General features: G+C 50.0%; 4 protein-coding genes and 3 long non-coding RNA genes across 24 annotated transcripts; 4 read left to right on the forward strand and 3 right to left on the reverse strand.

Moving 5' to 3' along the window:
- Positions 1-22,650: 22,650 nt before the first annotated feature.
- On the reverse strand, positions 22,651-29,216 carry LOC132659618 (uncharacterized). Its single transcript, XR_009600219.1, has 2 exons — positions 29,084-29,216; positions 22,651-27,680 (listed from the first exon to the last, which is right to left on the reverse strand). It is a non-coding gene; the product is annotated as an uncharacterized LOC132659618 (long non-coding RNA).
- Positions 25,935-46,792, forward strand: ITGA5 (integrin subunit alpha 5). 6 transcript variants are annotated; one of them, XM_042246630.1, is made up of 30 exons: positions 25,935-26,220; positions 32,453-32,583; positions 34,145-34,257; positions 34,390-34,510; positions 34,693-34,754; positions 34,845-34,890; positions 35,155-35,280; positions 35,504-35,548; positions 35,684-35,727; positions 37,594-37,650; positions 37,825-37,877; positions 38,159-38,367; positions 38,643-38,834; positions 39,057-39,102; positions 39,276-39,377; positions 39,575-39,630; positions 39,762-39,916; positions 40,232-40,369; positions 40,500-40,567; positions 40,919-41,069; positions 41,155-41,247; positions 41,366-41,445; positions 41,518-41,616; positions 41,729-41,834; positions 42,188-42,340; positions 43,461-43,547; positions 43,658-43,771; positions 44,379-44,480; positions 44,989-45,111; positions 45,701-46,792. In XM_042246630.1, exons 1-30 carry the CDS (start codon positions 26,003-26,005, stop codon positions 45,782-45,784), a joined length of 3,174 nt encoding a protein of 1,057 aa, XP_042102564.1. In that variant the 5' UTR covers positions 25,935-26,002; the 3' UTR covers positions 45,785-46,792. The 6 variants fall into 6 exon arrangements, with proteins under 6 accessions (XP_042102564.1, XP_027823022.1, XP_042102566.1 ...); XM_027967221.2 differs by having other exon boundaries at positions 41,536-41,616; XM_042246632.2 differs by lacking the exon at positions 25,935-26,220 and adding an exon at positions 26,430-27,557.
- LOC121819099 (uncharacterized) lies at positions 36,128-56,902 on the reverse strand. Of its 2 annotated transcripts, none has more exons than XR_006059289.1 (3): positions 56,747-56,902; positions 41,134-41,279; positions 36,128-40,644 (listed from the first exon to the last, which is right to left on the reverse strand). It is a non-coding gene; the product is annotated as an uncharacterized LOC121819099 (long non-coding RNA). The 2 variants fall into 2 exon arrangements; XR_009600218.1 differs by having other exon boundaries at positions 41,134-41,644.
- ZNF385A (zinc finger protein 385A) lies at positions 48,376-71,699 on the forward strand. Of its 8 annotated transcripts, XM_027967222.2 has the most exons (9): positions 50,712-56,073; positions 56,462-56,764; positions 57,168-57,304; positions 64,898-65,008; positions 67,063-67,225; positions 69,122-69,364; positions 69,714-69,883; positions 70,100-70,195; positions 70,348-71,699. In XM_027967222.2, exons 2-9 carry the CDS (start codon positions 56,734-56,736, stop codon positions 70,576-70,578), a joined length of 1,182 nt encoding a protein of 393 aa, XP_027823023.1. In that variant the 5' UTR covers positions 50,712-56,073; positions 56,462-56,733; the 3' UTR covers positions 70,579-71,699. The 8 variants fall into 8 exon arrangements, with proteins under 8 accessions (XP_042102570.1, XP_027823023.1, XP_027823024.1 ...); XM_042246636.1 differs by lacking the exons at positions 50,712-56,073; positions 56,462-56,764 and adding an exon at positions 48,376-48,523; XM_027967223.2 differs by lacking the exon at positions 56,462-56,764.
- Positions 71,700-73,444: 1,745 nt separating this feature from the next.
- On the forward strand, positions 73,445-75,379 carry GPR84 (G protein-coupled receptor 84). The gene is made up of 2 exons (XM_027967225.3): positions 73,445-73,528; positions 73,962-75,379. Exon 2 carries the CDS (start codon positions 73,970-73,972, stop codon positions 75,158-75,160), a length of 1,191 nt encoding a protein of 396 aa, XP_027823026.2. The 5' UTR covers positions 73,445-73,528; positions 73,962-73,969; the 3' UTR covers positions 75,161-75,379.
- Positions 75,380-85,999: 10,620 nt separating this feature from the next.
- On the reverse strand, positions 86,000-105,900 carry COPZ1 (COPI coat complex subunit zeta 1). Of its 5 annotated transcripts, XM_060414035.1 has the most exons (10): positions 105,858-105,900; positions 103,178-103,234; positions 94,331-94,399; positions 92,980-93,098; positions 92,249-92,340; positions 91,081-91,136; positions 89,698-89,775; positions 89,487-89,538; positions 88,214-88,252; positions 86,000-87,626 (listed from the first exon to the last, which is right to left on the reverse strand). In XM_060414035.1, exons 3-10 carry the CDS (start codon positions 94,354-94,356, stop codon positions 87,564-87,566), a joined length of 525 nt encoding a protein of 174 aa, XP_060270018.1. In that variant the 5' UTR covers positions 94,357-94,399; positions 103,178-103,234; positions 105,858-105,900; the 3' UTR covers positions 86,000-87,563. The 5 variants fall into 5 exon arrangements, with proteins under 5 accessions (XP_060270018.1, XP_004006322.1, XP_060270016.1 ...); XM_004006273.5 differs by lacking the exon at positions 103,178-103,234 and having other exon boundaries at positions 86,000-87,396; positions 92,980-93,061; XM_060414033.1 differs by lacking the exon at positions 103,178-103,234 and having other exon boundaries at positions 92,980-93,061.
- On the forward strand, positions 89,710-91,323 carry LOC114113969 (uncharacterized). The gene is made up of 2 exons (XR_003588776.3): positions 89,710-89,892; positions 91,059-91,323. It is a non-coding gene; the product is annotated as an uncharacterized LOC114113969 (long non-coding RNA).
- Positions 105,901-131,897: the final 25,997 nt, after the last annotated feature.

A 131,897-nucleotide genomic window follows, 5' to 3' on the forward strand; every position in this document is an offset into this window, starting at 1 on the left:
ATTCCACCTTCAAGTTCCAACTCAAATATTATTTATTTGGGTAACCTCTAGGCTCTCTGACCTAGGCTCCTGTCCTCTGTTGTTACTAATTTTGAGTTGCATTATGATTAACTTCTAAACTTCCATATCAGCCAGTTTAGGAAAAAAAAAAACACTCAGAATTCCCTGGTAGTCCAGTGGTTAAGACTGAGCTTCCACTGCAGGGGGCACATGTTCAATCCCTGGTAGGACTAAGGTCGAAGACCATGGTGCAGCCAAAAAAAACGCTCTCAACATCTCGGTATTTTAAGCAGAAATGTAAGACAGTTATGGAGTGCGTACCATAATCCTTTGAATAGCTGGAGAAGCAGGCTGTAACTGGGACCTCTAGGAATGACTCCCAGAACACTACCAAACTAACACCAACAGAACTACAGCCTTGATGGCCAGGGGAATACTGAGTGTGAGAACACGGCACCATAGTACCACCCAGGGATCCGGAAGCTGCTGACAAACAGGACAAATGACCCCACAACATATATAGTATCAGATTTTTTGCAGAGCTACTGACCAACATAAACATCCAAATGCATGGTCAGCAGAGGGAGGAAGAAGGAAACTGGATAATCAGAACCTGGAGCGTTGAGGGTTTGCTCTAGGGTGTGTTGGGGTTTTTGAATGTTTGCTTTTATAAAATAAGATTGAGGTAAGCCCTTTTTTGTTTTTTTAAAGGAAATAGTTATTTTCAAAGTTCACAGGAAAAGATACCATATGCCAAACCCTCCCCCTCAGAAAAAAAAAAAAAAGCCAAGACTTTTGTTGCTACTGTACTTGCCTGAGGGGGTTGGGGGAGTTGGGGGGCAGGCACAAACCTCTTGAGTAAAGTAGTTATGAAAGGAGTTAGAGAGAATGTTGAACTAGGAGTCCACACAGACTTATCTTGAATCTAAGACCAGCCCTTTGACCTTAAAACGTCCTTTAAACTGTGCTTCATTCCTCTCTTCTCTGACCTCCAAGATTCAATCCAACCCTAATTTTTGATTTGTTATTCAATTGAAAAAACATTTTGAAAATAAAGAGGAAGAAGATTATGCAACCATCTCTAGGGATTTCTTTATTTTTGATCATTCTGTAAAATTTCCCTGTTAACCTTAAAACATTCTTTGAGGCTATCCAGATGTGAGGAGAGAAGCAGTGGGGAAAAAGGAACCTAGAAAGTAGAAGGGATTTTGCCTTCACCATATTGAATCAAATACAGCCTTTTAAAACACAGCCTTTTAACACAGAGCAGCTTCGGAGTTCCCTAATTTCCCAGTTTGGAGTTTTAGTTAATCTGTCGCCAGGAGTTGAAGGGGGAAAGAAATTCTTCAAAGAGCCATCACTGATTCTAGAGCTAGAAGGGCTCATCACAACCTCAAAAGGCAGGCTTGTTATAAAGACTCCATTAAAAATCATCCTCCTGGCTATGGTAGCTAGGCCAAAGATTAAACAGAGCTTTCCTCAGGTCCCTGCTACTTCCTTTGGGCTATTTGAGGTGCTTGCTGTATTTTTTGGCCTTTTTTTTTTTTCTTTCCCTGCAAGACTTGTCCTTCATTCTCTTGCTTCTCTGATGTAAATGGCTTTTCAGAGCACAATTTCCAGACAAATCTTCAAGTGTTAGCCAAGGGTCAGGTTGCCAATACTGTTTTTTGTTGTTGTTATTTCCTTCAAAATAAGAGACACCCGGCAGCGACTGATGCTGTCTTCAGAGAATGCTGTGGCATTACAGGAGCCCTGTGCAGCCCTTCATTTCTCCCCTGCTAATATGCTTCCTTAGTTTGCTTCAAAGCTTGTTTACCAACTCTAGCTTAGTCCCCAGACTCTCCTCCCTTCACCCCGCCCCCTGCATTGTGCATTTCAAAAGGTAGAGAAAACTAACAGCCTCTTCTCAGCCCTCTCCAGTGAAGGCAGCAGAAACAGCAGGGTCAGTATGTCAAATTGTACAGCCTTCTCCAAACCTTTGCCCAGAGATATTTCAGGTTAGCAAAAGGAAAAGCCACTTAACGTATAGCCTCTTTTCCAAGGGCCTTTGACAGACGGGGAGGCTCAAGTTTGCCTCTTCCTTGTGTGCACGTATGTGTGCGCACACACACACACACATAGGTAAGAGTAAATAGACCGGGTTTAGTTCTTCACCACAGATGATAAACACCAGTATCACATCTATTGCTACACGCAGCCAAGATGGATGTACACATGAAGATTTGTTATAGTTACAGCCCTACCCTCAAGCCATTTATAGTCAAAGGCAGTGTTCCTCAAAGCATAATCCAAATATCACCTTCATCATAATTACTTGGGTGCCTATTTTAAAATGCAGATTGCTGGGCTTTGGTCCAGATTTCCTGAATCAGGGTATCTGGAAGCAGCACTCAAGAATCTATTTTTCACAACACACCTTGTATAATTCTTAGGTACAATAAAGTTTCTGAAACCACATATTACTTTGAATAAAGGTTTTTTAGGAATTTACAAGGAAGATAATTACACTATTTGAGTTTTAAGGACCCGGGTCCTTAAAATCTGCACATTCACCACAAAGAGTATGGCCTAGTAGCGATCAAGAACAAGAGTATAATAAAGTGCAGTACCCAGATCATAAGATCATTTAAAGGTATAAATGGAAAACGCATTAAAGTGTTTAAGAGTGTTAAGTCAGCACTCAATACATTTCAGCCATAACAAGTAAACTGAGGGCACCTAGTACGCAGATGACATGATGTACACGACACCCAGCACAGGGTTTTCCCCATCCACCGTCTTAACTCCTCTATTTCTTCCTTCTAAAATAGCAATTTCAAAGACACTTAAAGGACATCCTCCTCAGTCAAGGTCAGGCATCCAAAAAATAAAAAAGAAATGGCTGCTCTTTACTTAATCTGGGTAAATCACAATGCCAGCTGGGAAAAGAAAGTAGATTTCTAGATCTGCTGCCATTTGTTTGCCTAGCCCTATACCCTCCACAGATTGATATTATATGTCCTGATCAATTCTGAGCATATTTATTGATGTCCCATTTTACCAATAAAAGATTCATTTGAGAGTTGTCACTACTTATAAGGGGCTTCCCCCGTGTTTCAGTGGTAAAGAATGTGCCTGCAATGTAGGAGATCCAGGTTTGACCCCTGGATCAGGAAGATCCCCTGGAGGAGGAAATGGCAACCCACTCCAGTATTCTTGCCAGGAGAATCCCATGGACAGAGAAGCCGGGTGGGCTACAGTCCATGGGGTCGTGAAGAGTCGGACGCGACTGAGCACACACACACTGCTTACAAATGACCTTCACCTCTGAAGATGCAGCCTGGGGGCTCTAGGAGTTAACTCACCCAAGATTTCAGCATGGACGGGGTGATTGCTAGTGGGTTCTAGTGGCATTGTCTCTGCTAGGACATGGGAAGAGGAGAACAGCCAGTAAGTATGAATAGCACAGTGGAGGACTCCCCCACCTCCCCCCATAGCTCGATCAGGCAGGGGAGAGTCAAATAAGGGCAATCTAGGATTTCCTTCCGCCTCTGAGGCTAACAGGGACCCTGTGATCTAGAGCCAAGCATAATCCCATCTGCCTGCTGCTTTCTGTTTGTGGACATAGTTAACCTATATGAGGAGGGACATAAATTGCAACCTCCCTCCACCTCATGCAGCTGAGTGAGGGTGCAGGGCTCTGTATTCAGCCTCTGAGAGAATTTTTGATAAAGGACAGCACATGGGGGAAATTAGCCTCCCTAGAGAACCAGTCCTAGGGAGACTCCCAGGTCTCCCTAGACTCCAGTCCTGAAAAGGCAGACTTCCAAGAGAGAAAACTGTAACCTCAACAGGTTCTGAGAAGGAAGAATTTAACCTTGGAATAAAGGTGGCATAATTGTGCAGTTTTAGTTAACTCTCCATCTGAAGAGATGACACAGGGTTGTCAATCTCCTTCGTGTCCAGCAGGTGGCAATACAGTCTAAGGTTGCCTGAGACTGCAGTGGAAATTACTGGGCAGTAAGTTCCTTCCAGAGAAGGCAATAGCACCCCACTCCAGTACTCTCGCCTGGAAAATCCCATGGACGGAGGAGCCTGGTGGGCTGCAGTCCACGGGGTCGCCAGGAGTCGGACACGACTGAGCGACTTCATTTTCACTTTTCACTTTCATTCATTGGAGAAGGAAATGGCAACCCACTCCAGTGTTCTTGCCTGGAGAATCCCAGGGACGGGGGAGCCTGGTGGGCTGCCGCCTCTGGCGTCACACAGAGTCGGATACGACTGAAGTGACTTAGCAGCAGCAGCAGCAAGTACATTCCAGCGTCTTCTGAAGCCTATGGCAGAGTAAGCAGGATGCCTTTGCTGCTCTCCACTCCCCAGCCATCCTAACCCACATATTTCACTTCCTTTCCTTTCACAGAGACTTTAGCCTGAGACTGTGACCTGTCATCTCCTGGCTAGGAAGGGGTGATACAAAGGACTCTATAGTAGGGGAAAGATGGGAAGAGGAGGATCATGGAGACATTTGAAATCCAGGATCTGTGCTGTTTGCCACAGATTCTATGTTGACAGTGAGGTGTCATTCCTGCCCATCTGGAAATGCCAATATCCTTCTAAAATTCCCACACATACATGAATCTCAAAGTGACACAAACAAGAACTGGAAGACCAGGCAGGATTTAGCATAGATATCCAACCAACTCTCTATCATCTGTGGATGCCAGGCACCAAGTTAATGTATGGGTGGGCACCCTCCCTGCCATTGGGCACTAAGCCATGACATCCAGTTGGGTACAGTCAGCCTGCCAAGGCAAAGGGCATCCCATAACATTGTGCCCATCAGCTTCCCCTGCACAAACTGAATGGAGCCCAGAACTTATGAAAGCCCTCCTCCGCACTGTTAGTTCCTCGCTGAGAGCAACAGGAGAAAGGGAGGCAGGGAACAGGGGTAATGCCCTACTTTACCTAAAAACAGTAGCAGGGGCTCTTTACTCTTCCACTGGAAAAAGGAAGTCTGGAAATGGACCTTTCTGAATATGACCCAGAACTTGAAGTCAGAAGTTAAAAGGATAAAACAGTGTAAGATGGAAGTCAAGTAAAGGCAGTGCGATGTGATAGAAGGAGCTAATTTGGAACAAGGACCACCTGGATTCTATCCCTCATTAGCTGCATTTCCTTGAGCAAGTCGTTTCTTTTTTTCTGGGCTTCAGTTTCTTGTCTGTAAAATGAGGATGTTGGGCTAGATGATATTTAGACTATCTTCCTCTTCCAACATGTGCTATTCAATTTCAAGAAGTCATTGACTTTCCCTTGTTGAGGGTGAACAGTCTAGCATCAGAGACCCCCATGTGACCAGGCACAGTTTTGTCTAAGCTAAGGGAAGCAAGTACTAGAGGAGGGGGAAGTGAAAGTTCTGGGTTCCCAATGTCCCTCCAGATCCACTGTCTCCACTGCCACCACTAGGCCACAGGGATTTCCCACCATCACAGAGACTTGAAGATCAGAGGTCCAGACCTCCCAATCTCCTGTATACTGAGAAGGCTGGAGACTCTTGTCAACTTTGTGACTAAGAGAGTCTAAAACTTGTGTGTCAAAAAGAAAGTGGTGCTCATCTGGGTGACATCCATTGTATTACTATCTACGGAGTTTGGATCTAATGCAGATCTGTGTCTGACCCCTGCCCCACTGCCCCCAGAACTGCCCATCCTCACTCAAGTCCCCTCCTGCCCATCCACTGGGCTGACTGCTGGCTCTCTGGCTGCTGATGCAGGGTTCACCCGGTCCCTAGAAAAGGACCTGTGCCTGAATTTATTCTGTGAAGAGAGGTATCCCTCTTCTTTTACTTCCCCTCCAAACACTATCTCACTCCTTTTGCCCAAGTGAGTTTCCATAGGATATTAGAAATTCCTCATTTACCAAAGGAGATATACTTTCCAGTATACCCAGACTTAAGAAAATATTCCTTTGCAGAATGGAGAACAGGGAGTCCGGGGAGATTCCAAAAGGACAAATAGCAGTATTTACTTGAGGCCTGAGTCTTACTCTCTTGATTTCCCCTCCACCTTGTCAGTGAGTGAGTGGTAGTCAATCAATCATGTCCAACTCTGCCACCCCTTGGACTATAGCCCACCAGGCTCTTCTGTCTGTGAGATTCTCCAGGCAAGAATACTGGAGTGGGTTGCTGGGCCCTCCTCCAAAGGATCTTCCTGACCCCTTGCTTTGCAGGTGGGTTCTTTACCACTAGCGCCACCTGGGAAGCCCTTCACAGCTCATACTCCATCCCATATTTGAATATGCTATAAGCTTTGGGGGAGGGAGATGTAATAACTTGAAGGAAAATAGGTAAAAACATGAATCCCTAAGAACAAATTTACCAAAAAAAAAGAGTTTCACTTTCAAGGAATTGATAGCCTATAATAGTTATTGATTAACAATGGAAACAGTGACAGACTTTATTTTCTTGGTCTCCAAAATCACTGTAGATGGTGACTACAGCCACAAAATTAAAAGACGCTTGCTCCTTAGAAGAGCTATGACAAGCCTAGGCAGCATATTAAAAAGCAGAGACTTTACTTTGCTGACAAAGGTCTGTCGGGTAAAAGCCATAGTTTTCCCAGCAGTCATGTATGGATGTGAGGGTTGGACCATAAAGAAGATTGAATGCCAAAGAACTGATGTTTTTGAACTGTGGTGTTGGAGGAGACTCTTGAGAATCCCTTGGACTGCAAGATCAAACCAGTCAATCCTAAAGGAAATCAATCCTGAATATTCATTGGAAAGGCTGATGCTGAACCTGAACCTCTAAAACTTTGGCCACCTGAGGTGAAGAGCTAACTTATTAGAAAAGACCCTGATGCTGGGAAAGACTGAAAGCAGGAAGAGAAGGGGATAATAGAGGATCAGATGGTTGGATGGCATCACTGACTCAATGGACATGAGTTTGAGCAAACTCTGGGAGATGGTGAAGGACAGGGAAGCTCGGCATACTGCAGTCCATGGGGCTGCAAAGAGCTGGACATGACTGAGCAACTGAACAATAGTTATCTCTTGATACATAACAAATTACCTCAAAAGTGACTTAAAAGCAGCAAGAAGCATTCTCTCACACGGTTTCTGTGGGTCAGGAACTCAGAGGCCACTTAGCTGGGTGGCTCTGGCTTGATGTCTCTCTTGGCACTGTAGTCAGCACATCAGCTGGGGCTGTAGTTATTTGAAAGTTGGATGGGGTTGGCCACTGCATGCTGCAAGGTAACTCACTCACTTCATGGGAGTGAACTCAAATTCTGGCAAGTGGGTGCTGGCTTTTGTTGAAAGACCTCAATTCCTTTCCACATGGATCTCTCCATAGGCCTGCTTAAGTGTCCCCCTAACATGGTGGCTGGCCTTCCTCACAGCGAATAAACCAAGAGAGAGACCAAGATGGAAACGGCCATGTCTTTTATGACTTAGCCTCAGAAGTTACACATATCAGTCCCAGAGTACTGTGCTGATCACATAGGCCAGCCATGATTCAGTATAGAAAGAGAGCATAGACGGGCATGGGTACCAGGAGATGAGGCTCTTTGGGCCATCTTGGAGTCTGGCTATATAAACCACCTTGGATATCAAAATTACCATAAATAATATATTATGCTAAACAAAAGAGGCAGAATATATATAAACCTGCAAGAAATTTGAATATGCCATGATGGGGCAAATTTCATAGTTTTTCACAAAATGCTGTTAAATTAAACAACTTCAGGAGATTCTATTTTAACTGAAACTTGGTTCTGCTTTACCTTTAAGCTCCTTGAGAACATTCTTCAGAGTAGGCTAAGAGATTTCATGATTCCGTTGTGATCTCAATCTTCATTTAAAGAATGTAGGCCATGCTGCTATGTCACAGAGACCCACAAAGAGAAGGGTTCAGATACAGTAACAGTCCAGAAGTAGATGGAGTAGGTAGTCCTTGACTGGTGAAGAAGGCTTGCATCACTGATCCAAGGTGGCTGCCTAGTCTGTTGCCACATCCCAGCAAGCAGAAGGAAGAGGAAGTAGAAGATGATCACCTTTCCTTTTTAAGAACATGACTGACAAGTGACACACATTGGTTTACTCACATTCCATTGAGCAGAATTAGCTGTGTGTCCAACCCTAACTGTTAAAGGGACTGGGCAGAGTACGCTACCCAGCAACCATGAAGCCTGTTAAAACTCATTGTGTGGGTGGCAGAGTGGAGGGGTCATATTATTAAAAGGAAAAGGAGTCTAGATTCTTGGAGTCGATGCTGCTACACCTACAAAATATAGTTCTCTGGGGACAGGTCAGGTGACTGAGGTTGACGAGTAATTGGATCACATCTTCAGATACATTTCAAGAACTGGATGTACATTAAAAACAGGATCGCAAGAAGTACTATCTTGCTGCAAGACTACGTTATTTTAGTTTGTTTTGTTTTGCCGTACCTCAGGAGGAGAGCGGTCTCTTAGTTCTCTGACCAGGCATCAGACCTGTTCCCCCTCCAGCCCTCCAGTGGAAGTGCAGAGTCTTAACTAGGGAAGTCCTGGAAAGCTATCTTATCGCAAAAAAAAAATTATGGGACTTCCTTGCTGCTCCAGTGGCTAAGACTCCACGTTCCCAATGCAGGGGGCCTGGGTTTGATCCCTGGTCAGGAAACTAGGTCCTGCATGCCACAACTAAAGATCCCTCACGCAGCAACTTAGACCCAATGCACCCAAATAACTAAATAATTTTTCTTTTTAATTTAAATTATTTGTCATAGAGTTCAGACACTAGTTTTATAATATCACTGTGTTGTTTACCATTCCTTTTTTTTTTTTTAAGATTTAGTTTATTCACATAATGTTTACTGATCTAGGCAACATGTTAGGCAATGGGAAAACAAAAGTAAACAAGATCCCCACAGAATTAAGCCCAGTGGGAGAGGCAATTAAAGAATGATATACCATACAGTGAGGTAAGGGCTATGACAGAGAAATCTGGGGTACTGGGTTGGGGAAAAAGGAAGGCTCCTTGGAGGAAGAAATATCTGTGTTGAGAACTGACCTATAAAATACATTCCATTCCATTCAGAGACCACATCAGACTTTGAATAGATTTCAGATTCCTCAGACAAACTGAATGAGGCTTTAATATGTGCAGTCAAGCACTGTGGGAGGTAATTTTACATACAGTATGTTAGTTTAATTCTCCAATAAATCTATGAGGAAGTTGTTTTGTCCATTTACAGATGAAGATACTGAGACCCAGGAAAGTTAACTTCCTAAGGTCACATATCTATTAAGTGAGAAAGGCGGCATTCAAACCTGGGTCTTTCCAGTATAGAATGCACTCTGCCTTTGCAAATTAAAAGTACATTAACAAAAAGCAAGAGGCAGGTGGAGAAGGGGATGACAGAGGATGAGATGGTTGGATGGCATCACCAACTCAACAAAAAGCAAACATTAGCATTAGAAATTCTATATGGAATATGCGTTCATAAAATATTTTTAATTGTTTCTACCATATGCGATGGGGAAACAGTGGCTGATTTTATTTTCTGGGCTCCAAAATCACTGCAGATGGTGACTGCAGCCATGAAATTAAAAGATGCTTACTCCTTGGAAGGAAAGTTATGACCAACCTAGACAGCATAATAAAAAGCAGAGACATTACTCTGTCAACAAAGATCCGTCTAGTCAAGGCTATGGTTTTTCCAGTAGTCATGTATGGATGTGAGAGTTGGACTATAAAGAAAGCTGAGTGCTGAAGAATTGATGCTTTTGAACTGTGGTGTTGGAGAAGACTCTTGAGAGTCCCTTGGACTGCAAGGAGATCCAACCAGTCCATTCTAAAGGAGATCAGTCCTGGGTGTTCATTGGAAGGATTGCTGTTGAGGCTGAAACTCCAGTACTTTGGCCACCTGATGCGAAGAGCTGACTCATTTGAAAAGATCCTGCTGCTGGGAAAGATTAAGGGCAGGAGGGGAAGGGGACGACAGAGGATGAGATGGTTGGATGGCATCACCAACTCAATGAACATGGATTTAGGTGGACTCCGGGAGTTGGTGATGGACAGGGAGGCCTGGCATGCTGCGGTTCATGTGGTCGCAAAGAGTCAGACACGACTGAGTGACTGAACTGAACTGAAACTGAACCATATGTGAAACAGGAGGGAAGGGAGCAGGGCACAATTTTTGAAAGAATGGCATAACCAAGGACACAACATAAACTGATTAGAATCAAATGAGTCCAAGGTGGCAGACAAGTCAACTTCGATTAACCTTTGATTGACCATGCAAATAAACCTTGCTCCTCAGTATATGCTCATTGTAATATATCAGCAAGCTAAACGACACACCCAGAGGTTTCATGACAGTTCCAAGGATGACCATCAGAGATCAAAAAGTGGGGCAGTGGCCCAATTCCAGGAAATCTCCACCCCTTCCCCCAAATAATTGGAATAATCCTCCCATTCATTAGCCTATGAAATTACCCAGCCCATAAAAGCAAACCCCGCCACATTTCCAGGCAGCAGTTGCCCTCTGCGATGGCCCACATTCTGTCTGTGAAGTGTCCACTTTTCACCTATCCCTTTGTCTCTCACTGAATTCTTTCTGTGACGAGACATCAAGAACCTGAGCTTCATTAGGTTCTGAAACCAGGTCTGTGATCTCAGTTGGAAGACTGTGGGTTTTAGCCAGGTTCAAGTCCTGGCCACATGGATTCAAGTCCCAATCTGAGATAAATGGTTTCATATGTACATCCAAATGTATTTTGTTTCTAAATTGCACAAAGATTTTGTAAATACCCTGTATAATTAAGTGGAAGACTATAGTCCAGACTGTGAGTGCAGGAATTCAGAACAGTGGGACATTACTGAGAATTAGAATGAACTGGGGAAGCGTATTCAGGGCTTGGGTGGGCCTTGATGAATGATACAGAGCATTCCAGACATGCAAAAGAGCAAAGATAAAGATAAACCCGGCGTAATAGTGAGACAATATGGAAACACTGAGATTCAAGTGACAAACAGAGGTTTTGTTGGAAAGAGGCTTTTTCTGGTCCTCACAGGTACGGGAGAAGGGAGGCCTCAGGCCAGTTTACCCCCATTTAAGTGGTCCTGGTAGCTATGGCCCTAACCTCACCCCTTTTCTAGGAAAAAAAGTAATAATAATTTTAGCATTCCCAAGTTCCCCCCTGCTCCACTATTATCATATTGTCACTTTGCCTACCAAGTATAGTATATTATTTTCTTAATGCTGGTCTGGGGCCTGTACCAACTGACAGACACACAGTCTTTGTTCCACTGAAGTTTCCAGACTAATGGGACTGCAAACAGACAATTCAGAGAACGGAATGGGGTAAACTTATTCCAAAATAAGAGCATCATGATTCCCCTTAAACATCAAAGTGCTTATAGCTACAGCATGGAGGGGCCATGCCAAGCTTTACATGGAAGAGAAGAGTAGGCAGGGCTGGGATGGCTTCAGGCTGGATGAGGTTACCTATTCCCCCAGATCCCGATCCCTGTTCTTAGTCCAGAACAGTCACTTGGAAAAGGGCTGACAGAAGGGCTACTTTTCTTCCAAAGGAACCCTGCCTCTCCTGCCTCTCCCCACAAATAAGCACTGAGTAGGAAGCTGACCAAAGGAAAAGGTAGGAGGTGCTGTTAGGGTCAGACAGGACCCAGCAACCTGGACCCAAGCCAGCGGAAACCACCATTGTCTGAGTTGCTTTCTCAATTTCCTGCCCCACTCCCAACATGCGTACCCCATCAGGCCTCCTGCTCCGTGACGTGACTGTGATCCCCAGGTGCCGCCAAGTCTCTCCTAAAGTGAGAGGGAACACCCTCCAGACCTGTCCCCAGCGCAGAGGGGCAGCAGACACAACACACAAAAAGCAGAGCACGAGGGAGGATGCTCCCAGATCTTAAAGGAGATCCAAGACACTCTTATCTCTTTCAACCCCTGCTCCTTTCTTCTAGTGCAGCTCACAGGAAGATCTGGGGTTTTCGGGCAAAAGTGAGCAGCAGCTGAAAAGGGGAAGAGCTGGATGGGGGCCATTGTCTATGGAGGTATCTGCGCCTCTAGGCACGTCAGAGTGGTTTTATTTGTGGGGGAGAATTTGGCAGACCGGGTGTGCAGTGGGTGTGTCCTGAGTGGAATGACGATCTACAACCCTCATAAGCATTTCTCATTATTACTCAGTTAAGATCTCTGGCCTCCCGGTCCTACCAGCCCTGACCCTGAGCGCATTTCACGACCCTGAGGAGACCAGACTCGAGGTCCCAACTGATTCCCATGCCCAAGCACCAGCTCCCAGCTCCTTGGCTCCTCCCCCATCACTGCACTCACTCCTCTGGCAGGAGAGCTGGGCTTTTGGCTGGGAACTTGGCTCAAAGAGGAAATGGGCAGTTGGGAGGTGTGATTTATGTCTCTGACTTCACCCCCGACTGGAGCCCAAACATACTGACCCTCCCCTCAAGTGCCCTTTTGGCAAATGTCCTCCTCCTCCTTAGAAATCCCAGGCTTTTCTAGCTGGTCAGAGGTCAAGCAGGCGAACCATCCCACATTCACTACCATCTCCCTCTCCACCACCCCCCACCACCACCACTGCAACCACCATCCCTCCACCTCTGGCAGACTGGTAATGGAGGAATGCGTTGACTTCACAGTCACCACGGGAGGCAAGATTCCCCTATCAGCCCCAAACAATAGTGAAGTCCTTCCGTATATCTCATTGCCTTCTCTCCTGCTGTTGGACCAGTAGTTGGTGGAAACAAAGAGCCACTGTAGCTCACTGAGAATTCTCCCTCTGGCCTCCTCTTAAGCTCCTTTCACAGATTTAAGTTGACCCCCATGGTCGTTCCTGTCTCTAAAGACTTCTAGGAAGCATTCTCCAAGATATCAGAATGTCATTTTCTCCCTAATCAGTAACACGTCAGGTGACCTCGATGCATATCTTCCTCTGCCTATTGTCAAGGGCTGGAAGGCCACACCCACCCTCCCTCCTGCTAAACCCATCTAGAAACTCAGAGCCAGCAAAGATCTTCTTGGGAAGTGAGAGTCCCCCAACTCCAGGGTCTCCCACCTTAACCCGTTAGAAAATCCCACTAGAAATCTAATTTCCCCCTTTTCAGCTTTTTCAGATTTCTCATCAAACAAATGGCCTTGTTAACTGTAGAGGGTTGTTAAGATGAAAGAGGAACATCAATCTGAAAGATATGCTGCCTCAGGGTTGTGTTTTTCTTTTAGGTTAAATGAGGTGATACATGTAAAATGCTTAGATCTGCACCTGGTACTTGGTAACAGCTAATTTTTCCTGTAATACCTCAAAAATAGAGGAGGGACCCAAGAGTTTGCCCTTCCTAGACATCTATAACTCATACTTTCATACAGCCTCCTCAAATGGGAAGCTCAGCTTTCTAGGTTTTCAAAGGGACACAGTTGAATGAATGAATGAGTCCATCCTCCATTCACTGTTCCGGGGTCTGGCCTTTCCTGGCCTGGCTGCTTTCTCATCACCCCCTGCAGAGCCTTTCCCCTAGAGCCCTGAGCTCATCCTAGTTACCAATGTTTGTTTAGTCCTGGCCCCACAGGAGGACTCCAGCCCCCACACTGGTTTTCCCCACTGAGTTCCCATAGAGGAATCTGCATGTGTTGGAGATGGAACCTCAAGGATAATCTAGTTCAATCCTCTTGGCTTAGAAAGACAAGAGGGAGAGCAAGAAAAGGGGGCAGTCTTGCTTAAGCTGGTACTTCCAAGTCAAAGACCTGGATTTCTCCCAGGGGGTTCCTGTCTGCCCTCGTGGCTAGGCTAGAATTCTCATCTCTTTCTTTCTTTCTCCCTCTCAATGGGGAGAGTAAGTCACTATTTTTAACTGCCTAGAACATAAGCAAAGGCTGGAGAAGGGCTCGAGGAAGTCCTTCCACACACAGCCTATGGCTTCTTCTTCATTCCCTGGCTCTTTCCTAACTTCCATTTCTCACGCTTCCTTTCACCCCCTGCCCTCCATTTCTTCCCTGCCCCTAGTCACATTTATTTAGTTTCTGCGCTAACCTGCATATCCTTTGCCTGTCACTCAACAATAAATTTTGGGTTCAGTTTGGTTTTGTGTTTTATTTTTAATGAATCAGTGGCTCTCTGGGAGTGAATAATCTGAATCCATGCAAACACCCCAGTCAGGCACATAGTCAGGCACACATGACCAGCAACTTCTGTGAGCATCACCGCCCCATAAGCCATTTGAGCATTCTTTACGCCTCCACCAGTGAGTCTCAACTATTCCACAGACAGCAAAAGTGGGCTGGTTTCTCCTAAGAGAAGCCTGATTGCTTGGGTTTAAATTCCAGCTCTTCTACTTACCCTAAGCAGGTTACTTAAACTGTCTGTGCCCAGATTTCCTCATCGTACCAGAGAAGTCAATGGTACCTCCCTCATAGAGTGTCAGTGCCAATTAAATGGGTTAATACATGTAAAGCTTTTAGAATACATAGTATGTGCTATGTTAATAATATTTATGTGTATGTGTGTGTGTGTTCAGTCACTTCAGTCATGTCTGACTTGCAGCTCCATGGACTGTAGCCTGCCAGGCTCCTCTGTCCATGGGATCCTCCAAGCAAGAATACTGGAGTGGGTTGCCATACCCTTCTCCAGGGGATCTTCCTGACCCAAGGTTCGAACCCATATCTCCTGCATCTCCTGAGTTGCAGGCGGATTCTTTACCTGCTGAGCCACCTGGGAAGCCCAATAATATTTATATTAATATATATATATAATATAGTATGTATAATAATGGTTTATGCTATTATTATCGATGTAGGGAAGACAATAACTCCAGGAAGCTGTGTCTCCAACCCCCACCCCCATACATACCTGGATCATGCAGCCCAATTCCCCTCTCTCTCCCTGGGATCCCATTACCCTTCTCCAAACCTGCCCATCTGGCCCCCGTGCAGTCTTACCCTTAACCAGCCCCCCTCTCTCCCCTGGGGCCCAGACCGGGGTGTTGGGAAGGGAAGGAGGGAAAATGTGGCCATTTTAGGGCAGAGGAGCTGTTGGAGGGGAGAGGGAGAGGGGGCAGCAGGGGAGTGGACCCAGAGTTTGAGGCTCCTTATTGGGAAAGGCCCCTGTCTGATTCTGTGAGACAGAGGCCAGGCCTGGGCACACAGCCAAGTCCAAGAGTGGGCCCCAGGCCCCGGTCCTGGCCCCAAAGGCAGCACCGGTGAGGGGACGAGATGCTCAGTTGCTCTGGGCCCTTCTCCACACAGTCACAGCACAGTCCCCTACCCCAGCCCCACCCCTCTGCCTAAACCTCCGTGGCCATTAAAGTGGCTGGATTCAGGAGCACCACCTCCCTAAGTATCAGTGTGTAGGGGGAGGGAGGGGCTCTTGCTTGGGCTGTTTACAGGACACTGCCCACCCCCCCACAACCCTACCCCCGTATTGCTACCTCCCCGCCACGTCAACCCTGTGAGCTCCTCCTACAGGAATTCAGCCAGTTCTGGGGAGACGACTGCCGTTAAGGGGGGGCCCAAGGGTGAGTAACGGTTCCCGTGGGGATCGGGGTGCCCATGACTAATCAATGAGAGGGTGAGAGAGGAAACTTACATTCCTTGACTTGTAGGGCAGTGGATGGAGGTGGGAGGTGGGGCAGGGGCAGACCGAAGCAAGGACAGCCAAGTAGGGACGCAGAGAGGGAAGCCAGGCTGGGGTGGGGGTGGGGTGTCTCTCCAGCCCGGCTCTTTCCACATCCCAGGCTGGAGGAGAGTCAGCCCCCAGGTAACCACACACCTGGGCCCCTGCTTTGTCTGAGCACTTCCCATTCACTGGCCAATGAGCCCCTCCGATGATCACTCTAGTCAGGTTACAGACCTTGAATGAGTGGAGGGAAGGGCAGATGGACATCTCATTTCCATTCCTCGGCCCCTATTCCCACTCATCGAGAGGTCCCCAGGCCCAGAAACCCAGCTTGAAAAGCTCCACTGTGCCAAGTTGAGAGCTTGCGCTAAGGGCATAAGGGAGGAAATGAGCTGGGAGCCAAGGTGCCGTGGGGAGGAAGGAAGCCCGTCTGCAGCCACAAAGGAGTCAGGAAAGAGAGAGAACAAACAGCCAAGGGCTTCCTGCCCACCCTCACCCCTGCCTCCCCACCTCACACTCCCCACCAACCTCCTTCAGCCTGTCCCAGCATCTTGAGGCTGGGGAGAAGAAGGAAAAGGGTACAGAGACCCACCCCAGACAGCCTGTAACGCTTCCAGCTCAGCAGCCTTCAGGGCAGGTGGCCAGGGGCCGCTCTCCCAGCTCCTCGGCATGCACTGCCCAGTGACCACCCCCTCCTCAGCCAGCTTGGAAGCCCCTTGCCCCTGTTTCTTCCACTGGGGAGGAAGGGACCCATTCCTCTCTGTGTTCTCTGCCTTGCTTTCTCTAAGCCTCCCGTTATCTGTGGTTGCAAGAGAAGACTATGGGTTAGGGAAAGGATGGAATGACAGCGAGGCAGGCAGCTCCCTAAGCTCCCACTGTACTGTGGAGGGAGCAAGGCAGTCACACATACTGTGACACACACACCCCAGTTTTGGCCTTTCGACCACCCAGGACAGACACCCCCATCCATGCATACATACACGCCAACCCAGACCAGCATGCTCAGGTGTTCAGACCTCACACACACACACACACACACACACACACACACACAGGTTTTCACCCCACATAAGCGTTCAATCACACTGCATCTTCCTTGTCTAACCAGTGCAAATGGTGAACGTTCACATGTATGGATAAAGAAACGTGGGCCAACTTGGGCCCAAAATCTATCCCAGCTTTGGCTCTTCTCCAGGCCTCTCTCTCCTCTGCCCTTGCTTCTCTCCCAGGGCCTTTCCTGCTGAGCCCAGCAGGGGTAGGGTGAGAGGCACCTGAGGGTGGCCCGTCCACAAGCCCGCTGTGAGACTCAGTCAGTGATGTCTGGCTTTCTGGAAGCCAGCCCCCCTCCCTGAGGTGATCACATGGAAAATGTCCAGCTGTGGTTGCTTGGAGAGATGAGCTCAGCCAGTCTGAGTGGGGCTGGGGGCCTGGACTTAACGTCAGACTTTCCACCTCAGACCTTTCCCCTCCCCCGCCCCCAAATACCACCCCAGAGACTCAGGAGCAGGCAAGGGGCCAGAGGGACTCCTGACACACGCTCTCAGCCCTGCAAGGGTTTGGAGAAGGAGGCGGGCCACTGAGTGCCGAGCAGACCAGTCCTGGAAGCACCTCCGCTCTGTTTCATCTCTGCCCACCCACTTCAAAAAAAGAAACCCAGAGAAGAGGGCCATGCAGTGTGATGAGTGGGAAGGAAGCTGACTTCAGAAATCTGTGCCCAGGAGATGAAGGTGGGAGGGATGAGAACCACAGAAGGAAGAGTCAATTCAAGGACCCCCAAAATGACAAAGGATAGAGAAAGTCCTCAATGGGAAGGGAGCGGGGAGCAGACGGGCCTCTGGGTTCTCTGCCCATCCAAAGGCCAGAGGCCAGCAGGAAGTGTTCCCCTTTTCTGCCCATCTCTCACCACCCCTCACCCCCGTGCTCTGCACCCTGCCTCCCTCTCTCGTGGTCCTCTCCCTCCATCCCCCCTCTCACTTCTCTCCTTCTTTCCTCTCCCCTTCCCTCCCTCCTACCCTCTTTCAAGGACCCTCTTTCCTACTTCCTCCACTCTCCGCTCAGCACTCCTGGCTCACCCTCTGCCTGTCCTCTCTTGGGAAGCCTCTCCCTATCTCTTTGCTCTTATTTATGTCCTCCTCCTGCTGCTGCTGCTGCTGCTAAGTCGCTTCAGTCGTGTCCAACTCTGCGCGACCCCACAGACGGCAGCCCACAAGACTCCCCCGTCCCTGGGATTCTCCAGGCAAGAACACTGGAGTGGGTTGCCATTTCCTTCTCCAATGCATGAAAGTGAAAAGTGAAAGTGAAGTCACTCAGTCGCATCCGACTCTTAGTGACCCCATGGACTGCAGTCCACCAGGCTCCTCCGTCCATGGGATCTCCCAGGCAAGAGTACTGGAGTGGGTTGCCATTGCCTTCGTGTTTGTGTCTAATCCCAGCCCAATTCCCCACCTCTTCTCCCTCTTCATTCCCCCCAGCACGACCCACTGAGCTTTATACATAGTTAGCACCCAATCCCCTGGAGAAGGAAATGGCAACCCACTCCAGTATTCTTGCCTGGAGAATCCCATGAACAGAGGAGCCTGGTGGACTACAATCCATGGAGTCACAAAGAGACAGACGCGAATGAGTGACTAACACACACACAGAGTGACTGACACACACCAAACATGTCTACTGAATCAGATCACTGCACTTCCTGTGTGCTTTGCAGTTCTAGATACTTTGTGTGTTAGTTGCTCAGTCAGGTCGAACTCTTTGTGACCCCTGGAGCCTGCCAGGCTTCTCTGTCCAAGGGATTCTCCAGGCAAGAATACTGGAGTGGGTTGCCATTTCCTTCTCCAGAGGATCTTCCCAACCCAGAGATCGAACCCAAGTCTCCTGCATTGCAGGCAGATTCCTTACCAACTGAGTTACCAGGGAAGCCTTTGCATAATATACCTAGAAATGTGTGTTAGTCGCTCAGTCATGTCACTTCAGAGTAGACAGGTTTTTCTTAATTAAAAGGTCGAAGCCAGGCAAGGTCTTACGCTGAGAAGGAACATCCTCTGAGCCTTGGTTTTAGAAGATGAATTTGCCTGCAGTGAGGAGGGTGAGCTGCACAGAGGAGGGCCTTTCTCTCCAGCTGTTTCCCCCTGACTCCTCCTCATCTTCACAGGCTTCCCCACCTGACCACAGCCTCTCTCTCTCTTCTTCCATGAATTACCCCCTCCTGCCTTCACTTTTCCTTCTCTGCACCCCAATTCTGCCCTCCCTTCTCTCAACCCCCCCTTTCCTAGAACATCTGTAAGCAATCGTCTTATGGGGGGGGGGGGAGCTCTTCCCAGCCAGCTGTGGGGGTGTGGCCAGCCTTACAGGCTGGGTGTGAGGGTGTGGCCTGGAGGGAGGGCTGGTCTCCAGGAGGTAAAAGCTTAGAGCACCATTCCACCTTCCCCTCCCCCAGCCACTCGGCTCTCCACCAAAACCCCAAACTTTTCCTTCTTCCCCTGTCCATCTACTGCACATTCCTCCTCCATCTTTGATCCTGAAGTCCCTAGCCATGCCCCCGACCCCACTTCTGTCATCTGGGACCAGATCTAGTCAAACCTAGACCAGAGAGGAGTCCAGGGCCCAACCTCTGAGCAGCTGGACAGCTATTGAAAGGGATCTAAGGCAAAAGGTCAGGGTGCTCCTCCCTTTGGCTTCTGCTTTGAGGTCCAATCTAAGGTTGAAGCCAGAGGTGAGAAGAGGTAGAGGCTGAAAGTGGGTAGTCCATTAGACCTTTGCTGCAGGTAATTTAGGAAGCCCCCTCCCCAAATATGACTGAGTGTTAGTTGCTCACTCATGTCCAACACTTTGTGACCCCATGGACTGTAGCCCACCAAGCTCCTCTGTTCATGGGATTCTCCAGGCAAGAATACTGGAGTGGGTAGTCATTCCCTTCTTCAGGGGATCTTTCAGACCCAGGGATAGAACCCAGGTTTCCTGCATTGCGAGCAGATTCTTTACCATCTGAGCCACCAGGGAAGTCCCAAAATACATATTAAAAATATATAATTACATTTATATATACATGTATAGTTTGGCCACGCCACACAGCAGGAACGTGGGATCTTAGTTCCCCAACCAGGGATAGAACTCGAATTCCCTGCATTGGAAGCACAGAGCCTCAACCACCAGACCACCAGGGAAGTCCATGAGAAGTCTGATATTTTTTTATATGTCAGACTAATAAACTGTATCCACCACTACCTTCTATTATATTGATATCTCAACTCAATAAGCCACAACCTTGAAGTCCAGAGGTTGTTTAAAAAAAAAAAAAACTCTGTGTTTTTTTTTTTTAATCTTCTAAGGCTTGGTTCCCCCTCTAGCTGCGGCTGTGACCGAGGGACCGTGCAGAGGAGCTCTCCCTGTCACTGAGCTCCTGAATCTCAGCCCCAGAAGCTTCTCATTGTCCCCTTGGGGCTGACATCTGGGAACACCTAGATGCCTCGAAGGGATCGATGTATATCCCCACTTACCCCCTAATTCAGCACCCCAACATGTTACATGTCCCTGAAGAGAAAGGCCAGGGGATGACCTATTCTTAGCCCTGTACACAATCCCTGGCAAACAAATGTGCTCATTACAAGGTGATGATGGACAGGGAGGAATTTGGAGCCAAGGAAGGAGTGTGTTTGTGTTTGTTTGCGAGGGGAGGAGTGAGACGTGCCAGAAGTCCAGAGAAGTCATGGGGAGGACTTGGGCCTTTTCATGAAAAGCAAGAAGGAGGACATGCCAACCCCCATCCCCAGCCTGACACCACAGTCAATTTACTGTGTGTTTAAGGACAGATGGCATACCTATGCTGTACACACACACACAGATTCCAAATTGATCAGAGATGCCATCATTGCTATTACCTTTTTTTTTTTTTTTTTTTTGGCCTTGCTACAAGGCTTTTGGATTCTTAGGTCCCCAACCTGGCCTCTTGGCAGTGAAAGCACAGAGTCCTAGCCACTGGCCCACCAGGGTATTCCCACTGTCACCTTTATAGAGCCAGAAAGAACCAAAGCAGGTGAAATAGTATTTCTGCATCTTGGGTGCAATCTCTGGCCCTCTTGCCTTCCTCCCAGCCCTTCCAATGCCTGAACTTCCTGTCTGAGATTGGTCATCCTTCCCAAGAGAGGGCTAGAAATGACAGGCAAATCGTGGGGGTGGGAGGGAATGCCTGGCTCATCCTCAGCTCCTCACAGCCCCAGTCGGGTGTGCAGTGGGAATCCTGGTGTTCCAGGTCCCTCCCTGATGGGCTCCAGATGTGCTTACATCTGGGAAGGCCATCCCAGGAAGCTGACTCTCCCACCCACTGCTCCCACCCCGGATGGCTCTCTCCTCCAGCTCCCAGGCCCTTGAGCCCAGAAGCTCCAACACTCCTCTCTTCTTTAAAGGTAGGCAACACAGGGGAGAAAAAGGATGGAAAATAATGGGGGTGGGGTGGGTGAGCAAATAAAATGAGGCCACTGTTTAGGACACCCCAGAGAATCTTATTTCCCTTTTAACTTCCTATGTGAAGTTGCTACATTTTGCTGTTGCCTTAAAAAAAAAAAAAAAGGGAAAAAGTAGAATAGAAAAACTGAAGGTTTGGAAAAGAAGACACTAGCTCGAATGATGGAAATTCCTTCCTGTTAATCTGCTTGTCCTGGACCCCTGGGTCTTGTACATTTTTTACCCCAGTGTTCCCTTAGCCCTGCCCTTTTCCCTCAATGCCCTTCCCCTAATCCTTGTCCCTCTGTCCCTCCCAAACCTAGTCTAGCCTGGAAAAATCCCCAGTTTGGTCCCTAATGGAAATACCTGAGTGCAATCTTAAGCCCTAGGTTCAGAGCCCTAGAGCAAGAGAATTTGAGCATCCCAGGACTGGTCTTGTCCCCAGGATGTCTAGCAAACATCCTTCATCCACCCCTCCAGTGCTCTGAGCAAAGTGGGGGTAGTAAGGGTAGTCTGGGTTTATTTTAGGTCGGGACATGGAGGAGGTGTTGCTCTCTGGATCAGACAGGGAGTGGGGATGGTGGGTGGTGACTCACAGATGATGGAGCCATCGGTTCCCCTAAGCAGAGACCTGAGTCAGGGTAGTGACGGAGCCTGAGGGTTTATATAGTCGGATCCTTTACTTTCTGATTTCTCTTGGACACACATACAGTGCAATACTCCAAAATTTTTTTTTTTTTTTTGGTCTCGATGCAGGATCTGAGTTCCCCAACCAGGGATTGAACCCATGCCCCCTTGAAGCGGAAGCCCAGAGTCCTAACCACTGGACCACCTGGGAATTCCCTCAGCACTCCATCATTAGCAGCATCCAAACTCAGACTCCTAGGATAACCAGGATCCTACTCTGTTTCCCGAGATACCCTCCTCCCACCATAGCTCCATACTCTGTATACCTATCCTTCCTTCCTTCCCCTCTGAGAGAACAAACTCCCTCTCATCCCCCCACCATGGGACAGGAGAAAAAGGCCCCAAGAGACACAAACCCAATAAGCAACTCTGATCCTTTGGTCCATTGAACTCTTCCCACTCTTTTTTGTATCCTGTCACACTGAGAACATTAGATTTGTAACATCCCCAGAGTAAGTGAGAGAAGTTGCCCTGGCCAGAAGCCAGCAGCCTGGGGTCTCTGGTGGTCCCAGGTCTTTCCAAGCTGCAAGGGCTAAGAAGGTTGATACCTGCCTCAACACACCGACAGCCTATCTGTGCGCACTACCGGAAATATCTCACTCCATCCATGCCACCCAACCAGGCTTCTTACAGGCTCCATGAGGCTCAAGATTATTCCCTGAAACCAAGATATCCAGCCTCCATGCACTCAGAATTTCCATGCAATTTGTGCACCTAGAAGAAGCAACGCAAGTCTTGCCCCCAGAGAAATCACACACACACACACACACACACACACACACACACACACACACACACACACTCTTCCATCCAGTTTCAGGGGATCAGTGAATTGTATATCATCCTATCTTAAAGGTCTCTGCTCCAAAATCTTCCCCCTATAGAAAATCAGCTCAGTTTAATTTTCCAGTCTTTTTAAAAATTATTTATTTTTGGCTGTGCTGGGTCTTCATTGCTGCATGCAGGCTTTTTCTAGCAGCAGCAAGTAGGGGAGCTACTCTCTAGCTGCAGGCTTCTCACTGTGGTGTCTTCCCTTGTTGCAGAGCAGGGCTCTCGGTCGGTGTTCAGGGCCTTTGATAACTGAGGTGAGAGGGCTCATGTGGTGTCTTCCCTTGTTGCAGAGCAGGGCTCTCGGTCGGTGTTCAGGGCCTTTGATAACTGAGGTGAGAGGGCTCAGTAGTTGTGGCTCCGGGGCTTAGTTGCCCAGAGGCACGTGGAATCGTCCCAGATCAGGGATCAAACCTGTGTCCCTAACATTAGCAGGCAGATTCTTAACCCCGGGACCACCAGGGAAGTCCCAGCCCAGTTTAGAGGACTAAACTAACAGTGCTGTGGGAAAAGCAAGGACTTTTGGATCAGTTGGGGTGAAATTTGGATTTGGCCCCTTTCTTTCTGTTGCTCTTGTCTTAGTCACTTCACTCTCTGAGCCTCGGTTTTGTAATAATAAAGCGGGGATCCTAATGCCTCCAGTGCTGGATAGTTCAGAAGATGAAATGGGATAAAAGCCAAGCCCGAGGCCAGGCATATAGCATATGCTAAATAAACTGTTAATAGTCCTCACCTGTCTCCCACCCTGTTGAAACTTAGCATGGCTCCTAGCTCTAAAACTTTCACCTCTTTCCTAAACCCCTCTGTGGAAATACAGTCTTCCTGGTTCTAAGCTCCCGCCTTCAGGGCAGGCAGGCTGGTGACAGCAGGAGTCTGGTGAGTGTCCTGTCCTTGCCCTTCACCCTCTCTGCCCCTCTGTCAAGCAAACCGTGATTAATAACAACCAGTCATCACAGCAAATCATTCTTGCTGAGCAATGACGGGACAGAGGGTACCAGGGAGGTCAGATTTGAGAGAGGAAACAGAGACACCTGGAGACACACCGCCTGGTCAGACACAAGCTGAGATACACAGAGAAAAAGCTGACATGAGCCAGAGCATTTAGCGGGCAGTGGGCTAAGAGGAGACAGCATTGGATTTAGAGTCTAAACACTTAGGTTCTAGACTCGCCACTAACTCACTGGCTAGCCACATGACCTTGGACAAGTCTCTTGATTTCTCTACACCCATTTCCTCTTCTGAAGGAGAAAGTTGGGCTGATGACCCCTAGGAAACCCCTCTTGGCTGAACTTTCTAAGCAAGCTACCAGACCTGGAGGGCTACGCTGAAGCAGCTCTAACTAGGAGGGGACCCCAAGTGCAGGCCTGACCCAGGGCAGAGGAAGGGAGGGCCAGGCAGAGACAGGCATGGTGCAAGGAAAGGCAGGAGGTGTTGGGGCCACTTGGGAGAGGACTTATAAGGGCAGACAGAGCCAAGAGAGGAGGGATATTGGGGAGAGGAGAAAAGCCAGCCAGAGAATGACTAAGGGGCTCCCGGAGTAAACAGGAGCAGGGAATGGCCAGGGAGGGGGCCTGTTTGACTTGGCCAAGCTGGGGGGGTGGAGTGGGGAGGAGGACTGGGGCAGGACGCTATGTCCCCTGTCCCTCACCAAGGCTCCTGGGAGGAGCTGAGTCACACACCTCCCTCCCTGTACCCCTCCCCGCCCCCACCCCAAGCTTCCAGACCCTGGGAAAATCTAGAGAGCTTATGCCTGGTTGAAAAAGGAACGAGCTGGGTTCACACACACGTGCTCTGCTGAGTTATACAGGAGTCGGGCTTCATCGTGTCTCCTCCCAGAGAGGGTCTCAGCCCCCAGCTTGAGTAATTTTCACCTAGAGGTTACCTTCGCGGTAGTGCTGTGCTTTAAGATCCTGACCCGGAGATTCCTTGGGTTCCTCGCCTAAGAGAGGGTCAGGACCTGCAGATGTGGAAGTGGGACCAGAGCCAGCATCACCCCACGGTCTGACCAGCTGGCCTCTCCCTTGGGCTGCGCTGACTCTGGAGAGGGGCTTTTAAAAAAACAGCTGGGTGCTTTGGGACAGGAAGTAGAGTTTGAGAAGACTCCTAGCAAAGGAAAAAGTATTGATTCTCCGCGCTTGTATTCTGAGTCCCCCAAGCCAGAGTGGGCCAGGGACTGGAGAAGAGAAGGGTCAGAGTTCAGAGGGAGGGGTGCGTATTATTCTGGAAGGGGTGGAGTCCTGCAGGAAAAAGACAGGAAGAGGGCTGGAAAGGAGAGGAGGTTAGGAGAGAATCTAGGCCCCTTGGTCCCCCTCCCCCAGACTGAGATAAAGACTAGAATTCTGAAAGGTGATCTCATCACACAGAGCCAGGACTGGGGGAAGGGGTGGGCAGGGGGGTCACTGCCTTCTCCTGCTACAGTCGCTTCCTCTACAGTCATAGGGAATCTTGGGAGAATGGGGTCCTGGGTTCCAGCTCCCAGGCCATAAAGGCAATAGAAGCCAAATGTTGGGCCCCTTTGCAAAACACTACCCCCACTGCCACCTCCACCCCGACCCCATCCCTTCCTACAATTCTCCAGGTTTGTAGCAATCAGGCCAGTTTAATCAAGAAGACACAGAAGGGCCAAAGCAACCCCTTCTTCACCACCACCAGGCTCTTGGTCAACCTCCAGATTCTAGGAAGGGACATTTACAACCAAAAAGGGGGAGGCTTGGACCAGAAATCTCCTGGTGAATAACCGCAAACTCCCGGACTCCTGAGTTTTCAATTCTAGCAACTTGGGGGTGGGGCGTGGGGAGCGGAGAGCACTGTAAGTCCTCCATCAGATCAGGCTGACTGGGAGCACTCTGTACCTCAACTCCTGAGTCCCAAATCCAGCTGGCTGGAACCCAGGCACCCCGTGGCCCCGGAAGGCAAGGGGGAATCCCAGTTGGCCAGCTGCCAGAGGTGTCTCCTCTCTCTTTAGACCCCGGAGTCTCCTCCCTGAATTAGTGGGGGAGACCCCACACACATATTTCACACTCCCTCCGCCCTCCAGAGGTGATTCCTTTCCTCATTAGGAAATTCTCCACTCCCTTTTTCCGACTCCTTTTCCGAGCGTTTACGTTGTACATCTGGAAAGGATGCGAGAGGAAGGAGGGGGAAGCAGAGAGAAGGAGGGGGAGAACCCAAACCCGCCCAGTCTGACCCAGTCCAGACAACCGGCCTCCAGCTGGGGCTGGGGCGAGGGAAGTGGAGAGGTGCGGCCCCCCCACGCCCCTTCGGGGTGGGGGGCGCGGGCTCAGCGTTCCAGGGACCCAGGAATGCCCCCCCGCCCACCCCCCCGGCAGGCGGGGGGAGGGCTCAGCCGGGAGTTTGGCAAACTCCTCCCCGCGTTGAGTCATTCGCCTCTGGGAGGTTTAGGAAGCGGCTCCGGGTCGGTGGCCCCAGGACAGGGAAGAGCGGGCGCTATGGGGAGCCGGACGCCAGGGTCCCCTCTCCACGCCGTGCAGCTGCGCCGGGGCGCCCGGCGCGGCCCCCGGCTGCTGCCGTTGTTGCTGCTGCTGCTGCCGCCGCCGCCCCGGGTCGGGGGCTTCAATTTGGACGCGGAGGCCCCGGCAGTGCTCTCCGGGCCCCCGGGCTCCTTCTTCGGCTTCTCGGTGGAGTTTTACCGGCCGGGGACGGACGGGTGAGTTGAGGAGGGTTGGCGGCGGGCTGGCGGAGGGCGGGGGTGCGCGCCTGGAGACTGGGGGCGCGGCTGGAGTCTGGAGGGGACCGAGGCTTGAGTTTGGGAGGCGGAGTTTGGAGGAACTGGGGCTGGAGTTGGGGGCCCGCGCTAAAGTTGGGGGCCCGCGCTGGAGTAGGGAGGGGACAGTGGCCGGCGTGGTGGGGGGGTGGGCAGGAGTTTGAGAGCGATCAGCGGAGAGACATGTGTGGGGTGGGGAGAGGACACGAAGCTGCAAGCTGGAGAAGTCTGGGCAGGGGTCTTGCGGCCAAGAGAGAGGAGGGCGCGGGGAAGGAGAGCAGAGGGTCTCTGGTTGAGACTGGAGAACTGCGGGGACCGGAGGCGGATGGGGACGGAGAGGGGGCGCGGAGGCCAGGAGGCTTTCGAGAGCACTGGGGAACCCCGGGACCCCTGAGGGCCATTGTGCTCAGAGAGGACGAGACGAAGCAGAATGAGCTGTATGGTGTGTGTGTGTAGTAAGAAGGAAGTCGGAGGCTGAAGGGGTCCCGGAGGTTAAATGGGGGCCAGCCTCGTCCTCCCCTCCCCCCTCAACTCAGACTGGGAAAGACCCGGGAGGGGGATGGCGGCTCCCTCCCCTTCCTCCTCGGTCTCCTACTCAGCCCGCCACCCCCTACCCCATCTCTGTTCAGACGCGGGGATCCGGGAAGTTGGGAGAGTCCCGGGACTGTGGTCCTGGGGGGCGCTGGGGCTGGGGGCTGGCTCAGCCAAGGGCGGGTACTGGGATGTGTCGGGAGGGGTGTGTGTGCGCGCGTGAAGGGGGGTGGGCGGTTTCCCTCTTCCTCTAGCTCTTGGGAGGAAGAGAAAAGCTGATTTCCTGTAGCTAGTCGGCTGGAGCTGAACTGAGACCGGGACTTCTGGGGCTGGGGTCGGAAGCTGGGGAGACGCGGGCTCCGAGGGCCCAAGAGCGTCAGAACACAGGACCTCAGCGACCGGGAAGTCTCCAAGGAAGATCCCAGTTCCCAACTCAGCAGGGTAACAAGCAGCCTGGATCCTGTGTGCCCACAGGCTTGGGGAGACAAGCTGGGCAACATAAAAACAAGGGTGTTTGCTTAAATGTGGAGAGTGAGGTGTAGTAAGAGGGGAAGGAAGCTGCTCCCGGGCTGGGACAGGGACTCCCGGTGCCAGGTGACTGATCCTCGACCTCTGGAGGAGTCCTCTTTCTACGTCTGTCTCTGGGCCCTGAGCCCGCCACTGCTCCTCACCATCGCCCACACCACTGCTCTTCACCACCAGCACAACCACTCCTGGTATCCGGGTTTGATAGGCTCTCTGTCAAAGAGGTGAGCTGTTTTTACACATGCAGTTAGCTGGTATCTACTCATCCCGTTCCTTTTGGAGAAAAGGGGTTAATCTAGGTAATTCCACTTGGGTACAGGGACAGATTTCTCCTTTGTCTGGAGGACCTGAGGATGGGGAAAAAAGAAAGATGGTTAGGCTCCAGCTGTTGGTTCTGGACTATTCAAGGTCCCCACCCAACCCCCACCCCACCCCCCTGGCCTCTTGCCCAAACCCCATTGCATCACCCTGGCCTGGAGTCTCTGCCAGGCCTGGCCTCCCCAAGGCCCCCTCAAACTGCTTACCGCAACCCTAATGGAGAAGAGAAGAGGGAGGGAGGGGATGGGATCCTTCCCCACATCAGGGCACCAGGGCTGGGGTCAGTTATCTGGCTCTTTACCTTCCTCTTACCCAACCCCCACCTAACAAGAGTGTCATCTCCCTTTTAAAACATGCCTCTGAAACATCTGGACTTTCACACATTCCAGGTTCCCTAGGTGTCTGTTTGGCCCCTGGCCTGATCCTGCAGTCCCCAAAGCCCTTTTCTAGAGCAGGACCCAGCATTCTCAACCCCTCCCCCTCCCCTTCTGCTCATCTCTCCTCCCAAGAGAACCCAGGTGTCCAGCTTGCACACCTCCCCCTCTCGTTTTCTCTGTACAAAGCACTCTTAGAATAGGACTTGGAACATTCCACCTCCCCAGTGACCTCCCTCCCCACCACAGCTGGGCCTCCAAGCCCTCCTCCCTGCAGGGGACAAACATAGCCCCTCACCTGGGGCCATCACTGTTCTCAGCCTCCTCCCTCACCTCTCACGGTGGAAACTGAAAGGGCATCAGAGGGCAGGGTAAGCAGGCATCAGAGGGCAGGGTAAGCACGGAGAGAAGTTCCACGGTAGGAAAGGGCCAGGCTTTAAGTCAGGTTGAGCTGGGTGTGCATCCAGGCCCCACCTCTTGTTTTTTGTGTAACCTGGGGTGAGCTACTTAAGACTTAAATCTTGGAACCTGATCCTCTCCTGAAAATCAGACACCTACCTTATGAGGCTGTTCTGAGGACTAACTGAGACAATATGTATAAAGGGACCTGGTCCACAGAGGGTGATCAGTATACATGGGAGGCTTGACTTTTATGAGGTACCTAATTTCTGTTTCTGGTTCCCTCCTCCCTGCACACCACCTAGTTCATCTAAGTTTTTCACTATTTCTTCCTGGCTTTTAGTATTTGCTTATAGCAGTGATAGCTATAAGCACATTTCTTTGCATTTTCATACCAGTTTTTCTGTTGGATCATTACAAAAATCCTTGCCTTAGACAGATGAAGCTTACTGTCCCCATTGTGTGTATATATATGTATATATATTTATATTTCAGGAGTTATGACTGTGAAGGTTATGAAGGTTAGAACTAGAAGTTTGTTTAGAGACCATCCAAGGGCAACCCATCATCTTACAGGTAGAGAATTCAAGTCTTGGAAAGGGGAAATCAGTAACTTGGCCCAAGAGGTGCGCTTAAAAGGTGCACCAGCCTTAGCCTACCTCCTTAGCCCTTTGTAGTACTGCCACAAGTAGAGGCAACTCTTCCTCCTCAGCCAGCCAGGCATCTCCCTGGAGAGTACAATGGGGGACCCAGAACCAGGTGTTTCCTCTGGCCTGGCCAGGGCTGCTGTAGGACCTGCAGGAGCTGAGTCGGTCCGTTTGCTACTCTCCACCCCCGACCTTGTTAGGCCATCAGAGTCAAACAGTAACCATGTATTGAACAGGAACTTGGTTAATCAGAAGCCTGACTGGTGAGATAGTAGAGAGGAGGGGACAAATTGGCAACAAGGTAGACGAGGTAACAGGACTCCCAGCTTCTGGCTCTTCCATTGGAAAAGATTCTGAGTGATCCTGGACATGTGACTTAACTTCTCTGGGACTTAGTTTCCCCCTCTGTACAATGAAGACAGGGGACTGGATAAGCTGTATTTTTTGTTAACGTTTTCTTTCTTTTCCATCTTCCTTTCTTTCTTCCTTTTCTTCCTTCCTTCCTTTCTTTTTCTTTCTAATTCAAATGACATCTTACCAGGGCATTCTACATAAAACAGAGACAAGAGATTGCTCTGAAAGAAGGGGAGCAGTGTCAGGACCAAATTGGCTTCCGCTTACTCGATGTGGCAGCCCTGAGGCTTCTCCAAGAAAGTCCTCAATCCTGCAGATGCCCTCCTCGGCGCCTTCCAGCTGGGGCAGCCTGTGTCTCCAAGAACCAAGTCTAGTATACCAGGGTTCTGAGGCTTCAGAATAAATTATGGCAATTACTTTTTCCCTTGGTCTCCATAGTTTGGAAGAGTTTATCTGCCAAGCTGCGCTGAGGAAGGAATAATTAATTCCTTTTTCCTGTTTTTTATCAACTAGAAGTTAGAACAAGAAGACATCCATAGCTGCCAATCAGAGCTTCTGACCAATATGAGATAACCAGGTTCCCCACAGGAGTCGATATAATTACAGCCCAAAGCAAATACACTTGAGGTTTTAATTAGCCTGGGCTGCCTTATCAGGTAAATGCATGATTTCCGTTAGGCTTTCTGAATAATGAAAATAGCCCAAGGACCCTCTGTTGTTACCTTCTTGGACCCCTAGTAGGATCCATCTGCTGTAAGATTTAGGAAGCAGGAACCAGGAGTGGGAGAATAAGGATAAGCTATGTGAGGTGCCACGCCAGACACCGGGTGCCTTGCTCGGCAATGGGGGAGGGCACTATTGACTGGACTTGGAGGAGATGGGAAGGAAGGGCCATGCACCCTCAGTTGTAAGCCACAGGCGGTGCGGGGCAGGTCTGAGTTGGGATCTGTGTCCATCGCCTGCGTGCCAGACCCCTTGAACCTTCACTCAGCCACAGCCTAGGCCCCTGTCCCACAAGCCTGGGGGATTTATAAACCTTGTAAGGCCCCTCTCACACCTCCCTGCCCCCCCACAAACTCCAGGCTTCTTCCTCCGGCTTTGCTTCCCCCACCCAGGGAAGTGGTGGGAGAATTGGGGGTGGGAGTAGGGTCCCTTGGCCAAGGCCTGGAAGAGTATCAGAGCTCTGGAAGACTTTGAGGTAACCATTGCAACCTCTTCACCCAGAGGAAGCAGGAAAGGGTATTCCCAAGTCTCCACTGAGCTAGTGCCTGACCCAGAACTCCTGTACCACTGCTGTTTTCTGGAGCTGCCTCTGCTACAGGGGATTGCACCCCTCTTCTCCCCCAGCCCTGGGGCAAGGCAATCTCTCCCCAACACCAACCTCACCTACTAGGCCTGGCAGCCAACCAGGTCACTGTGCCTCTGAGTAGCCAGCTCCCACCCACCCCCAGCTGGCTGTACCGCCTGAGTGAGAGGGGTGGGGCCCAGCAGGCGGGTGGGAGACAAACGGAGAAGTGAGAGGTTGGAAACAGACAGGAAGCCACAGGCAGTAAACATTTCCTGTCCCCAGGGTAACCGAGGCTGGCACCCCACCCCCCATCACTCCAGGAACTCTCACTCCGGGCCTCCCCTCCTGTTGCTCTGGACCCTTCTTCTCCCTGCTCCGTCCTCATCCTCTGGTCCAGCCACCCTCACTTCAGTCCTTTGGAGCCGCCCTCTCTGGTGCTCCCATCCTGTTCCTCTTGGACACCACCCCTTCGCCCCTCCCCTACTCAGTGTGCCTGCCACTGTCACCCATCCTGTCTCCCAACCCATCCCCGTGTCTCACACACCCCTGATTTTGTGATCTCTATCATAACCTCAGACTTGGGGACTCCTGGTAAGAAAGGCTGATGAAGGGATCCAAATATCAAGAAAAGGATGGGTGTTGGGGGTGCTGAGAGCTGAAAGGGGCCAGAATCCAACAGAGATAGACAAGCCCAAGATGTGAGATAGAAGAACAAAGGGGGACAGACCTAAAACCAGAGCCAAGAGAACAAGCAGTCATGGGGCAGAGGAACAGATTGAGAAGCGGTGCCAGAGGCAGATACGGGAGCAGAGCAGAGGCCAAGGCTGGCAGGGACACTGGGTCAGTTGCCCCGGCTGCCAGATGCAGTCCTCATGGGAGACTCTGGAAGAGAAAGCCCAGAGGGCTGCCAGCTGCACTGAGGCCTTGGAGGCAAAGGACCCAGAAGTGATAGAGGCAGAGCCAGAGGCAGGAAGATTACCCAGGACCTTCGCTGACACCACGCCATTACAGAGGACCCCCAGCAAAGGCAACCTCCTCCTCGTCCTCTCAGGGGGAACGAGGCACCGTGTCCATAACTGAGAGCCAGCAGAGTAAGATCTGAATTTGGATTTGAGGGATGGTGTATGGGAAAGGTGTTAAGAGGCTGAGACAGAGATCCAGTTGGGATGGGGAAGTCCCACCGGAGCCCAGGGTGAGGGCAGGCCCAGGCCCCGGGGAACAATCTGTTCTCACCATCCTCCAGGGCCTCTCTCCACTTCTACTGCCTGATTTCCAAGCCTCACATTTTCCTCCTACACACCCCAGGGCTGGGCAGCCGGACGCCTGGGTCTTGCCCAGAGAAGGGCTTTGGCTTGGGAGCAGAGGGTAGGTAAAAGGACTCTGGGGTTCCAGGGGCTGCACCTCCAGTCTTCGCAGGTCCATAGGGGAGATGGGGAAGTTGGGGTCCAGGCCCTCTGGCCCCAACCCCTTCCCAGAATTGACTCTGGTTCCTCCCTCTAATGACAGGGGAAGGTAGGAAAGGAGAGGGTCGGGGGAGGGGGAGGAGGGGCTGTGTTAGTGACAGCGGCACATGGGGACCGCCTGACTCCAGCCTGTGCCTCTGGCATCCGTGGCATCTTCGGAGATATAAATACAACTCGGGGGGCATCTATCCCACCCCCAGCCAGCCCCTCCCCGCCTGGGGAGACTGTAGAAGAGTTAGGAGCCCCCCTGAAACGCCTCTCCTTTCCTCTCCGCAGGGTCAGCGTGCTGGTGGGGGCGCCCAAGGCTAACACCAGCCAGCCGGGAGTGCTGCAGGGCGGTGCCGTCTACCTCTGCCCCTGGGGCACCAGCCCGGCACAGTGCACCCCCATTGAATTTGACAGCAAAGGTAACCCGCTTCGCAGGTCGGGGAGGGACTAAAGGGTGGGACTGAGGCTTGGAGGCGGGGCCCAGGCGGGATCGGGAGCGCGGGGCGGAGCCTAACCAGCTCCAGGGCCACGTGCTCCCGGGCTCTGGGACTCCAGCTCTGCGCAGCAGCGGTGCAGCGGCTCCCCGTGGCACTCACACCACGTTCCCAGTCCAGCCCAGCCCAAGGAGGGCGGGCATGATTCAGAAACATGTGGCTCTCATTTTCCCTGAATCACCCACACTCTGGGAGGCCAGGGCAGTAACACAAAGACAGGGAGAGTCACAGAACCTAGTCCAATTCTTTTAACTAAGCACTGACTAAGTGATAATGCGTGCCAGGCTCTGTGCTGTGTGCTGCAGGGGCTTGAAACATGATTAAGCCACCGACCTCAAGGAGCTTAAGGTCCCGAGTAGATGCAGAGATGGACCAAGGGAGACAGGCTGAGAAATAGTAATAACAGCTAACACTTGAAGAACAGTTGCTATGCACTGGGCAACGTTGTTGGCACTTTACACATATTAACGCACTTCATCCTTTGAATGAGGGCATGAGGTATTATTATCCCCATTTTATGGGAAATGGGTTAAGTAACTTGTCTAAGGTCACACAGCTAGTAAAAGGTGGAGCAGGGATATGAACTTGAGCAGTCTGGCTCCATACAGCAACTGGGGTGAGGGGACAAAAGAGGAGAGCATCAAAAGACAGAGACAGTGAGGGAGGGGTGGTGTAAGAGCACAAAACCAATTGATTTTTTTAAAGTATATATTTATTTATGTGGCTGCATCCAGTCTTCGTCGTGGCATTCGCGTAGATCTTTCATCGAGGTCCACGGACAGGCTAGTTGTGGTGCACAGGCTTAGTTGCTCTGAAGTGTGTGAGATCTTAGTTCCCTGACCAGGGATGGAACCTATGTCCCCTGCATTGAAAAGTGGATTCTTCACCACTGAACCATCAGGGAAGTCCCTGATTATTAGTATTTTTTTAATCTGAAAGACAAGTGAGAAGCAAAGGAATAAGAAAGGCTGTATTAAGAAAGGCAGAGAGGGCTTGGAAGGATAGAGACAGACAGACAGACAGATGCATGAACACACACACACACATAGACAGGGCAGAGATCCAGAACTGTAAGAGAGGTCCAGGTCATAGAACAGGTGCTAAGACACAAGCCCAGGTGTAGACAGACGTGCACCCAGAGGGTTGCCCTGTCAGGAAATAGGCATTCTTCCCCACCTTATCACAAGCATCCTTGTCCCAGCTGGGTGAGGAGGCGAGCACACCAGGGGACTGCAGCTCTAGAAACCCCAGGTTCTGTGTGTGTGCACGAGTACATATGTGCACACGTGGGTGTATGTGCACACGCGCAGCAGCAGATGAGTCGGGCCACAACAAGCAGATTGTAAAGACCCTTCCTCATTTTCCCTCCCATGAGTCATGGACTCAGGGCTTGCAAGTGCTGAGATACCCCTAGGCTGAGGGCAGGGGCTGCTCTAAGGCTTGGCTGCCCACAGCTGGCATGACCCCACTTTATCACTTCCCCAAGGCTCTCGGATCTTGGAGTCCTCAACGTCCAGCCCAGAGGGAGAGGAGCCTGTGGAGTACAAGTCCCTGCAGTGGTTTGGAGCGACAGTGCGAGCCCATGGCTCCTCCATCTTGGTGAGGGCCCAGCAGGCTGAGTGCCATGATGGGCCGGAGGGGTAGTGGTTGGGGATAACAGCACAGTGAGGAGGGAGGGAAGAGAGGCCCTGTGGACTAAACCTGGCACCGCCTCCTCCTGGGCCCTCCCAGGCCTGTGCTCCCCTCTACAGCTGGCGCACCGAGAAGGAGCCGCAGAGTGATCCCGTGGGCACCTGCTACCTCTCCACAGGCAACTTCACCCGGATTCTGGAATATGCACCCTGCCGCTCAGGTAGCGCAGGGGTGGCGTGAGTCCCCACAGTCCCCCACCCCCAACGGCCTTGATAGCCCACTCTCTGGCCCAGGGAGGTCCTTTCTAGGGCCCCCTCTCCCCTTGCCTTCCCCAAACTCTCTGCTGTTTCCTGCCTGACCCTTCTATGCAGAGCGTCTTCCCACCTCCTTCTCCTCTTGCAGATTTCAGCCAAGAAGCAGGGCAGGGTTACTGCCAAGGGGGCTTCAGTGCCGAGTTCACCAAGGTGAGAAGGGATCTGGGAGGAACCTGGCTGTGGGTAGTGGATGCAGGGGAATCAGGACCAGATGCTGACTCACCTTCTTCCCCTGCACAGACTGGGCGTGTGGTCCTGGGTGGACCAGGGAGCTATTTCTGGCAAGGTGAGTCCTTCCTCCACTGTCCCTGCGTCCGTCTCCCGCACCCAGCCTCTCATCCCTCTCTCAGCCCAAGACCACCATCCTTCCTTCCTCTGCCCCTGTCCCAGTACTCCTCTTCCTGTCCTCTGAGACTTACCTGTCCTCTCCCACCAGCCTCCAAAAGCTTCCCCTCCTTGAACCAGACTCCTGAATGTCTCCCCATCAGCCCCCAGTGCCGCAATCCCTGCCACCTCCTTCTCCGGCCATCCCCTCTATCCCCTTCTCCAGGCCAGATCCTGTCCGCCACCCAGGAGCAGATTGCAGAATCCTATTATCCCGGGTACCTGATCAACCCAGTTCGGGGACAGCTGCAGACTCGCCAAGCCAGTTCCATCTACGATGACAGCTACCTGGGTGAGTGAGTAAATGGGTGGGAGCTGCAGGGGGAGAACCTGAGGGGGGGCCCCTGTCCTCCTCACCCCTCGCCTCCCTTCTCCCACCCAGGCATCCCCAGCCCCTGGCCCCATGTGTCATGTGTGGGTTGACTATGAAGGCTCAGTAGGGGTGGGGAAGGGATGGGCCAATACAGAGGGGTCCCCAAAGCAAGAAACCTAATATCCATCCACCTGTCCCCCAGGATACTCTGTGGCTGTGGGTGAATTCAGTGGTGATGATAGAGAAGGTGAGTGTGTCCCCAGGCTGGGGCCAAGGGAGGGGGCAGATGAAGACCCCAGATCTGGAGCCCCAAGGACTGAGACATTTTTGTCTGACTCCCCTTCCCCTGCCCTTAGCCTGCAACCTTTTCTTCCCTTTCCAGACTTCGTTGCTGGTGTGCCCAAAGGGAACCTCACCTACGGCTATGTAAGGCCCAGCCTGACCCTCCCTCCCCTCACCCCCTCCCCTGCCTAATCACAAAGAACCATGCATGATGATTTGGGAGGGTTCAAAAAGTGGACCAGAACACAGGCTCTTGGGTCAGACCAGGGTTCAAGTTCTGGCACTTACTCTGGATGAATCTGTGATTTATTCCTATCCCACTTCATTCTGTAAAAATCTGAGTCTGCTTAACCTCTCTGAGCCTCACTCTTCTCTAAATAATGGGATAATAATAGTTCTGACCTCACAAGGCTCTTGTAAGGATGAAGTGAGATAAGGCACGTGAAAGTACTTAGTGAACTCTTAGGCAGGGTACAACTGTAGTTGTTATTATTAGACCATGGCGAGTGCTTTAAAAAGGATATAGATAAGAATGCCATAGGAGTCCATTCAATTACCAACATTTATTAGGGCAAGGTATGAGATACGAAGATGAATAAGACATCACACCCCGTCTTGTACGGCTTCTAATCAAGTATGTAAGATAAGACATACCTATGATGGTAATCTAGCTTGCAGCTCTTAGGCATACGCCCCTCAGTGCATCGGGCGCTGTCCACTCGTGGTTTCTATTCTTCCCAACAAGCTTATCGGGGGAGATATTACCAGTCACATTTTACATATGAGAAAGCTGAGACTCGAAGAGACCAAGTAAGTTGTTTAAGATCACTAGTTAGTAAGTGGCTAGACAGAGATTTAAAACCAGACCTGTCTTATTCCAAAGTCAGCATTCTTTCTGCACTAACATAAGTTTCAGAAAAGTGGTTAAGATGAGTAAGAACCTCCTTTCTAGGGTGGGGATGGATCAGAAAAGGTTCTGTGAAAGGCCAGAGGAGATGAGGAAACACAGCATCCTAGACAGGAGCATGAGAAAAGCGTGGAAGGAAAGGGAAACAGTTCAGGCCAGTTTAGCATGGGCTGACTGACAGTGGAGAGACTGAAGAGAGACTGGGGGAGTCCTTGGTGCTCCAGTTGCTATGAATCCATGCTTTCAATGCAAGGGGTCTGGGTTCAGTCCCTGAACATGAGGGAACTAGATCCCTTATGTCACAACGAAAGATCCTGCACGCCACAACTAAGACCCAGTGCAGCCAAACAAACAAAAAAAAGAGAGGCTGGGCAAAAACAGGTTGGGTGCAGAGTCTCCAGGGCCTCAGAGGACCAGCCAGTAAGCTGAGATTGGGCCATGGCTGCGGGGAAACACCACGATTTCCCAAGCCAGCAGTGTCCCTCCTAGACCAACTCTAGGGTGATCAGTCTCGGTGCCGTGGGGAAGGGCACTGGGGGGAAGGGAATGTCCAAAGCAAGGGGAGACCAGGACTTTCTCCAGCATTCCTTGGGGAGGGCTCACACCAGAGGAATAGCAGCAAGACTGGGGAAGAGAATGAGGAGTCAAGAGACCAGTAGAGCCCATCACTAAGGGGCGACATGGGCGAGACATGAGTGTATGTGGTTTGGGAGGGCTGGGGCATGAGGCTTCAATCATTCAGCTAATAATTAGTGAGTGTCTGCTCTCACCAAGCATGACTTTAAGCTCTGGGGAGAAAGCAAAGAATAAAACAGCTCCTGCCTTCACTGATCTCACATTCTAGTAGGTAGATCAGATGCACAACAGACAGATAAGTACAGAATCTCTCAGTAGTGGTTGATAGGTGACATGGAGGAAAACAATGAAGTCCACCTGAGATGGAGCCACTAGTATAGAGATAAGACTATGGCGAAGGCAAAGCAAAGAAGGGAATTACGGGACAAGTGGTCTGTGTCTCCAAGGAATGACTGCCCCTGGGTATCCTGCACCCATCTGTCCTCCATCCAAGTCTGGGACCAATGGGTGTATCTCCTCATCCCCAGGTCACCATCCTTAATGGCTCAGACATCCGGTCCCTCTACAACTTTTCAGGGGAACAGGTGAGGACACCCCCTCTACAACCCAGCTTGGCCCTCTGCCAACCAAGCCCTGGCCCTGAGTCATAAGCTCAGCCCAACTTCTCAGGCTCCCTGGAGTCCCTGACTTCCCCCCACAGCCCTTGTTGATTGACTCCCTGGTACTGACCTGCTGCTGCCGCTCTGTCCCCCCACCAGATGGCCTCCTACTTTGGCTACGCAGTGGCCGCCACAGACATCAACGGGGATGGGTGAGTAGTGGAGAAGGCACAGCGGTGCCCTCCCCAGGGGCGAGGAGTGGGGGTGGGACAGAAAAATGCAAGGAGAGTTCCTCTCTGGATTCTCCTCCTGCCTGCATACCCTCGGCTCAGGGGCAAGGAGAGAGCTGAGCGCCAAAGGCCAGATCTCAGGTCTCTCCCTTGGGTGGGAAAGAGCCGGGAATCCAGGATGCTTGGGCTTTCCTGGTGCTGAGACTGAAGAGGGGATGGGGAAGGACACGGTCTCAGGATGCCGGTGTTTCCCCCATCCTCAGGCTGGACGACTTGCTGGTAGGGGCGCCCCTGCTCATGGAGCGGACAGCTGATGGGCGGCCGCAGGAGGTGGGCAGGGTCTACATCTACCTGCAGCGCCTGGCTGGCATGGAGCCCACGCCCACCCTGACCCTCACTGGCCAGGATGAGTTTGGCCGGTTCGGCAGCTCCCTGACCCCCCTGGGGGACCTAGACCAGGATGGCTACAATGGTAAGCACGCTATGGGCTCGAGTGGCTGAGGAGGAGCCAGGGGCCTGAGTCAGAAGGGATCTGGGGAGAGGTAACTGTCAGATAAGATAACCAAGACCTCCCAGCGTCTCCTGGAGGATTTTAATCCCAATGTCTAGATCTTGGGGCTTGAAGAGTTTAGCATACTGGGAATGACAGATGGGAAAAATAGGATCCTGGGTCCTGGGGTCTGGTGGTAGAGATTTGAACTCCTGGATTCCTGGCCTGCTGACTGGTGTGTGTTGTGTATTTTGCAGATGTAGCCATTGGGGCTGCCTTTGGTGGAGAGAACCGGCAGGGAGTGGTGTTTATATTCCCTGGGGGCCCAGGGGGTTTGGCGTCTAAGCCTTCCCAGGTTCTGCTGCCCCTGTGGGCAGCTGGCCAGACACCGGACTTCTTTGGCTCTGCCCTTCGAGGAGGCCGAGACCTAGACGGCAATGGATACCCTGGTGAGTGGTGCCCGAGGCCCCTTTCACCTGAGAATTCCCTGGTCGCAGACCCCCTAGCCTCTCTAATGTATTTGCCTAAGCTCCTGGGTGCAGTTCTAGGATGTGCCACCAGATGGCGATGCCCCCTCACTTTAGCCTCCTTGAAAAGGCAGCTAGAAAGGGTTGGGAAGAATTCTGTTTGGGGGCCTGCTATATGGGGTAGTTTCTTTTGATTTCTTGCAGATCTGATTGTGGGGTCCTTTGGTGTAGACAAGGCTGTGGTATACAGGTATGAACTCGGGCAGGGGATAGCCTGGGAAACACGGGAACTGGGGGATTTCTCAACAGGGCTGAGTTTGGGGAAGTATACAAACTGGGATCCTGGAGCTTGGGCATCGGCTTCCTGTGCCCGGGTTCCTGAGGAGCCTTAGTTCTTTGACCCCCCACTTTCACTCTTGGCAGGGGTCGCCCCATCGTGTCTGCCAGTGCCTCCCTCACCATCTTTCCCGCCATGTTCAACCCAGAAGAGCACAGCTGCAGCTTGGAGGGAAACCCTGTGACTTGGTGAGGGGGGGGGTGGAGGAGGGAGATTGCAGGATGGAGTCTGGGGGTACCTCATCTGTGCCTGGAAGTGGGGAGGGTGAGCAGGCCTTTGAAAGGGGGCACATGGGCCTGTCCCAGTCCGGGTCTGTCTGGGAGGCAGGCAGAGAATACAATGCCTGTTCTAGGTGAATACACCAGCTTTCCTTTTGGTCCTCTAGCATCAATCTCAGCTTCTGCCTCAATGCTTCTGGAAAACATGTTCCTGACTCCATCGGTGAGGGAGACTGCATGAACCTTTCGGGCACTGGGGCGGGGGTGGAAGGGCTGGGGACCTGGGGACCTCTTTTCTCTCTGGATAAATTAGGAGAGGGGAAGATGCTGCTTAACGTACATGCACGGCCACAGGCTTCACGGTGGAGCTCCAGTTGGACTGGCAGAAGCAGAAGGGCGGGGTACGGCGGGCACTGTTCCTGGCCTCCCGACAGGCCACCCTGACCCAGACCCTGCTCATCCAGAACGGGGCTCGGGAGGACTGCAGAGAGATGAAGATCTACCTCAGGGTAGGGGCAGGAGGGCGGGGCGTGGACTGGCTTGGGGAGGGTGGCCACATAGAACCGGGGACCCGTCCTGAAGGGAAGAGGACTGGGAGATTCCAGTGAAGGTCCTGGGTCTTTGGGGGGCTGGGGCAGAGTGCCTTTCTGTCCGAGGAGCTGGGAACCAGGCTGCCTCAGAAGCAATGAGCGCGGTTGTTGGGACACCTAAATTCTTGAGGGTCTTGCATGGACAAAGGGAGATGTGAGAGGATGAGGAGCAGGGTCGCCAAGTCCCCTGTGTCCCCTGACTCTGTGAACCCTCCCCCCCCACCGCCGCCCCAGAACGAATCAGAGTTTCGAGATAAACTCTCCCCGATTCACATCGCCCTCAATTTCTCCCTGGACCCTCAAGCCCCAGTGGACAGCCATGGCCTCCGGCCAGTCCTACACTACCAGAGCAAGAGCCGCATAGAGGACAAGGTGAGGCAGGGTGGGGAGACAGGCCAGGAGGAGAGGGGCCTGGGCCTCTGGGGGCGGGGCCCTGGAGCGGGGAGCTGACAGCTTGGGAGGCAGTCGCAACTCCCCCTCTCACGGCTGCCCCACTCTCCAGGCTCAGATCTTGCTGGATTGTGGAGAAGACAATATCTGTGTGCCAGACCTACAGCTGGAAGTGTTTGGGTGAGTGAAGGCTGACGTCAGGCTGGGGGTTCCAGATGCTGAAGTCGCCTAGCAGGACACATGGAGCTTGGAAGCACCTGGCACGTGGAGAAGAAGAAGAACATATCAGCTGGCTGTGTGACCTCGGGAAATAATGCAACTTCTCTGTATACTGGGAATAATAGCATCTATTTCTGTAGCTTTTTGGAAGGATTAAATGAAATAATCTACATAAACCATCTAGCCTAGTGCCTGCCATAAAGCTAGAAGTCAGTGAACGGTGTCTATTATTATTATATTATTATCGTTATGGCCCATTGTCTGGCTTGGGGATTAATTCTCCAGTGTCCCTGACCCCTGTGTCCCCTCCAGGGAGCAGAACCACGTATACCTGGGCGACAAGAATTCTCTGAACCTCACTTTCCACGCCCAGAATGTGGGTGAGGGTGGCGCCTACGAGGCAGAGCTTCGGGTCACGGCCCCTCCGGAAGCTGAGTACTCGGGACTCGTCAGACACCCAGGGGTGAGTGAGGACCCACAGGAGGGGCTTGGGAGGAGACCCTGCCAGAGGGACACCGAAGCCTTACCTGCACCTACCCCACCTCCAGAACTTCTCCAGCCTGAGCTGTGACTACTTTGCTGTGAACCAGAGTCGTCTGCTGGTGTGTGACCTGGGCAACCCCATGAAGGCCGGGGCCAGTGTAAGTCTGGGGCCATCTCACGCCGAACTGGGCTGGGGGGAAGGGAAGGAGGGCCGCAGTCGGTGTGTGGCAGACGCTCGGTCTAACAGCCCGCTTGTCCGTCCTCCCTGTCCCGCAGCTCTGGGGTGGCCTTCGGTTCACAGTCCCTCACCTCAGGGACACGAAGAAAACCATCCAGTTTGACTTCCAGATCCTCAGGTAGGGAGGGGGCGGGGCAGGGGCAGAGTCCGGCACAGGTGGCATTCTGGCTGGGCTCTAGCACCATCAGAGTCTCTCCTCGTCCCACAGCAAGAATCTCAACAACTCACAAAGCGACGTGGTTTCCTTCCGGCTCTCGGTGGAGGCTCAGGCCCAGGTCTCTCTTAACGGGTCAGTGCCCGGGCAAAACGGGGCGTCTCTGGGAGGGGAGACGGACTTCTAGCAAAGGAGGCATATGAAATGGGGTCCCTTCCACTGTCCTCTAAACCACCCTGCTCTGCAGGGTCTCCAAGCCCGAGGCAGTGCTATTTCCGGTGAGCGACTGGCGTCCCCAAGACCAGCCGCAGGAGGAGGGTGACGTGGGCCCTGCCGTCCACCATGTCTACGAGGTGCGCGGGCTGCTGGGAATGGAGGGCGGGGCTAGAATGAATGACAGGGAAGGAGGAGCCAGTATGAGTGACAGATGGCTGGGGCCAGCCTGAGGGGCTGAGGGGAAGAGGGGCAAGGGGGAGGTAAAGGCCTGGACAGGATCAGTGAGAGACCAGCCAGCTGAGTGACTTAGAAGGGGAGGCTGGAGCCACCTCCAGGAGGGTTGCCTGGAAAGGATTTCTTCTCTGCCCATTAATTTCCTGCCTCACTCCTGAGACTCAGAGCAGAGAAGAGTGGGCCACTGGGACCCGGGTCTCAACAGGGAAGAATCGCTCCCTCCCTTCCCATGATGACTGTGCCTTCCTCTCCTCAGCTCATCAACCTGGGCCCCAGCTCCATTAGCCAGGGCGTGTTGGAGCTCAGCTGTCCCCATGCTCTGGATGGCCAGCAGCTCCTCTACGTGACCAGGGTCACAGGACTAAACAACTGCACCACCAGTCACCCCCCCAACCCAGAGGGCCTGGAGGTGAGGGGCCTGGGGACTGGCCGGGAGGTGGGGGGCACCAAGTCGATGGTAGTTGGGGAAGTTTGCAGGGACCTAGAAGAGCTAATGAGGATGTGCCTGGAGCTAGGACTTAGGCCACTGGAAGGCAGTCAGAAGTCCCACAGACACCTTGAGGCCCTGGGAGGGGAAAAGATTGTTTTAAGCACTGCATTTCTGTCTTTCTGCCTGAAGTATCCTTCCCTGATTCCATGCCCTGGCATACTCCTAGGGCCCAGCTCAGCACCACCCCTTCTGGAAAGCTGTCTTCAGACCCACTCCCCTAGACCCCAGTGTCTGTTTTAAAGTTCATTTTATTCATAGACAACATTTAAATTAAATGAATGACTGTACAGAACCATGTTACCGGCTCAGGAAATATCACAGGAACCAAAATTTACAAGGTCCCTACTCTCATGGAGTTAGAGGAGGGTAATAAACAATAAGGTTTCCCAGGTGGTACAGTGGTAAAGAATCTTCCTGTCAGTGCAGGAGATGCAAGAGAGGAGAGTTCTATCCCTGGATCGGAAAGATCTCCTGGAATAGGAAATGGCAACCCGCTCCAGTTTTCTTGCCTGGGAAATCCCATAGTTAGTGGAGCCTGATGGGCTCCGTGGGGTCACAAAGAGTCAGACATGACTGAGCAACTGAGCGTGTGCACGCAATAAAAAATAGAGACAGGAACAGATATTGAAAAGTGATGAAAGTGCAGGGCTCACATGCTGGGGTGGGGTGGAGCTGGGAGCGTCTGAGCTGGATCATCAGGGAAAACCTCTTGAGGAAGGAACAGGTGAATTGAGTATGAAAAATAAGGATGAAACTGCTTGTGAAGACTTAAGAGAGTATTCCAAGCAGAGGGAACAGCCAGTGCAAAGGCCTCAAGGCAGAGACAGTGCCCTAATTATTTATTTACACATCGCCTCCTCCTAAACTCCAGGGACCAAATCTTACTCGTTTCAACAACGAGTTTGCTGCCTTGCCATAGGAGGTGGTCAGTTGCATGGATGGAAGACCAGGTCAAAGCTGCTGCAGACCCCAAATGCAGGCTGACTCAGATGCTGTAATGAGGTGGGAGAGGCAGCTAATGGTCTCTTTCCTCTTCCAGTTGGATCCCGAGGGTTCCCAGCACCACCGGCTGCAAAGACGGGATGTTCCAGGTCGGAGCCCTGCCTCCTCAGGGCCTCAGATTCTGGTAAGTTGTCCTGAGAATGAGGTCTGGGCCCAAGTGTTGAGTACCTCTGTGGGTCCTCAGAGCCACCAGAAGGGCAGAACTCACGGTTCAAGCCTCCTATTTCTTCCCAGAAATGCCCAGAGGCAGAGTGTTTCAAGCTGCGCTGCGAGCTAGGGCCACTCCACCGGCAAGAGAGCCGAAGTCTACAACTGCATTTCCGCGTCTGGGCCAAGACTTTCCTACAGGTGAGGGAGCCTCACCTTAGTCCTGACCCCTGACCCCTGACCTTCAGGTCTGCTGGACTGACTCCCGCTTTCCCCACTGCCCTAGCCACCCCTTTCGTGACTGGGACCCAGACAGCCCCACTCCCCTCCCTCACCGTTGTTTGGACAGGGCTGTGTGTGCTTGGCGACACCTAGTGGCCTCACTGGGAGCGACAGCTTCCCTTTTCTGGCCCATTAGGAGGGGAGGGCTGGAGGGAGACCAGCCGGCAAATAAGGGCAGAAAGACAGAGAGGATGAATCCATCGTGGAGAGGCAAGCAGATGTATGAACAGGAAATAGTAGTCATTTGTTGAGTGCACACTATGGGCTAAACATTGTCCTAGGTGCTTAGCCCATATTAATGACTCAAGAAATTTTTTTTCTATTGAACATGCCGTTATCTAATTATCCACTATTCAGTTATAACTATTTAGTTACACATTTATTTTCTCTTATAAGGACTATAGAGAGAGATTCAGAGAGTGAGTTCAAAATAGGGAAAGATTATAACCAGAGCCAGAAACTGGGGAGCCCGATGTCCTCCAGATGCCAAGAGGGGCCACCCTGAACACCTTTCCCCCACCCACAGCGGGAGCACCAGCCATTTAGCCTGCAGTGTGAGGCCGTGTATGAAGCCCTGAAGATGCCCTATAAAATCCTGCCTCGGCAGCTTCCCCAAAAGGAGCTGCAGGTAAGTCTAAGGCCAGCAGGCTGGGCCGTGAAAGACAGTTCTGGGCCTGGCACGAGGACTACATGACAGGCGCTGGCCCGATTATGGTAACAAACATTGACTGAGCTCCTGCTGTGTGCCAGGCACTGTGCTAAGTCCCGGGAACACAGTGATAAGCAAGATGGACAGGGCAGTGAGAAGACTGTGACAGGGTCAGCATGTTTAGACCACATCAGAGGGGACTTGAACACACACTTGCAGAATTGGGAAAGGCTGTCTGGAAGAAGTGATGTTTCAGCAAGACCTGAAGACTGCATGGAATCTACCAGGCTAACCGGTCAGGAAAGGAGTCTTTTCTGGGGAGAGGAAATGAGCAGGAGTGAAGGCCTGAAAGAAACAGTAATGCACATTTTAGAAATTTGAAGTTCAGAATTCTGTTAGCCTAAAATGGGAGTGGCAAGTGGGAGCCAGGTGTAGGGTGGGAAGAACCAGACGGCTTTCCAGTGACCTCTCCTGGCTTGCTCCCCAGGTGGCCACGGCTGTGCAGTGGATCAAGGCAGAAGGCAGCCACGGAGTCCCTCTCTGGATCATTATCTTAGCCATCCTCATTGGCCTCCTGCTGCTCGGTCTGCTCATCTATATCCTCTACAAGGTCAGCCACATCCTACTTGACTTGGCCTTCTCTCACCAGGTTCTGCCCTTGACCCAGCACACTCCCTAGTAGCTGCCTCCAGACCTGTTCTCCAGCCACACGCATCCCCTCTGGACACTGCCTATACCATCCCTTCTTTCATTCTACAGCCCCTAGCTTAGAAAGAGTTCTCTTGACTCAAGCTGCTGATAAGTTTACCAATACTTTCAAAATCAAGGTGACTCACAAGTGGCCAGTGTGTGGCACATGTGTGTGTCACCTCCACCAGAAACCCATGGTAGCCATCCCTAACTGATCATACTCTAGAAATAGCCTCAGAATCCTTCTCAAGAGGCAGCCACTTCTAGGCAGCGAGACTTCAAATCTGTTTGCCATCCCTGGCTTAACTGTGGGCATTTTTACAACACCAAAGCAGCCCAGCCTAAGGCCTCCTGGCCCATTAGACCTCTTGGAGAGGTAGTCTTCACAGCCTGAATTTGGGCCACTTTTGCAAGATGGGGAGACTGGAAGCACTGAAGTCATCTTTGTCCCCTCCTGGGATAAGATCTGCAGAGAACTAACTCAGTTCTCCCTCCTTCCTTCTTATTAGCTCGGATTCTTCAAACGCTCCCTCCCGTACGGCACCGCCATGGAAAAAGCTCAGCTCAAGCCTCCAGCCACCTCCGATGCCTGATTCCTCCCAATCTTGAAGGCCCAGTCCCCCCACCCTCAGTCTACTGACAGGGAGGGGGCTGGGCGCTTCCTGAAGGTGCTGAGGGCCAGGGAGAAGCTCCTCTCCCCAGCCCAGAGACATACTTGAAGGGCCAGAGCCGGGAGGTGAGGAGCTGGGGATCCCCTCCCCCCATGCACTGTGAAGGACCCTCGTTTACACATGCCCTCCTCATGGATGAGGGAACTCAGATCCAGGGACAGAGGCCCCAGCCTCCCTGCCACCTTTGCATTTTGGAGAATTTCCTGAAAACACCTTGGAACCAGAACTAGGGGATCCAATCCCAGTTCTCCGGCTCAGATGTGGCACCAGGACTTCCTGTCCAGCTCCAACCCCGCAGAGATCTGTCGTTGGCCTTGCCAGAGATCCACAGGAAGCCCCCAGCTAAGAGCCTGGAACCTGGGGAGCGAGACATGGCAGCTCTGGACAGCCCCCACCCCGGTGGGCCAACAAAGAACACTAACCATGGATGGCACCCCAGGCCCAGCTCAGGACAGATCCCACACCAGGATCCATGCTGGCCCAGAAGCAGCTCCAAGGGGAACCAGAACTTTCACAGGGCCAGATCGAACCTGGGGCCGGGGCCTGAAGTTCATCTGGGACCCAGACTCAGACGTTGGTAACCTAACTAGGCAGATCCAGGACATTTGAGCCTGCTCCAGACCTGGGCCTGGAGACCAAATCCACCTCTGACTCAGGAGAAGTCAGGAATTGCCCAGGACCCTGAAGGGGCCATGATGGTAACAGATCTGGAACCTTAACCCCAGCTGGACGTAGGCCCTCTCAGTCCTCCGCAGAAAGGGGAGCCTGCTGTCCCGAGCCTGCGGGTTTGGGTTCTGCCCACCAGCTGCACTGACGCTGCCCCTCCTCTCCCTACCCAACCCTCCCCTCACCTCGGCTCCGGACACCCGGGACTTATTTAAACTCTGTTGCAAGTGCAATAAACCCGGCCCGGTGCCCCCACTGATCAGAGCTGGAATCTGTCCTCTCCCTACTCTTTCCAGATCTTTCCTGGAACCAGGCCTCTTGGTGGATAGGAAATGTTTCTTGCAGTCTCTTTACACTGGGAGCCAGGAGTATGACCCCCAGGAACTGTGGAACTAGTTTTGGGGTTACCTTTTCTTACATGGAAGAGATGATGGAAGGGGTGAGACCAGGCCTTGACTCCTGCCCATCCCCCAGACCCACCAGATCTGATGCCAACGCCTCTAAGAGAACAGAGAGAGGAATTCCTTCTCTTTGGATTTGAGGGTTAGGGAAGAATACGAAAGGAGAGGTCAGAGCTGAAGGTGGAGGAAGGTGGCCCAGAAGATTCACTTGGGCTTCCAGAAATTAGAATAATGAAAAGGGTTGAGAGAAAAGGCCACAGAACGAAATCAGAAGAAAGCCAGTTGGGTTTGTGTTTTGTTTTCATTACCCATTGTATTCCGATGGGTGCTGCTGCTTCTGCTGCTAAGTCGCTTCAGTTGTGTCCGACTCTGTGCGACCCCATAGATGGCAGCCCACCAGGCTCCCCTGTCCCTGGGATTCTCCAGGCAAGAACACTGGAGTGGGTTGCCATTTCCTTCTCCAATGCATGAAAGTGAAAAGTGAAAGTGAAGTCGCTCAGTCATGTCCGACTCTTCGCGACCCCATGGACTGCAGCCCACTAGGCTCCTCCGTCCATGGGATTTTCCAGACAAGAGTACTGGAGTGGGGTGCCATCGCCTTCTCCATGAGGGAATGTTAAATAGTTTACATACATTATCTCATCTAATTTCGATCAAATTAAATGTGTGAGGCAAGCACAATTAACCCCACTTACACAAGGGGAAATTGAGGTCCAGAGAAGTTATATAACTTGCCCAAGGTCACAGTCTAATTCAGCCTTGCCTGACTGTGAAAGCCCTATTCTTAACCGACATGACAGACGGTTCAGGTCTTTGAAGATGAAGTGAGGGAACCCCTCAGCATCCTCTGTCTCCTGGAGGCCTATCTTAAACTAATGTCCAGCAAGAGCATGGGGAGGGGTGCTGAAATTCAAATAGGATTGTTAGAGGCAAACGTGTCTATGTCCTGCTAGACTGAGGTCAGCCACCAGAGGGCAGCACAGTCACAAATTTATGGGAATTTGCAGAAGGGAGCCTATGTATGAGGTCCTCACCCTCTTCCCCCATCAAGACAATTCTTATTAACTTAGGCTCCTGCCTCGCAGTTTTAGCATGATCTCAAAATATGTCTCCTGGGAGTTCATACCTGCTCTACACTCCAATCTTCAACTTCTTAATAATTCTGTAACTCAGAAACTTCTTCCCAGAACCCATAAATGAAGGACTATAGGGAGGGCAAGACCTGATGAGGCAACGAGCTACCCAATATTTCCAAGGATGACAGCTGTGGCATAGCAAGGCACTGAGACTTCTCCAAGAATGAAATCCCATACTCGCCTTCTTGGGGGATGGGTGGGAATGGCAACAGCCATACTCCAGGGGCCAAATATGAGATTTACACTATGATTAGGAGGAAATGAGGAGGGGAAGTGGGCTGTATTGGGCTGGTATCATGGGTGTGTCTGTAGTTAGTGCCTGTACCTTTGAGTCTGAGAATGACAAGGTCTCTCTCAAGGAGGCACAATACAAGGTAGGAATTCCCTGGGCTCAGAAGTGCTGCAGATGTAACCCAGCACCAATCTCTCTGTCGCTGAACTGTAATTCTCAGGCTCTGGTAAGTTTCGCCTTCTGAATCTCCTAGCTCCTCCAAAGCATGTCTGCCTCTCATCTTGAGACTTGAGTGATGCAGAGAGACAAGAGAGTAGGGGAAGGCCCAAGTCCTAGCCCTGTCTGTGTCAGTGGAAACGGAAAGGAGGCCTGGGACGGGAACAGAGCAGCTGGGGGCGCGTAAGGGGGAGGGGGCTTAGGAGAGGCAGCTGGCAAGCGGGAAGCTGATCTGGGGGTCTCAAGTTTCTTGACATCAATTAGAGCAGCCGGCCTGGGCTCATTAGTAGCCCGGGGTGCAGGGCTCATCAATAATGAATTCACCCCTCACACTGCCCCCCTCCAGCTGCCTGCAAGGTCACCCCGCCCTCCAGCCAGCTGCCTCCCCTTGGCGAGCTAAGCAACCCCCCTTCTGAGACCCCTCTAACTCAGGGTCCTGGGGGGTACAGAGTGAGAGGGTGGACAAAGCTGAGGGCAAAGGGGTCTCTATCACTAATCAACTATGTCTGATGCTGACTCTAGTCTGCTCGGGAGTCTGCCCAGGAGGAGAAAGAATAGCAAGAGGCAAGGAGGGAGTATATGTGTGTTGGGGGTGGATATAACAAGAACTGGGAAGAGCAAGCTTGGTGATACGAGGCTGGAACAGCATGGTGGTAAGTCGGATCTGGACCCCAAGGACAAACTCTGATGGGCTAGGAGACCCTACCTCCTCCCCCAAGGTCAGATTTAGGCATAAAGCCACAGTCTCCCTAGATCTCTGGGCCTCTGGATCAGAACAAGACCAAGGCATTAGGACCCCCAGAATTCACTGGCCCTTGAGCTGGAGCATTTCGGCAGGTAGAGAAACAGATATTTTTTTCAAACCAGATCAGTGGGGTGAGGACAAGAAGCTGCTGAGGCCCAGAAACAGGAACTTAAACTTCCTGTACCTTAATTAGCCATATAGTCCTAAATTTCCTGCAGAACCCAGGAATGCTACGCTCCAGTCCTCTTCCTCTTTTCTAGACTATTCCAAGGCGCCAGTCCCCCCCCCCCCACCCTCCTCCCGACCTCTGTCTCCCCGCCTCCACTCTCCCTAAATCCTAAGTGTTCTAGTTCCTAGTCACACCTACTTTCCCTCTGGCTGGGGCTGGCCTGAAGCTGGCTGCTTGGCATTCTGGGAAATCCTCCCGCCCACCCTCCTGGGGCAGGTACAGACAGGTCCAGGCTGCAGCAGCTGCATCTTTTCCAGACACCTCGCAGACTCCCAGGCTCCAGCCTCATGCTGCGGTCCAAGTTGCCTGCCTTAGAATACATCCTGTTGGTGCTTAGAATACAGTGTCCTGTACTCTGCCCTGCCACCCCCACATTCTCACCAGCACATACAGTCTGTTCTATCTTCCATCCTCTCCTCCACCTTATCAAAGACCCCCCACCAGGCCTCTCTAGCCCAAGCTCACCTTAGTGGGGAAGGCCCTGGATAGACGCTCCCATCCCCACACCAATCCAGGCCATATCTACAAGGTTGAGCCTCAGTTCTGGATTTCCTGTCACCTCTGGCTGCCCTAATGATTTCAGTTGCAAGCATCTATTTCCACCTCTTTGGGTCCATTGATTGCAGTCTCTTCCCTCAGACCTTCCCTAGGACTTAGGCATTCAGATCCCAGCCAGAGATTAACCGGGGATCCATCTTCAACCCCACATTTCACCTCTGAGACCCAGCCCCCAGGCATCCTGCTGCAGAGCCAGAGAAACAAACGAGGACCCAAACATTCTCTGCCCCCACCCTCCACTTCTGCCCAGTCCATCACTCCGGAGAGGATTCAGGTGTCCCATCCACCCTGGCCCCATCCCTCCCCACAGTATTTAGACACCCCACCCCCACCCCGTATCAATCCATGGCTAGACTTCCCGCCCTCAGACTCAGCCCTTCCCGGGATCCCAGGCATCTTAGTTTCCAGCTTCCTGTGTCAGCACACACCGTCCTCTAGATTCTTGTTCCCCAAGCCTTGGCTGCAGTGTCACCGTAAATCCAGGAGGCGGCAAGTAGAAGAGAACGCGGGAGAGGGCGAGGAGCCGCCGAGACGCCCCTTCCTGGAGCCCCGGGTGCCCGGGTCCCCCCTCCTCCCGTCTTCACCTGCTGCGGGCTCCGCCCCCGCTCCGCCTCGGCCGGCCTCTGCTCCTCCCCCGACTCCACCCCCCTTACCCCCAGCCCGGCCAGAACGGCCCCCGGGACAGAGCGACGCGGAACCCCCGGGCGCCTGGGTCCCCAGCATGATCCTCGGTGAGTGGGCTCTGCGGCTCCAGGCTCCTGGGTCCCTCTCAGTAGGTCACCCCCCAACCTCGCGCACCGCGGTGACTGCGGCCGCCCGTCAGCAACCGGTTCCCCCCTCCCCCTTCATCTGGCTCCACATCTGGGGCCCCCTCCTTCCCCAAACTACCGCTTCTTCTCCCGGTAATCCTGGGAATGGTAAAGGGGGAGGCAGAGCCGAGTGAGACCCCAGCCCCACAATGAGCACATTGCGTATTCATGAGCCTCATGAATATTATATGACTGTCTACGAGCGGCTGGGGGAGGGGGCTGGCCTTGGCCTGGTGGAGTTGAGCGAAAGGTTCTGACCCGCCCCCCCCTCACCCCCAGCGCCTTCCTCCATCCTTAGCTCAAACACTCCGACCCCCTTCTGAGCCCAGGATAAGAGGGAAAGGAGGAAGTGGGGGGGCGGGTGAGGGGAGAAGATGGTGGGTGTAGTTTCGAGGTGTGTGTGGTGGGAGGTGGGAACCTGAAGGCTGAAGATAAGGGGTCTGGGGAGAGGCAGAGGGGAAAACTGTCCATCCCAGGGCCCCTGCAGCTCGGATCCTGCCTCCGCAGGATCCTGCCCCAACACGCCGGGACCTGCCCCTCTCTCTCCCAGCTCTGGCGGCCCGGGCCCTTCCTTCCCGGCTTCCTTCTTCTTCCTTCCTCCCCCACCCTACCCCCACCCCTGCCTTGGGCCGAGGGGCACCTTCAGAGGAAGGGGCAACGGAGAGCATCAGGATGGGGGAGGGAGCCTCCCGCGGGGCTCCACATCCCTTCAACCACAGCCTCCCCAGCATCATGACCTACATGGGAAGGGAGCCCCGAGTGGGGGAGGAGAGGACTCTCAAAATCCCGGCTCCAGGCCCCTGCCTCCACAATAGTCTACCGGTGGACTACTGTGCTCTGTCCTCTAATCTTTGATCCCTGCCCTGGCTAGGCCGGTTCCTGGGCCCTGTTTGTGATGGGAGACTGCCCACCAGGTCAGGCACCTGTGGGCTCCCTGCCCCCATCGGGGACACCTGGCTCCATGCTGGCGCTCCAGGGCTGGCCTGGCTCCCGCCTCAGCCCTCTCCTGGTGCCTCCTTGGCTCTTTTGCTTTTCTTCTTTGGCTTGACCCCTGCTGACTCCCACTAGGGGTCTCTCTTCCCTTCTGCCCTCCTTCTTCCATCTCTTTCTCTCCCCCTCCTGTATCTCCTCATTCTCACCACTCCATGTCTGCCTCCCTCCACCTGGCACTCCATCAAATCCATTAAATGAATGAGCCAACGGAGGCACGAATGACTGGTTGCTTGCTTTCCTTCCCAAGAGGATCTCTAGCAGGGAAGAGACTCCCCTCCCATCTAGACAATCCCTACCCTTGTGTGACCCCCACCAACACATTTGGAGTCAGGTCCCCAGAGCACAGGCTCCACATTCCTCCAACCTGTGCGATCCCCCACACCCTGGCCCCTCCCTGGGCACGAACCCCAGAGGCAGCATCACGCTTGTCTGGGACAGACCGGTTGGAGCTGTGCTTCTCCTGGTCAGTAGGCCCTGGAGAGGACCTCTGCTAGTACCAGACCAAGACCCCACCACAGGAAGAATGCCTGGGGCCACCAACTGGACCCCCACCACATCTGCCTGAGGACAGACACTGTAATTAACTCTCTCCTTGTGCCAAGCCCATAGACCGGTGGGAAGCCTGGTGGGCCACACACCTAGCTCTCTTAGACAAGGAAAGAAGGAGGGAGGAAGCTGCCAGCTGGGCCTGAGGCCCATTCTAAGGTTTTCAGGTTCTAAATGCTGAGGTCCACTGAAGCTGTGTGTGGGTGTCCTGCCCAGCAGGCACGGCCCAGCCTGCCTGTTCAAGAACTAGACTGTGGGCCCAGATTTAAGGTGGTGACTCTGGGCTCAGGTTCCCTATTCTGAGCTTTTCTTATGCTCCTCTGCAACTGGGCCCTTGGTGTGGTGTTATGGGGGTTAGGGGCATTGAAGGAGGCCTTTCCAGTCAGGCTGGGGAAAATTTTCCAGGGGTCTTCCTTCTTCCTTTCCTGGCCACCTCCTCCCTTTAGGCCCTGCCCCCACCTACATCCACCCCAGGGTTATTAGGGATGATGTTTTGAGTAGTTGTTCATAATCATCCCCTTGTTGCTTTCATCTCTGACTTCAAAGCCTTCCCAGCACTCAGCCTGCCTCCTGCCAAGACAGGGGAAACTGAAGCAGGGGACAGATACCTGACAGCTGGTCAAGAAAGTGAGATCCAGCGGTTCCAGGCTCTCCCCCCGAACCCCCTAGTTTTAAAAATGTCTGGGGTTTAGAAGAGACCAAAAGGCCTAAAGAGAAAAAAATGGATTAGAGATGAGATTCAAGTCCAGATGCCAATCTCATTTCTCCTTTGACCCCAGAGCATAATTCCCACTTTAACACAGTGTTGACCCCTTGTTTTTCACGACCATGGGCCCTAACACATTTGCCACCCTAACCCCAAATCCTCTCTCTGATTTGAATCTCATCCCGGTCTAATCTCCAGACCAACACTAACCTGCAGCCCTACCCTAGCACCCTTCCTGGATCCTGTTCCTACCAGACGCTGCCACTCCCAGAGCCAGCTCATGGCAGACACTCCCATTCTTTGCCACAGGAGCTTCAGGCCCCAGGCCCACCTAAGAGAGGCCAGGGCTGGGACTCCCACCTGGTCAGAGTTTCTGGGGAGAAAGGAAGGAAAAGACCAGCCCTGAGTGGGATGGAAGGAGTCTGACCTGGCTTGGTCGTGGATTAGTGCTGGAGGGGAAACCTGAACAAGATCAAAGTGCCTAGGGCCAGGTAGGGCGCAGAAATGGGCAGATGGACATGCATCCAAGGGACCGAGACCTCACCCCCTAAACTGGCTGGGAACAGTCTTTAATAAAGCATTTGGCTTCTCCCAGCAGAGTTGGGTGGGGCTCTATCTGCTGGAGGTAATTACTCTAATGAGTCTCCCTCTGGAGTGGCCTGTCCCACCCAGGCCCCAGCTCCTCCCTGCCCTGCCTGACATGGTGTGCACGCCCACAGTCCTGTGCACTAGCACACACATACATACTCCGATTTGCTGTCCACCTCCTCTTCCTCCAAACCCCCCTGAAGCCCTCACCTAACCAGCCATCAGGAGCCCAGACTTCCTGCTTCATTTCCTCCTGCGAAGCCCTCTTTATATTCTTGCCCCTCCCTCTTCCCCCCCTAGTAAAGTGTGGTGCCTGAAAGCCCCGTCTGGAGCCAGCCATCCAGATTCAAATGCCTCACTAGCTGTGTGACCTTGGTCAAGTAACTCCCCCTCTCTGATCGATGGCCGTCATCTAAAAGATGAGGATTTGTTTATTTAGCAAACATTTATTGAGCTTTCTTTGTGGCAGGCCAGCACTGTACATGGATTTGTTCTATCTTTTCAAAAACTCCACAACGCAAGATACCATTGCTCTCTTTTGATAAAGGAGAAGTGAGACAGAGAGTTTGGGAAACAAGCTAGTCACCCAGCTAGTGAGCAGTGGAGCCATCCACAGGGAGGCGTGTATGTACAGTGCCTGGCATACAGTGGACCCCCAGAAAGTGGCAAGTTATTAATAAAGTGATTATTCCCAAGAAGGAGAGGAAAGGACTGAGGCTTGGGCTATCAGACTGAGAGGCCTGTTTCTGCTCACTGGGTCCATAAGCTGCCGTCTGCCCCTCTTCCACCCCAGATCTCAGTGGAATGGACCCAGGCACACGAATCTCTAGCTGTCCATTTGGGTTCCTCACTTCACTCCATCCTTAGTTCCTTCCTCCCACTTCCTCTTCCCTCCCCCCACCCTTGGGCTCATGTCAGTGGAAAAGATGAGTTGCTGGCCAGAGGGAACCAAGTGGTGGCTACCTCTTTTCTTCCAGCCCCAGGAGGTGCATGGAACTTGCTCTCCATTTCCTCTCCTTGGACAAGATGGAAGCCTTGCTCATATCTTTGCTGAATTCAGAGTTAGACGGGAGCACTTTGGGGTTATGTAGCAGAGGAAGAATTTGCTACAGAGGGTGACAGATCGTCATTGAAATCTCAGCCCTGATACTTACAGGCTGTGTAACATCAACCATGTCTTTGTAACTCTTCTGAGCCTCAGTTTCTTCATATGTCAAATGGTTAAAACCTAGTATTAGCTACTGCATAGAATGGTTCCCTCAGAGATAAAATGTGCTAATACTCAGAATGCCTGGATATATTTGTTTTTCTGTTGCCTTTTGCGGAACTCACCTCTCTCCTTTGAGTTGGGTGTTTGAGGGGTAGGGACCTGGAGAGTCCTGAGCCAGGGAAAGGGTCAGGGAGCTGAGCTGCTGCCCTCTCTGGGGCCGGGGCAAGTGCCAGCCCCTAACCAGCTGCTCGGGGTGGGTGCTGGGTGCCGGGGACTCTGGGAGCGCTCAGGTTTCTCTCACCATTCCTGATGCCGCCCGGGGCTCGTTAAGGCTGCCCTGGCCTTGTGTGCCAGGCAGGAGGGGGTGGGCACAGAAGGGAGAAGCCACGGGGGGAACAGAGGGGAAGGGGAGACGGTCGGCCCACCCCGTCAGCCTGTGCTTCCCTCTGTCTCCTCTCTCGTTCTCTGTTTTCTGGCCTCTCTGCCCTGTCCCTAGCTCTGTGTCCAGCGTCCTGCGGTATTCTGCTTCTCCCTCATTTTACTCTCTTCGCCTCTCCATTGTCGCCTATCCTCTTCTCTCCAGGCGTCTGTGTCCCTTTTCTCAGTCACCTATTTCTGCTTCTGTCAGTCTTTCCCATTCTCTCTCACTCACTTTTGTCTGCCTGTCTGTCTGTCTCTCTTCTGCCCCCCTACCCCCTCGCAACCTCAAGGTGAGGAGAGAATGGACATGACTTACAGACCCTCAGCTGCCCAAGGGCCAAGGCTAAGCATCCCACCCTTCTCCTTCAGCCCTTAGACGTCTGCCGCCCAAGCTCCCAGCAGCCTTGACCCCTCTCAGCCTCAGGCCCCTTGGCCACCACGCAGTCATAGCAGTGGGTGAAAAAGGCAGACCCCTCCAACCTTCCTGGACCAGCTCCCTGCCCCCAGCTGTGCCTGAGCCCTCCCCACCCCCTCCCTCTTGCCTCTGATTCCCCTAATCCCTGCTCCCCCGCCCTCCCCTCTGCCCCACTTTTCCAGGACTCTGATTGGCTGGTTCTACTGACTGGACTGGGGGTGGGGGCTGGCAAGGGAGGGGGCAGGGGGCAGAACCAAGGGAAGGGGACGCTGTCAGGCCCAGGCCCCTGGGGGGCCAGGGCCAGGCCACTGCCTGGGGGCAGAGGGCACCAGACACTGAAGGTATGAAAGGGGGCTGTCTCTGAAGGGAGCAGGAAAGGATCCGGGTGAGGGGGGACCCTCTGCCCCAGTGAGGTCAAGGGAGGACGGGGCTAAGCTTGCAGCCTCCTGGGTTTGCCTTTGTTCCTGGGAACCCCTGGTGCTGGCAGGGGGTTGCTGGAGCCGTGAAGGGCAGCCAGAGTTCCCTGACCGGTGGACAGTGAGATCGCAGAAAGGAGCTGGGCCAGCAGAAGCTCAGAGGGGTCCTTGGGGCCTTGGGGACCACCCCGTGGAGCCTGGCAGGGCTCCTCCCATGGCTCTGGGGGAGGAGAAGGTTTCAGGGAGGGTAGTGGCGTGGCTGGCCTGGACTTTCATTTCCCCTTGGGGTCAGACCCAGGCATTCCCCTCCCAGAGGCCGGTCACAGTTCCTCCTGCAGAGCCGGAGTGAACATTCCGGCAGCGACCAACAGAGGTGCCTGGGGAAGACAGACCAGTTGGGAGAAGGAGCTCTGAGAATGGTCCCAGGCAGCCCGCCTCCCAGAGCAAATGCCACTCGCTGACCCCGGACGTCGACAGTTCATTATGAATTACAATTGGGACAAAATCATAACTCTTTGGGGAGCCTGAAAGATTCAGCAGCCCTCCTTCAAATCCAGGTCTCAATATTCCCCTCTAAGCAGTGGGATGAATCACTTACCTGACTCTTCTCCCTGGGGTAAGCCTTTGGGATCCCCTGGGGAAACAGCAAAACCGGAAGAAGGGAGTGGCCAGGGGTCTGGGACTCCCAGTCCTGCTGGTCTGTCAGGCGGCCTGCAGATAAGGCCTGTGATCTTTCTGGGTTTGTAAAATGCCTAAAGGTCTTGGCAGAGGGAGGCTGGAGAAGGGGGAAGTGAAAATCACCCCGAAGGGAAGAACCACAGATCTGCACCCTCCCCCAGGCCCACAGGGCACCTTGCTCCATTGCTCCGGAGCCAGTCAGCAGGGGGAAGTGTGTGTGATGGGGGTCGGTCGCACTTCTGAGTTTGGGGGCCCCAGCTGGGGATTGGGACTGCCAGGCTTGGGTGGGGCTCCCAAGTGTCAGTCTTCCTGCCCGACATAATGTTTTCTCTGCCCTTTAGGCAGCTTGAGCCGGGCAGGGCCCCTCCCTCTGCTACGGCAGCCCCCGATCATGCAGCCCCCACTGGACCTCAAGCAGATCCTGCCCTTCCCACTGGAGCCGGCACCCACTCTGGGCCTCTTCAGCAATTACAGCGCTGTGAGTAGCAACCTGCCTGTCTGCCTTCGCCACCCTCCTGCCACCCGGCTCCTTCTCTCTCTCGGATCCATCCCTGCCTTCTCCTATTCTGTCTAATTCCTTATCTCAGGGCCCCATCCCTCACTTCTAGTCAGTTACAAGCATCGCTGACTTTCTGGTATACTATTGACAACAATGTCCATAATAGCTAATAATCACTGAAGTTCGGCTACGGGCCAGACACTGTGCTGAGTGTTTTATGTGAATCATCTCATTCAGTCCACCATCGAGAGAAGTCATGAGACCTAGACTGGGGGCAGTGACGACAAGGAGATGGAAAGAGAGACTCCACAAGGGCATAGGCAGCCTGTTTGTAAGCTCCATCTCTCTGGAGCCCACTGTTGGTGAGGGGAGGGTTAGTGCGGTAGGGCTTGAAGGGCCAAAGTTGTCTAGATTTAATACTATATGAAATAGGGAGACATTATCCATTCTTGATCAGGAGAGTGAGCTGGAAAAGCAGTGTTTGAGGCAGGTGAGTGGGGCAGGAGGGAAGAGAGCAAAGGCTGGAGGACAGTGGCCAGTCAGGAGGCTGGCCCTGCAGTACCAACATTTGCATTGCACTTTGAGGTTTGCAAAGCATTTTGCATATCTCAGTCTTTATAGCAACCCTAGGGGTAGCTGCCATTTTACCCTCCTTTTACAGATAAGAAAAGGGAGTACTGACTGTAAACAAGGTGCTGTCCAGAGCCTGCAGGGGAGCCTGGAGAGCCAGACTAGGCCCATGACAGCAGCAGAGTGAGCAGGGGAAGGGGGAGGGGTGAGGTGTTTCCAGGGAAATGTTCACAGGGTACGGTGACCAACCAGGGTTTGGGAATCAGGGGAGAAGAGAGAGGATGAGTCAAGGATGACTCCCGGTTTCGGGCCTCGGTGACCGAGAGAAAGAAGTTACCTTGCCAGAGGCAGGGGGTCGGAGGAGGCTGGCCTGGGGTGAGGCTGCTGAACTCACTTGAAGTCATGGTGAGTTGGTGGACCGGTGGGACATTGAGCCAAAAATGTCCAACAGACAGTTGGAACTTGGGGCCTGGAGAGTTGGCTGGAGCTAAAGGTTTGGGGAAAGTTCAGCTTTATTCAACTCAAGTAACCCACCATCAAACCATATCCAGTTATGAGCATATTGAGCATCAGCTATGCATCAGGCACTGCATAAATGGTTCTGTCATCGTCGTCATTGTTGTTTTGGCCACACTGGGTGACTTATGGGATCCTAGTTCCCTAACCAGGAATTGAACCTGGGCCCTCAGCAGTGAAAAAGCGAGTCCTGACCAGTAGATGTTTCTTTACATGTGATCTCATTTAATCTTCTCACTACCCAACAAAGTAGACACTATTATTCCAGTTTGACATATAGGAAGACAGAAACTAAGGCCCTGAAGGAATGTATCTAAGTTGACACGGTACGTGCCTAAGGTATGATTTGAATGCAGAGCATCTAACTCCAAAAGAGTTCTCTTCATACCTGCTGTTCCCTCCAACCTCTTCTCAGGAATCCAAATCAACATTTGCATTGCACTTTGACATTTACAAAGCATTTTTCATATCTCAATCTTTATAGCAACCCTATGGGGTAGCTGCCATTTTATCCCTGTTTTATAGACAAGAAAACTGATAGTGACTATAAGCAGGGTCCTGTCCTAGAAATGATGGAGATGTGGGGATAAATATAACCTGCTCCAGTCCTAAAGATGCTTATATTCAGGGAAGAAGTATAGATGTGCATGAAATGATCTACAGTGCAAAGCAGAGGAAGGGTTCGAAATATGGCAAAAGAGACAGTCACAAAAATTCAATTGAATGACAAAATTTTTGAGCACCTACTCTGTGCCAGGCACTGTACTGGGTGTCAGGGACACACGACTCAGTCTGCTTGGAGAGCTCACAGTGTAGTAGGAAAGATAACAACTTAGCATTTACCCTATAGTGTGAGAAGAGCTGTGCTGGAGGCATGCAGCTTGTAGGGCAGCCCAAAGGAGTATCAGAAAAGACTCCCTGGATGTGGTGAGGGGCCAACTGGAGCTGAGCAGGAAAAAAAAAAAATAGTGGAGGAAAAAGGGATTGAAGCTGGAGCATTGACGTTATGATTTGGGCTTTGAAGAAGTATTAGTAGGATTTAAAAAGGGGCCTCAGAGAATATTCCAGACTGAAACAAGGACTAGAAAAGAGCATTTGAGAAACTGCAATTGATTGGGTGTGACTGGAGCAGAAGGTGCTGAGAATACTTTCCCCGCAATCTGCATACCTGACTGACACTTAACCTCAGGTCTCCCATCATTGTCCCCATTTATTTTTTATTTTTTGCCACATCATGCAACATGCAGGATCTTAGTTCCCCAATCAGGGATCAAACCCATGTCCCCTCCATTGGGAGCATAGAGTCTTCACCACTGGACATCCAGGGAAGACCCCTTTGTCCCCATTTTATAGATGAGGAAACACAAACCCAGAGAGGTTAAGTAACTTGCCCAAGGTCACAAAGCTACTTAGTCTATTCACTTGGCTAATCCCAGATTTCTGACTCCCTGGGTTCATGGTTCCACGGCCTCTCGTGGGGACAAGCCATTTAAAGCCAGGAGCATGGATAAGCTTGGAGAGAGTGTGACCAGATTTTGAGCAACACCAACTTTGGCATCAGACTGACAGGCTTCAAATTGATGTTCTGAAAGTACTGGCTGTGTGACTTAGGCAAATTACTTAACCACTCTGAATCTCAATTTTATCAGCTGTAAAATAAGACAGCAATAGTACCAACTCACAAGTTATTGTGAGAATTGTATTACATAATCATAATGCCTAGCATGAAGTAAGTTTTCAAGGTAAGCTGCTATGATTATTATGTTATTTCTTTTGTTTTTATTTTATAGATGATCAGAGAGAGAAAGGTAGTTTGGCCAAGGCCCAAGCCTTGGGGAATATGCAGAACTAGGCAGTGGTAACAGGAGGAGGCTCCAGCAAAGGAAATGGAGGAGCCACAGGAGGGGGTGGGGACAGAATTGGGTTTTTGTTGAGTTGAAGAAGCCAAGTGAGAGTGTGTGGCAGGCTGCATCAATAGTGTCAAATTCTGCAGGGGAACAAGGACTGCAGAAAAGCTGCAGACAGGCCTTGGCAGTGGTGTGCAGCAGTTAAGTACAGGGCTTTGGAGTCAGGCTGCCCAGGTTTAAATTCAAATCCCAGTTCAGCCACTTACTAGCTTATGACCTTGGGCAAATTATTTAGCCTCTCTAAACCTCAGTTCCCTCATCTATAAAATGAAGATAATAATAGTACTTACTTCCAATAGTGGTTGTGAAGATTAAATTAGATAATCCATGCAAAGAGCTCAGTCCACAGGCTGGCACATTCCAAGGGCTCAATCAACATTAGATGGTGGTGGTGATATTATTATTCATGGCAGAGTCTCCCCTTCGCTGCTCTAATACTTCCAGATCTCTCCTACTCCGGTAGTTCTTACTCTTTAGACCCCTCCCTGCATTACTCATCCCTCTGCCCTTGAATATCCCTCACTGTCTCCCAAAGACAGACTCTCTCTCTCCGCTTCCTGGCCCCTGCTTCGCTCATCTCTCGGCCCTAGGTGGAACAGAGGGGAAGAGATCCAGAGATGAGAGAGCCGGAATTTCCTAGGATTTATCCAGAAAAGGATAAGGAAGTGTTTGGGGGAGTGGGCTGCTCTGCCCTCCTGGCCCTCATCCCCCAGTGCTGTCCCTACTCGACCGCCAGAGGGCAGCAAGTGCACGAAGCATAAGCTCTTCGGGACGCTGGTTCTCCAGCAGGTGGCGGGCGAGCGGAGCAGGTGGGAAGAGGTTAGGGATGATGTCCCCAGCCTGAGGTCGCTTCTGCCCTGGGCGACCCCAGCTCCACCATCCAGAGGAGTCACTAGGAGAGCAGTGCCTGGCACCTGGGTACCGGGGCTCCGTCTCCCATCCCTAGCAGGGGAAGTGACGTGTAAAAGGGGCACGGGGGCGGTGTGCAGAGGGAGCAGGAGAAGGGTCGTCTGTGGACTCGAAAGAGAAGCTGTTAGCAGAAGAGCGAGGGTGGAAGGGGTGAGAGAAAGGAGAAAGGTCCAAGCTAGAGAAACAGGGTCGGCTGTGGGATTGGTAGGGATATAAGCCCCAGCAAGGTCCCCAGTGGAGGAAGCCCAATGGGGCGTCTGACCCATGCCGCTCACCAGGACTAGGTCTTCCTGGAACGAGTGTCTGGACATGGACACCCCATCCTCTTTTCGCCCTAGCGCCCCTTTATCCCTCCCGAGCTCCCTATCCCCGCCCCCGTGCTTGGCCCTCCCACGGCCCCGCCTCTGAGGCGGGCTCCGGGCCGGGCCGGCGCCGCCTCCCCTTCTCCCGGCCGGCCCGGCCGCACAGCCCCGAGCCACCCGGGCAACGAGCGCCGCGTCCCTGGCCTGCCCGGCCCGGCCCGGCTCGGCCTCCCCGCCCGGGTCCACCAACCCGGGCCATGGAGCCGCGTCCCCCGGGGTCCCGCAGGGTAAGCCACCCGGCCCCTCCTCTCTCCCTGGCCCCCGCGGCTGCCGCAGCGGCCCCCCACCCCCGCCCCGCAATCCCCGCCCGCTCGCCCCTGTCCGACTCCCTACCTCTCTGCCTGGTCCTCGGGTTATCCGGCCCATCCCCCACGACCGGCGCGGCCCTAACCAATCTCCGGATCCCATCTGGCGCCCCGCAGCCTGCTGCCACCATACTGGATACCCCGGCCTCTGTTTCTCAGATCCTCGAAGTCCCCCAAATCTTAAGACTTCCCATCAGGTCCTACACCTACCCTCCGATTGCCACGCCGCTGCTCAGATCCCTAAAGCAGCCCTGACCCCATCTCAGCCTTAGTCCTCTTCTTAGCATCCCTCCCCCACCAGCTTCCACCTGCTCTTTGGACATCCTCTAGCCCCTTCTCTTTCCTATTTCATCCTTCCTGCCTCTCAGGTCTCCCCATCCCCGAGATTCCACCCCTTTCCCTTTTTTGTCTTTATTTGGGGGGGATGGGGAAGTGGGGTGGTCAAACAGGGGCAGTGGTGCCATCAGATAAAGGGCAATGGAAGGAAATATAATCAGAGCCCCTCCTCGTGTTCCTGATCTGGTTTCCCCCTTCCCTCCCCCTTGCCCTTCCTGATTCATTTTGCCCCAGCTTAGAGGAGCGATTCCCTTTCATGTCTGCTGTTGGAGGGCAGGTGGGAGGGGACTGTTCTGTGGACTTTTCCAGACAGCGTCTAGGCCAAAATCCTAGGGAAGGGGCTCTGGAGTGGAATGGGCTCTGGGAGACGCTGGCCTCCACCCTCCCCAGAGAGCCCTCATCTAGGTCACCAGGGCCTCTTGACCTTGGCCTGGAGCAGCACTTCAGTGGTTCACATTCCACCTGCGCAAGGATTGGGCCCAGGAGCCTTCACCTTCAGCCCGGTGTCTCCTCACTTCCCGGAGGACGGGGTGGGAAGGACCCACCTGGCTGGGTTGCTGCCCTCTTCTCTACTTACCCCCACCCTTAGCTGGTGTTCATGGACTTAAACCTGAGGAGTGGGGTGTGCAAAGGAAAAGGCTCTCGCCCTGCAGGAAGGACCCAAGCCGGGGAGGGACTGTTGGCAGAGGATGGATGCTGGGACGGTCAACTCCCAGGTCATCCTCAGGGCACTGGTCCTCAGCCACCCTGGGGAGCAGGCAGAGGTGCTGGGTGGGGCACAGACAGAACCCAGGGCCTCTGTGTCCCCCTCTCCTTCCCACTTCTCTCTCCCTACAGTTTTCTTTGACTTAGGTTTCCTGGCCCAGATTGGGTTTCTGTTTGGGCTGAATTCCATTCCCCACCCAGCATGTGAGGACGTCCAGGAGCTGCGGGGATCCCTGGGGCAGGGTTGGGGGTCCCTGATTAGGGAGGACTGTCGGCTAGGGGCTGAGAGTCGAGTGCAGTCACATGTCTCCTCTTTGTGATTAAAGCCTGTCTCCAACTTGGTCTGTCTATCTTTCTGCCAAACACATCGTACATTCACACCGATAAACACACAGCTGAAGATTGCACAACCTGACCATTCATGGCTTCAGCAGAGCCCCCGACACAGAAATGTTGATCCATAAATGATGTACACACAGCACGTGACACGCCTTCACACTCCACCCCTGCACAGATTGATCATAGCCTGCCTAGACACACACAGACACACCCAGTCTTCCCCTGTTTGGCTTTTCCCCAAAAAGGACCTAGGATTCCAGGAGGTGAAGAGTAAGCCACTGAGAGGGGCTGCTTCCAGCCATGGGCAGGCCAGGCAATGGACACTTGTCTGTCAGCCTGGTTATCTGAACCTGGTTCCTGCCTCTGCTACTGCCAGGGGGTGGCCTATTTCACAGGGATGCAGAAGCCCCTTTCTTGACATTAACCCCAAGCAGCCAGTGAGACAACTGAGGGGAGCAGAGAGGAGCCAGGATGTGTGGGCCCTCCAGACTACCTTCTTCACCCTGCTCCGTGTTCCTGTCTCTCACCACTGCCTCCTTGGGAATCATGAAGACCTGGGCACAGGGAGGGCCTCACCTAAGGAGCTATGGACCCCCCTCAGTCTCCAGCAACGTTTTTTTCCACTTAATCATAGGAGATAAGGTTTCAGCTCTCATTTGGTTCTAAGCTTACGAGAGATCACCCAGTCCTGCACAACCTCAACTGCATTCCAGGCTCGCCTCTCCCTGGCCACTGAGGGGCCAGAAAGGAGGAGGAAGAGCAGGGAGGCAGTTTTCATGCCTCTGGGCCCCTGGCTTCATCCCCTGATAGCAGAAAGCCTCAGAGAGAAACTCCCATCCTCTTCCCTCCTCATGTGAACTCTTGGCAGGACACTGCAAAGACATCTGCTGATCCAGGGTGGGGGCAGAGGCCGTTCCTAATCCCGCCCAGCCCCACAGCCCTGCCCTAGAAGCCCTGTGACCAGAGAGAGGGAGTTCAGAAGATGCCTGGGCTTCCTCAGGCCAGACCGGCTTCTTAGCTTCCCCTTATTCCCCGTTAGTCACTGGATCCACCTACTCTTGCCTGAGTTCTTTCACTCCCTCTAGAAACTGCTACTCTTAAGAGGTCCAGGGAGTGAGCATGTTAGGGCAACCTGGGGCCCAGAAATGGGAAGCTAGGAATATCTGTCTCCTTGGCTTGGCTTGGTTGAAAGGCCGGAAAAGGCTTTAGCTGAAGGCCGTAGGATCTGGGATGCTCTGGGGACTTCCTAAGTGGGCCTCTGGTGGATTAGCTCAGGAAAAAGGTCATTGTGACAGGATTCGACCTTCATGGTATAACAGATGGATGCAGGAGTCCAGGTTCAAGTCCCAACTCTGCTATTGACGCATGCTGTGACCTTGGGCAAGCCACTTCTACTTTCTGTCAAATGGGAGCATTGAGCTAGTGGCTCTTTCAGGGCCCTTCCAGTGCTATGAAGATTGGGCTGGGAGAGAATCAGGGAACCGAGGCTCGGGGCCTTCTGGCCCACTGAGGAGTGGGGAGGAAGCTCTGGGCACTTTGTTTCAGCCCAGCTGCTGCCATTGGGGTTATGATGGACATGAGCTTGTGCTGGGGTCCCTGGCTTACCCCAGCCTGCTTCCACAGATGGACCCTGTGCAGAAGGCTGTGCTCTCCCACACTTTTGGGGGGCCCTTGCTCAAGAACAAGCGGCCCGTCATCTCCTGCAATGTCTGTCAGATCCGCTTCAACTCTCAGGTAAGATACCCAGCCACCCAGTGGGTGGGGCGGGCAGAACAGGGGCTGCGGGGCATCTTGTGGGAGGGTGGGGGCTGGGAGCTCTGGGTCAGGGGTGGGGATTAAGGGGGTCTCAGAGGATACTGCAGGAGGGGCGGGAATGATAGAAGCCCTTTGGAGGGACCGGAGATCTTTCTTGGGGGACTCAATTCAACTCATAATGTTTCCAGACATTCTTCCTGTGCCCTATAACTTCCTCCCTCAGGGACTGAGGCATTCCTGCCTCAGAACTTCTTAGAACACAGGTGGCCATCTGTGTCCAGGTGGGAGCGTGGCCTCTGGCCCGCTGGTCTTGGGTGCAGGGCTGACTTGTATGACTGGCTCCCCTGCAGAGTCTGTGTACCCTCCTTATTGTTGTTTAGTCCCTCAGTTGTGTCCGACTCTGCGATCCCAAGGACTGAAGCCTACTAGGCTCCTCTGTCCATGGGATTTCCCAGGCAAGAATACTGGAGTGGGTTGCCATTTCCTCCTCCAGGGGATCTTCCCGACCCAGGGATCAAACCCTCAGGCTCCTGCACTGGCAGGCAGATTCTTTGCTGCTGAGCCACCCAGGAAGCCCAGTGCCCTCCTTGGCCTCTGCTAAACTCCTCCCAGCACCCCCCACTTCCCTCTAACCTCTTGGTTTCCTCCTGTCTCCAAATCACACCCAAGGTCTGGCCCCTACTGCTCTCCTGTGGGAAAGTGTCTCCCATGGGAGAAGCCACCCAAACCTAGGTGTCAGAACCAATGTATCTGGCCTCCCAGATTATCCTCCTCTGAGGCTCCCTTTTCTATGGGTCTGTAGGGGACTCTGTGGGGTGCAGGTTCTGAGAGCTTTTGGAGAAAAACAGCACAGCCTCATTCTGCTGAGCAGGGGAAAAGAAAGCATGTTCTATTTCTCTCCCCAGGACACACATATATACACACACACACACACCATGCTGCCAGACTCTGCATACCACTGCCCCACCCTGGGCTGTCAATCTCGTCCTGCCCATCCACACCTTTTATTTCTACTTTACCCTGTCTGGATGTTTTTGTGGTTCCAGGATTGTGTATTCTTAGCAGAGGAGGCACGCAGGGTGGGGGTGGAGCCAGGACCAACTCAGATTTAGACTTCACCTTGACCTTGACCCCAAGAACCCCCTCTCCCAACCCTGGCTCCACTCACTGTGAGACTGGAGGGGCCAGGGGCCAGGGGCAGGCAGCCCTCCCCTCTTTCTGCCCTCCCTCACCCCCACCACCCCCACCCCCCACCAAGCAGCTCTGTTTTGACAGCTGTCTCTGTTGCTGTCTCTGTCTCCAGAGCTGGGCTTGGGGCCAGGGTCCTCCAGGGTGTCCACAGAGGCCTCAGGGAAAATGAGACCAGGGGGGAGTATTCAGGGTAGAGCCCAGGCTTCAATGCTCCTGGGACTCCCAGCTTGAGCGTGGAAGCAGCAAAGCTGGATGCTGGGGCCAGGGACATGAGCGCAGAAAGGAGATGCAGACTGGCTGGATTGCTCGGCCCCTCCCATTTCCCCTGTTGGTGCGAGTGGGCTTCCCAGGTGGTGCTAGTGGTAAAGAACCCGCCGGCCAATGCAGGAGACATAGGAGACTCGGGTTATGTCTCTTCCCTGGGTCGGGAAGATCCCCTGGAAAAGGGCATGGCAACCCACTCCAGTATCCTTGCCTGGAGAATCCCATGGACAAAGGACCCTGGCTGGCTACAGTCTATGGGGTCACAAAGAGTCGGACATGACTGAAGCGACTTAGCATGCATAGACGTGAGTTCCCTTTCCCTCAGCCCTGGACAAGGTGGGAAGCCTGAGTCAGCAGCCAGGCCCTGGGTGAGGTGGTGGGGTAGAGCCCGGGCTAGATGGGGACCGAGGTTCCCCGTGACTGAGCCCCAGGAATAATCAGGGCTCCTCGGTGTAAAGCTTTACATATCCCTGGCGTGGGGAGAGCTTTTACTGTAGCCTGCTGAGACCACCCCAGGATCTGATAGATCCCAGATGAAAGGTGATCTCAGATTCCCTTCTCTTCCTCCATCCCTAAAGAGCCAGGCTGAGGCACACTACAAGGGTAATCGCCATGCCCGAAGAGTCAAAGGCATTGAGGCTGCCAAGACCCGAGGCAGAGAGCCCAGCGTCCGGGAACCAGGAGACCCAGCTCCCCCAGGCAGCACCCCCCCAAATGGAGATGGTGTAGCCCCCCGTCCAGGTAAGTCCAACACCCCCACACCCTTCAACAGATCTTATCTCCTCCATTCTGTCCCCACTCCCAGAACTCTCCTTTGCTTTCATCTCTCTTCCTCAGCCCCCACCCCACCCCCACCCAAGGTGAGTCCTGCAGCCAACCATAGTGATGCAAAATTTCCATCCTGTCACCCCCACTCCCGCCCCAGCTCCTCTCAGCAGAGTCCCCACTCTCTGTCCTCCCCACTGCCCAGTGACTCAGAGAGGGGCTAGGGTGAGGCCACCTGGCAGACTTCTCAAGAAAGAGAACCATCAAATGCAGGGAAAGGCCCCTTCATCTTGGGCAGAGGAGCCGGGGAAAGAAGCTATCTGAGGGCCTGCCCACGGAGGCTCCCCGCTCCACCGGGGAGGAGTGAGCCCCGGAAACCCAGGCAACTCCCTGGGTGATCTTAGGTAGATCTTTTGACCTCTCTAGGCCAGAATTTTCTTTCTGGGGACATGAGGGACTGAGACTTGAAGATCTGTGAGATTCTTTCTCCCTCATGGCTGATGGCCATCCTCAACCATATTCCCAGCCAAGAAACCAGAAAGAAGGACTATCAAGACAGGAAGATCTGAGCCACCCCCATCCCGGGATTACCACATCAGATGTCAGTCAGGGCCAACTCTAGGGAGACTCAGCAACCCCATGTCCTCCTTGTCCTTGCCTGTCCTTCCTGCCTCACCCTAAGAATGAGAACTGGGAAACAGGTCCTCACTCTCACCACACACACACATGTACACACTGTCCTCAGAGATGCACGGATAGGGCAAGCAGGTGAGCTGAGTTCTAATTGTGTTCTAGCTGCTTCTTAGCCTGAACATCTTGTGTTCATTTGGTAATGTCTCTGTCAAAGGGGGCTGACGATGGTGGTGATGTAGCTAACACTGCCTGTCTAGCACCATTCTCAATGCTTAATGTATACTACCTCACTGAGTTCCTAGGGTACCTCCCTAAAGAGGTAAGGAAACCTGTCCTGCTTTTGAAAGCCAGGAGGGCCTGTCCGGATTGAGATATGAGTGTGCTGTCTAGATTGGGATGGAGATAAAGAATGGCAGAAATGAGGAAGAGAGAGGGGAGAAAACAAGAAAGATCCCAGGATGGACCAGAGATCCCAGAATGGACATCTGCATGGCTCGGGGTGGGGGGGGGTCTCCTCCCACCAGCCCCCCATCCCCACCCCTACTCCCACCCCCGGCCTCTCCCTGACCCGGAAACTGGATCAGCCACTGGAGCAAGAATGGGAGCGCTTGAGTTTCCCCTGTGCAGAGGCCAGAACCCAGCGCTGAGGACTGGGGCCTGTGCATCTTTAATCGAGCCATGAATTATAGAGCAGCCCACATCCCTGTTTCTTCCCTCTCCGGTTCTGCTGTTTCTGTTTCCCTTTCGCCATGTCTGTGTCTGTCTCCCCCAGGCTCTCCTCACCTCGCTTCAGCCCCTTCCTAGAGTTCTTTGGCATGCCTCCCCAGGGACTGGGCAGGCCTCTGAGAGGGGGCTGGCTGGGCCTCTGAGAGGGGGCTGGCCGGGCTGAAAGCCCAGACTGGCTGGCAGGCCTTGGAGGGGAGAGTCTTTGCTCCATGCCCCTCTCACCCTGGCTAGACTGGATGCCAGCTTCACCCTGGCTGAACGGGAGGCTGGTGGGTCCGGACCCGTCAGCCTCCCAGCTTACATAGAGCGAGCCAGGCGCTGGAGTCTCACACCCAGCCTGCGGCAGCTGGACCACATGTGGCTCTGGTCCAGGGCATGAGTACATGCATGTTGTCACAGGGTGGGGACTCCTGGGCCCCTGCCCTCCAGGAAATGAGGGTAGGTCTCCTCTAAATAAAGAATCTTCTCCGAAAGCTATCTGGGATGATCCCTATGTTTCTCCCCCAATGACAGTTTCCATGGAGAATGGAGTGGGTCCAGCCCCAGGATCCCCAGAGAAACAGCCTGGCTCCCCATCCCCTCCCAGCGTTCCGGAGACTGGTCAGGGTGCAACCAAGGGTGAAGGGGGGACTCCAGCCCCAGCTTCCCTGCCTGGGGGTAGCAAGGAAGAGGAGGAGAAGGCCAAGCGGCTGCTCTACTGTGCTCTGTGCAAGGTGGCAGTGAACTCCCTGTCCCAGCTCGAGGCACATAACAAAGGTAAGACTCCCCTCCCGGCCCCCATGGCCCTGTCCTCAGCCAGCTACTGCCCCCTACCTCCCAGCTCCGCAGTTTCCTCTAGGACTCACCAGCCTGTCTCCCTCCCTAAGCATCTCTCTCATTCCTTAGCCCCTTGCCTCCTCAGTTTCCTCCCCAACCCCTCCCTACTTTATTTCTTGTAACTGTGACCCTCCCCTGACCCACCTTTGAAAGGGCCGCAAGGGGCTTGGCAAACCCCCACACCTGATGCAGCCCCCCAGTATTGTAATTGGAAATGTGGGTATTTGAGGCTTCGTAGACCTGGAGAATTTTTCTCCACCCCTAACCCCCTGCCCTCTGTGGGCTCCAGGTACTAAGCACAAGACAATTCTGGAGGCCCGAAGTGGACTGGGCCCCATCAAAGCTTATCCTCGGCTGGGGCCTCCCACTCCCGGGGAACCAGAGGCCCCTGCCCAGGACCGAACCTTCCACTGTGAGATCTGCAATGTCAAGGTCAACTCGGAGGTCCAACTGAAACAGGTGGGTCTGAGGCCTTTCGCGAGAATTCTCGGGAGTTCACCTGCTAAGGGGGAGCTCGGGGGAGGGCATTTCCTTAGGGTCCCCCTTTGGTGCCACAGAAGGGGCAGGCCCAGGTGCTGAGGTGTGAGTTCCCTGTTTTCCCGTGGCTCACGGTGCGCCCCCCCCTGCCCACCCCCTACCCCACCCCCCAACCCCGCCCCGCACTGGTCCTTACAGCACATTTCCAGCCGGCGGCACCGAGACGGCGTGGCCGGGAAGCCCAACCCGCTACTGAGCCGTCACAAGAAGCCTAGGGGCGCTGGAGAACTAGCGGTGAGGCCTGGACGATGGAAAATTTGGCCAAAGCGGGGTCCGAGCCGGGGGGAGGGGAGGAGACGGGATGCTGGCCGCCCTGGGAGAGGTGGAGTTGGCCAGGCCACAGAATGACTATTCCCTCTCCCCTCCCCGCCCTCTTCCCCCTGCAGGGCACGCTGACTTTCTCCAAGGAACTGCCCAAGTCCCTGGCCGGCGGCCTGCTCCCCAGCCCCCTGGCGGTGGCTGCGGTGATGGCAGCGGCAGCAGGCTCCCCGCTGTCTCTGCGCCCGGCTCCAGCCGCACCTCTTCTCCAGGGACCGCCAATCACCCATCCCCTGCTCCACCCCGCCCCCGGGCCCATCCGAACTGCGCACGGACCCATTCTTTTCTCCCCCTACTGACCTGAAACCTGACCCCTGAACCCCCTCCCATTCAACCCCCCTCACCTCCAGCCGGGACCCAGGCCTCCGGGCGCCCAGCCCGCCCCTCCTCCCGGCACTCCCTGAATGATCTCTCTCCCTCCCCCCCACCCCGAGGTACGGGGTTCCAGGAAAGGGGAGGGGTAGCGGGGGAGGGGGGCTTCAGAAGGGGGGGAACACCCCAGATCTCAGGGAACCCCGCCCCCTGCCCTTCCCTCTCCCCTAGAAAAGGGGGGGCCGTCTCACCCCCGAGCCCCCTTGGAGACACCCCCCCTCCCAAAAGCCATGTCCATCCAGCCCTTCCCCCCCAACCTAGCACAAAACGGGGTTCACAAGCCATGGTCGGGGTCCAGGGGGCAGAAATGGATTTTCTTGGCAATAAGCGGACTCTGGGACTCCGGCGCCCCCTACCCCCAAACTGAAGCGCTTCCGTGATCACCCCTGTCCTCTGCAGGGGGAGGGGAGCAGGCGGGATCCTGGGTCCCTCATAAGCACTTTGGTTTTACCGCCTGCAACCTCACTGTGCCCGCCCCGCATCATGCCCCAGCCCAGGTCTAGCCGGGCCCACGGGCAGCACTTAGGGGCATCTCTGGCATTTGGGTGGGACCAAGTAGATGCCCCTATAGACCCATTCCCTCACCTTCTTCCTTCCCAGTCCGGATTCCATTCTTTTCACCAGCACCCATCGCCCAAGGGGTACCAAGGGGGGCAAGGGGTGTCCAGTCCAAGCCCACCCCCGCCTCGCCTTCCGCAAAACTGTGAGCAAAAAGCAATAGAAGCCTCGCCCCCGCCCCGCCCCTTTCCGCAGGATTTGCAGTCTGTAGCCTCCCCCATCGCAGCTCCTAGACCTCACGGCTGTCCCCTCCCCCCAGACACCTCCACTGCACAATTCGGGCGGGGTCGTGACCTTCCCTCCCTCCACCCCCTGTGCTTTCCGTATCGTCAGCCCTCCCAGCATCGACCCGGGAGAGGGACGGGCCCCACTGGCCTTCCCCTCCACATCAACTCTTTCTGCTTGACGATGTAGCAACCCCGGCCCCCCACCCACGTCTTCCCCTTTTCCCAGTCCCTGACAATAAAATCTGGATTCGTTGCCCTCCGTCCCCCAGACTCAGACTCTCAATCTTTGCCTGCTGTTTTGGGGAGCAGTTCCATCAGAAGGGGTGTGTGTGTGTATGATGGGGGTGGGAGGCGGGGAACGGCACCCAGGAAAGAGACAGGAGGAGGAGGGGGACGGGAAAACCCGGCTGGGAGGAGGCAAGATTCGAGGCTTGCGCAAAGCGAGCAATACTCCCCATCCCACTCAGCCCGACTCCGGCCTAGCTCAAGTGTCAACTTGGCCCTGGGGAATCATTTCGAGTCCAGGTCTCGGATTGCAGCCACGGCTGTTCAGAATTCGTCGCAACTCCACCAGGCGGCGACAACGACATGGAAAAGAAAACCGCGGGGCTAAGACGCTCCAGTGCAGTGTCGGCGTCTCGAGGTCCTAGGGAGACAGGTGTCAGACCCGGTCTCAGACAAAGAAAGGATCCAGACTTTTGTGCCTCTAGTGGGAAACCCACGCCAGCGACACTCAAAGCACGGGGAGATGGGAGGAGGGACCTGGGAATCTGAGCTCTAAGCTCTACTCGGCTCCAAATAAATAGTGACCTTGCGGTTAGTCCTCAACTTCCCCATCTGCAAAATGAGCAAGTTTGGGTCTCTTAAAAGTTCGTTTGATTTCATGGATCAACGACTAAAGAGCTGGGACCGTGCTGTTTACAATACTAGAATGCCTTCTCATCTGGTTCCCTATGTGGTCTGTTGGACAGGAAGGCGCACTTCACTAGCTGCCTCTCACATGATGCTGGGGGGAGGGGTCTGCGGGGGAGGGGGTCTCTCCATCTTCAGAATTCGGGTCAACCACACACTCCCAAGAGCAGCCAGTGATTCTGTGACCCCCTCCCTCCCTCTAGCCCGGCAGGGCAGCAAAAAGGTCAACAGAAAAGGACAGACCAGAATCCAGCCTCTACGTGGGCTCATCCTGAGTCGCATCTACTTTGCTCACTTCCACCTCTAGGCACTTTCCAGTCTTGCGGAAGAAAGGGGGAAGGAAAGTGGGATGAGGACTCTGAAAGAGGAAGATGAGGGAAATCGGGCCTCTCGAGTTAGTTACCAAGTTGGGGGTGAGAGTTTGCTACAGGTTCAGAAATAGAACCCAACGAGGAGTTTGAGGGGTTTTTTGTGCGTGTATTTGTTTTGTTTTCAGGTTGATCTAGCTCAAAAAAGAGCCTAGAGATCTAGAAATCTGACGGGCAGAAGTGGCCAGATAGGAAAATGGGCGGAGAAAAGTAGGGCTGGATCACAAGTGGAGAAAGGTTGGGGGGGCTGGAAGAAATTTAGGTTAGAGGAGCAAGGATATTAGCATATCCCGCAGGTACCTCAAATCTGGTATAAAACTGAATTCATTATTTACCCCCTTCCTAAACCTGCGATACTTCCCACATTCCCTATCTCATTGATTAAGAGAACCACTCCCACCTGGAAAAGTGGGCGTCCTTCTAGTCTTCCCTCCTAACCCTTTTTCCTATGAGTCATTAAATGAATCCTATCTGCCTCTCAATAACCTATGGATCCTGATCATTGTTCTCAATTCCCACAACCACTGTCCTAACCAGGACTGGCTACATCATTTGTGGTGTCCAGTGCAGTAAGTAGTAAGGAAATTTCAACAGAGAAGCCCATATTTCACTAGTTAAAGCCAAATGAGTAGGACCGGAGGCAAGGGAGGAAGTGGCTGAGGTTGGGTAACTGGGGAGTTTCTTGTTCTTTCAGGCCGGTATAATAGGAGCAGAGCACCTCTTGTTTGAAGCCTGACTGCCCACCAGAAAGGACTGTGCTTTGAGTGAGTTGAACTTCTGCTGAAGAGAGATTTGAAGGCTGGGAGACTCAGGTGAGTACTCTTGTGGTGGATATACTTTTATATTCTCTGTCTCATCTCCCAGGTGGGAAAAACAAACAAACAATAAAATAAAACTGAGGCCTGTTATGTGTGTGTGGCAGAAGGGACTACAGACAGATAGGACTATTCTGAATACAGAGGAGAGGGGACTGCTGGGTGGTCTTAAAGGACAGGGGAGAGTATCTGGAGGGATATTGAAAAGGCCTGGAGATGGGAGTAGACAGAAACTTCATAGATAAAATAGATAAACATTTGGGAAAATCTTTGAGAATGGGAAAGAGGAGGTTGGGGATCTTGGGATGAAAAAGCTTGGGAATGGCTCAGGAGCTCCTGGAACAATTCTGGTGCCTAGAAGCCGAGAGTTATTCGAGAGATCTGAATTCAAGGTCAGGTTGTGACTTCCTCTTCTCCCCACCCCTTTCAGCTTCCATCATGTGGAACGCTTCTGACATCAGCTTCTCCTGCTACCATGAGTCTGTGCTGGGCTATCGTTACGTGGCAGTTAGCTGGGGAATTGTGGTGGCTGTGACGGGCACCGTGGGCAACGTGCTCACCCTGCTGGCCTTGGCCATCCAGCCCAAGCTCCGTACCCGCTTCAACCTGCTCATCGCCAACCTCACAGTGGCTGATCTGCTCTATTGCACCCTTCTCCAGCCCTTCTCAGTGGACACCTACCTCAACCTGCACTGGCGCACTGGTGCCACCTTCTGCCGCATCTTTGGGTTCCTCCTTTTTGCATCCAACTCTGTCTCCATCCTCACCCTCTGCCTCATCGCCCTGGGACGCTATCTCCTCATTGCCCACCCTAAGCTCTTTCCCCAAGTTTTCAGTGCCAAGGGCATAGTGCTGGCACTGGCGAGCACCTGGGTGGTGGCTCTGGCCAGCTTCGCTCCCCTCTGGCCAATCTATATCTTGGTGCCCGTAGTCTGCACCTGCAGCTTTGATCGCATCCGAGGCCAGCCCTACACCACCGTCCTCCTGGGCATCTATTTTGTGGTTGGGCTCAGCAGTGTCGGCGTCTTCTATTGCCTCATCCACCGGCAGGTGAAGCGAGCAGCACAAGCACTGGATCAGTACAAGCTGCGCCAGGCAAGCACCCGCTCCAGCCATGTGGCTGGGGCACAGGAGGCCGCGCCTGGTCGCTTCCAGGAGCTGGACAGTGGGCTGGCATCAGGAGGGCCCAGCGAGGGGATTTCATCTGAGCCAGTCAGTGCTGCCACCACCCAGACCCTGGAAGGAGACTCATCAGAAGTCAGGGACCAGAGCAACAGTAAGGCAGCTAAGCAGATGGCAGAGAAAAACCCTCCAGGAGTGGCTGCCAAGGCCAGGATGACTAAAGGAGCCCAGAGAGCTCAGGACTCTCCATCAGAGTTTGGGAAGGTGACCCGGATGTGTTTTGCTGTGTTCCTCTGCTTCACCCTGAGCTACATCCCTTTCTTGCTACTCAACATCCTGGATGCCAAAGTCCAGGCTCCCCGAGTTGTCCACATGCTGGCTGCCAACCTCACCTGGCTTAATGGCTGCATCAACCCTGTGCTGTACGCAGCCATGAACCGCCAGTTCCGCCAAGCCTATGGCTCCCTCCTGAAACGAGGGCCCCAGAGTTTCCGTAGGTTCCATTAAAACTGTGTCCCCAGTCACCAGAATCTGGGATTGTCTCTTCCAGAACTAAGGTGGCCAGCTGTTATAGGAATAGGTGAAAGTGAGACCTGTGGGAATTTTCATGGACAACCACCCCCCAAACTCCCCAAACCCAGCCTCTCCAACCTTCACTCAACATTTCAGCCCTAGGTTGCTCAAGATGCATTATTAATTATTAATAAATGAATTCTATCCTCTTCATGTTCAGGTGTGATCTGTGGGGAAGAAGAAAATAGGCCAGGGTTGGTTTGCAGCTGGAACCTAATAGTTGAGGGTTTGGGGGGACATAAGTCAGAGCAGAGGCAGGAAGCAGAAGACCAGCTGAGGGGTTTCCAGGTGTAAATCATGTGAGTTGGTTTAAGAAGATTAGCTTGCCTCTTTTTTTAAAAAAAAATCAATTACCATTAGCTTACCAGGTGGCGCTAGCAGTAAAGAACCCACTTGTAAATGCAGGAGACATAAGAGACACCAGCTCAATCCCTGAGTTGGGAAGATCCCCTAGAGGAGGGCACGGCAACCCACTCCAGTATTCTTGCCTGGAGAATCCCATGGACAGAGGAGTCTGGCAGGCTACAGTCCATAGGGTTGCAAAAAGTTGGACACGCCTGAAGAGACAGCATGCACGGACACCCTTAGCGGATGCCAGACAACCAATTCTTCTTTTTAAAATATTTTTTAAATTTCGTTGCCACCGATCTTAGTTGCAGCATGAAGGATCTCTCTTTGCGGTGCTCGGACTCTCTAGCCGTGGCGAGCTCTGCAGCATGTAGGATCTTAGGTCCCTGAAAAGGGATCGACCTTGTGTCCTCTGCATTATTACAAGGTGAATTCTTAGCCATTGGACCACCAGGGAAGTCTCTATTAGCCTGCCTTTTTGTTTAACTGAAACTCCAATATTTTAGCCACCTGATGCGAAGAGCTGACTCATTTGAAAAGACCCTGATGTTGGGAAAGATTGAAGGCAGGAGGAGAAGGGGATGACAGAGGATGAGCTGGTTGGATGGTATCACCGACTCAATGGACATGGGTTTGGGTGGACTCCGGGAGTTGGTGATGGACGGGGAGGCCTGGCATGCTGCAGTCCATGGGGTCACAAAGAGTCAGACATGACTGAGCAACTGAACTGATTTGTTTAACTTCCCAGAAATGGCCCCCACCTCTAGCTACCGCTGCCAGGATGACCCATCACAACAAACAGGTTTTTTTTTTTTCAACACAAAAAAGTTCTGAAATCCAGCTTTGATAGCCACTCCAGTTGAGTCCAGTCCCCTGACCCTTGCCCAGTCCAAAGAGAATAGACATGGGGGAGAACTCCTCTCTCTGTGGAAATGGAACTGAGCTTAACCAAGGCAGTGGCAGGCAGGCATTCTAGCTGCCCTAGCAGGGTCACGCTGCTTGGAGTTAATTCACCTGGGTCCTGGCCCCTCCTCTTCCCTCAGACTTGCTCTTGTCATCCTGGGTTACAAAAGTTACAAAAAGACTCTAGTTAAGAAGGCCCAGGGGCCAGGCTAAGGGGAGGTCACACCACTCCCTTCCTCCAGTGTGACCAATATCCGGTCAGCCGTGTGCACGTGCATGCACATGCGTGAATTCAAAGCACCTGTGGCCACCAGGTGACGCTGGTTCTCTGTGTTTCCTTTCTCGCTTCCCTGTGAGGACAGAAGGTATCAGCAAGACAGGGAGTCCAGATATACTACCACCCTCCTGGCCAGCAAGGGCAGAGATCAGGAATCCCCACCCCTCCTTTTTGCCCAAATCTTAGGGAGAAAAATGAAGAAGTAGACACTTATTATTCATGAGATATTTACTGTCTACCTAGCTGGGGTGGGGGAAAAAGAGTGGGCACTGTGGGTAGAATGTGAGAGTCATACTGATGGTGACACTGCTCTGGCTGCATGTGTCCCTTCCCGGCCCCTAAGTCCGTGGTTTGAGAGAACAAAGTCCAGAGAGAAGAAGATGAGAGCAGAAAGGACCATAGTCAGGGTGGACAAATTGATACCCTCACGTTCAACACACCTCCAGGGCCCAAGAGTCCTGCTTCCTAATAAGAAACATGTATTTTTGAGTGTTCTCCTTTCACAAAAATCACAGCAGCCTGTATTGAATCAAGTTCAGGTGACTGAGCTGGGGGTCCAGACAGGTGGGCTGAACAGCAAGAACAATAAGGATCATTGGCCTGGGAGTATAGATACCAGGGCTCCAGTCAAGGCTCTCCGATAATTTGTTCTGTGAGTTGGACCAGGAACCTGAGTCGTTTTGGACCTCAGGTTTTATCATCTGTACAAAGATGCAGGTGGGGGTGCACTCTTACCATGCACCTTATACTGTCCTAAATCCTGTAAATATATTATTTTGCGTAATCTTCACAAAATTTACCATAAGGTATCTATTATAATGAGCTTCCCAGGTGGTGCCAGTAGTAAAGAATCCACCCGCCAATGCAGGAGATGTAAGAGACTGGAGTTCGATCCCTGGGTCGGGAAGATCCCCTGGAGGAGGAAATGGCACCCCACTCCAGTATTCTTGTCTGGAAAATCCCATGTACAGAGGAGCCTGGTAGGCTACAGTCCATGGGAGTCACAAAGAGTTGGACACAACTGAGCATCTGAGCATATCTATTATAATCTTTCGCTTAAAAAATAAATAAATAATGCACAAATAGGTTGCTTAAAAAATAAATAATGCACAAATAGGGCAAGCCATTGGTCTAAAGTCCAAGGGTTAATAAGTGATATGATCATGATTTGAGAACTGAAAGTCTGACTTTAGTACCAGTCTACATGTCTAACCACAGTAAGACCGAAACTTCTATAACTAGAATCAAGTGATCAGATGACCCCTAAAAATCCTTCCTGCTCAGACCTTCTAAGATTCTCAAAGTTAAGAGTTCTCTGAAGGGGTTGTAAAAGGCTTCATTTTTCATAATCTTTGAAGGCGATTCAAAAGCTTTGGCAAGTAGAAATGAGCAGCAATAGGGATTGAAGTTAGACCTCAGAAGGGACTTCCCAATCCTCAGTCACTGGAAAAAATGACTCAAGAGGACATGGGAAACCCTAGAGTCTGAGACCAAACAGGACACATCATAGCGAGAAAGCAACCCCCTCCTCTCTCACCCTCAACAGCCCCACACATATACCCCACCCCTAATCTCCATAGGCGTCGAGTGAGGGGAAAAGAGAAGGAAGATTAAGCCTCAGGCTCGTTCTCTCTCTTGCGTGTGTGCACGGCGCGCGTTTGTGTCCACGCACGAGGTCCCTCGTGGTGCGGAGCTCACGCGTATCTCGGCCAAGTGTATGCATTTGTCTTGGGGAACTGTTTCACGGGGGCCCTCCTGAGGGTGTCAGTGTCGGTCTCTCTATTTTCTTTATCTCTGTCAGTCTCCCGCCGGAGCCCCAGCTCTATCGCTGACTTTCTGACGCTATCTCTCAAGGCTTCTCTTTGTCTCTCTCCATCTGTCCGTCTCTCCTCTACGCTGTCTTCAGCGCTTGTACCTCCGTTATCGCCCTTTTTTCTCCGCAGCTCTTTCTCTCGCGCCTGGCCCCCAGCCCGCTCTCCCCCGCCCCCTCCCCTGTCCCCCGCCCCTGCAGCTCTCGCTCGTACGCACACTCTCTCTCTTTCTCTGTCTCTTACAGGCAGATTTATGGTCAGCCCAGGGCCTTTCATTGGCCAAGCGCTGACAGGACTTGATTTAACGCCGCCTCTCATTGGCTGATCTTGACAGGCCGATTTACGAGTCACTCTACCATTGGCCAAACCGCCTTAGCTCTGATTTATGGTTCAGTGGCGGCGGGGAGAGGGGGGCTCCGCTTGGGGAGTGAGGACGCCCCTCCCCTCTGCACCGCTTCCGTCTCCCTCTCCCTTACTTTTTCTCTCCTTGCTCTCCCTCCCCTCCTCGAACCGCATTCCCTATACCTATTCCTCAAGCTTTCTCCTCCTCTTTCATCCATTGGGAGAGGAAATTGGGGTGTGGTGGTGGTAGAAACTGAAGCAGAGGAGGGGGTCTAAAGGGGTAAATAGGACCTGAGGAGTCCGCGGGGTAGGATGGGGTACAGTAGGGAGAGAAAAGGAGATTGGAGAGAGAGAGAGAATCCTGAGCTGAAGGGGAAACTGAGGAAGGAGGCGAAGTGAGTGACAGGAAAAGGAAGACCGAGGAGAAAGGAAGGCCGAGGGAGAGAAAGGGAGGGTGTGAGGAGAAGACTGAAAAGGGCGCGTTTGAGGGGGCTAATGGGCAGAAGCGGGGAGATGGGGGCACTGAAGGGGACTCTTCTCTTCAAACCTCACTATCCAGACAGAACAAGAGACGAAAATTTCCTCTTCAGACAATGGTTCTGAAAAGGGAGAGACTTAGAGGAGCAAAGGCGTAGAGAAAAGCGCAGCAGAGAGGCAAGAGGGGCGCAGGAAAGAACTAGAAGGTAATAGCAAAGAAAGAGGGATGGAGAAGGATGGAGAAATAATCGAGAAGACAGAACTAAGTTTGTTTTTCATTTCGGGGCGGGGAGTGAGAAAAGGCTAATTCCTAGAGGAAATATTGAGAGCCGCAACTCCTCCTCTTCTCAACGGAAGACCCACAGGCGTCAGCCTGGGGGTAAGTCAGACACCGCCCCCCAGGAGATGTTCGGCTTCCTCAAGGCTGCAGTAGTCTCCCCTTCCCCACACCTCACTCCTCCCCTTGCCCACCTCCCCAGTTAAATTTATGAGTTCAGGGCTGGCCTTCAGGAATTAGGAATATTTATGCTTCTTTGAGAGTGAGGTTTGGAAGGTGATAAATAAGGGGCCGTTGGTGGGGGGTGCAGCTGGGGGCTCCTATTTTTAGCGTGGCCACTTTCCCAAGCCCCCCCACCTACCAGTTCCCCCCACCTACCAGTTCTCTCTCATCCTGAGCCAGAAAAGGGAACACTGAGTGAGGTGGGGAGTGGGTTTCAGATATCAGGAAGGGGCTTTGACTATCCTGGAAAGCCCCTCAGAGGACTGCAGAGCTTTGCAGCAGAAAGGATTGAAGGTTGATGGGGGAGGAACTTTCCAATCATCCTGGCATTCTTATAGCCCCTGGAGTGCAGTTACAGCATTTTCTGCAGAAGATGGAGAGAAATGGGGAGAAGCCAGTTTCCCCTGTTACCCCCTAAACTCAGTTGCTGAGGAATAAGAAAGAGGAGCCAGTAAATGTAGAGGCAGGTTTCTCTGGCTTGTCATTACCCTCACAGAGAGAGGAAGATTTGAAATGCCACCCCACCACCACCACCACAGCCTGGGTCCCTGGGAAAGGAGGCCAGGAATGTGGGGCTCAGGGCATCTCCTAGGAGTCTCAGCCTATCCACCCCCACTGCTGGCTGAGAATTAAAGACAGCCTGTAATTCAGGATACCCCCTTGCCCTGGGCCTCCAGGAAATGAGAGGGAGAGAGGATCTTCCCTGTGGATCTACATGACTTCTCCAGCCCTCAGCTTTAGGAGCCATGTCTGTGACCCTCAGCTCAACTGGAGGGCTTGCTCTGGGCTTGGGGAGGTAGTGAACAAAGATGGGGGTCCCTGATATAGAGGGACCTAAAGAGAACAGAGGGAGCTAGGGAAGAGTTGCCCCCTCTCCACATGTACACAGTGGGCCTCCCATCCACTCTGGCCTCAGCAAGGATGGCTGCACATAAACACACACACACACACCCCAGACTGTGCTGCCTGGAGTGGGAGAAGGGAGGGAGAGAAAGGTCTAGACTGGCCCTTTAAGAGCCACTTAGGGTCAGAAAGCCTGGGCTACAGAGAGGGGAAGGAGCTGATGTCAGAAGACGGATGGGCAGCAAGATGGGGATTGATGCTAATGGGGGAGTTAAAGCTAAGTACCCAGACACTCAGAGGGCAGAACTGCAGATCTGTCTTCCTTATGCTCACCCCCCCTCCCCAAACCAGGGCTGTAAATCTGCCTTCTCAACTGGGGGAAGGGGAGCCAGGAAAAACGAGAGATGCTGGAGATGCTCACTTCTCCCTTTTCCTGTTTTTTTCCTTACCCTGTGCAAATCCCACCCACCCACCCACCCCTGCCCCGCCATTCTTTTGTCCTTTCCCAGTCTCTGCTCCCAACCTATGAGCCTTTCCCACTGAAATTTCCAAATTTGGGCTTTCCATTGAGAATTGAAAGGATGGTTTCAGCTTGCAGAATTTAAAAAGAAACCACGAGATGGTATCCTTCATCAGCCCCTGGGTAGGATGGTTTGGTGGGGCTGTGTTGAGAGACTGGTAGACAGACTGAAAGCTCCCAGTTGCCTTGGTTTCTCTTCCCTCCATCCTTTTTTCACTTGGAGGTAATTCATTCAAGCATCCTTCTCCTGAAACAGTGGGGTGAAGGCAGAAAGCAGGATGTCAGGGAGTGGGGGCCAGGAGTTGGAAGTGGTGCAGCTTCAGAGTTGGGTTTTTGGAGGCTTCTGACATGCTGAGATTCTGGAGGGCTAGTGGGCCTCCAAGGGCGGCTAGGGAAGCTGCAGGAGCTGTCCACTGAAAGATATATGGTCTAGTTTCTCGGAAACTCCTGGATCACACCATTCCCTCTCCTTGAGCACACACCCTGCCTGCTGAGTAGAGACAATTTCGGGCCAATAGTCTATTTACTGTAAAGGCAGGGTCCAGCTGCTCCCCATCCTCTCAGTGGGCAATGGGGGATCTCAGGGAGGCAGGTCTTCTCAAAGGGACTGGAGCTAGCAAGTGTTAATTGCTCAGTGTGTCCGACTCTGACTCTTTAGACTGTAGCCCACCAGGCTCGTCCGTAGAATTCTCCTGGCAAGAATACTGGAGTGGGTTGCCATTCCCTTCTCCAGGGGATCTTCCAGACCCAGGGATTGAACCTGGGTCTCCTGCATTGCAGGCAGATTCTTTACTATCTGAGCCATCAGGAGCTAGTTACTCTTGGGGAATTTCATTTCTTCCTTTGATTTCAGGTGAGATGGTATCTTCCATCTTTCAAGACCCACAGTCACCTTTATCTCCCTCTTTGTTGGCAATCAGGGCCTGTTCTGGAGAAGTCCCTCTAGATTGGGGGACCTCTCCATCTCATTTCATCTGTTGCATTGCTAAACCTGAACTCCTTTCTAGTCCAGGAAATAATAGAAGCCTGGTTTCCAGATCCTCCCCAGTATCCATAAGACATCCATCTCCTGTCTTCCCTTCTCCCAAGTTGTTCTTCAGGGGCCTAAAATCACCTGAGGCCATCCTGTCTTTCCTCAATCTTCAGGGACAAAGGAGAAAGCAAGGTTTGAGTAGGGAAAAGGGTGAGGGGGCGAGAGTTGTGAGCAGGAGCCACTAGAACCCAGGCTTTCCACCTCCCAGCATCTGGCCAAGCACTCCCTCCCATCAAGGGAGGTCAGCCATTGCCCTCAGCCCTGGTCTCTGGCTGCTTCTCTATCCTGGTGATAAATCCTGTCTTTGTCTCCCCTCCAACCCAGGCCCCAGGCGGCTGGGGGTCAGGGGCTGGGGGAGGGGTCAGTGCAGAGGAGGGAGAGATACAAGGAGAGTGGGAGGAGAAGATGGACAGGAGCAGCTGGTGAGCAGGCATGGGGGTGGGCAGTGAGGTGCTGGGGCCTCTTGATGCTACAGATCCTAACTGCACATTCCAGCAGGCCTGCATTCCAAGTGAAAAAGTCTGGATTCCTTGGAATCCTGGAAATACCTTGGGGATGGCTCCTGGAGCATCAGGAATCCTGGTTGAGGGGTGTATAGGTGTGGGGTGCCTCAAGGAAGGAGGCGGCTGAAAAAAATAGAATAATATTGTGGGGATCATCTCTACCCTCACCAGACACCCCTCTATGCCTGTGCCCTGAATTCAGGCACACAGACGGACAGACAGACACACATGCACGCATACACTAGATTTATGGCCCAGCAGTGAGAGGGGGCCCAGGAGGGCCAGGCTGCCCCTTGCCTGGTCCCTCCCTAGCTGCCTTCTCTTGCTATAACTTTCCTGTCTCCATCTTTCCATTCCCCCTGCTCCCGGCTTTGCTTTCTTTGTGTGGGTTTCTCTTATGCAATTTGCTATGCTGGCTTTCTGCTAACCCTCAACCTTCTTTGTGTCGCAGTCGTCTTTTTCTCTTTCCATCTTTCTGTCCCACTCCTTCTACCTCTCCTACTTCCTTGAAACCTTCATCTGCCTGTCCTGCCTCTGCTGTTCTTCAACTCAGCCATCCTTTACCCTACCCCCACCTCAGAGCTCTCTGTCTGGCCCATGGGGACTGTCAGATTGCAAAGAGGGATGGAAAGGAGAAATTAGTGACTTTGTATGAGTCTCTGCTTTGGTAGGAGGTCTGGGATCATATTGTGTTGTGATATGGGATGGATGGAGTTGGGGGAGGCCAGGTGACCGGGAGGGAAATTCAACAAATTGAAGAGGGTGAAATGGGAGGGAAGAGAGATTAATAGAGAAAAGACACCGAAGGGCAAACACTGACGAGAGAAGGGTAAGGACTAAGGGTTCCCTTTAAGTGTGTGTTTTGGATAAATCTGAAGGGGAGGAGCTGAAGGGCATTTACTGAGTCATATTAGACACTGATCCAGACAAGATCAGGAGACCCAGCCAGAGACGTGATACCTACCAGGCAGCCACAATTCTGAGCTCTCTTGCCTACCTGGGGAGGTCTCACAGACCTCTGCAGTCAGTCTTGGAGTACTAGTTCTCTCCCACTCACCCTCTCCTCACCTTACCAGTGAGAATGACATCAGCTTTGGCTGCCACTGTCCTCAGCCCAGCTGATGTACTCTCCCATGGGTGAAAAAGAGGCCAGTCACCTCTGCCCCACCCATTCATTCTCCAGTCCAGGAGCTGAAACTTACACAAGCCAGCACCCCAGGGTGGGAGCAGGGAGGAGGCTGTACCAGGTGGGAAAAAGTGGGAGCATGGGCACCAGGGAGAGAGTGAGGAACTGGAGGGGGCACTGAGGAAGAGGGGCTGCAGCACTAAATCACCCTGTAGGGGGGCTCCCTCTGCCTGAGCTCAGTGGGGTGGGGAAAGGATAGACATTTGGGGAGGGGGGAGAGAAGAATAGGGAATCGCCACATCTGGCAGGCAGGTGTCTGGCACTATTCAGGCTCTAGTCACTTTCCCAGCCAAAGGGGAGGAGGGGGAGACAGGAGAGAGGAGGGGTTCCCAGGGTCCCCTGGGGAAGAGGGAAAGGCTCACAAACAGAGACAGAGGCCCAGAATCAGACAGAAAAAGACCAAGGGAAGGAGAGAATCAGACCCTACTCCTCAGTCTCTGCTTCAGTCAGTGCTGGGGGAGGGCTTGCTCATTGTCCTGAAAGAACATTGTTGGCCAGAGGACTGTGTAGGCCAGGGCACCAGAGTTCCATTCCTAGTGCGAAACAGAAGGCAGGAAAAGTTCACAGCAGGCCAGGCTGGGAAAACAAGCTCAGAGAATTCCAAGTTGGAGAACTGGATAGAACACTATTCTCCACACCATTGCTGATCTCGTGCGTATTCAGTCGTGTCTGGCAGCCCCCAACTCCAGCAGGGTCCATGTTGGGTAATGAGTAGGAGGATTAGGGTGAAAGTCACTCAGTCGTGTCCAACTCTTTGGGACCCCACGGACAATTCTCCAGGCTCTTTGTGACCCCATGGACAATTCTCCAGGCCAGAATACTAGAGTGGGTAGCCTTTCCCTTCTCCAGGGGACCTTACAACCCAGGGATCAAACCCAGGTCTCCCACATTGCAGGTGGACTCTACCAGCTGAGCCAAAAGGGAAGCCCGGAGGATTGGGGTGGTGACGTTAATGCCTGAACACGGCTTTTTTCCCAGCTTAGACGGGCAAGACAAAGATCCCTAGCCCTTATCCAGCCCCCTGTACCCCAACTCTCAATGCAGGATTGCAGAGTGCTATACCCAAGCATTTTTTTCCCCTCTTTGCTGAAGGGGACCCCGGGCTCAGGGGTCCCACAGTGGCTGAGCTGAATTGCTAGGTTCTCAAAGAGCAGGAAAGATGGCACCTCTGTTTTAGGCATCATTGATGCTTCTCCCTCTGGTCACCTTCCTTCCCTCAACCTTTCCTGTCTCTGTTGCCTAATCCTGAAGTTACAGGCCCATCTCATGAGCAGTAGAGGTGACTGCAGAGACCCTTAAAATTGCAGCGCAGAGAAGCGCTCCCCACACTCCACCCCCGCCCCCCTTCAAATCCTGCAGAGGAAGGGGGAAAGAAAACCAAAGCATTCTCCTGTCGCCGAGGCAACCATAAAACCCCCAGCTAAATCCATCTTGTGAGCTCACCGCCCCATTAAGATGCAGGGCCAGGCTCTGCGCCAGCCCAGCCACATTCATTTGTGCGAATAAAGGTGGAGGAGGGGGTGGGGAGCAGGCTCTGGAGGGATGGGGAAATGGCGAGGAGAGGTTATTTACACCACCGTCCTGACCTTCTGGAGCAGTGCTGGCTCCGATAAATAACCCGCTCAGCGCCATTTCGGAGCGGGAGAGGGAGGTGCAGGAAGGGAGCCGGGGCTGCAGGCAAGCCCCCACGCAGGTGCGCGTCTCTGGGTTACTAATGGCTGAGGCGGGAGCAGGCAGCTGGCTTTGGGGGTGGTGGGGGGAGCACTCCATTCCCTGGGACTCCCACTGAGAAAATACCATCCCTACCCCACCCCTGGCGCCAATTTCCAGGAGAGTGGACGGAGAGATGCCAAGGAGGCAAACAGCCCCGTAAATTAGGGATGGGGGTTGGGGGGGCAGAATGCTGGGGAGTCTCTGAGGTAGGAAGGAAGAAATATTATAAGATGGGGAGCAAGGGGGGGTGGTGTTTAGAGGAACAGGAGCAGCTGCCAAAAAGAGAGGAAGAGGAACACAAACATCACACAAAGGCAGTTTGGAAAAAGAAATGTTTTATTCCTCTTTGCACAGAGCAGAATATGAAGGTGGCTACCATCCTGACTCCACATATCTCTTACACAGAAATGCCCCCTCACGGATGGATGCCCAGTTATCCGCCCACACTCTTGGAGAATTGGCAGTTGGTGGGGCAGAACTCAAAGTCTCAGGAAGATTTCTTGAGATGTTTTTTGTGGGAAGTTTTGGATCGGGGAGAGATGAGACGAAACAGTGGCTGTTCCTTCCTCTGTCTTCCTGGGGGAATCCAAATCCCCAAGGTTTTCTGAAGAAAGGTGCCTCTCTCAGTGACCAAGGGAGGGGAGGCGCCCCAGACCTACTGCCTGGATGTAAGGCTGAGGCAGAGAGAGGACAGGGTTAAGCAGCAGACACAGACTGCAGACCCAAGGCAGAGTAGTGAAATGCATGTGGGGGAGAGAAGGGGCTGAGAGAGCCCAGAGGCCCAAGTCATAAATTCCACCCTGTCCCTGTTCTGAGCAGAAACTCTCCTTCCCAAGACTAGAATGGAGTTTTAGTTCAGGGACTGGCTTTGCTCCAGGGCACAGAGAGGACAAGCCAGGCGGAGATCCCACGGGGAGTGAAGGTGGAGAGTTAAGGTACTGGCCCAAGAGACAGACCCTCCCACAACGGACACTCACAGACCACAGCAGTCTTGAAGTTACAAGCCAGGATCGGGGTTAAAAAAAAAACTCAGCTGTGTTTGAAATAAAGAATTTTATAGGCCCTCTCCAATAAAATTTAAATCACTGCTTCTTCCACACTGTCCCCTGCCTATGAGTTGTTCCCAGTCTTTTTTCCCAAGGCTGAAGACCTGGGCAGTGAGAAGAAATGGGAGAAAATACCAAGCCCAGCCGGGCTGTGGCAGAGACGTGATATGCCTCTCCCCACCCTCACTCATTCTATAGGAAAGGATTCCCTTTCCTTCCCCTTGCCGGACATATTGGGCTGTTGGGATAAAGGCAAAGGGAGGAAAACACTCAGCACATTCTCCTGCTTTGAAGAGTAGCTGCAGCAAAGGGCACAGAAATGGAGGAGAAAATACAGGGGGGCCTAATCCAGGGGAGAAAGGAAGACGGTGCTGCCCCTGCCCATGTCCAAATCCACTGAGAGCCCGACTGACCCCCAGAACTGCCAAAAGGAGGGAGAAGGAATGGGAAGTGTACATGGGTTTGGGGTGGGAATGAGGAGGCAACGACAGACAGGAGGGAGATTTAAGGATCCCTGTGACCCCCAAGATGACCCTGACAGCATCATTTGGGGGACTGCATGACAAGTCACAGCCGACGTGGATTTTTTGAGGGGGTGAGGAGCCAGGAACAGTGGGGTCTTCACCGAAGGAGGGACCACTTGATCTGTTCTTTAGCTGACTGTAGCACCTGCAGGGACAAGGGCGGCATTGAGGGGCTTGCTGAGGGGCAGGGTGGGGGTGGGGATGGGGCTCTCCCTCCCCTCACTTGCCTTCCCTGTCCTTAGAAGACTGGCAAATAGAAAATCCCCAAGGGTAGAGGGATGGGAAGAAGTTCTCTAAGGCCCTAGAGGACTGTCAGTTTGGGAAATTCCAAAAAAACTCAAGTCCACTGGGGGGATGAAGAGAGAAGAGGTATACCTGGGAGGAAAGAAAAAACTGGGGGTTACTGGACACATGTTAAAAGGAGGGGGGTTACCACATCCAGATGGACTTCTTGGTGAGAATTCCAAGTGGGTAGAAAACAGAATCCCTCCCTGCACCTCCCCGCCCCCGCCCCCATCAGGTAGACAATCTATCTGCAAAGTAGCAAGATGGATCTGCAAAACCTGCATGCATATTCTAGAGTATGCATTGCCAGCTTAGCCCTCATTTGAATAATAAGAGAAAGAGAGAGTGTGTGTGTGCATGCACACAGACCATCTGCTTAAGGCAAGCCTCTGCTGGGAAATAAATCACTGAATGAGGCATCAGGCAGGGAGGGTTTGAAGGGTGTAGAGCAAGGCTGACAGCCACTGCTCATAGGAAAGTGGGTAGGAGTTGGGATGGGTAGGAAGCACTGGACTGTATGAGCCATGAGCCCCGGTTCTCGGGATTAAGTGGGAGCCAAAGAAGACATGTCTTCAGTCTCTAGTCTGCTGAGTTCAGGCCTGGTGGGCTGGGGTGGAATGCTATGCTAGCCTCTTTAGTGACCCGGTCCCTCTGGAGAGGAGGAAAGAAAGTCATACCTGAGACACGGTCTGCTCCGTAAGGGGTACATCTTCTCCCTGTGGCACAGAGAGACAAGTGTTCAGTGTGGAAAAAAGCTGGAGTAAGACCTGACTGAGGTTGGGCAGTGAGGAAGGAAGAGGTAGTCCTTTAAACTGAAGTGAAGGGCACATGCCCTAACCTTCTCAGTCCCTCCTAGGGACTAGTTAGTGCAGCTACAATTTTACTTGGCTAGCCACAGTTTTACTTGGCCAGAGGGACTGTGAGCAAAAAAAAAAAAAAGAAAAAGGGTCATTTCATCCATCTTCTCTTTTAAGGCAGGAGGACTTCTTAAGATTTATTCCATTCCAGGTAATCAGCAGGTTATCTGATTCTCAACTTGGGGGTGGGAGACCTGATTCCCTAGTCAGAGAAGACCTTCCCTGAATATCAATATCGCTAGGGAGAGGATGAGGGGGAGCCCGGGTAGTTTAATGGATCCCGCAAGGCCTGATGGGTAACGACAGCACGTTAATTTGAGAAATAAACTGCTGCAACAGCAGCCTGAGAAGGGAAAGGAGGGAGTCGGTTGAGGGGGTGGGGGGACCGTCTCTCTTGCCATGCAGAGACATATGTTAAAGGAGAAGATTAAACTATGCAAATGGAGCCCACGGCAGTTAAGGGAGAAGATTTCCCATTACCCGGCACTGTCAGCCTTCACTCTGGAGGTCAGAGCTGGGACATTCTGTGAGTGGGAAGACTGGCTTTGCTCAGGCCTCTCTGTAGCCCTACAATTTGCTGGTGGGCTCTCTCTGTACCTCGATGACTTGAGGCTTTCTATGGTTAACTCAGAAGCCTCTTTCTGGTACCACTGGCATCAAAGAGGACAGAGGTTCTGACAAATAAGTACTTCCTGATGGAGAGGTGCTGTCCTCAGTTTCCTGAGACTTTAAAAGACAAGGAAGACACACCTCTGCCTCAGATGATTGGATTCATTCCCCCAGGAAGCAGCAGCCAACCTCAAAGTCCTTTATCATTTTAGAACCATCAACATTCAAGTTCCGTTTAGTTCATCTTTGATTTTAAAAGTATGTGTTAAATGTCCACTCTGTGCAGACTGTATGAGATGCTAGGTACCAGGTTAGGGGCAGAAACACCTTCCTTCTGCTTCCCGTCCTTGAGATAAGAAAATTTGAAAGGGAAGGAGACAGTTATATGTATTCTACTAGCCCCAACCCTTTAGATCATTGAGGAGGTTTGGTCCTAGAGGATGAATGGATAGGGGCTGTGGGGGATGGGCACAGTCATACTTACCCTTAATGCCACCCGGTGTACCACTTGCTGGGGATCGCTTTCTAGGATCACCCTGAAGAGACATAGAAGAGACCAACTGTTCACTCTGTCCTGAAGGACCAATTTACTGTGGGGGAACTCTGGTCACTCAGCCCCCTTGCCTCAGGACAGGGGCAATGGCCCCACCCCTTACCCCAGATCCAGGGAGGTCCAGGGAGGGCAGAGAACTCACCCTCCATCTACGATTTCGTCCACAGCCAAGAAGAGCCCCTCCATGTTCTCCAGCAGAGCTCGCTTTTCTACATTTTTCCTGAGTCCCCAAGAGAAGAGAAAACCCAGCCTGGGTGTGAAAGGGATCCTAGGACATGGTCTGAGTTGGGGGAGCCTCAGCTAGACCCATGTATGTCTCCACTAAACACACAAAGAAGTGAGTAAGAACTTTCTGCCTAACCCATCCTAACACCCTTCCTACACTTCTTTGCTGAGTAAGGATCAGGAATGCCAGGAAAGAGATTCAAAATATACATACAGTCAATTTCTGCCTATTCGAGGGCTCATTTCCAGAGCTATGCTTTCTTTCCTATCTGCTATGATGCTGCTTACAACATTGCTCACCAACACTGACATCAGTGTGTGGAAAAAGGAAATCCACAGAGCTAACACTCAATCTGGAGGTGGCGGGAGGTGAGGAGGGGCTGAGTGCAAACTCTATTTGCACTCAAGCTCTGACAAGCCTTCTAAGACTCTCCTTGCTCCCTCCCCTCCCCCAGCCTCCTTCCCCAGCTCTGCTCAGGCCTTGAAAAGAAGCCCAACTAGGGGGCTGGGAACCGCCAGGGCCCAGCACCCACCAGCCTCAGATCCGGTGGTTGGTGCACATGGCCAGTCACATCCGTCAGTTTGACTCTTTCACTAGATCACTGAAATGAACCCTATTCATTCACCTGGCTGAGAAATAAATCATCCCCTTCCTGAGGAAATCTGAGCCATTCACCCTGCTGATTTTGTGGGGCTGAGAGCGCCTGCTGTTCTGCTCCGTCTGGATGGATGTCTGTACTGGGCTCACTGGGGAGCCCTGGATGTTTTCAGGAAAAGTATCTTATATCTCTTCTACGGCCCATCTACGTGGGGAGTAGAGGATGGTGGGGAGGTAGATGGGGAGGAGAGGGTAAAAGGCACATTCTTCCTGTTCTATAGAAGGAACAACTAAGGGCCGCACATGAAAACTTAGGAGTGGTGTCTCCATTCCCGAGGTGCTGATGTCGTATCCGGGACACCTCCCTATGCTTGCCCTTTCTCTATCTTGAATGTAAAGAATGGAGCCCAGGAGAACACTGTGAGGTGCTTGGAGCTCTGACAGAGCCATGGCAGAATGTGACAGCAGAGAGAGGCAAAGATTCTGCTCCCTCCCAATCCTTTTTCTTGGGAGAATTATTCCACAGGAGTAACACACTCCCCCATCCAGTCCTCCCCATCAGTGTAAATTACTCTGAAATAATAAGCCCAATTTCTCAAGGTAAGTCAACTCCTTGCAGCCTCTGTTGAGCCCCCACAAATCCCTGGGCCCCAAGAATAGTGACTTTCTCTCCCAAACAGATGTCAAGAATGGCCTGCTCACCTCAGCATCTGGCTCAATGAGTCGAAGAGGCAGTTCAGAACAGTCATGAGCATCAGCTATTTGGAGACAGAAGAAGCAGAAGGATAAAGTTCAAGGCCCCAAAAGCTGCTACCTGAAAACAAAACCCTCTAACTCATTAAGGATCAAAAGACACAGGCTTTCACAAAAGACCAACAGCATATGGTGGAAGTGAGAGTAAAACAGGAAGAAAACAAAAATAAATTCTGCTTCATGATCTCGTAATTTGAGGTCTCTCTTTGACCAGACTGTTCAAACAGAACTTTCCTGTCAGTCTTTTGCGTGTATTTCCCAACTGTATATGTGTTACCCTATGTCTTAGAAAAATCATTAACCAAGCAATAGCTGAAGGTGGTTGTGCAGACAGCACGGACTTTGGAGTCAGACAGATCTGGACTTAAATCCTCGCTGAACCATTTCTAGATGTGTGACCCTGGGAAAGTTATCAGGTTGAACCACATGAAACAGATGTCATACAGTTCCTCAAGGTTTAGTTTAATCATCTATCAAACGAGGGCACTAGTGCCCAAAACTCATAGAAGTGCTACAAGGTTTAAATAATAATGCATTCTACAAAGCACTTACAGCAGTAAAAATTCAGTAAGAACTGGTTTTCTCAAACTGTGACTTTTGCCTCAAATTATGTGGAGGCTTATTTTTACTTATCTACTCTCCTTAAAGTTGTGACCTGAGGTAAATAGTTTTTCCTACATACGGCAAGCAGGTTAGGGCTATACCCAGTCTTCAAAGAGCTACTCAGACTATATGGCTTCAATATGACCCGGAGTATTGCTTAATTGGCCCAAACTCAGTCAGGTGTGCCTCATTCACAGGTAAACCCTGATCACAACTCAGAAATCCATCTTCAAAACACTATGCAGGGAAGGCCATTGATACTGTATGTTAGTATGTTATCAAAACACAGACAGTGTGTCCTACGCAGACACAGAGAGAAAGCTGGGAAAGCTTCCATTCCAGGTTGATTTAGTTGCTCGGCCATGTCTGTGAGGCTGACATGGATCTCGGACAACTTCATCAGCCAGTCAGAAGCCAAAGGCACACGGCAGTCCTTGGGCCCAGAACCAGTCACAAGGGCCTGCCAGTGGTTCAGGAAGTGAGAGCAGAGATGGCAGAGTGTGGGGATTCTCACCTCATTTTCATAGGAGCTGCCGATCACATAGAAATAGAGATCAATACTGCTTTTGTATACCACTGTCAGGCCTTCCAAGAGGGCAATTTCACCTGTGGGGATGGGTGGGGGAAACAAAGGTGGAAACAGTGGGTGGTCTGAGACTTAAAGAGTTAGGGTAGAGGGACTTACCATGAATTAGTATTCAGCTACGTGGGGCTGACAGAAGGTGGGTCTTAATGGCCCCCCTCAAGACCAAAGTTGACCTGCTTTTTCTTTTCAGATGATAACAGAAGGCAAGTATGAATGGGGGAGTCTAAGCACCTTCTTCTTTAACTGCTCCCCGCCCCTACTACCCTTATTTCCCTCCTTGCATATGAGACAGGATACTAGTCAATCCTTCGGAGGTGAAAATGCAGAGCGGTCACCTTTACAGACTTCCATTTACCTGCCCTAATGGATGCGGTACAATAAGCAGAGCTGCAGTTAAATTTGTCAAGTGAGGCTCATAAATCCAGGGACTAGACAGGTAGCTAACAGCCAACCTTCTAGCACGGTATTCCCGCGTGAGGTACACTCACCTCCCCATTACATTTCTGAAGAGTTTATTATATGAGGGGAGGAGGGAAAAAAGAGAAAAAGGAGGCAGAGTCATTTTATCCTTTCTCCACAGTCCCACTGCTGCCCCCTTCCCGCTGTGGCTTCCCCCTGGCCACCCACCACGGGGAGTAGTGAAAAGGAAAACGACCTACTGTCAGTCCGATGGGTCTTGTTGAAAATGTTCTTCTCAAAGGCCTTTTGCTCCTTGACACTGGGGTAGGTGTCGTCATAGTACTGGTCAGAGGGAAGGAGACGGGTTGGGCTGTTAGAGCTGGAAGCGCAGGATGATTAGTGACTGTTTTGCCCTGGGTCTTGGATTTCTCCCCTTCAAGGGATGGGGTGAAGAGAAATACTGACAGGAAGAAGGGAGAACCATAGAGGTAGGGAATGAGCAGTGAGTAATCGGATAGAAAACAAACTTTTTAAGGACCCTGCTCTAAGCCACCCTACCTCATGGTTCCCAGGTTGGAAGGGCAAAAGGCCTAGAAGCCCTGTGAGGAGGCTCTGCCCCATCTGTACGCCAGAGCAGCAGCCCTGAGGCCATCCCCAGGCACCAGGTCAGGGAGCACTGCTAGAGAACACAGAAGGCACCAGCCCTCACTCACTGAGCAAAGCTGAGGAATTGGGAAGGGCTGCAAAACCCTCCTCCGTAGAAGGACAAGCTCTGCCTGGGCTCTCGGCTCTCTGGTATTTTAGCTTCCTTTCCAGCAAACTCAAACAAGCGGGAGGCAAGCTAGCACACCATGGAGCCCACTCCCAAGCTCTCCCTGGCACGGGGGCGGAGATGCAGGCTGCTAAATCGCTCTGCTCTTTAGGGGCTAATCCGTCGCAGTCAGCTGAAGACCTATGACAGGTCTGGCATTTAGTAACTGGATAACTGTTTCAAAAGGTGTCCTGCATAGTTACATCCAATTACAGGGAGGAACAGCTGGTGAATTCTAAACTAATCTCTACCTGCTGATTGATTTATGTGATGCTTGCCCGGAGTTAATACACCAGGGACAGAAAAAATTTCTCTAGGAGGGGGAGAATATGGAGAGAGAGGAGAGGGGTGTCCTTCCTCTTCTCTTTCAATGGATCCAAAGTTAGAAACATCGGACCGGGAAAGTCAGGAAGTAGCAAGCTTGGTGGTGACTGCGGATGTAGGGCTGGAACCATGGAACTGCACGAGAATTCCCTGGAAAAACTCAGGCAGGATGATGGGGTAGAAGGGAAAGGGACAGGGGTGATGGGCCTAGGCAGGCTGCTTCTTACATCCATACACTTCTTTGTTCAGAAACCAAGCTCCAAAGCTTTTCTCTCTTCTGATGTTGATGACAAAGTCTAAGGATGGGTGGATAGGGAAGCAGAGCAACTAACAGATAGGAGCAGTTTAGGTTTTATCTGGAGTAGTCAGATAGAAGATTTCTCAAAATTATTTGTGGATGAATAGGAGTGAATGGGGCCAGTCCCAAGATCCAAAACTCTGTCTTGCTTCTCAACTAATCTGAAAGGGAATCTCACCTTGGCAAAAAGTCGATCTCCATCATTGTCCAGAATCAGGATGGCTTTGACGGTATACAGGGAGGGTTCCTGAAGAGATATGAACACATCTTCAGTCCTGAAGGCTCTTGCCACCACTCACAAACCAGATACCTTCTCCTAATCCTACTGGTGCTGCAATGGGTTAGAGATGTCTCTGTATGTCCCCTATCCCAGCCTGGTTAGATTTTGACATTTGCCACTGAGAATGACTGAGCGACAAATGAACTGAATTGAGGGAGGGGACTTTTCAACAAAGGACCCAGAGCAGTGCCAGAGAAACAATTTCTATGAGCCAGACTCACAGAGGGCTTAGTCAAAGTAGGTCATGCTGTTATTTCCAAATATTATGCTATAGTTATTTTCCAAATTACTCTCCCTCCTCCCTGGTCTCCCATGCACAGGTGGGTATGGAATGTGACCAGATTAATTAATAAGCACTGCACGGGGCTATAGGAAAACAGGGTTGAATGCCCTAGTGTACTTGGAAGTTGCTGCAGTGGCAATGCAGAGGCATAAAGCAAGCCTTCCCTAAACCACCCACTCACTGAGCAGAGGGGAAGGAGCAGGCATGCGCACATGTACACACTCACACACAGACACACCAGTTCTGAATGCAGCCCAGGGAGACATCCATCTTCTAAGACTTCTCCTAGGATCCCAACTCCCCTACTCTACCCTGACCGCCACCACTTAACTTGCCAAGACAAAAAACAATCTGAATTTGGGGTCGTTAAGAAGCAGTAAGAAGAGGCTCCATCTAAGAAACACTGTGAAACCTGCAGATAAGGAGCAGGAGAGGAGTGGTCCTTCACCACCAAGAATCAACCTTTGAGGAAACTGGCTCTCATAAAGAAATCAGGGACGTCTCTGGTGACCCAGTGGTTAAGACTCCATGCTTCCACTGTGGAGGGCATGGGTTTGTCTCGGGTTGGGAAACTAAGATTCTGCATGCCACACGGCACGGCCACAAAAAAAAAAAAAGAAAGAGAGAAAGAAAGAAATCAAGAATCTCAGCCTTAATGGTTACACTCAAACTCAAAGCATATCACTTTGTAAAAGCTCCTCCACTTCTGCAACTTCCAGGGAACCAACTAACACGAAAGGAAGAAGGGAAGGGAGGCAGCGGTACATGTATGAAAGCGTTTGCCGGCACACAGTCCTGACTATCAACATTACTTACCATGCATATCCTTCTCCTGTGCTATAAGACAAGGCTGATGGTTTGCTACCTCCATTTCCTGATCCTACTTAGGAAACCCACAGCTCTCACAGGGCCAAACACATTCTCTATTCTCCAAGCATACATTTAACAAAGACCCAAAGGTGAGGAGGAAAGAATCGCTGCCAAGGATCTGTAGCTTCTACCAAGGTAAACTATCCTATGAGGCTCCAAGAGGTTTATGGTTCCAAGCAAAGAACCAACCTGAGTTCAAGGAGTTCAGAAGGAGAGGAAAGGGAACCCAGTATTTTGAGAACAGAGTGATGAAGAATGTAAGCTTTCCCCACTTGGATTCTTGAGGAAGAAAATTTTATTTCATTCATTGATTTATTACAAGTGTCCAGAATAATACACATACTAAATTCTCAAAATTTATTGAATGATTCTGAGAATAAATGAACTTTGAGAGTAAGATAAAAACTTATTGATGCAATAAGCATCTAGGGGATTTCTCTTATAATCAGGCTTCCGCATACAGGTAGATTTTCTGGTGTGGCCCTTTTGGGTGACATTACTACCAACTCATCCTCCTCTGATGAACACATCAGGGGAATGAGTTTCCTTAACGAAGGAAAAGAAGTCCATCAGGAAGGGAATTCAGAAGAAATTTTTCCCACAGCCTCTTCCCTGGAAATCTTTGGCTCTGTTCAGGCTATCTGCAACCTTAGAGAGCTTCCCAATGGCTTAAACGGGCATTGATCTGGCACAGGTAACTCATGCTTGCAGCCGCAGAGTCTGGCATCTCTAGAAAGAACCGGATCCCAAAGCAGAGGAAGACGGTTACGGCCATCAGCCAAGTCGGAGAGCCAGACAATCCTCTGTGGCCAATAGGGAAAGAGAGTGCCTAAAACAACTGGCAAAGAGGGGACAGACGCCTGGGTCCTGTTCCCGGCTCTTTTCACTGGCTTCCTAGAAGGCACCATCAAGGAAACCCCCAAAATAGAAACATGGATCTTCCTGGGAAGGATAAAAGACAGGGCAAAGGCGGGGGAAGGAGAAGACCAGATGTGATTGTAAATCTGAAAGGGGTAAGAAGGCACTAGAGAAAAGGCTGGTCATTTCAAACTTCCAAAGGAACGACCACTCTAAATAAAGCCGAGAACTTGGGCAGAGCTTCCATGCTGCTTCAGTTCTCCGCTTGGCTAGGGCCAGACTGGCAGCTTCTCCTTTACTTTCCTGCCGCCTCCTGACTGCAGCTGGTTCCACTTCAGCTTGGGGCCTTTACCTCTCAGGAGTGTGTGTGGGGGTGGGGAAGGGGTGGGCAGGGGAGGGCCTGAAGTTCCTCTCATATCATAAAACCAGCCTGTTTCTAGGGCCCAGAAGCCACTCAGTTCAGTTCAGTCGCTCAGTCGTGTCCGACTCTTTGAGATTACTGATAATGTAATTTCATTTTAAGTTTTTCGCAAAGGGCAAGTTTATAAACAACTCCCAGCTACTGAGAAGCAGCATTCCTGGACAATGGAGTAGGCCTGACCTTGTTAACACATTAAATGCTGATTATTGAGAAAGACCCTACACGCTTAGGGACACGTTCAAAGGATTTTTAAAGGCCTGTTCTTCCCTCCCACTCCCAAATGGGCAGCTGCTAGAAAGCTTTCGAGACAAAGTTCTGTGATGCACTGACTTTCAGAGAGCCACAGCCTGAGTGTATAACAGAACTTCACCTCAAATGCTAACGGTGGCTGGAAATGATATACAGGCAGATTGGTCTGTGGGAGGTTGGGTGGCTCAGATTTTCATGTCCCTTTTTATTATCAAGAAAACTAGACTGTACTCCTCAGGAGAGCTGAAACAACACTGACAAGCAAAGAGACTGCTACAAACAAGTCTTTGATCTCAATCAGAGGCTTCTGAAGCTTGGTGAAAAACATCAGCATCTCCTGGTACCCCTACCCCAGCACACAGAGGACTAGAAGGGAGGAGTCATTCCTAGTGCTGCCCCCTGTGGGTCTTCAGATGACCTGCAGCTTCCTCAGGACTATAATTATTTGCAAAAATATTCAAAAGGCAGCGCTGGAGAAAAGCTCTTATCTGTGTGTCTTTTAAGTCAAACTAGAAGAAACGGGGGCCCTGAAAAAGCATGGAGTTAAGTCTGTTCACAATGTACAGTAAAAGGATACTCTGGGATAAGACCATGATTATGCCACCAGAAGAGGACCAGGGTAGTGCTTAGAGGAGGCAGATAGGATATTTGGGGGTTATGACTACTTTATTTGATCTTTGGTGGGGGCAGGGGGAGAAGGCAGAAGGGAGGGAGCCAAGAAGCCTTTGTGGAGTTAGAGGATGAGATCCACAAAGCTGAAAGGACACAAGTAAAAAATCTGGTTCAGATTTCTAGAAAGTTCTTCATTCTCTACTTATAAAGAAATCTTTATGGCCATGCCAGAAAGTAGTGCCCTGGCTTAACAATAGGTCTCAATCAACTAGAAACAAGATGCTCTTTCCTTAAATATATTTTATAAAGTAAAACCAAGAATATAAAAAATCTAGGAGAAATTTCTAGATACCACTCCAGCTCCACATGGCTGAGCAGGTATTTTGCTCCCTGATTCTGTGCCAATTTCTAAAATGAAAAGCTCCTCTAGGTTTGAAGGCTCCAGTTTTCCAGCCACAAGCCTAGGGACTTCAGATGAGAACTAGCTAAAGGTTTAGCCAGAGAAAAACCGTTTTCATATCCTACCCAAGGGTTTACTTAGATTCAGACAACACAGCTCAGGAAAAAAGAGGAGCCACAGGTACCACAGAACATTCCCCAGCCGACAAGAGACCAAATGTTGGTTATTAAGAGGAAAGTGAACCCAAGTGTCAGGAAGGAAGAACTGATGGCAGGAAGAGCCACCCGGAAAGACTCCTCCGATCTGACACAGAAACAAAACAAGAAAGCACGGTCACCGGAAGTCTGCCACTGCAACAAAAAATGTCCCTAACTCCTAAATCTTTTATTACAGTCTGCATCAGCCATTAACTCAAGTCCTACCTTTCTCTGGGAGTCAGCTTTCTCACAGGAGAAATGAGAGGCCTGAGCTAGATCAGTTAAGGTTGGTAACTTTTTTGAGTTACGTTAGACCTCCTTCGATAAGCTGATGAAATCCATGGACGTTGTTACCAGGAAAACACACATTCACAAATTTTGATGATTTCAAGGAGTTCATAGACCTAGATTTAGAATTACATGAGATTCTCTCTGAAGACAAAAAGATGGTGTGGAGAGGGGAGAAAAAGAGGAGAAATGAGTGATACTTTGTAAACCACCCCCTCGCCTCTGCCAGGCACCGAATAATGACTTCAATAAACATGTGTGTGGCCTTCATAAATAAATGATTGAGAAAACTAACACAGCCAGCAGGGGGAGCTAAGGTCAGCACCACACCCCTCCAGCCTTCAGTGAGTAAATCCAGCAGCTCCGAGACAGGCAGGACAAAGATAATCAGGTCCCGAAACTCTTCAGGAATGTAGTTTCAAGTCCTTTCTTAAAAGTCTGAAAGCCCACCTGCCAGAGAATTTTTTGCACAGAGGTTACACAGTCCCTAATTCTTCAGCTATTCTGGAAATGAAAGAATTACAAAAATGAGAGTCAAAAGTGAGGAGTAGTGCTATGAAGAGATGAACTGAACAAGCAGAAATCAAAATACTCCTCAGGTGTGAAATATCTGAACCCTGAGAGCAACATTAGAACTTCCTGCTTGCCCCATTGGATAATCCAAGAGCCCTCATTTAAATATCACACAGCAAAGGGAAAACTCAAATGGGGCTAGATCTATTTCTGATGAGTCCTTAATCATGGTTTGTGTCGGGATTTATTCCCCCACCCGTGTGCTCCTGAAAACAAAAAGCTAGTCTCTGAAAGACTGAACTGACAGCCTCTGTGTTCATCTTTCAAGCTACTTGCTCCCCCAAATCAATCCTGAGACAGAATCGCTATCTTCTCCCCTAGTTTCAGCCTCCCTCTAAAGACTACACAAATAATAGAAAAGAAGCTAGAGAAAACTGGTAGACAGAGCTATCCGGGCCAAAAGGCTGTGGATGGGGATGCCTACCTTAATAGTGGGAAAATTTAAAAGCCAAATAAGGAGACCAAGGTTTCATCTGCAGCATGTAAGACTTAGATTACACAACAGGAAAGACTTCCTGAAGAGATGGGGGTGGTCAAACATCAGAAGAGGTGACAGGCTTGGGAGTCTAAGAACAGAACTCCTCTAATAACCTGATCTGAGAGAAAGCATAAACTGTGTAGAATCAGCAGAGGGAGATGAAAGAGGCTCTGGCCAGGACGGGGATCTCATCATGCGCATGGACTCAACCTCCCAATCCATCTTCATCAAAGCTGTCCATGGGCATGCTGCCTTCCATCTTCCTAATTACTCTAGCATAAGTGGGTAGGTAGGCACTGATTCTTTATCCCTGTTCCATCCTTTATTTGCCTCTCAGTTTTCTTGTCAGTATCCTGACTCTAACCAAGTCACGTTGACAGAGTAAAGCAAAAAAACAGTAGCAAGTATCTAGCTGAAAAAGAGACCCTAAATCTGCCACTAGGCTCCCTCAAATATCTGGATAATTGCATTCATCCTCCCAAGGAAGACCTGGCTTCTCAGGGGTCTGGCTTTCTTCACATGGAGGCCCCCTCCTCCTCCTTTGACCATGTGACAGCTCCCCTAGACCTCTGATATAATTTATACCTTGCCAGGGACCAACTCTTTCCCACCACTGTGAAGGAGAGGGAAAAAATATATATAAATACGTCGGAAATCTATAACGAGGTCTTCTTGGAGGGCAAGACATGAGGAGAGTTAGAAGCAGCGTCAATTGCTCTTTGGGGGTTTTAGTTCAAGCCGAGGTCTGCTTCCAGCAATCAACCATTAAAACAAGCCGGCCAGAGTAACAGCACAGTTTATTCTGATCATTTAATCTGAAGTGTCAATAAATTAAACTTCAATCAATTAAACTAGGTGTGCAATAACCCAGATGGACACCCCGACACCAACATAATCACAATAAAAATTTTTATGGCTGCCAGGGACCTCACCGGGGGCAGTGCTGGCACTGCTCACGCCCTAGCTGAGAAATATATCTCCACAGTGCAGGAATGAGGAGATTGCTTCTCCTAACGAAATGGACCAGCCAGGCACCGGCAAGGACGCAGCTGGGAGAGGGGCACAGGGGACTGCCAGGAATGAGATGGGAGTGCTTTGGGGGCTTAATGTAATTGATACCTTTGCCCAGAGCAGGGGAAGGGGGCATTTAGGCCAAGTACCTCTACTGTTAGTGCCAAAAGAATTTAACAAAAGCCCCATTAAGATGATTCAGGAAGCTAAGGCCACAGAGCAATATGAGCCTTTAAAAGTCATTGATGTTTTCTGCATAGTTTCTTCCTCCAATATATATGCATACTCCTGTGTGGACCCTGGATTCCCTGATTACTGAATGAGGCTTAGAATTCAGGATCTGGTCATTGTTTTAGGATAGAAATTTACAAAGGGGAGAGAAAGAATAGAATTAAGACGTCTAGTCCATAAAGCCCTGGAAAAGCTCTCAGAAAGTGAATCCAGAGAGGATTAAGAAAAATGAAACCTATGAGGAAGATTTAAAGATCTGGACTGCTAGAGTAATTCAGTTTTGATGAAAAAAGGGTAAAAGAGGGAAGGTGGAAGGGGATATGTCATTATCTTTTAAGATTCCAGAGGTTATTAATGGAGAATGGTGACCTGCAGAGATCCCTCTCCATTCACAACTAACAGAGAACCAGCAGAAAACAGCAGGAAAGAGAAAGCTGTGTCCAGGCCAGGAGCATTAATATCAAGCACCAAGAATGGAAGGAGATGAAAGGGTCTCTTTCCTTAGAAAAGAACCTGAGAAAGATTAGACAAATCTGCTTGACAGGTAGGAATGGACTACTTAATTCAAGAAAGAAGCGTAGCCCATTGTCAAGTACATAAACAAAGGGAACCTATTAGCATCCCCGACTCAATGCACCTGCTGTTGTTGCTGCTGTTCAGCCCCTCAGTCGTCTCCAGCTCTTTGCAGTCCCACGGACTGCAGCATGCCAGGCTTGTGTGTCCTTCACTATCTTCCAGAGTTTGCTCAAGCTCTTGTCTATTGAGTCGGTAATGCCATCCAACCATCTCATCTACTGTCATCCCCTTCTCCTCCTGCCTTCAATCTTTCCCAGCATCAGGGTCTTTCCAATGAGTTGGCTCTTCATATCAGGTGGCCAAAGTATTGGAGCTTCAGCATCAGCATCAGTCCTTTCAGTGAATATTCAGGGTTGATTTCTTTTAGGATTGTCTGGTTTAATTTCCTTGCTCTCCAAGGGACTCTCAACAGTCTTCTCCAGCACGACAGTTCGAAGGCATCAATTCTGTGATACTCAGCCTTTTTCACTGTCCAGCTCTCACATCTGTATGTGACTACTGGAGAAACCATAGCTTTGACTATATAGACCTTTGTCGGCAAAGTAATGTCTCTGCTTTTTAATACACTGTCTAGAGTTTTCATAGCTTTTCTTCCAAAGGGTAAGCTTCTTTTAATTTCATGGCTGCGGTCACCATCTGCATTGATTTTGGAGCCCAAGAAAATAAAGTCTGTCACTGTTTCCATTGTTTCCCCATCTAATTGCCATGAAGTGATGGAACTAGATGCCACAACCTTTGTTTTTTGAACGTTGAGTTTTAAGCCAATGGACCTGAGTTTGAGCAAACTCCAGGAGATAGTGAAGGACAGTGAAGCCTGGTGTGCTGCAGTCCAAGGGGTCACAAAGAGTTGGACACAACTTAGCAACTGAACAACAACTGGTATTTAGAAAGTGCCATAATCAGACCAAATTTCAAATGATGATCCTTTTTGACACCTCCCCCCACTCTACTTTCCCTTCTCCTCAGTATCCGATGGCTATGTGTCTTGTAAAGGTGAAGACTGAATATGCTTTGATCAGATTTTCCCAGAGGGCCAGTCAAACCAGGAAACAGACACGTGAGAGGGAGAAGCCTAAAAGAACTTTAGAAGAGGTCTGCCTTCTCTAAGAAGTGGTTTGTTAAATACTGGTAGCTCAAACAGTAAAGAATATGCCTGCAATGCAAGAGACTGAGGTTCAATCCTCGGGTCAGGAAGATCCCCTGGAGATGGGCGTGGCAACCCACTCCAGTATTCTTGCCTGGAGAATTCCATGGACAGAGGAGCTTGGCAGGATACAGTCCAGAGGGTCACAAAGAGTCAGACACAACTGAGTGACTAATACTTTCACTTTCATCCAGATACAATCAACATTTTAGCTCAATAGGAAGCTCAGGTAAAAGTCCAGGGAACTCCTTATACTTTTCACAATGAAGATGCTGACCCAAGAATTAGAAGATGCCACTGAGCAGAGAAGGGGATGAGATAAAAAGAACAGTGAGAAAGGGTGATTCTGAATCAGATGGAGCTCTATTTTGTGGATCAGAATGTGAGGGTAGTGAGAAGAGAAAAATTTAGGGAATACCACCTGATTCTCAACCAGGGTTCCACAACTGAAACACTGAATACTGAAAATTATTTAATACTATTTTTTTACTCTTCCCAAAGATAGTATAAAACTAGTGACACTGCGTATACAGAGAAATTGATTCATTACATACAATGATGTCTTACGGCATTAGGGCTTAATTCTCCCCTGGAACTCCAGTTGAGAAGGGCTGGAATGGAGAGAAAGATACGTAAGTTCTTAATTGGGGGCCCAAAATATATTGAAGGTAGTAATGAGCACACACATACAAAAATGTTGGGAAGCACAGACAAAGAGGAAGGAAATTACTAATATGATATTCTAAGAACTCTGGTGACAAGAACTTGTATTGGTACTTTGTTGGTACTTTGAAAGTTGGTACTTTGTACCTAACTAACGTTTTATATAACTGATAGTTGAATGTGCAATTTGGCATACTGAAGAGGTGGAAGCACACGATAATATGAGAGAAATACTAGGTCTGGGAGGATTAGGAGTCAAAAACTAATCCTGGTTTTGACTGTGCTTACTCGAGGAAGCCCTTTTCCCTTAATCTTCGTTTCCCCTTACACATCACATAGGTTCCTCAGGACAAAGAATCAGTAAGGTTTCTAAAGCAAACTTCAGGGATACCTGATCAGGTCAGCAAGGATCTGTGAATGAAGCATCTTAGGTAAAGATTAAAATGGATATAAGGAAGAAGCAGGTCAAAACAAACTTCATTATGGAAGCAAAGATAAGAACTGAAGTAAGAGAAAATGTGAGAGGGAGAGAGACTTTCACATATAACTCAGGTCACTCTACACACAGATCCCTTGTTAAAAGGGCTCCTGGAGTATCATCTTCCTCACTCCTTTACCTATAAGCAGGCTCCCTTCTAAACAGAACTAAGGGGCAGTCTAAAATTTTCTTAAAACTTCCAAAGAAACCAATTCCCTAGAATTCATCTCAGTCTGTTAACTAGTTAAGAACACTGGTTAACTGGTTGGTACAGAAAATATCTTTAGTAAGATTTCAAAGCTTTCTACCTAGACTTAAACAAACCATATTTTTGGAAGAAACTAGCAGAAAGTGAAGAGGAACTAAAAAGCCTCTTGATGAAGGTGAAACAGGAGAGTGAAAAAGTTGGCTTAAAGCTCAACATTCAGAAAACGAAGATCATGGCATCTGGTCCTATCACTTCATGGCAAATGGATGGGGAAATAGTGTCAGACTTTATTTTTTTGGAGTCCAAAATCACCGCAGATGGTGACTGCAGCCATGAAATTAAAAGACGCTTACTCCTTGGAAGAAAAGTTATGACCAACCTAGATAGCATATTCAAAAGCACAGACATTACTTTGCCATCAAAGGTCCATCTAGTTAAGACTATGGTTTTTCCAGTGGTCATGTATGGATGTGAGAATTGGATTATGAAGAAGCTGAGCACTGAAGAATTGATATTTTTGAACTGTGGTGTTGGAGAAGACTCTTGAGAGTCCCTTGGACTGCAAGGAGATCCAACCAGTCCATCCTAAAGGAGATCAGTCCTGGGTGTTGATTGGAAAGACTGATGCTGAAGCTAAACTCCAATCCTTTGGCCACCTCATGCAAAGAATTCACTCATTGGAAAAGATCCTGATGCTGGGAGGGATTGAGGGCAGGAGGAGAAGGGGACGACAGAGGATGAGATGGCTGGATGGCATCACTGACTCGATGGACATGAGTTTGGGTAAACTCTGGGAGTTGGTGATGGACAGGGAGGCCTGGCATGCTGCGATTCATGGGGTTGCAAAGAGTCAGACACGACTGAGCGACTGAACTGAACTGAATCCCTGCATTTGCCATTTTGAAAGAGGGATATTGAAACCTGTTATTCTCTTTAACCTGATGAGGATTTGGAGGTGTACATATGAAGAGCTGAAGGGGGGTAAAAAAGGAACCTAGAGTTCAATTCAATTAAGAAGCTGGGAGTTAAATTCCTACACATTACACATACATATATATGTTAACAACCCCACGTTTGAAAGGGGTGGGGCACTTTTGAGAGAAATGCTCAGTTCTAAAGAAGAGATAATAGTTTTTTGTTTTTTTTTTTTTTTTGAGCAAGCAAAAAGGATTATATGGACAGGGGAGGTAACACACCTCTTCAGTCACCAAAATTCTTACATAACCAGAGAAAAGTTGGCATCCCAGATCCTACTATAGTAAGAATTCCCAAAATTTAAATGAACCGGGAAAAGGAGAACAGATTAAGAAGTCTGAAAAAACATTCCACAATCCAACACTAACTCTTATCAGGTATTCCAGAACTCTAATGGAATACTGATTCTTTATGATGACAAAATCTACATAGTAGGAAATCGAAGAAGAAAATAGTTTTTTTTTTAAGGTCTACGACAGGGAATTATCAACGGAGAGTTGCACTGTGACAAGTTTTCTGTGATGACAAACACCTGCACTCTATTCTTACAATTCGAGGCGAGTTTGGAGATTTGGGGGAACTCAAATCACAGTATCATCCACAATGCACATAATCAGAGAGAATCTGAAGGACCCCAATCCAGTACGCTTATGATCCTATGTGTCCTAAGGACTCCATGTGCTCCCTTCAACTTTCCACCAACTCTGCCCTAACCCCGGCACAGCTTCCTACTCTAAACCGAGGCTTTAGCTCCGGCACTAGGCCACAGGCTTATTCCAGGGACCTGCAAAACGTTCGGACCCCGAGGATTACCAGGAACTCCCCTTTCTACCCCCTCCCACTCAGACTGAACTCCGACTCCCGGCCCCCCTGGACAGTGCAGGATCTCGGGTGCCCCTCCAGCTCCTACCAAAATCAGCGCCTCCATCTTGCCCCGCAGCTGGTGCCGACGTGGAACCACAGAGGCAACGCCGCCTCTGATTGGCCCTACGTCCTCATTAGATCCCGCCTGGGATGAAGGTTATTGGACGCCCAAATGTCATCTATTATTTTATTGACCAATCAGTGTACTAGTTTGCTTAGCGGAAGCAAGGTGTCCAGCCAGAAGGCGCAGGTATTTGATTGTCAGTTTAAACATTCAATAAAACGACAAAACCTCAAGGCTGAATGGAGAGGGAAGGTCAGAGGGGCGGGGTTGTTTCCATGGGGAACAGAGGAAGCGATTGTTAATTTTCAATTGGCCTGGCGGAGGGCACGTGATATCATCGGTCGGATTTAGTAACTTTGATTCGCACTCCCTTTAGGGGGCGCTGTGTCTCTTTGGCCCTTCACACTGGCAGGTCTTGATGTAATCCCACCGGAATCTTCATTCCGGAGCCTCCATTGGGTCCCCGATGTTCACGGTAGCTTTGGCAAACACTACTAGCTCTTCCTTCAGATTCGCTCAGATCACTTCAGCATACTCAAAGTCTGCACAGTCATAAAGTAAAGCCACAAGATGACCAGCGTGTTACTTTGATAAAAAGAAGGCCGCTAGAGGTTGATTGCTAAAAATAACAATCTACCCTAGGTGGAGTCCCAGACTTTGCTTGATCCAGGGAAGGACAAGAAGCTAGTGAGTTTTCTAAAAGCAGATTTTGTTTGGCCAGCCGTGAAACGGGATTTGAGATCTTTGGATGCTGAGGGACACAGGAATAAAGGGTCCAGGATAAGGAACGATGTAGGGAGCAGGGTATGCTGTTTTCCAGTAGGGACAAGCCATTGCACAATGAGAAAAGAGAAGTTTACTGAATGCAGAGATTTCACAATAGGGAGGGATTTTGATGAAGTTTAGCTTTCCTCACCCTTCAGTTTCTTGGTCCCTGACGTTTCGTAGGTCAGGGACACCTTTATTTGCCTTATATGTGTGTTAGTCGCTGGTTGAGTCCAACTCTTTGCAACCCCATGGGCTGTAGCCCACCAGCTCCCTTGTCCATGGAATTCTCCAGGCAACAATACTGGAGTGAGTAGCCATTCCCTTCTCTGAGGAATCTTCCTGGCCCAGGGATGGAACCTGGGTTTCCTGCATCGCACTTGAATTGTTTACCATCTGAGCCATCAGGGAAGCCCTTATTGCCTTATATTGTCCCTCAGAGGTTTTTGTGGGTTTAGTTTTTTTTAAATTCCATCTCTAACAGTTATGTCTTTAGTAGCTCTCCAAAAAGAGTATCTAAACCCAGGAGTTCTTCTAAAATTTTCAGAGCAGAATCAGACTGCCTAAGAGAAAAGTATGCTGTTGCTGCTAAGTCGCTTCAGTCATGTCCAACTCTAGGCGATCCCATAGACGGCAGCGCACCAGGCTCCCCTGTTCCTGGGATTCTCCAGGCAAGAACACTGGAGTGGGTTGCCATTTCCTTCTCCAAGAGAAAAGTATAGAGCAATACAAAACAAACTACAGAGCTAACATATGCTATGAAGGAAGATGTATGATTTTCTGGTAATGTCCCAGGTGACAAGCCCCAAATCTGGGAGAAGCAAAGGTTTAGCCTTTGTCTATTCCCATGTGGAGTCATTCAAACATTTAGCATTGTTCCTGGAATCACAAGATAGTCTTTGGCTTGGCAGTTTAATGATATTACTAACATTTACTGACCAGGTACTATTATGTGCCAGGCACATCTACATCTTTAACTACATCATTTAATATATTTTTAAAAAACTTATAAAGTAGATGGTTACTACTCCCATTTTACAGATGAGAAAAGTGGAGCTCGGAGCAGTTAAGTAATTTGCTTAAGGCCATACAACTATTAATTGGTAGCCATACATTTGATCAGGGGCTTCCCTGATGGCTCAGTGGTACAGAATCTGCCTGCAAAGCAAGAGTAACGGGTTCAATCCCTAGGTCAGGAAGATCCCCTGGAGAAGGAAATGGCAACCTACTCCAGAATTCTTGCCTGGGACATCCCATGGACAGAGGAGCCTGGTGGGCTACAGTCCATGGGGTCACAAAGAGATGGACACAAATGAGTGACCAAACAACACAGGGGCTCTGGTTCTAAAACCGTGTTCTTACCCGCGATCCACTCCTCTGACCTGTAATACAGCCTTTCTTGTAGCCTAGTCCTACCTAAAGTAGCCTACACCAGTGCCGGATGTGCTCCAGGGACTGAGAGGAAAACTATGTTATGTGGTTGGCTTGTGGGAGGTGGCTGACTCCTCTTTCTTTGTGGAGTAACTGACAAATTTTAACAGTTAGACATTGTTGCAGAAAATGGCTGATTCTTAGCTCTCTAGCCTCTTGATTAACTGTGCTGTGGAGGGAAGACACCTGGCTGGATGCGAGTCATTAGTACTGGTCAGTGACTTTGTCTTAATAAAGTCCTTGTATCATCTCTGGACTATAGCTGCCACTTTGGAAAATGAGGAGGCTCAGACCAGAGCTTTTTAGGGTCCAACATAGCGTTAAAGTTCTATGGTCATAGAACCTTGTGGTCATTGCTGTTCCTGCTTCCTCTCCTCTTCTTCACCTGGAAAACCTTTAAGAACGAATCAAATGGAAAATGCATGTTGCCTGCCCCCACACTCTCTATTTATATGCATATAAAAACATGTATATATGGTTACAAACAGTTTATTTAAAATATGTGGAGGAAAGGACTGGAAGTAAATACACCAAAATGTAACCAGTGGCTGTTTTGAAGTGCTAGGACTTTTTTCAATGTTTCCATGTTTTCCAGAGACATCAATGGCATTCTAGTGGTTAAGACTCTGGGCTCCTAATGCAGGAGACCCGAATTTTATCCCTGGTCAGGGAACTAAATCCCACATGCAGCAACTAAGAGTTTACATGCCAAAGCTAAAACCCATCATAGCCAAATTAATTAATTAGTTAATTAAAATATTGGGGAGTGGGGAAAAGACTCCACTGCAAGGAGCCAGGGTGCCATCCCTGGTCAGAGAACTATGATCCCCTAGGTCGAGTGGTGTGGTCAAAAAAAGAAGTTTCCATGTTTTCTGCTAAGTCGCTTCAGTCATGTCCAACTCTGTGTGACCCCATAGACAGCAGCCCATGAGATTCCCCTGTCCCTGGGATTCTCCAGGCAAGAACAGTGGAGTGGGTTGGCATTTCCTTCTCCAATGCATGAAAGTGAAAAGTGAAAGTGAAGTCACTCAGTCGCATCCAACTCTTAGCGACCCCATGGATTGCAGCCTACCAGGCTCCTCCGTCCACGGGACTTCCCAGGCAAGAGTACTGGAGTGGGTTCCCATTGCCTTCTCCAAGTTTTCTAGGTGTCCTAAAATGTGTGGGTGCTATTTTAAAAGGAGAAAAGTGAGCTATTTTATGTTTTTAAAGGGCAAAATCAACATCCTCTTCCCACATAGCCTTGCATGATATCCCTAGATGAAGTTGAACACTTCCTCCTTGCCGCCATCCTTGGCTCTGGTCATAGTCATGTTGTAATGCATGTGTGTGTGCGTGTGTGTGTGTGTTAGTCACTCAGTGAGTCCAACTCTTTGCGACCCATGGACTGTAGCCTGCCATGCCCCTTTGTCCATGGAATGAATTCTCTAGTCAAGAATAACTGGAGTGGTTTGACATTTCCTTCTTCGGGGGTTTGTCCTGACCCAGGGATTGAACCTCGGTCTTTGGCATTGCAAGCAGATTCTTTACTGTCTGTGCCACCAGGGAAGCCCTCATGTTGTAATACATCAATCTTACTCACCAGACTTGCCATCTGAGGCAGTGGTTTGTCCCATTCATTTTGTTTTCTTAGCATCTAGTCTTCAAATGGTAAATACTCAGTGTTTACCGAATAGAATGAATATTTGTGAAAATGCAAAAAACAAGGTTGAGTGAGCAAGGTCAAAGGGGAGTTTACAATTAAATGCTGCTGGTAGAAGCGCAAGCTGGAATCAAGATTGCCAGGAGAAATATCAGTAACCACAGATATGCAGATGACACCACCCTTATGGCAGAAATTGAAGAAAAACTAAACAGCCTCTTGATGAAAGTGAAAGAAGAGAGTGAAAAAGTTGGCTTAAAGCTCAACATTCAGAAAACGAAGATCATGGCATCTGATCCCATCACTTCATGGCAAATAGATGGGGAAACAGTGGAAACAGTGACTGACTTTATATTTTGGGGCTCCAAAATCACTGCAGATGGTGACTGCAGCCATGAAATTAAAAGATGCTTACTCCTTGGAAGGAAAGCTATGACCAACCTATTCAGCTTATTAAAAAGCAGAGACCTTACTTTGCCAACAAAAGTCCGTCTAGTCAAAGCTATGGTTTTTCTAGTAGTCATGTATGGATGTGAGAGTTGGACTATAAAGAAAGCTGAGCGCCCAAGAATTGATGCTTTTGAACTGTGATACTGGAGAAGACTCTTGAGAGTCCCTTGGAATGCAAAGAGATCCAACCAGTCCATCCTAAAGGAAATCAGTCCTGAATATTCATTGGAAGGACTGATGTTGAAGCTGAAACTCCAATCCTTTGGCCACCTGATGCTAAAAACTGACTCAATGAAAAGACGCTGATGTTGGGAAAGATTGAAGGCAGGAGGAGAAGGGGACGACAGAGGATGAGATGGTTGGATGGGATCACAGACTCAATGGGCATGAGTTTGAGTAGGCTCCAGGAGTTGGTGATGGACAGGAAGGCCTGGCATGCTGCAGTCCATGGGGTCGCAAAGAGTTGGGCATGGCTGAGCGACTGAACTGAACTGAAGGAGCACAGATATTGAGAAGGAAATGATCCCTGGGGATTTGGGGTTGAGGTCTTCAGGAGAGTTTCAGTGAGGTGTTCAGGATTTGGGGGTGAGGTTTTCAGGTGAGAGTTCAGGAGAAAAGGAGCTGTTGAGTTAGGACTTGATTCATTTATGCATTGATGGCGTGATAAGTAGGGTTTAGTGTGAATAAAGGGATAGAGGCTAAAATGTGTAAGAAATATTTTTTTCACTTTTTGAATTTTTAAATTTTAAAATAGGGGACTTCTTTGGTGGTCCAGTGGTTAAGAATCCACCTTCCAGTGCAGGGGATATGGGCTCCATCTCCGGCTGGGGAAGTAAGATCTCACATGCCATGGAGCACCGAAGCCTGAGTGCACCAGCTAAGACCCAGTAAAGCCAACTAAATTAATTATTTTTTAATTGTAAAATACATGAAAATAGTTTAATTTATTTTTATTCGTAATGTAAAATTTGCCATTTTAACCATTTTTAAATGGTTCAAGTTCAGTGGCATTAAGTATATTCATACTGTTAAACAACCATCACCACTCTCCATCTCCAGAATTTTTGTTATCACAAACTGAAATTCCTTAGCCATAAACCAAGATTCTTCATTCTCTGTCATTCTCCCTCCCCAGCCTTTGGCAACCAGTGGTCTACTTTCTGTCTCTATGAATTTGACTATTCTAGTATCTTATATAAGTGAAATCACATAATATGTGTCCTCGTGTGTGGTTTATTTCACTAATATAATGTCTTCATGGTTGTGTAAATCTTTGAGGGGTTGATTTCATGGGACAGAGGAGTCTAATAAAGAAATAAGAGAGGTTGGAGATGAAACTGGAAAGGTACTTTGTGGCCAGATTGTGAAATACCATGAATGCAAACCTAGATAGCTGATGTAGTGGGAACAGATGATTGTGGGAGTTGGGACTGTTATGCTCTTTGGGAAGTATTAGGGCAATATCCTGTAAAATTAAGCTTGGACACATCCTTTCCTAGAGAATTAAAAACACTGCCAGCACACAATGATACATACATTAGAAGGCTTATTGCTAAATTGTTTATAATGGTGAAAAAATTATTATGTCAATAGGGGAATAGCTGAACAAATTATTGTATACCAGGACTGTGGAATAATATGCAGTTCATAAAAAAGTATGTTAGAGCTATTGCATTTACCTAGAGAAATGCCAATGGCATGTTAAAGGACAAACATAAGTTGTAGAGGGGGACTTCCATGGTGGGTCAGTGGTTAAGACTCTGAGCTTCCTCTACAAGGACTCAGATTCCATTTCTGGTCACGGATCCCATATGCTGCTCAGTGCTGCCAAAAGGGAAAAAAAAAATTGCAGAGGAATTTCCGTGGTATGATTCCATTTTGTTCACTAAAAAAGTAAGTCATGAATAGCTGTGTTTGTAAATGTTTCTTCCTATTTATTCACTCATTCAGCAAACATTTATTGAATGCCATCCGTGGACCTGCCATTCATTCTGGGATACAGAAAAACAAGCATTCCTGCCCTCATGAAAACTGCATTCAAGTTGGGGAGGAGGAGCAGACAATAACCAAAGAAATAAGTAAACTATATAGGAGGTTAGGTAGTGATAAGTGTCATAGAGAAAATTAAAACTGAAAAAGAGGCTGGAGACAATCCCACTAGGTTGCATAATTTGGAGTAGTACCACTCACATTTTGGAGATGCACCCTCACATTTTTAATAGCCATATGAGTGGGGGGCACACTGTGAGTCTTGTGGGATTTTAGTTCCCTCACCAGGGATTGAACCTGTACCTCTTGAAATGGAAGAGCGAAATCTTAACCACCGGACTGCCAGGGAAATCCATGAAGTAGTGTTTCACTGTGATTTTGACTTGCATTTTCCTAATGACTAAGGCTCTGAGCATCTTTTCATGTGCTTATTGGCCATTTGGATAATTTTATACAAATGTACTCTACATCCAAGGTAAGAAATAGTGACTGCACTTTGCTGGAGCAGCCGTGAAGAGATACCCCACGTCCAAGGTAAGAGAAACCCCAGTAAGACAGTAAGCACTGAGAGGGGGCATCAGAGGGCAGACAGACTGAAACCACAATCGCAGAAAACTAGCCAATCTGATCACACGGACCACAGCCTTGTCTAACTCAATGAAACTAGGCCATGCTGTGTAGGGCCATCCAAGATGGTCTGGTCATGGTGGAGAGTTCTGACAAAATGTGGCCCACTGGAGAAGGGAATGGCAAACCACTTCAGTATTCTTACCTTGGGAACCCCATGAACAGTATGAAAAGGCAAAAAGATAGGACACTGAAGGATGAACTCCCCAGGTCAGTAGGTGCCCAATATGCTGCTGGAGATCAGTGGAGAAGTAACTCCAGAAAGAATGAAGGGATGGAGCCAAAGCAAAAAACAACACCCAGTTGTGGATGTGACTGGTGATAGAAGCAAGGTCCAATGCTGTAAAGAGCAATATTGCATAGGAACCTGGAATGTTAGGTCCATGAGTCAAGGCAAATTGGAAGTGGTCAAAGAGATGGCAAGAGTGAACGTTGACATTCTAGAAATCGGCGAACTAAAATGGACTGGAATGAGTGAATTTAACTCAGGTGACCATTACATCTACTACTGTGGGCAGGAATCCCTTAGAAGAAATGGAGTAGCCATCATGGTCAACAAAAGAGTCCAAAATGAAGTATTTGGATGCAATCTCAAAAACAACAGAATGATCTCTGTTCATTTCCAAGGCAAACTATTCAATATCATGGTAATCCAAGTCTATACCCTGACCAGTAATGCTGAAGAAGCTGAAGTTGAATGGTTCTATGAAGACATACAAGACCTTTAGAACTAACACCCAAAAAAGATGTCCTTTTCATTATAGGGGACTGGTATGCAAAAGTAGGAAGTCAAAAAACACCTAGAGTAACAGGCAAATTTGACCTTGGAGTACAGGATGAAGCAGGGCAAAGGTTAATAGAGTTTGCCAAGAGAACGCAGTGGTCGTAGCAAACACCGTCTTCCAACAACACAAGAGAAGACTCTACACATGGACATCACCAGATGGTGAGATCAGATTGATTATATTCTTTGCAGCCAAAGATGGAGAAGCTCCATACAGTCAGCAAAAACAAGACCAGGAGTTGACTGTGGCTCAGATCATGAACTCTTATTGCCAAATTCAGACTTAAATTAAAGAAAGTAGGGAAAACCACTAGACCATTCAGGTATGACTTAAATCAAATCCCTTATGATTACACAGTGGAATTGAGAAATAGATTTAAGGGATTAGATCTGATAGACAGAATGCCTGAAAAACTATGGACATAGGTTTGTGACATTGTACAGGAGATAGTGAGCAAAACCATTCCCAAGCAAAAGAAGTGCAAAAAAGCAAAATGGCTGTCTGAGGAGGCCTTAAAAATAGCTGAGAAAAGAAAAGAAGTGAAAAGGAAAGATATACCAGTTTGAATGCAGAGTTCCAAAGAATAGCAAGGAGAGATAAGAAAGCCTTCCTCAGTGATCAATGCAAAGAAATAGAGGAAAACAACAGAATGGGAAAGACTAGAGACCTCTTCAAGAAAATTAGAGATACCAAGGGAACACATCATGCAAATATGGGCACAATAAAGGATAGAAATGGTATGGACCTAACAGAAGCATAAGGTATTAAGAAGAGGTGGCAAGAATACACAGAAGAACTGTACAAAAAAGTGCTTCATGACCCAGATAATCATGATGGCATGATCACTCACCTAGAGCCAGACATCCTGGAATGTAAAGTCAAGTGGGCCTTAGGAAGCATCACTACAAACAAAGCTAGTGGAGGTGATGGAATTCCACTTGAGCTATTTCAAATTCTAAAAGATGATGCTGTGAAAGTGCTGCACTCAATATGCCAGCATATTTGGAAAACTCAGCAGTGGCCACAGGACTGGAAAAAGTCAGTTTTCATTCCAATCCCAAAGAAGGGCAATGCCAAAGAATGTTCAAACTACTGCACAATTGCACTCATCTCACACGTTAGTAAAGTAATGCTCAAAATTCTCCAAGCCAGGCTTCAACAGTACGTGAACCGTGAACTTCCAGATGTTCAAGCTGGATTTAGAAAAGGCAGAGGAACCAGGGATCAAATTGCCAATATCTGTTGGATCATTGAAAAACCCAGAGTTCCACAAAAACATCTATTTCTGCTTTACTGACTACGCCAAAGCCTTTGACTGTGTGGATCACAATAAACTGTGGAAAATTCTGAAGGAGATGGGAATACCAGACCTGCCTCTTGAGAAATCTGTATGCAGGTCAGGAAGCAACAGTTAGAACTGGATATGGAACAAGGGACTGGTTCCAAATAGGAAAAGGAGTACGTCAAGGCTGTATATTGTCACCCTGCTTATTTAACTTCTATGCAGAGTACATCATGAGAAACGCTGGGCTGGGAGAAGCACAAGCTGGAATCAAGATTGCCAATCAAGGTTATATAAATAACCTCAGATATGCAGATGACACCACCCTTATGGCAGAAAGTGAAGAGGAACTAAAGAGCCTCTTGATGAAAGTGAAAGAAGAGAGTGAAAAAGTTGGCCTAAAGCTCAACATTCAGAAAACGAAGATCATGGCATCCGGTCCCATCACTTCATGGCCAATAGATGGGGAAACAGTGGAAACAGTGGCTGACTTTATTTTCCTGGGCTCCAAGATCACTGCAGATGGTGACTGCAGCCATGAAAGTAAAAGACGTTTGCTCCTTGAAACGAAAGTTATGACCAACCTAGACAGCATATTAAAAAGCAGAGACATTACTTTGTCAACAAAGGTCCGTCTAGTCAAGGCTATTGTTTTTCCAGTAGTCATGTGTGGATGTCAGGGTTGTACTATAAAGAAAGCTGAGCGCTGAAGAATTGATGCTTTTGAACTGTGGTGTCAGAGAAGACTCTTGAGAGTCCCTTGGAATGCAAGGAGATCCAACCAGTCCATCCTAAAGGAGATCAGTCCCGGGTGTTCATTGGAAGGACTGATGTTGAGGCTGAAAGTCCAATACTTTGGCCACCTCATGCGAAGAGCTGACTCATTTGAAAAGACCCTGATGCTGGAAAGATTGAAGGCGGAAGAAGAAAGGGATGACAGAGGTGAGATGGTTGGATGGCATCACCAACTCTATGGACATGAGTTTGAGTAGGCTCTGGGAGTTGGTGATGGACAGGGAGGCCTGGCGTGCTGCAGTTCATGAGGTTGCAAAGATTCGGACACGACTGATTGAACTGAACTGAACTGATTTAAGACATTTACCCATTTTTTAATTGGTTTGTTTGTCTTTTTGTTGGTGAGCTCTAAGAGTTCTTTATATACTCCAGATACTAGACCCTTATCAGATATATGAGTTGCAAGTATTTTCTCCTACTTTGTAGGATGTTTGAAACAGATTTTAAGATAATTGATTTGACAACTGTGTGTACAGGAAAGATTGGAGGAGAAATGAAAGGCAGAAGGACCAACTAGGAAGGCATTGCGTTTCTTCAAGTTGCAACAAACCTGCAAAATAGTAACAGTAGGATAATGCACTCAAAAGATTGTGTTCCACAAGTGAAATAAGGAAAAGTCAAAGTGTAATGGATGCGATCAGCCTTATTAGAAGCCGCAAATAAGCTGGGGTAGTTTCAGGAAAGCATAATTCTATCAATATATCTAAAGCTCTAGCAGCCTAATCACTTAAAGTAAAATGGCTGAAGCCCTAACACAATCAAACTCTAACCCAATCAATTATAATAAAATGGCTGAAGTGAACAGAAACAGAATCAATTATATTAACTTGGCTGGAGCTGAAACCCAATCAGTTGAATTGCACCTTGTCTTCCTAGAAAGGGTAGATAGTCTGCAGAGAATTCCCTCTCTCCAACCAAATTTAAAAAAAGTAGCCACTATTTCTCCTGTGATGTTTAGGGAGGAACATTCCCTGTTTGGCCAAGAGAATGTAATATATTTACAAAGGTGAGCGATGCAATTCTATTAGCCATCAAAATTATGCAGCTAATTTGAATCACTTGTTCATTAAACAACTTCTAATTATAACATTTGACTTCCAAAACTGTCAACTGTTTTCATCAGTCAATAGGATTGCCTAGGCTACTGAAAGTTCTATGTCAAACTATGTAAATCTATGTAAAGTTTTAATTCCAATCCCAAAGAAAGGCAATGCCAAAGAATATTCAAACTACTGTACAACTGAACTCATTTTACACGCTAGCAAGATAATGCTCAAAATCCTCCAAGCTAGGTTTCAACAGAACGTGAAACAAGAACTTCCAGATGGATTTAGAAAGGGCAGAGGAACCAGAGATTAAACTGCCAACATCCACTGGATCATAGAAAAAGCAAGTGAATCCCAGAAAAACATCTACTTTGGCTTCATCGACTACACTAAAGCCTTTAACTGTGTGGATCACAACAAACTGGAAAATTCGTCAAAAGATGGGAATACCAGACCTCCTTACCTGTCTCCTGAGAAACCTGTATGCAGGACAAGAAGCAACAATTAGAACTGGACATGGAATAATGAACTGATTCAATTTCAGGAAAGGAGTACGTCAAGGCTATATATTGTCACCCTGCTTACTTAACTTATATGCAAAATACATCATGCAAAATGCTGGGCTGAATGACTCACAAGCTGGAATGAAGATTGCTGGGAGAAATATCAACAACCTCAGATATGCAGATGATACCACTCTAGCGGCAGAAAGTGACGAGGAACTAAAGAGCCTCTTAATGAGGGTGAAAGAAGAGAGTGAAAAAGTTGGCTTAAAACTCAACATTCAAATAACTAAGATCATGGCATCTGATCCCATCAGTTCAGTTCAGTTCAGTTCAGTCGCTCAGTCATGTCCAACTCTGTGCAACCCCATGGACTGCAGCACCCCAGGCTTCCCTGTCCATCACCAACTCCCAGAGCCTACTCAAACTCATGTCCATATAGTCGATGATGCCATCCAACCATCTCATCCTCTGTCATCCCTTTTCCTCCCACCTTCAATCTTTCCAGCATCAGGGTCTTTTCAAATCAATCAGTTCTTCACATCAGGTGGACAAAGGATTGGAGTTTCAGCTCTAGCATCTGTTCTTCCAATGAATAACCAGTACTGATTTCCTTCAGGATGGACTGGTTGGATCTCTGCATTCCAAGGGACTCTCAAGAGTCTCTCCAACACCACAGTTCAAAAGCATCAATTCTTGGATACTCAGCTTTCTTTATAATCCAATTCTCACATCCATACATGACTACTGGAAAAACCATAGCTTTGACTAGACAGACTTTTGTTGGCAAAGTAACGTCTCTGCTTTTTAATATGCTGTCTAGGTTGGTCATAGCTTTCCTTTCAATGTGCAAGTGTCTTTTAATTTCATGTCTGCAGTCACCATCTGCAGTGATTTTGGAGCCCCCCAAAATAAAGTCTGTCACTGTTTCCATTGTTTCCCCATCTATTTGCCACGAAGGACCAGATGCCATGATTTTAGTTTTCTGAATGGCAAAGAGATGATGAAAAAGTGGAAACAGTGACAGAGTTTATTCTCGTGGGCTCCAAAATCACTGTGGACAGTGACTGAAATTAAAAATCATGAAATTTAAAGATTCCTCTTTAGAAAAAAAGCTATGGCAAACCTAGGTGGCGTATTAAAAAGCAGAAACATCACTTTGCTGACAAAGGTCCATACAGTCAAAGCTATGGTTTTTCCAGTAGTCATGGATGGATATTAGAGTTGGACCATAAAGAAGGCTGAGTGCTAAAGAACTGATGCTTTTGAATTGTGGTGCTGGAGAAGACTCTTGAGAGTCCCTTGGACTGCAGGGAGATAAAAACAGTCAATTCTAAGGAAATCAACCCTGAATATTCATTGGAAGGACTGATACTGAATCTAAGCTCCAATACTTTGGCCCCCTGATGCAAAGAGCCAGCTCTTTGAAAAAGACCCTGATGCTGGGAAAGATTGAAGGCAGGAGGAGAAGGTGACAACAGACGATGAGATGGTTGGATGGCATCATTGACTTAGTGGACATGAGTTTGAGCAAACTCTGGGAGATGGTGAACGATGGGAAAGCCTGGTGTGCTACAGTTCATGGAGTTGCAAAGAGTCAGACGTGACCCAGCAACTGAACAACAAACAATGTAAATCAACTGTATGGCTTATGTATTATCCTCTATTAAGTTTAGTCAGCATGAATGGGCTCTCCCAACATGAATTAATTGACCAAAATCAAGTTCTGGGCAAGCAAGCTGAGGTTTGGATCATGGTAAAGAAAAAAGTCAACAATGTTTCTATTTCTTGTAACTCTAAGATTACTGTATTTCATGTACTCAGAGATATTGAGAGGGGTTTTTTGTTGTGCTTTTCCATTCTAGAATGGAACCAGAGACTCAGAAAAGGGATTGGAGTTGGCTTAGACACAGTTCACCTAGACTGACTGAAGCTGAAACCCAGTCACTTGAATTGTACTTTGTCTTCACGGGAGGAGACAGTCTGCACAGAATTCACCTTCTCAACAACAACAAAAAGCTGTAAATATTTCTCCAGTGATGTTTAGGAAAGAAGATTCTCTGTTTGGTACATGGAAAGATGCTCAGCATTGCTAATTATTAGAGAAATGCAAATCAAAACTATTATGAGGTATCACTTCACATCAGTCAGAGTGACCATCATCAGAAAGTCTACAGATAATAAATGTGGGAGAGAGTTTGGAGAAAAGGGAACCCTTCTACATTGTTGGTGGGAACATAAATTGGTATATCTGCTATGGAAAACAATATGGAGTTTCCTTAAAAAACTAAAATTTGAGTTAGTTACCACATATATTTCTGCAATCGTACTTCTGGGCAAATATCCAAAGAAAACTATAATTCAAAAAGATACTGCACCCCAGTGCTCATCACAGCATCGTTTACAATAGAAAAGTCAAGACATGGGAGCAACCTAAATGTTTATTGACAGATAAATGGATAAAGGAGATGTGGTACATAAATGCAATGGAATATTACTCAACCACAAAAAGAATGAAATAATGTCATTTGCAGCAACACGGATGAGAGATTATCATATTAAGTGAAGCAAATCAGACAGAGAAAGATAGTATCAGTTATGATATCACTTATATGTAGAATCTAAAAAAATGAGACAAATGAACTTATGTACAAACAGAAATAGACCCACAGACAGAGAAAACAAAAGTATGGTTATCAAAGGGAAAAGGAGGTGGGGGAAAGGATAAGTTAAGAGTGTGGAATTAGCATGTACACATTACTATACATATTAATAAAACAGATAACTGACAAAGACCTACTGTATAGCACAGGGAACTATATTCTCAAAAATAAAGAAAAAAATTTAAAGATAAATAAGGGAATTCCCTAGTTGTCCAGTAATTAGTACTTTCACTGCTGTGGCCTGGGTTCAATCCCTGTTAAGGAACTAAGATCTCACAAGTCTCTCGAGGCCAAACGCACACACACACACAAAGAAAATGAATGTAATTCTATCAGCTGAGCACTTTAACTCCAAGCCCAGGGCTTGCTCTGCCTCTTGCTAAAGCAATCATAGACTGCTTCTACTGCAGCCACTGCAGAATGGGAAACAGTACAAACTGTGGTAATCACAGAGAGCAGTGTTGGCAGCTCCAGCTGTTGGCTAGATATGTGGGCACGTGCCCTCCACAGGGTGACTGGTGAGGACATGTCACTCAAGTCTTGGGTGCTCAGTGAAGCAGGTCTTAAGGAGACAACAGAAGGTAGCATCTTTCTGACCTAATAACAGTCTGGCTTTGTCTCCGACGTATAGGAAGTGTCTCCCCAGCATACAGCTATGATGAAACGTAAGACCACAAAGATGAAGCTTCCTAGGGTTTCCTAGGGTTATATCAGAGAAGGCAATGGCAATCCACTCCAGTACTCTTGCCTGGAAAATCCCATGGACGGAGGAGCCTGGTGGGCTGCAGTCCATGGGGTTGCAAAGAGTCGGACACGACTGAGCAACTTCACTTTCACTTTTCACTTTCATGCACTGGAGAAGGAAATGGCAACCCACTCCAGTGTTCTTGCTTGGAGAATCCCAGGGGAGCCTGGTGGGCTGCCGTCTATGGGGTCGCACAGGGTCGGACACGACTGAAGCGACTTAGCAGCAGCAGCAGCAGCAGGGTTATATAGCTGCTGCTTTCATCCAAGAGAATGGGTGAGGAGTTCTACCTGGATGAACTCTTAAGACTACCACCTTGTGATTCAGCCCTGCCTCTGAATTATTTTATCACTCTTCTCAGGACTGAATCCATACAATTGGCTGCACTTTGCTATGGAACAGAATTGAATTTTGCTATGCACCCAGAGGAATCTAATTTTCTCATCTTTTCAGAGAACTGAGAGGGGATGGACTTACTTAGGAACAGGGGTACTTCTTTCATTTTAATGACGTAGAATGTCAAGCATGTAGGTAGATGCACGTAAGCTGGAGGATTTTGTATTGGAAAAATAGGGACGTCTCATCAGATTACATCTATTTTATCAATGAAATATAGGCAAGGTCAAAAGTGGAGGTGGTGTTAGAGATTTTAAAAGAGAGAAAGCTTGAAATAGTTATTGAACAGAGTAGAGTAGAAAAGAGAATTTACCACACACACACAAAAGAAAAAACAAAAGAGGAATTTACCAGGTAAATATAGAATTAGTTGGCAACTAGTTGGAATTTGGAGGCATAAATTTGAATTAGTTGAGTTTTAGGGGCATAAATTTGAAATATACTACTTAACAAGATTCTGGAATTTCCTCCATCAATATATATTTTTAAAAATATGTATTATTTATTTGGCTGTGCTGAGTCTTAGTTGCAGCATAAGGGATCTTCGATCTTCATGGTGACATGCAGTATCTTTAGTTGAAGTATGTGGGATCTAGTTCCCTAACCAGGACCCGAACCCTGGCCCCCTGGCCCCCCCCCCGCCCCTCCCCCCCACCAACATTGGGAGCACAGAGTCTTAGCCACTGGACCACCCAGTAAGTCCCTCTTCCATCCATATTTAGTTGCCCAGGTATAGATGTGAAGAAGCTGAATCATTGGATTCAACCAAAAATGTTTTGTTCTACAGGAAAGTTCAATGGAGATTGAGAGGGGCAAGGAAGTTTATGCTGAATGCAAGTTTATAGATCTGGATGTGAAGGGAAGTGGACGGATTATTTTAGAAATAAAATTCAGGTACTTTCCTGGTGGTCGAGGGGTTAAGACTCCACATTTCCAGTGCAGTCAGTGCAGGTTCAATCTCTGATTGGGGAACTAAGATCCCCCACGTGCCTCATGGCATAGCCAAAAAAATAATTTATTTTTAAAATAAATAAAGTTAAAATTAAAAGATAGTACTAATGGTTTATTGGTCCTTGAGGCAGGAGGGTATTAGGATGGGAGGAGGAGTGTTAGGGTATGAGAAGGAAAGGCAGATGGTAAACAGAAGATGATTCTTTCCTTTTTTTTTTTTTTTTGGCTGCTCTGTGCAGTTTGAAGGATCTTAGTTCAAACCTAGGCCCTGAAAGTGAAAGTGCCGAGTCCTGACCACTGGACCACCGGGGAATAAGTACTTTCAATTTCAGAGGATTTTCTCTGCATTGAATTGCTCCAGCTCTATCTTCTTCTTCTTTTTTTTATTATTCTATCTTCTTTTCTAACCCTTGGTTTTCCCTTATTTCTTCTTTCCACTTCTCCTAACACAAGAGAGAGAGAAGTGATGAAGTCTTCTTTTCATTTCCTGTCTGGACGACTGAGATGCTGGCTCTATCTACACCAATCAGATGGGTCTCTGTCTCTCCTTCTCTCTTTCCATTCTCAAAAAGGGAAGCTGATAGTTGGGGGATGATGGGGCCCATGAGCCCTCCACCTTCCTCCTTGTGGACATCTCATTCTCTGGCAAGTGATCTCGTTGAGGGGAAAAAAGGCCAGAGACTGCAGACCGGCCTATGGGCATGGTTTTAGCTGCAACCAGAAAGAACACAGACAATAACCAGGGAAAGTGGGAGGCCCTGGTGTGGAAACAGACCTCATGGGAAGAGCTTTCAACACAAGAGAATTTGGGAAGTGATCCAGAGACAGTGGGGCTTCCCAAGTGGCAAAGTGGTAAAGAACCCACCTGCCAATGCAGGAGACACAGGAGACTTGGGTTTGATCCCTGGGTCGGGAGGATCCCCTGGACGAGGAAATGGCAACCCACTCTAGTATTCTAGCCTGGAAGATCCCACGGACAGAGGAGCCTGGTGGGCTATAGTTCAAGAGTCAGACATTACTGAGCGACTGAGCACAAAGCAGCAGACACTGAGCAAATTAGACAATGCTCATCCTGGTTCTCCATCACCATACACAAGATATGGGGACTCAAAGGAACGACAGGGGAGGGAATCCCAGGGCGCCCCCGTCCTGTTGGTTTTGGCTGGAATAGTCACTCCAAGAGACTGGAAGCAATTTGGGAAACACCCTTAGTGCTCTCAGGGGAGGTCAGCCAAACCTGCCCCAGCGTCCTTGGAGGGAGAGGACTATCCCGAGAACTTTGATACACAGCTAGACTCCTGGCAGGGAGGGGGCCCTGGGCTTGGTCACCACGACCTACCCTACTTTCCCAGGAAAGTTCAGGAAACTACCCCTCTAACCAGATCTCCTTAAAAATACCCTTGGACTCCTAGACTCTGTAACTGATCAAAACTTTACAGACTTTTCCCCCACCACTGTGTATTTACACATAATGTTTCTTCTTCCCAGAATGCTGTCTCCTATTTTTCTCCCTAGAAAATTCATATTCTTCTGTTTCTCAAGACTAGTTGAAAGGTTACCTCTTCTCTGAGGCTTTTCCTCTGAGGCTGCTTTTCCTTTGCTCCCCCTGAAATGTAACTTTGCCATTCTTACTTCACATCACCATTTATCTGTTTACATATGTGTCTCCCAAAGGCAAGGCTCACTCCTCAGTTATCTTGGTATCCTTCAAATTTAGCAATCTGTTAAATACTCTGAAAATATTTGTTGAGTGGGTGACAGTATGCTGTGCTCAGAAACAGACACCTTGAGATATATGTATAAAAGACAAAACATGGGGCTTCCTTGGCAGTCCAGTGGTTAAGACTCTGCCTCCCAGTGCAGGGGGCACAGGTTCAATCCTTGGTGGATTTTACATGCTGTGGAGTATGGTTTAAAAAAAAAACAAAACATAAAGTGCAATCCCTCACAAGAAGTTTACCTATTAGTTAACAATAATTTAATTTAATATATTTAATATTTATTTTATAATAATAGATGTACCATATATGTGCTATTTAATAGTATTTATTATAGCCCAGGCATTGAATCACCAAATTAAACATACATACCCAGTTGTTAACTTCTCACAATAATATGTAAGATAAGTATTGTAATTATCCCCAAATTATAGATGGATAAAATTAGGCTCAGAGAGATTAAAGAATTTGCTTGAGATCTCAAAGTGACTGTCAGACCCAAGGTTTGAATGAAGGCATTTCTGACTCTCAAACTTGTCTTCTTAACCATTATACTATGATGCTTGAGACAGGTTTTGTATAATACAGTTTTCATGCATGCGTGCTAAGTTCCATTAGTCCCTTTGTGACTCTGTGGATTGCAGCTCACCAGGCTCCTCTGTCCATGGGATTCTCCAGGCAGAATACTGGAGTGGGTTGCCAGGCACTCTCTAGGGGATCTTCCTGACCCAGGGATTCAAACCCACGTCTTCTGCATTGGCAGGTGGGTTCTTTACCACCAGCACCACCTGGGAAGCCCCCTAATATAGTTTATATTATCACTATTACAGAATGATACAACAACGCACAAAATCATATGGTTCAAATGGAAAACATTTATATGAGATTGTTAATTCTCTGGTACATAAAATAATTGCAAAAGGAGTTAGACAAAAAAAATATGGGTAAGGGTAAGTAGCCCAAGAAAGCGGCGTGGAGACAAAACTTGAATGAAGCTGGGTCTTGGACAGTGGATCAGAGGAAGCGATCCAACATTAAAGTCTTTCTGCATAAGCACTATATGTACATTTTCTTATATCCCTCACAAGAAGCTCAGTTCTCTCCACTTACCAAGGGGAAACCAAGGCTCAAGGAGGTTATATAATTTGCCCAACTCTGAACTTCTAAATGTGAGCTGAAACTCAAACCCAGATCTCTCTTCCACTCTGTACTGCATCTGGTTGGTAGAAAGGTCCAAGGAGAGCTTTCTGGTGCAAGGGAGCAGGAGGAGCAGAGAGAAGAGGCTGGAATGAGCAGGATGCCTGTTTGAAGGAGGAAATGAATAATCAGGCCTCAAGCCTTCCATCCTCTGAGGAGCAGAGGGTGGGACTTCCTGGGAAGCTCCGCCCACTGCAGAGGATTGCAACAGGGTGAGGTGAGGGGGAGGGTTCTGGGGTTCCTGGAAGGTGACTGAAGCACATAAGGCTGGCACTATGCCCACTGTGTGGCTAAAACTGGCCCCGCCCAATAGTGCTGGGGTGGGAAACCCATGGCTCCAGAGCTAGTTCCTGAAAATCTACCAGCCAGCCCCCCAAGCACTGCTGCATTCTAGTCCTGGTCCTCTCCCAGAACCAGACTGCCTCCTGGTTTCAGTTCTGTTCCAGGTATCTCTCCACCAGAGTCTGACTTCCAGATAAGTAGACTCTTCTCAATTCCCAAGCCTCTGAGACACGCTGGTTTCCAGGTTTCTAAGCTTCTGAAGAGTACACATGCTAATGCAGGAGACACAAGAAATGGGGGTTCGATTCCCGGGTTGGGAAGATTCCCTGGAGGAGGACATGGCAACTCAGCCCAGTATTTTTGCCTGGAGAATCCCACGGACAGAGGAGCCTGGTAAGCTATTGTCCATAGGGCCACACAGAGTCAGACACAACTGAAGCTACCTAGCCTCACCTGTCATTCCCCAGCCTCGCTTATTGATCTCCTTTAATCTTCCCCCAAACTCCACTGAATAGGTATTATCATCCTTATCTCCATTTTCCCTTATAAAGAAACAAGGCTCAGGAAGGTTGAGTTGCCCAAAGTCATGTAACCAGTGAATGCAGGGACTCAAGATCTGAACAACAACAACAACAACATTCTACTTACTCTACACCACAAAAAGGTGCAGAAGTCAAAGGTCAATGCCGAAATCAGCTTGATTATATTCTTTGCAGCTAAAGATGGAGAAGCTCTATACAGTCAGCAAAAACAAGACCGGGAACTAACTATGGCTCAGATCATGAACTCCTTATTGCCAAATTCAGACTTAAATTGAAGAAAGTAGGGAAAACCACTAGACCATTCAGGTATGACCTAAATAAAATCCCTTATGATTATACAGTGGAAGTGAGAAACAGATTCAAGGGATTAGATATGATAGACAGAGTGCCTGAAGAACTATAGATGAAGGTTCGTGACATTGTACAAGAGGCAGTGATCAAGACCATCCCCAAGAAAAAAAAAAGCAAAATGGTTGTCAGAGGAGGCTTTACAAATAGCTGAGAAAAGAAGAGAAGCTAAAAGCAAAGGAGAAAAAAAAAGATATACCAGTTTGAATGCAGAGTTCCAAAGAATAGCAAGGAGAGATAAGAAAGCCTTCCTCAGTGATCAATGCAAAGAAATGGAGGAAAATAATAGAATGGGAAAGACTAGAGATCTCTTCAAGAAAATTAGAGATACCAAGGGAACATTTCATGCAAAGATGGGCACAATAAAGGACAGAAATGGTATGGACCTAACAGAAGCAGAAGATATTAAGAAGAGTTGGCAAGAATACACAGAAGAACTATACAAAAAAGATCTTCATGACCCAGATAACCACGATGGCATGATCACTCACCTAGAGCCAGACATCCTGGAATGTAAAGTCAAGTGGGCCTTAGGAAGCATCACTGTGAATAAAGCTAGTGGAGGTGATGGAATTCCACTTGAGCTATTTCAAATCCTGAAAGATGATGCTGTGAAAGTGCTGCACTCAATATGCCAGCATATTTGGAAAACTCAGCAGTGGCCACAGGACTGGGAAAAGTCAGTTTTCATTCCAATCCCAAAGAAGGGCAATGCCAAAGAATGCTCAAACTACTGCACAATTGCACTCATCTCACACGCTAGCAAAGTAATGCTCAAAATTCTCCAAGCCAGGCCTCAACAGTATATGAACCGTGAACTTCCAGATGTTCAAGCTGGATTTAGAAAAGGCAGAGGAACCAGGGATCAAATTGCCAGTATCTGTTGGATCATTGAAAAACCCAGAGAGTTCCACAAAAACATCTATTTCTGCTTTACTGACTACGCCAAAGCCTTTGACTTTGTGGATCACAATAAACTGGGGAAAATTCTGAAAGAGATGGAAATACCAGACCACCTGACCTGCCTTCTGAGAAATCTGTATGCAAGTCAACAAGCAACAGTTAGAACTGGACATGGAACAACAGACTGATTCCAAATCGGGAAAGGAGTACGTCAAGGCTGTATATTGTCACCCTGCTTATTTAACTTCTATGCAGAGTACATCATGTGAAATGCCAAGCTGGATGAAGCACAAGCTGGAATCAAGATTGCTGGGAGAAATATCAATAACCTCAGATATGCAGATGATACCACCTTAATGGCAGAAAGCAAAGAGGAATTAAAGAGCCTCTTGATGAAGGTGAAAGAAGAGAATGAAAAAGCTGGCTTACAACTCAACATTCAAAAAATGAAGATCATGGCATCCTGTTCGATCTTCACAGCAAATAGATGGGGAAACAATGGAAACAGTGATAGACTTTATTTTCTTGGGCTCCAAAATCACTGCAGATGGTGACTGCAGCCATGAAATTAAAAGATGCTTGCTCCTTCAAAGAAAAGCTATGACCGACCTAGACAGCATATTGAAAAACAGAGACATTACTTTGCCAGCAAGTCTGTCTAGTCAAAGCTATGGTTTTTCCAGTAGTCATGTGTGGATATGAGAGTTGGACTATAAAGAAAACTGAGCACCCAAGAACTGATGCTTTTGAACTGTGGTGCTGAAGAAGACTCTTGAGAGTCCCTTGGAATGCAAAGAGATCCAACCAGTCCATCCTAAAGGAAATCAGTCCTGAATATTCATTGGAAGGCCTGATGCTGAGGCTCAAACTCCAATCCTTTGGCCACCTGATGCTAAGAACTGACTCATTTGAAAAGACCCTGATGCTGGGAAAGATTGAAGGCGAGAGGAGAAAAGGACGACAGAGGATGAGATGGTTTGAGGGCATCACCAACTCTATGGACATGAGTTTGAGTAGGCTCTGGGAGTTGGTGATGGACAGGGAAGCCTGGCATGCTGCAGTCTATGGGGTCGCAAAGAGTCGGACACGACTGAGTGACAAGTGAACTGAACACCACACAACATACTCCCCTCTCTAGATTTAGAATTAAGCTCCAGGGGCTATGCTGGACTATTCTGGACTCATCTATCAGCCTTCATGTGTCTTAGGTTAGGTGTAGGGCTCTGCTACCCGGGAATAACCCACAGATGCCAGGACTGGGAACCTCAGTCCTCTCCAACTCTCTGGACCCTTGAGAGCCACAAGCTCTTTAGACCTGATAGTGGGGCTCAGTGTCCTGACTCCTGAGTCAATCCTCTTAGAATTCTTATATATGGAAAGGAACCTCTTCAGAGACCTTTTTTTTTTCATCCTATCCTCACCCAAACTGGAACACAAGGAAAAACCAGTGGATGGCTTAGGACATCTGGCTCCACCATCTGGGCCTCAGTTTATATCTCCCTTTCCTTACTTGAGTAAGAGGGGCCTCACTATTCCCTGGTCCCAGACCCCCTCCAACACCTCCCCCAGCCATCCGGGGTAACCGCCAGGCTCTGCAGCCTAGGATAACGCCCAGCCCTCCCTTGCACCCTGTGGCTGCCTCCCCTTTCCGTCTGTTGAGAGAGGAAGCCAGGGGGTGGCGGGTGCAATCCTGCAGGGCACTGATAAAAGGGCCAGCCCTGCCTCCGCCCCCTGGGGCCACTGCGGTCAGCCCAGCAGGCAAGCAGGCCAGGCAGCCAGCTCCCTCTGGGACCTGTGGCCCTCCCCTGGTTTCACCTCTACCCACCCCGCCCTACTCGGGAAGCTGGTTGCATAACCCGGTAGGGTGTTTGGCAACACGGCTGTGGCTTGCCCTGATGCTGATGGTGGTGTGCACACGCACTGGGGTGAGAGTGGGGTGAATTGACCAGAGGTGACAATAAGACAGGCTTTTGGGGGTGCATGAGCAGCATGGATGAAGAACAGTATAACAGTAAAGATACGTGGCCATGTTTTTCTCCACACTCTGTCTCTGCCACTTTGGCTGAAGCAGGAGGATCTTGGGGCTAGGAAAATCTTAGGTATTCTGCCTTGCCTAGCTGCAGGCACTGTCCAACCCATTCAGGCTCCTAATATCCTGTTAATCTTACATCAAGCAGAGGAGATTTAAGATAGAAGGAGGTTGACTCTAGACAGCAGGAATCCGAAAGGAGGGGATTAAAGGAAGCATCCACACCCGTGGGGGGCTATAAAGAGTGTTCTGGGACTGCCCTTGAGGTACAATAGATAGGAATCCACCTGCCAATTCAGGGCACATGGGTTTGATCCCCACTCTAGGAAGATCCCACATGCCGCGAAGCAGCCAAGCCCATGTACCACCACTACTGAGCCTGCCTGCATTCAGAGCCCAAGAGCCACAACTACTGAAACTCACATGCACCCAGGACCTGTGCTCCGCAATAAGAGAAGGCACTGTAATGAGAAGACCACACACCGCAGAGAGAGCAGCCCCAACTCTCTGCAACTAGAGGAAGTCCGTGTGCAGCAGCAAAGACCCAGTGCAACCAAAAATAATAAATAAACACATTAAAATAAAAAAAGAATGTTCTAGAGGCAGAACACAGCCTGCTAACCACAGCAACAGCCTCTTCCTACGGGAGGGGAATAGGGTGAGGTGGGAGAGATATCCTGGCCAGCCGCCTAAATGAAGGCTGTCTGTTGACTTAGCTCAGCCTGTCCGACCATGTCTGTCCCTGAAAACAAGTAAACTGCTTCAAACATGTCTTTGACTCGCACATGGGATGAAACACAACCTCCCTAGTTTGACTTTTAAGACTTTTACATCTAGCCCCAGTCAATCTCCCCAAGCTTATTTTTCACTACTTCCTACCCCACACTCCACCCTAGGAAACCCTGAGTACTCTTCTTGGTCTGATGCCTCTGGGCTTTCACACCTCAGCTTGGAATACCCTTCTCCCCTCTTTTCCTGATGAACCCTGAATCATTCTCCACAGCCCAGCTCAGTTGTCACCTCCTCTGTGAAGCCTGCTCTGAATTTCCCCAACAGCAGTTCAGCTCCATAGTACCTTTTTTTTTTTGATGTGGATCATTTTTGAAGTCTTTATTGAATTTGTTATGATATTGCTTCTGTTGGTTATGTTCTGGTTTTCTGGCCACAAGGCATGTGAGGTCTTACCTTTCCAGCCAGGGATCAAACCCATACCCCTGAATTGGAAGGAGAAGTCTTAACTACTGGCCCTCCAGGGAAGTCCCTCCATAGCACCTTATATAGACCTTTATTACTATATCTGACTCTTTGTGGCCCCATGGACTGTATTCCGCCAGGCTCGTCTGTCCATGAGATTTTCCAGGCAAAAATACAGGAGTAGGTTGCCATTTCTTTCTCCAGAGGCTCTTCCCAACCCAAAGACTGAACCCGCATCTCCTGAGTCTTCTGCGTTGGCAGGCAGACTCTTTACTACTAGCACCGCCTGGAAAACCCCAGATTCCCTGCGTAGGCTGTTAATAAGGACACAAACTGTTCTTATTCATCTTTGTGTAGTTCTGGAGTGGGAAACATAGTAGACCCACAACAAATATTTGTTGAATGAATGAATGATAAGTAGACACTCCATAAATATCCATTCATTCATTGGATAACTTGTGTTATAATTCTTTGTGCGATGCCACAAATAGTGTCCTGAACTGGTAGCTTTCATTCAGCAAATGTTTGTTGACTATCTGATACCATTGACTATCTGACAACCTGATACCATTACTGAGTCAGACACAAGTATGACTATCACCACCTCTCATCCCCTCCAATGGGCCCAAATAAATACATAAGCTACCTGAGTACTCATGTTTGTGACCTAGATTCATACCCAGGTCATCAAGAGATTCTGAACCTGCATGTAACATGCAATGAAGCCATGAGTCCCCTCCTGCCCCACACAGGTCATGCATGCAGAATTATGATCTGCTGGGGTAGGGATTCAAATCACTGAACTATAGGTTTGGCATGGATGTTGATCAAACCGACACACACAGGCTGCAGGTATCACATTGCCTCTTGAGTTGCTTGGTTGTGTTATTGGGTTGGGGGCATCCTGAGAGAGAACTGGGGTGGCTGATATAGTACTGTAATGATGGGAAACACTTGGAAGACTCCCAGAAGCTATTCTTTACCAAGTGGGACAGAAAGTTTTCATTATTTTAATAGTGAACACAAGCCTATCACAGAATGCTGGCTGAATGCCAGTCCTGTCTTAGGTTGGTACCTGCCTACCTCCTCAGTCAATAACTGCTTCCAATTTAACTTGAACATCATAAGAAGGAAAAAAAAATAGAAAAAAGTGTAAGCTGCAGCTGTAAGGAGTGAAGCTAGACATAGGAAAGACTTTCCTTAGAGCTGAAAGCTACTAAAAGCTAGGAGGAAGCCAGACTTTTCTCCTAGTCTCTGGAGAAAGGATCTGTTTGGCCTGGAACTTGGGTTGTGGCTTGGAGACAAATGGATGAATGAGTGACTTCCAGGGGTACTTACTGGCCTGCCCCAGAGCTGCTGTGAATGCTGGGGTGGACCTGACACCCTACACACATGTCCTGTTCTGTCCAGAGTATGCGGCTGCCCTGTGACTGGGGTGACTGCCTGGAAGAAAGGACAGAGGGCATCTAGGGTCCCCTTTAAGGCAGGTGAATAATGTCCCTGCCAGGCGGCTCCCCCCCAACCCCAACTCCCCTCACACACTGACAACAAACCTGGCCCAAGAAAGAGGCCTTTGTCCTAGGACATCTGAGGCTGCAGGGGGAGGGGAGAAGGCTACAGGTGAAAGGACACATCAAAGCGGCTGGGTCCTCCTCCCCTGAAAGCTCCCCTACCCCTTTCCCAGAGCCCAGGCTTTCCTGAAAATAAAAGCAGTGTCCCGAAGGCCTACCTGCCTAACA

The sequence above is a fragment of the Ovis aries genome, chromosome 3 (genome assembly GCF_016772045.2).
Source record: "Ovis aries strain OAR_USU_Benz2616 breed Rambouillet chromosome 3, ARS-UI_Ramb_v3.0, whole genome shotgun sequence".
Classification (NCBI taxonomy): Eukaryota; Metazoa; Chordata; class Mammalia; order Artiodactyla; family Bovidae; genus Ovis; species Ovis aries.

Bases quoted from the DNA above. Each gene is read 5' to 3' on its own strand.
- ITGA5 (XM_042246631.1), top strand. From the start codon at position 31,831: ATGGTGTATGGGAAAGGTGTTAAGAGGCTGAGACAGAGATCCAGTTGG. The intron at 39,917-40,231 runs GTAGGGGCAGGA...CCGCCGCCCCAG, and splicing joins AGATGAAGATCTACCTCAGG to AACGAATCAGAGTTTCGAGA. The intron at 45,112-45,700 runs GTCAGCCACATC...CCTTCTTATTAG, and splicing joins TCATCTATATCCTCTACAAG to CTCGGATTCTTCAAACGCTC.
- ZNF385A (XM_027967222.2), top strand. From the start codon at position 56,734: ATGAATCACTTACCTGACTCTTCTCCCTGGG. The intron at 69,884-70,099 runs GTGGGTCTGAGG...TGGTCCTTACAG, and splicing joins CGGAGGTCCAACTGAAACAG to CACATTTCCAGCCGGCGGCA. The intron at 70,196-70,347 runs GTGAGGCCTGGA...TTCCCCCTGCAG, and splicing joins GGGGCGCTGGAGAACTAGCG to GGCACGCTGACTTTCTCCAA.
- GPR84 (XM_027967225.3), top strand. From the start codon at position 73,970: ATGTGGAACGCTTCTGACATCAGCTTCTCCTGCTACCATGAGTCTGTG.
- COPZ1 (XM_060414033.1), bottom strand. The intron at 93,062-94,330 runs GTGAGATTCCCT...CCCTCTGACCAG, and splicing joins GAGATCGACTTTTTGCCAAG to TACTATGACGACACCTACCC. The intron at 87,627-88,213 runs GTATGACTTTCT...CTTTCCTCCCAG, and splicing joins CGGAGCAGACCGTGTCTCAG to GTATACCTCTTCTCTCTTCA.